We start from the raw sequence: 144,179 nt of genomic DNA on the forward strand, positions 1-144,179 counted from the left end.
ACTATGAGGTGTTCATTTAACGATTTGAAGAACTGCTAATTATTAACACGACAGAAGAAACAGCGCCTCACGTGCTTACATAACTATCAGTAATTAGCGATAATAGACCTAATGACTCGACCAATACGGTGCAATTTATGTAATCAACGCAGTTCCTGGTACAGCACGTAATAAGTTAATTACTGACCAAAACAAAGAAGTAGATACATAATGGATGGAGTCATTTAGAAGCAATTAGTACCACGGCTTAGATATATTAGTTAGTGCAGTATATCTAATCCAATCATTATAGAATAGATATTCTGAAGGGAAGATGGTACAGCGTATGATGATCTATTGCTCTGACGTATAAAATGGGAAGAAAATTAGGAAAAAGAAGAGACACTTCTTGCAATTGAGAAATCATATTTAACTTTAAGATTAAAGTAACGAGGCAATTAACTAAAATATTATATGTATTTAAAATCACGAAGAAAGTTGTACTACACAGCTAACTAGGAAAATTACATTCGTACAAAGTAATTAAAATGTTTTAAGTACTTCAAATAACATAGAACTAAATCCAATCCTTCGATGAATTTGTATTTTCCAAAATTTCAATATTCCAAAAGTTTTAATGATTTTAATATGTTATGAAAGCCACTTTAGAGGCATTATAATATTAATGGCTAATCCAGAAAAGGGACGCTCTTTGCCAAAGTAATATTAGTTTGCTTATGACTTTGTATTAGGACATAATGTCATCAGTTTTACAAACGAGAATAGATCAAAAGATTGAAACAGTAGCTTTTATGTCGCTTAAAATACTTTAAAAGACTTTCTTTTCTTTCACCAAAAGAAAGACTATATAAATAACATCTGACGATGTCCTCCTAACCAATTGTCGACTACAGCGGCTGTTCCCTCCCATATAGGGAGATCAGCCAGCTGCGCAGGACTTATTATAGTTCACCAGGATTTGCGCAGACACAGGTGCACTCCCTATTGCTTCACTCTGATAGTCCGATGGGACGGCAATCCTGCACAAGCAGAGAGAGATCTATCTATAGGTAAGTATTTAGTTCCTGCTGACGGAGTTTCCAGCTTAAGAGATTCAAAGACAGATTTCATAAGGAAGTAAGTACCTATCGTAAGTATAATATGTATAAAGCTACTAGCGATCCATGCTGGCGTCATAATATTGATAGCAAAAACTACGTAATGATGCAAAGAACTGATACATGTATCCGACGGAAGAACAAAGGGTTTTCTTTGCTAATTGTTCGATAATCGCCTTTTTGTTGAATTCTTATATTTCATGATTTCTTATATTCATTTAGTGGATTGATTAGAAGGCATATCTGTATAATTCCCATACAAGCTTTATTGATTTAAATGGTAAAATCATTACGGTTACTAGAATAAATAAATTAATACACAATTTACAAAGACAATTAAAAGCCATTTGAAAACGTATGTAATTTTCAATCACTATTCACACAAATTGCCTCAGACACTCTAACGTTCATAGAACGGTTAACTTGTAAAACAATGTAGAAAACAATAATTAAAAGGGGTGTCAGTCGAAATGTCTAGGGTAGCTGATGATTATAACCGAAATACCGCATGGTGCGCCCACGCCGCCGCGCCATCAACGAAGCGTGACCGACCACTGCGTGACAGTGACACAGGGTAACAACAAAATAGAGGGATTGTCTGTGTTGTTTTATTTTATCGGTTTTGGACAGCATGTTATTGTGTTAAAAGAGATGTGATATTGAAATCTTTGAAGCAGTTGATTTTATGTAAATGTTTTAAGAAATATCTACATTTTTCAACTCTATGGCAAGGTGTAAGAACTCCATAGCATTTAAAAGGAGGTCCTTCCAAGCGTGACAAGGAATAAGGTCACAGGAGGAATTGGGCCGATCGATGGTAACTTAAATTTATGCTAAGCGAGTCGGGAATAAAATAGGTAACGGAAGAATCTTTTAATAAGTCCCAAAATGTCGTCAATTTCATTATATAGGTTTCTTTATGAATAATTTATAGGAAGATTAGCTGTCCCCGTAATTTCACAAGTCCTTTCTCAAGCTTTAGACAGGTTTAGGTACATACCTGATACTAAAACTTAACTATAATAATATAGATGAACCCTAACCATAAAACAGAATCGTTTCACTTTTGAAACCGGGAGTCGAACCCGCAACATCCGCTTCCGCGGCGCGGTTAATGGCAGGGGAGATAATACCCGGTAATACTCCCTATGACATGGAGTAGAGAGCACATGGATGACTCAGTGTGCTCAGTACCTATATAACCTTTTACCTACACTTTAAGGAAACCGAAATAAGAAAATATGAACATACGTTTGATCGTAACTTATTTTGCGCTAAGATATCATTGTTCGATATTCGAGTTTGTAATGTTTACTTATGAGCTAGGACTGCAATACATTTAAAACTAGTATAAACTCGAACTTGTCGCCTCTTGGTTCAAAATGACGATAGGTTATATTATTTAGAGGTTCATAGTAATGTGTAGGAAAAAAAAATACACAATTTTGGAAACAAACAGTTCCTCTTTGACTAAATTCTTATGTTACTCGTATGTTCCATTTTTTCAAAGAAACGTATCTTATCTTTAGTAGGTACTCCATTTACTACATTGCAATGGCGACGGTAGTGCCTAACTAAAGTAATGGTTTTATGGAGGAAGAATATTTCGGAGCTAAATGTTCAACGTGTAATCTTAGTGTTAATATTACTATTTACTGGTTCCTCGCTATTATGAAACTACAGCCAAGTTATTAACTTTTCATTACATCGGAACATTAATATCTATAAAACATAGAATAGTAATACATTAAAGGAATGTAAAATTAATTAATGATGGAGAGGTAACTGATATCCCCATTTAATGCTGAGTAATAAACGCGAATATGGGTTTGTGTGTTCGAGTGTGCGCATACATGCACGGTTATAGAATCGATACAAAAATTGTGATTGATGCAAATGGTTTTTGAAATTGTAGCTGACTATTTTACTTCTTATTAAAGAAGACACATGACTGTGGAAGTGCATAAAACCCAGGTGACATCACGGGCTACAGCTAGCAATCCATAAACATAAATTAATAAATTTTACCTCCAATACAAAACTGTAAATAATTGCATCGCAAAAAACGAAGGCTGCACAGGCCATAATCGGCATAATTAAGTAGATATACCCAAAAAAGTAATGAGTTTTTGTTGGGCCAAGCATTCTGCCTACCTTCGAGCAGTGAGGTCATGCTGTACCTGTATCGGCGAGGTCGACAAACTTGACACTTTTATTTTTAAGTTTTTCTTTCATATTTGGGAAGGGCTTGATAGCAGCAGCTAAGGATGATAATGCACTAAACGATTACGGTCTGCGGACGTGTTACCATCTAGTCAGTGACATGGCGAGTTTCTTACGGGGTCTTACTTCGATAGAACTTGTGGTGTGATCCTGATTACAGCAAGGGTACTTGGTATCGTGTTTAAAGAGATGAAAGACAGCCGCTCGGTGGAAAGGACTTGGACGCCAATGTATTTGGGAATAGGCTTTTTATTTGGGGAAAAATCGTTATGATTACTGCGCTATGTTTTTTCAACAGCGAATAATATTTACTGCTTGATCAATAAACACGTGTAGGTAAATAAGAAAGATGTCGTATTCCGAGGAGCGAAAATATACTTCAAGACATATTTGAATCAATAATTTCTAAAGATACACAAGTCTAAACTGGGCCAATAACTTTACAATGAAAAACTCAATCAATTGGCTGCTGAATGATTAAGGAGTCGATGTTGTGTCCCTGTTGCCACGGAGACGCCCTGGTTCGATTCCCGGCCAAGGAAATCCACGGTATTGACCGGTCACTTCATAGAAGGCGTAAAGATATAAATGTTAGGGCATGCGTTTTGCGGTGTGAAACATTTAAAGGATTGTCATATAATTCTAATGTTTTGATGTAATTGTTACTTTAAAGACCATTTGGATAAGACAATTATCTTGGCAAGTACCTATAGATTTTACTGTGGTAAAAACACCTGTCGAATATTTAAAAACTTATTTAATTGGGCCTAAATAATAACTAATTTGTTTGTAAGAACTAATTGAACACTAAATAACAAACAAATAAAGTCCTGGTGTCTTTCACTTAGGATAACTTAGGATTAACTTGCATCTGAATATTATATTGGATGGCAATGAATGGTGGTTAGGTTCAGATCCTCGGACATGCTAACGAACTGTAGAAAATATTTAAAATACAAAATTTTAATCAGTGTACGATTCTATTTCTCTGAAAAAAAAAAATTTCTAGGCCTAGCTTTGTCACACAAAATGTCATTAACCCCAGAATGGGCACTCTAAATTTTTCACAATTCGCATAACGGCGTACCTATGTCGAATTGTCGATAAAACAATGAAAAATATTTCGCGAAAATAATGCTGAATACGAACAAAGGATTATTTTGGGAGCCTCGCGGAAATGTGCCTCTCAATGGGTGTACATTTGTACAAAACGTGTGAATACGCATGTTTTGACAGGTGACAATATGCTAAATTGTAAATAGTAATGTATGTCGCGCACGGGTTTGAAAGTCATTTTCTTTATTTATTATTTTGTTTTGTATGTTTGTGTCCTCAAACTCCGAAACCAGAGTGTCGATTCGAAAATTTATTTCACTGACAAGAAGATTTAAACATGCACACAGAATCAACCTCTGATCGCGGGTGCAACATCGAACAGTCCCATCGGGTGCACAAAAGACTAAAAGGCCCAATTATTATGCCTTACATAATATGGATTTATATGTTTGTTTTGAAATATAAAAAAAATAATCCTTCGTTAGGTAAGAATATGTCAGTAGCTACTGCTTAAAATTAGTATATTTATGTAAACAAGATACAAAATCTTCAATCCATAGGTATCACCATGTATCACTTTTCCATTTTTTTCATAACAAGTAGCGTCATCTGTGTATTTTAAGACGAACTATGATATGAACTGGTAGAAAACTAGATGGCGCTAATACAACAGTGAGTTCATTTGATATTAGTAACTTTAATAATTCAACCTGAAAAACGCACTTAGAGTAAAGGTACGTAACACAAATAAATACTCAAAAAATTAATTAAAATCAAGTGGAATAAAAAAGGATATAATGAATTATTCGTTCTCAGTCTGTCATCTACAGTTTTTATGAGAATCGTATCGTTTATAAACCGTCTACTAGATGGCGTTGTTAACATTAGTTAACAAGTTTGTATAAGCATGCATAGATGTCGCTGTAGCCGTAAAGCGACGAAATAACTTTACGGCTAGTAAATATTTGCGAAATAATAATTTATCTTTGTGGGTAGATAAGTAATGTCCTACCTATGTATGTATGTCTGCCTGTGGAATCGTAGCTCATGAATAGATGGATCGATTTGTATGAGTTATTTCCACGCATTATTTCTTTAGTTAACAGCTATTCTATTTTTTTAGCGGTAGTTCTTAGACATGTTACATCAAAATCGGTGCAGCGTTTTAAGGCATTGCCCCTTTTAGATTTTTCAAATGACAGCATTTTGTCAGGTTTTTTTTTACTTTATTCTTGTTTGGAATCTTTCCGTCCAATCTTACAGTAGTCAAACCTCATTCAAACTAATTACCATGTCGATCTCCCACTAAACTCATTGTACAATCACGTAATTTACAACATCCCTCAAACGGCCGAATTCTGAAACGCTGTAAAAACAAAAGTAAAACGACTGCCAGTTTACAAAGCGATTCCTCGAAGCAAGGTGCTACTGCCTTCAAATTGTTTTAAAACAACACTTTTGCGACAATAAACCCATAAAATTGATACAAGCATGTCCTTTAAATGTTCTGAGGTACACTAAAGGTAAAAAAACAGTAGCTAGTTCAATGGTAAATATTTTGGTCGGCCATTGTACGTCAACTGTGGGCCCCGACGGGGTGCATGTTGTTCAAAGGTAATTTGACAGGTTCGCTTGTAAAGGTGATGTAATTCATAAGTTGGGGAAGTCGTTATTCAAAAATTTATCATGCTTCTGTTGATGTCAGTCATAAAGATATTATTCAATTTTGAATTGGTCGTTTTTGAGTAAGTGCTACTTTGTTAAGGCATGTAGCTTTATAATGTGCTATGAAATAGCAGGTACTTACATAGGTGTTTCCGAGGAAGTTTTCGCTGCCCAGCAACCAAAATTTGGGATGATATTCCACCACCTATTAAAGGACCAAAAAGAAATGTGAGTTTTAAGGTGAAACTGAAAGGATTTTTGCTCCAGCACCTTAAACAGTGGGAAAATGTCCAAGTTACCTCTTCCGCCATATAACCTCCACCCAGGCTTCGGAAGGTTGCTGTATCTTTGAGGTTTATTTCGTTTCTGTCTTTCCGCTGATGATCCTTATAGGTAGCTCATATCAATTAAAAAAAAAACGTGCTGCAATTCCGACTGTCAGAGGCTGAACACACAAAGCTACATTTCACTATTACCGACAATTTAAGCTCACAAATCTATTAAACACCGAAAACATTTTATTTAAATAATCTTCATGCTTCTTCTTCCTCATCAGTCGTCCATCATAAAAAAACCTGAAGCGTGGCGCTCTGGGCGTGACCGATTGACCGCCCAGGAGTCTTGCCTACGTGAACATTGTGCAAGCATTGTGCAAAGCTGTGTTTGTGCAAAACACAATGGGAATAAAGAAACTGTTGGGGTTGTTTTACAGGTAGGTTCAAGGACAAAAGAGTTCCATATCGGATCAAGTTGGGAGGGAGCTGGTAAAAAAATGATCTTTAAAATCCGAAGTTTTTTGTACGATGTAAGACATTGATGGCAACATTAAAATAATTTTATCAACATCTCTGAACACACAGATTCTGAATACATTTGATTTTCATTTACTTACAAATTATTTGCAATCACAAACATCTCTTCATTATATTTATGAAGAACATTATAAACGCATAGTATAATGCCAAATTGTAACATTGTTCCGGCCAACAACAAGTCCGGATTATTGGGCACGATGCGCGATGGCCGGGTCGAAGTGTGACGGATATCTGCGCGTGCGCACCTCGCCCTACTTGACCCCGCGCTGTGACCAATCGCACACGTTTGGCACTCCACATTTATTTGGGCCTCACACTGCGTGGCTGTACAGTATTAGCCAAGTTAATAAAAATGCAGAATTTTGCAAGTAGGTGTAAGAAATAAACCTACTTTAATGTTCTGTTACTTTTTTAATTTTGCCTAAGCACTAAATTATTATTGCATTTACATATTTTCAGGATATTCAAAAGGCTAGAACTAGGTACCTAAGTCTATTAACATATACAATACCATGAAGTCATTTTGTTTATGGTATCAAAGTGGCAGCGGAGCGCCTGAGCACAATAACATAGCAATATTACGCACTGTTACGGAGTCTATAAAGTATAGGTAGATGAATATAATGGCAGTGGTTTTGTTCATTAATACAAAATTACAATCACTTACGCTCGCGAGTGTCTTTTTTATGAAAATGAGAACTAACATAGTTTTGTCCAGGACCCTATATTTTTTCCCCAACATTCTTCAATCTCTATGACAAATCCTATTAAAAAGTTCTCGTTAAGTAAACGACGCTCTATATTGAATGTGCTATGTTGAAAACGCTTCCAATTTAACATTATCGAGCTGAGACCTTTCGTTGAATAAATTGATCATAATTATTACCAAAAACAACTTATTTAATTTTCCTAAACTATTATGGTCGGATAACACAAAGTAGTTATCATACTTATCAGAAGGGATAACTCTTATTATCAAACGATTCAAGATTTTCTTATGAATGGAACTAGGTAACAAAAGAAGTTCAACATTAATCCTAAGCTTGTCAAACTAAACCTTCTGCTTAAGTTACCGGCTCAGGTCAGAGGCTCGAGTTAACCCAAAATGCAAGTGGAGCGCACCGCTCACCCAGTTAGCTCCAAACATTGAGGACAACGCTATTGTTTTCTTTCTTTCTTTCTTTCTGCATTAAGAAGTTTAGGTGAAGACGAAACATGTTGAGTGGTTCTCTGGTAGGTACAAAAGGTGAAGAAGTACGAATTTGAAGAATAGAGAATATTTGGTGATAATGTACATATTTGTCTATTTAAATACTGCGATCCCTGTTATACAGATAATTTTGATATGGTGGGTGCATGTAGATAAATCCAATATTTTCAACAAATTAACGTGGGAAACCACTTGTTAAAATAAAACAAAAAAGAAGAAAGAAACCTAATTTGGCATTACTTTCTTCAAACATCAAAAATTACCGCTTGTTCAAAAATATTACAACAACAAAACTATAACATTCTTTCACTAAAAATATTAAAACCGGCATTTTTTCAACACAAGCAAAGAGGCATCACGTTACCAAAATATTAGAATATTTAACGGCAATCCGCCAACAACACACTTACACAACAAAACACGCCCAATAAAACTTAGCCGCCTTTATGACCGGTAACGGCAATTATCTGCCCCCAGCCTGTTTCCTTAACTGTACACACAGATATACAAACAAACACTTCCAAAAAAATCCCTTAAAACATGTGTTTTTTGACCCACAATCTGTTTTTTGAAACAATAATCTACTGAATACAAAATCCATCATGCATTCTATTTTTTAAAGAACATTCGATAATGACTGTCCTTTGTTTTTGTTTAGAGAAAGACTTTCATGTATTGTAAGATTTGTTGCGCCAATGTTGGACAACATGTGTCGACCAATGTTGGTGACCAATATGTCTGGTGATGTATGGGTGATAATTACGTTTTTGTTTTATTTGTATTGTTGTTAAACTGATGATGCGTTCAAATTGTGGGAAAACAATGGACGCTAATGTTTGAAAAATATTATGTCGTTTTGTGGTCTCTTTAGAAAAGTTTTCTTTCGCTTATTTCTGTTAATTCATAGAAGATCCGATTTGAGTTGAGTCACAAAACGACATGAGTGTTGTTTAAAAGAAAGACAAATCATTCATTTAACTTCCACGAAACTTCAATAATAATAAACAACCCTTTGCACGACGGCAATTACTAATCATAGTTGATTTAAATTTTCAACATGATCTCCTTAAAATGAAAACCGCCGAGCCGAAATCGGCCGTGGGCGCCATTATTAGTAAGGATGAATAACATCAAGATCCCCCTGAACACTCCACAAACAATCAAATTTCAATGCACTTGGGTGTACACACATCCACGCGTGTCGCTTGTCGCACGTAGCGCACGAGATGCCGCGCGCGCCGCCGACCGCGACTCGCGGGCACGTATGTACATGCTGGATGTATGTGGGAATCATGAAGGATGGAAGGAGAATAAAGGCTGAGTATATTGGTAAGTAATTAGTATGTAGTCGTTTTTGCTCAAACTTACTACTTATCTACATATACCTATCAGTCTTCATCATTGGACATTTAATTACCAAAATACTCTGAAATACCTAACTCTATACATTAGCATCTCTTTAAACAAGCTCCGTAAAACATGGATATCAGGAAGACTTTTTTTCCATGATTATTTTAAACCTCTTAATTAAAATTCCTAATCTTATAACTTCTCAATTAAAAGCCATGACATCCTCATAACCTCGCTAACGAAAAGATCTACTTTACGTCGCCCAAACAAGCCGATCAGAATCGGCGCAGTAGTTCCGGAGATAGCGCTAACAATAGAACAAACAGCTTTTACCGCTCCAATACATTCCGGCCTGTTATGGTCAAAAGCTATTGTTTATAAAAAAGGTAACATCTTTACTTTGGCGGTCTTTATATCCAAGTTAACAAAACCGTTCATTTCAACCTTAAGTATTACGAAATAAGGTTGATTCTCCCTTGTTTTTGTTCTTGTTAAGTTTGTAGGGGCAGTTACGGTTAGCCCAAGATTCCGTCATGGTATATTGGAAGGTGCTATAAACAAATAAATAAAGCTACCTCTCTGCAGATCCCTTGAAGGCCTTTGTTCGCGATAGTACTGTTCGCTCATAAAGTTTTGTTGATGGCTGTACCTTTTGTTTTATTGTTGAGGTACTCTAAGGTCTTGTTATAAAGCCGATGGCAAGATATTTCTCGAATTGAAATTGGGATTTTTGAGTTGACCACCACTAAAGTACTGTTTTCCCACTTATCGCATGGACTTTATTATACAATATCCTTTGACATAACAAATAAATGTCCTTATTCAAAACATGTGGAAGTAAATAATGCCCTACATGGAAAAAAAACTGGAAAGCGAAGAAAACGCTCTAATAAGGTAGTTTCCACTTACCTTATATCATAAGCAGAGGAAAATTCACACATTTTAGTATACCAAAAAAATGCCGCATACACCTAATATGTACTTTTATCTTCGCCTAATCACAAGACTGTCTCATACACCTAATACTATGTACCTACATTGATCTTCTCACAAGCCTGAGTACCACCAGTCCAGGTACCTATCTAGTTGATCAGAAGCAGTAAATTGTATCGCCTACAACTGAAGGCTATATTTAAATCAGGCAATAAGTCATTTATCTTGCTCATCTAAATCATTGTCGCTCCCATTTCTACCATTGTTACTGGTTTCCTTGCTCACTAAGAATACATATTTTGAAGAACATGAATTATTATTAACTGTGAATTTTACAGCAGTTGAAACTAGATTTTTTAATTTGCTGGAAAAGCACTAAAAAAGATACATTCAGCAATTCACCTATTCTAGGTACTAGAAATTGACAAAATTAAGTGTTCTTTAGCAGAATTTCACCACGAAAGCGTTAAAAGGGTATTAAAATTTAAAGGGGCTACAGTTTTATCTTAACGCGCCAAAAGGTTCTACTAGAAGCTGGTAAAATCGCCCACCGGCAGAAGCTAGCAACAGCTAAAAAAAATAACTAAACTTTACTACACACCAAACTAAAACTTCATTAGTAGTTAATCTAACCACACTTTTTAAAGATAACAAGGTCCCATTCCCAGTATATACCCCATAGAAGCACTCTTCCCTATAACGGCCATGTTCCCAATACTCACAAAGGCTACAAACGGCTACTTTATTAAGCCCCTGCGCCCGCGCAATTCCGGACATCAAAGGGCGAATTGTAAATCTTACAGTTAATTTGAAGCCGACCTATAGATGCTGGCGATTTGCTTAGATATGTTGCTGTTGGATATGAATAGAGGTTGAGGTTCTGTGTTTATTTTAGGTATAAATTATGAGGATTATAAGGTAATATAGGATCCAAAACAATTTTTAATTTCCAAGATTTTAGAATTTGGGTGATTTTAAGGTTCACATTTTATAGTAAAAAAATGTCTATAGAATGCTATGGTTATAATGTATTGTTAATAACAGAAGCTTACCTCCATATCAGTAACTATACAAAGTAGCTTAGGTTTATTACCTTGAACTATTATTTACCTTGAACTTAGCTTGAATTATTATTTAAAGTTTAAAAATTATTATTATGTTATTATGAGAGTTATTCTTATCATTGTATCATATTCTGCTATTTCCGCTATATCCGCATTATTCCTACTATAGCCCGCCCCTATTTTACAAAAATAATCTATTGTGATTTCTTATCTACCGTCAACAATCCAAGTAACATTCTATTAATCTCGCAGTATAGCGGCATAACGGTGTGCTCGTCACCGACTGATTGATCTCGCTCCGTGATCCCGCCAGTGTCAACGTGATCGACGAGATGTAGCCATGCGCCTGCGCACACAATTAACGGCTTTGACACTTCTCCTAATGGCTGAGTGTTTAGTGACTTTTTTATGGGTGTCAAGTTTTATGGGCCGTTAAATGCAAAGGTTTGTAATTTATTAGCATTTTCTTTAATGGTCTGTGGCTGTTTAATGGCTTTAATTGTATTTATTTTAGACCTATAATTGTTCAGCTGGATAGATTGCGTAGTGATTTCTTTTTGATCAGGTTGTGCATACGTATTAAACTACCATATTATCTCAATTGTGTTATGCGCCGAAACAAATTAATTTATAAATCAAATAGCATACAAGTTATACAGGAAACACCATTTAAAAATAGAAAATTACACCGTTAAAAATCAAATAAAACTACCGACCAAATACCGTTTAGGAAACAGAGCTACTTCTAGACAAAACTAGAAGCATAATAATAAAATTTATTGCGCAATTCTGTTTACTGGGTCAACCGATTTCAATTAAAATAGCCTAGTGGTCAATTGACTTGTTACCTGTCGCTACCTGTCCGAAATATAGAAAAAGTAATCTACCGTAACACTGAAACAGTTAATGACTGATGACTAGTTACAAGGTGTTCGAACGCAAAACATTCAACTGTAATCAATCTTTTTATATACTTCAGTGATCATAGCAAACATCATTTGTGTAATAAAGGTTTTTTTGATGAATAGTTTTTTGTGTAGTGTGATTCAAACTTCAATGTGCCTATCATAATTATCACTCGTCAAATGAAACTGAACTTACACTCAACATTTCATTCAACCTTACACTTTACAAATTAGCGTTGGCTAAAAAAACATTAAATAAATATCATGTACCGCAAAAACTTTTAAGGCACTTGAACATTTCTTACTCTTAGTACTTAACCAAAAATAATATAAAAATCTTCCGTTTCCTCAAATCTGAATGTTCAATATGCTAAGCACATAAGTCGTAAAGTAAATATCATAATGATAATTTACCACTATCCCGTGTATGGTGTTGATATTTCGAGTATTTGCCGATATTCGGGTTATAAAGCAAGCACTCGAGGAGCGCGCGTTGATATCTTCATTGAGACGCAGCGGTGAGGTAGCAGTGATTGTAAGATCCTGAGTTGATACGGGACCGTATAAAATGATATTTATAGTGTTGGTATACTTGTTTATATTTAGTTTGACGTCTAAAACCGTTTTTTTATTGTATAATAGAGAAAGTGTGTTTTTTTACGTTTTTCAGGTAAAACTGCAAACATGAACGCTGTTGAACGCATGAGTTTCCCTCACTCGAAATAGTTTTCAAGTAAGTTTTATTTAAGATGCGTAAGTGCAGAAAAGTACTCATCATCATCATCATCATCATTCTCCTGCCCTTATCCCAATTTTATTTGGGGTCGGCGCAGCATGTTTTCTTCTTCCATACTCTTCTATCTGCCGTCATCTCACAAGTAACATTCTTTCTTACTATTAAGTAAATAAAGTCTATCTACCGCTTTGAGCTGTAAGTTATACTGTACTATCGGTACATATTATTATTTCAGTTCAGCTTTAACATTTCAGGCATGACATACAGTTTTGGTGACATACAAAAACAAACGAAACCTAACTAACCAACGCAAAACCAAAAAAAAAAAAACAAAACCCAATCAGCCCACCCAACGGAACGCAAATGAACGCTAAAACAGCGTCAAACTGGTCAATACTTTACGAAAAATTCGGTTCATTCGCAAAAACTGTTGTGTCCTACATCGCACACCGTTATGGTAACTAGGACATATCCCCCCCTCACTGCCTCGTAGTCCCCCCCCCTCCTATCCTCAAAGATGAGCCGATGATGGCGGGTTGTGCAATCGTGATGACATGTCAGGTTTCGCTAACGGTAACAAAGATGATGAATAAGATTTGGGGGTACGAGTGTACGAGTGTACTATAGAACCTGTTGTGCGGTACAATTCCATGGAATTTTTATGGAATTCTTTCTAAATGTGGAGGAGAAATTGCTGGTTTTCTTAAAGAGAGGTATGTTTAACCGAGTGTAATATTTTAGATGTTATATACCTATATCGAAATATTCCTAAAAGTAAGTTAAACATAAGATTTAAACGTAAAATGCAAAATGGCATTTTACGTTTAAATCTTTTTTCTACAGATAGATTATCTTATTCCCCATTAAATGATAAGTTCATTGTTTTAACATTAAAGAGTGCTAGTTAATTGGCATAGTGCCACACCTCTTCAGTTTTTGCGTCGAGTGCTGGTTCGATTCCCACGCGAGTACGTTTTCACGGCCCACAATTATGTATTTGTTCCGAGTATATTTTTATGCATGTGTGATTTTCGTTTAAACGGCCTACCAATAGGTTTTATATTTCTGGTTATTTTAACTGTTTTATTCATTGAACTTTGATATAGTGTGTCTGATTCGTGAAATGATATGTCGTCTTAATCATCATTCTAAATAATTTAAGATATTCTGAAACTGTAGTTCCATTTTATTTCCTGAAAAATGTTGAATAGATTTTTTTCTACTTATGTTCATTATTAAATGGGCCACAATTAAAATTCAAATAATATAACTTGTACACATTAAGTTGGTTGGGACCGCCATCTTGCCGGAGTAAAGGTACCAATATAAATAATAAATAAATTAAGCGAACGAGAGAATTGTGTCAGTAAGCCAGACGCGCCATTAGCATGAAGCCGAATTGAATGAAACTCACTTATAAACGTGCGGACATGAGCATGAGCGGAGCGAGAGCGGTAGCGGGTTTATGTTAATGTAATCATGAAATAATGAGAAACGAGGAGGTGAATTTTAGACTCTTTAATAGCTTCCCGTTGTATTCCGGGGCCCTGGTTGGTTTTTGATAATGCCAACTACGTTTACACCCTAATTTTGAACGGACGGGGAAGAGTGTTAGTCTATTCTATTAAAAAACAGGGCAAGATAACGACAGAGGTGCAGTAGAAACTAATTCGCGCAGCCAGGTTAAAACCATTTTAAGGCAAACCCTCGATAACTGAGCGGTCTAAAACTGAAATATTTCAGCTTCGTATGGAATATTACATGGAGATGCGTGATGTGCTTTACATACCTATCATAATTATAATTGGGTCATTACAACCAGTTTACAATCGCTCATAGTACCACTAAACACACACCTTAACCTATTTATCAGAAAGCGATTCATCCATCTTAGTAATGACTGAGTACGTTTGATGTATGGCAGCGGCGACCGGCGGTAATTACTCGCGAATCACTATTACTAACAACATACTGTAACATACTATACGACGATAGGGTTACCAGGAAGAAAAAAATTAAACGGCATGATGTCCATTGAAAAATTTTGATTATTTTTTAAACAAACATTTATAAAAATTAAAAAAAGAGTCTTGATATTGCTCATTCGCTCAGAACGCTCTTACAAAAGTATAACAAAACTGAGATCTTTAGAATATAACCTGTATTGAAAATTCTCGAGATTCATTATATTTACAAAGACCAGCCAACCATCCTCAGTAAAGTCCAAAAATTCCGAGATCTGAGGACAAATCCTGCGATATGGATGGTAACCCTATACTAAAGTAAGTATGGTAAACTATAGTAGGTAAGTATGGTATAAGATAGTATATGTTTCTCGAGTACATGATGATTCAACATGTTTCTGATGAGAACAATGACATGTATTTCGGTTGTATGGCGGTTTGTGCTATAGATCTGCTGCTAGAAATAAGGCTAAATATGTTTTCAATATGATACTGTGTCTGTTAATTGTTTGATGAGGAAAAAGATGGTACTCAAAAACAGTGCAAGTTAATAGAGAGTACCTACTCACTGGTTCTTTCATTGGTTATTAGAATCTAAAACGAAGTAAATGAATCTTTTTCTCGTAAGTTCTACATTTTGATTCACACCTAATTGTGTGATCTGCTGTAATCTGCAAGATACAGGCTTCTTCTCATATAGAGAAGGATTGAGAGTTAATCTTCATTTGCTAAAGGCAGTTTGGCTAAAGTTCACATAAATTCATTGGAGTTGAATCCAATTCAAACAGTAGTAATATATTCACAGTCTAAAGTAAGTATATACAGACGAACATTGTTAAAAGTTTTGATGATAGATTTCCGTTATACAGTGACAAATTGATACCCAAAACAATAAGGAAGTCCACAAAAAACTCACAATAGGAAATACTCTCATATAATCCGCTTACGAATAATTTGAAATGAAAGGAGTTTAATGATCGCTAATAGTCGGACTTTAATGACTCACGCGCAACAATGAATCTGTCGATAGATCGATGTAATTAATTAGCAGAAGTAAGAACTATTGAGACTCAATTATAGCTTACAATGGACTGTACTTTATCTTTGTAAAACGTATAAATCATGCTGTCTTCTAGAATAGTATTTGCTAGCTTAAAAGTTCAGACGGTTAAAAGCATGATACACTTTTCTTGGTGAATAATTTTCTCAAGTTGTAGGGAGCCTGAAATATGAGTTGTTAACTTTTGTAGGACTTCAAAAATAAATCAGTTATCATACCTGAATACTTTGAGCTTAATTAACTCTAAGTTTAAAAAATATCAGTATACATACGTTCAGTACCCGTTAAATACTGTACCACCCGAACTTCAATCCCATTCACCATCATATAAAAATAAAACGATATGCTATAACTTCGACCATACAATGTACTTTCAACAATACAAAATTAACCCAGCCCTGTAGGTACCTTTCGTTTTTTGCATCAAACACCTGCGGGTACCCGCGGTAACACGAGGCGTTAAAATAAGATTGTCTTAAACTTTACTGTTACCGAGTGACCCTGTTTTCATATCGATGATATATTTTGATTGGAAAACGAATAACGTATTTGGAGTTTTCATTATTTATTTGATTGAGCGAGAAAGATAAATAAACGATAACATTTGGTGGTCCGTTCGACTGGTGCGATGTTTTTGGGAATTAAAAATAGATACTGTTTATTTTAATGATAAGGAAATTGGTATATTTCGGTGAGTATTTTTTATAATGATTTTATTTATTTCAGTGTTGCAGGTGTTGGATAATTAATAAAATTATACAAACATGAATAGATCCTATCAAGATTGTCTTAAGTGTGATTCCTATGGAATAAATAATTATAAAAATTATAGATATCACCTATAAAAAAGCATTATTTAAATTATAATTCTTAAAAATCATCTGAAACAACGGCACGTCGTGGAATACAAATTGTATTCAATAACCACTTGTGGGCAGTGGAAAAAGTCGGCACTCGGGGCACTGGTCATCAGTCTTGGGGCACTAAGTGGCAATCAAGGGCGGATCCAGCTTCGGCGCCAGGGGGGGGTCACACCGTCGAGGTCAAGTCACAAAAAATATTATATATTAGCGTATACTTCTTTTAATATTAAAAGTAGTAGTATAGTAATACAATAAGTAGGTACGTACGTAGCGAGCTCGAAATTTTTACGAATGTTAAGAAAAGTGTTTTCATGTAGAAAATGGCCCGAGCAGAGTGAGCGCAATTTCTCGTATTTACACTACACACACGTGCCAAACAAAAAAGCGCGAGCGAAGCGAGCGCGAAAATTTTTGTTCAGGGCAAGGACTAAGGTTAAAAAAGTGTTTTTATGTAGAAAATGGTCCGAGCTGAGCGAACGCGATTTTTTGAACATAATCACAGAAGCGAAATAGAAAAAAGCGCGAGCGAAGCGAGCGCGAAAATTTTTATTCAGTTCGAGGACTAAAGGTAAAGGTAGAAAACGCTTTCTTGCTATATAAAAAATATACAGCACAAATACAAGAAAGCGCGATTTTTCAGGTTGAAGACTAAACGTTTGAAAAGTATTGTGTACGCAGAAAAGGGCGCGTACGTTTTTTATTGCAGCAACAGTAAAACATTTTCTGTGAAAATTTCAATTGTCTTGCTATTGGTAAGGGTTCATGAGATCAGGGCCGTCTCTAGCTCATGTAGCGCCTGGGTGCAATTATCACCCAAGCGCCACCTATGTATCTATTGAAAGATTTTGAGTAGTACATATTGATCGAAGTACTTTACAATGAATATAAATAAGAACGTTAAAAAATGTTTCCAAATCATTGTAGGCTCAAACTGTTGGCGAGATTTAAGTTATGAAAGTCGAGACAGGAGTATGTCTTTGTAAAAATTAGCGCGAGCGAAGCGAGCGCGCAAATTCGCGCAAAAAGTTCATAAGTTTTAAAAAGCGCTGTAAAGTAACAAGCAGTCGGAAGCGCAAACTATTTTGTTTTTGAGGACTCCATTAATATTATTTTTTTGCTATATTTGACTTATGAAGTTATCAAGGCAAGGTATATATAATATTGCGCTAAATTTTTTGAGCCTTCGATACAAAAGCACCTGATTAAGTAGGTACATTGTAAAGCAACAAGTAGCCGCGAGCGCAGCGAGCGCGAACTTTTTTAAATTATTTGTTTGAAGGCTTACAAATCAGACTGGGAATTACGTACAAATAAAAAGGAACCGTGATTAGAGCGAGTGCCATTTGTGTTCGTTGATTCGGTGAGTCAATAAAAATAATAAACAATCAGAAATACAGTACAGACAGTCATTTACTCGCGAGCGTAGCGAGCTAGAATTTTTTCACTTAGTTGGAGGATGTTAAAACTTAAAAATAATCAAAATGATGAATCCAACAAAGCGAAGGCGACTTTTTTGACAGTATCATGATACAATGTGAAACTTCCTTATCGAACGGGTGTAATTTATTCGAAATTTCCTGGTGGTGGGGCGTCACGCGGCGCCCCTGATATCGAGGCGCCCGGGTCACGCACACCCTGCACCATAGGTTAAGACGGCCCTGCATGAGATACAGCATGTAATGTAGACAACCCGGACAGCGGATTCTTAGTAACAGGGTCCCGTTTCATCCTTTTGGGTACGGATAAAGAGTAAATAAAGAATAGAGAGCGAGCGTTGCGAGCACGAATTATTCAGCACCTACTGCTCTACCTGTAACTATATCTACCTATTCACTCGGAATAAAAATTATCTTATACTTGTAACAAAAACATAAAACATCGTGTTTAACCATTTCAATTATTGGTCCTCTTAGGTCCTGAACCTGGCCCAGGGGGGGGTCATGACCTTGTGACCTACCCCCTGGATCCGCCGTTGGTGGCAATGCGAGTCAAAGCGGCAGAAACTCATATATTTTGATAAGCTCATCATTTATTATTTAACTAGTAGGTAATAGGTTGATTGATGGTAGAGACAAATGAAGTTTAAAAATGCGTAGTAAAATATTTTTGGTACTAATGTTGAAATGAAATAAGATAAGCTTTTTTGCACTAAAACTGCGAAATATGTGGAAATGAAACTGTAAATTACAGGTAAACCTATAGCCAGTTCTATCTCCACATTTTCTCCACAGCTTTGTTTTTTGATAGTTGTAAATGGCTAAATAAGGTCATATCAAGAATAACTAACTATAAAAAAATTGGTCAAACTCATGTTTAGCATTAGCATTCAGCAAACTAATGCAAGTAAATTAATTCAAATAGCGGTTTTTATTAGTGATTCATAATTATGCATACTTCGCATTCTAGAACGATTTTAATTCCATCTTCTACAGTAAATACAAGTCTTATATTTATTTTATTCTAAATAAATAACTGATGATTTAATTTTGTTCTATATAGAATTGGGTCATAGAAGCTTCGTAGCAGATGCTTCTACGCAGCTACGCATTTTAGCGATTTCGTAGTCGGTCAGTCGACATATGTATAAAGTGTAGGTATGTCAACCGTCTACAAGCTTCTAGTCTTCGTAGCAAGGCTTTTTATCCTTAGCTCATGTATTATGTTCAATGGAAACTTCTTAGCGTAGACTTGACTAAAGTGGAGCGGGTCGGGGAAGTTTTTTTAGGAAATCACCAATAGAATTTAGTTATTCTAAAAATCCCGTCTCCGCCCATTTATTAGTATACCCTTTGTTTCTTTAAAAACTTCATTTTGGTGGGTTCTGCTCTATCTGGGTTTTAATTCAAAAATTTGTTTCGGATTTCATCTCAATTGATTTATCATCATTTTGACATAGTATTCGTGAAGTATTAGTTATGTATCTTAAGCTTTATGAAGATTACTATGTATGACAAGCATGTACCACTATATAGATTGCCAGTGATGTATTGATTTATTATCTACTGAAACTGTTACTTCAATTATAATTATAGAGTCGTATAGGCATGTGTGTGTGTGATGAGTAATATTCATAAAATCTAAGCATTGATACTTGTTGGTCATTTTATCTGGCATTGACAGAATATCTACTACAATAGATCAAGTTGTACTTTCAACACATTACTAATACCAATTACCATGGAAAACTACCAATCCTATGCCATTAAAAATTATTGTACTTCCATATATTAGATGAATCAGGCGTTTGTCAAAGCCCTTCAAACGAGCGTGACCTTAACATTATCGCCTTTAACATGAAGAGGACCTTGTGAGGGCCATACCAGGGCCCATAAAGAAAACCATCGGTGGCCTACTTACCAGCTGACTGACAAACATACTTCTAAACAAACGACAAAGCAAAACCATCCTTATTGCAGTAACGGTAAGAGCGGAGAAAGGTGAAAGTAAAGTTTGTAGGTCTGTAGGCCTGCCGGGTGCGCTTGTGTGCGTAAGTGGTGTATTTGTGTGTCAGTGTGCGTGTACGCAATGGAGATAGCAGCCGCCAGGTGCGACCAACTTTAAGTGAAATGCGTCGCTTTGCTTAAAATTAATATTTTGTTAATTTAAAAAAAAAAAAATTACACGTGACGTTGAAAAAAGGACGAAAAATACTAATGACGGACAATTACTTAATTTAAAAATTAGGTCGAGCTAACATTTATCGTAGTTAAAATCAAACGTCCTGTTTGTTTTTGGCGGCTTCTAACCTTCTGATTAGTGTTCATAACATAATTACTGTATGAATGTTTCCTCTAAAGTACTGAAAAACTAAATAAATTACAATCGCGATGTTGTTGCGTGCTTCCGATGCAATATCCTCCGAGTTAGTAGCATGAGACCTAGTTCCATATCATAGCTGTAACTACTTGCAAACGTGCATTACTTTGTGTTTAATGTCATACTCGTGAACGGGTGCTGTCAATTAGGACTGGGTTTGGTAATATTTTTTTGTCTATTGTAGATGTAAGATTTACAGACTTCCTATTTTAAAACAGTATCTTTGAGGGTTCTTCTCCATGAGACCAAAAACTTGGAACTGTGCTCCTAGCTTCTAACGTTTCAGTCTTATGATGCCTTTGATTTTGATTTTAAGAAAAGTTTCCGTTTAAAATCTTGAAAATAAAGTTGAATTAAACTAGTGTGCGGTTAAGAACCCCGATATAACACATCATTATTTCGGCTACACATCACGAATCTTACGGTAATAATAGCACAACATCAATTAACATAATGAATCACAAAATCTTAACTAATTAGCGAATGTAATAGTCCGCGACTACGAGCTACGCGCCGTAGCGGGCCGCGGTTCGCCCGCCCTGCGCGTGCGCGGTGGTAGAAAATTTTTGGTGGGAAGTGAGTGGGGTGCGCCCGCGCCGCCAGTCTGTCGACACCGCGCGCGCGCAGCGCTCGTCCCGGCCAGTGAGTGAAGTGCAGTGCCGACAATACAACTATTACCAAAGTGACGCTAAACAACGGGGAGATAAACATAAAAATTCAGTGTACGTTCATAAAAAAAAAGAAAAAAAATTCAAACACGCCGACCGAAAGCGAAGCGTTTTGGGAAATGTTTGTAATTGGCATTTTGTTAGTGACGTGACAGTGCCGCCGATTTGTGGATCACACAGTGGATGCCTTATACTTCGGACGCCAGTTTTTTTTTATTATATTTTTTTAATCAACATTATTAGTTTTTTCGAAAATTAATAATCATAATAATCTTTCTAATTTCTACTCCTCCTTGTAAATATTCGAGAGATTATTGTTATTTTGTATTTTGTATGACTATGCCAATCACATCTTTTCCTATTTTTTTTTCTTTTTTTCCTTATTTTCTATTTTTACTAATTACCGAGCTATTACTAACTGCATGTAAGATCCTGAAGAATAGTGAAAGATACTCGTGAGTCGCGAATTAGTTTGAGATATATTTAGTTGGTTGTAATCGGAAAATGTGTATTTTCCGGTCGGCTATCGGAACTCGTTCGGTTTTCGGCAGATAGCTGGAAGGTCGCTCGACTGGTTCTTTTTACAGTTTTAACGGCGCGGCCGGCCCGTAGCGACACCAATTATTTACCACCGTTCCTTTGTTTTCATTATATTTTTGAACAGTATTTTTTACTACTCGATTAAACATAAGCCAGTTTAATAACGTCAAATTCTCTACTTAATTAATATAAAATTAGATCATACATAATTAATTAAATAATCATTAGAATTTAACATTCAAATAATAAAATAAACCATTTATTTAAAGCTGCAAAATTAATTTATTCAAAAACGACGACTAAAACAAAATTAAAATTAATACTCAGAATGAGGTCATTACCCTTTTCGCGTTAAATCTATAACTAATCGCAACCAATTAAGAAATACCTGTTAGCTATTAGAACTAAGCATTAAGCTTAAGGTTTATCATTAACCTATATTATTTGCGAAGAAATGTTTTAAATTATTAGTCAGTTTTATCTGTATTTAATGATCCTATTGGGGAAAATATAAAAAAAAGTCGCACGTGAATATATTGACTCATGTTAGGTTTCAAAGAATTCATGTTACTCTAGGCTGTAATACCCCTCTTTCTAGCTAGCTTACTAGTCCCTAGCTTCTCTCCTAGGCGTAGGCGACTGTAGTAATTTCTAATCTTGTTCTAGTCCTTCTTTGTCCCCCACTGTCTGACCCCCGGATTGTCCTCTGAACATTGTCGAAGGCGCGAGGGACTCACTTCGATTCATAACGGATTGATAGATTGATAAACAAAAAGTGGACATGATTATGTTAAGGATTTGACATCAGACGCAGCAACGAACTTGCTTCAATACATACATGTAAGTATGTATATATAGCACTAACTATAGACAAAATAAGTAGATTTATAAATAAGTCTGAATTACTGTATTTGGATGACGTTTCTTCGTAGTATTAAAGGCTGAATCAATGACCTTGTTATGTTCTAGGTAAATGAACTGTATTTAAATATATTAGCGCTAACGTTGATGTAACACGCTACGTCAAACTTATACGTATAGATAATTTCGTGAAGATTATTTCCTTTTTGAATTGATCAATTACTTTTAAAATAATGACTCATAGTATGCAAGTATGTAAACATTTTAATTTTCGAATAAGTACGAAAGATGTAGTCAGAAATGGGAGAACATACTATAATGTATTTATTATATAGGCAATTTTTCAAAGAATGATCTAGATTCTAGACTATATTTTACTTAACAGCATAATATGTATTTAGCGTACATAATTGTTCCTTACATAAACTGAATATGTCATACAGTTTGTGTATTCATTCATTCTATGTATTGCGGTCAGTTTTATAAGAATACAGAATTTGTTTGGCGTTTCTTGTCACTTGCACTTTTTAGATCCTTGTGGATTTAGCATTGATTGTTATGTCTGTTTGAGAACCTAGTTTTTTTCTAGGTCAGTTAGAAGACTAGACATTTGTTCTTTTGATATTTCATATATTCACGCAATAATGTAGTCCCAAAAATCAGATACCACATTTTTTTCTTAAATAATGTTAATGCCTTCTTAGTAAGAATTCGGCAGGCTTCGTAAAAAACCTGACCTACATATCGCGTTTGTTCCGTGTGCCGCCCACAGACGCGCCTGCGCATTGACTCATCGCAAGGATGAGATGATACCGCCTTGTATCTTATGCTCGCCTGGTACCTCGAGCGCGAATCGTTAAGAGCTTTTGATTGGAATTTTGATAATTGATAGGTATTTTTACAAGTTTTCGTTTTTTTGTGGATTTAGGAAAACTTTATTTTTACAACAATTTTAAAGGATTGTAACGTACACTAAGTAGAGCATTTTACATCATTAGAAAAATACGGTCCTAGTATTTTTTTCTAAAAAATGGTTGTGAAACTTTTTGAACAGTAACTTTTTTATGTAAAGCTTTATTTACTAAGCTTTAAACTTTATACTGAAGATCACTTCAGACGAAAAACTTTTTGGACATTCTAACTCAACTCTAATGATCGAAAATTATTCCAAATTCAATCGAAGCGAATGCTTTTGTTTTTGTCTGTGATCACTATGTATCAAAATGATACATTCCATAAACTTAATTACCTGTTATATGTATAGCTGAACGGTTTTCTTTCAGCCAACATAGTAGCTTGTCACGGTGGCTGACTGTAACACATTCACGAACCGTACACTCCTTCACTCGTTCTCATTCACCTCGCGAATTACCATGCCGTATCATTCAGTACTCATTCATTCAGAAACGCTATCTTAGTTATTCAAGTATACTATCTATTTGGTTCAGCTTGCACAGATTTCAATTATATCTTAATTTTCTTCATGAATCAGTATAGCTCTTGGAGAATATCGCATGAAAATCCATCTAGTAGTCTTTGAGTGTGCCACAGACAAACAGGACTTCAAATAAATTGAAATATTCCCATTAAATTCAAACATCATCAAACGGGCATTAAAACGTTCATATTCAATAGTCCACAATATAAAGCCTAGCACACAAAGCCTAACTATATCGTCACAACGAGGTCTAACAGTGACACATATACTGCGCGTGGGGGGAGGAGTGGGGAGGTGCGCGCGCGCAACTTTCACTCGCGCGCCGGAGATGCGCGGATCAAGCGGCAATGACCATGCCAGACTTAATGTCAAGTGCAAGATAATGATGCCAGTTGAGGCAGACGTTTGGAAAGTTACGAAGAGTACTGAGATTTGTCAGGTTTTAGGTAGTTAGTTGTGAGGTAAAGTCGTAATGGCGATGTTTGAGAGCAGCTGCGACCAGCTGAAGTCGGGTTTCGGTTAACTTGATGGTGGTCAAGAGCGAAACTAGAACTATTTTATACTGTCATAACTACATATTAGGCAGTCTATGATAGACACGTAAAGTAAAATTCCGAAAAGCATTTACTCTATAGTAGATAGGTTTCAAAGCTGAATGAAAAAGTAAAAATAGAACTCATTGCCGCACTAAAGACCCAAGCTCATATTCACGAAGATTATCATCGATGTCAAAAGCTTCAAATAGACAAAACTCACATTACTACAATACTGAAATATTCCCGAAGGTTTCAGGATGTTTCAAAACATAGCACTTGCATTGACCACTCATATTGGGCTTCCCAGTAACAGATAACTGCATTGTTACAACACGAGTAGCGAGAAATGAGTCACACATCGAGATGTCGAAACGATTAGCTGAATCGATTCAGACGAGTGATGTGATAAGACAAGGCCGTAGACTTATGCATAGGCTTTTATCGATTACGTGTAAAAGATTCGTCACTATTGACATTGGGTTATACATACTATGTTCGGGAGTCGTCATATAGGTATCGTTTTTGGGTCGACTTTCAATCGTCAAACAACTTTTATCTGAAGAATATATTTGAGGTTTTGAGAGCTTTTGTACAGAAGTTGATGATTGAAAAATCGGGTTTAAACTTGTGATGGCGTTTGATATATCAATTTATTAAATGCAACAATTAAACTTATAAATTAATCGATTAAAAATAAACCGACAGTATCGATGTTGCTTTAAATCGTTGTCTGTAATGATTAGTGATACACGCGATAGTTTTAGCTCATGTTTTCGAATACCGCCTGAGACTTGAGACTAATCCGAGACCAAGACATATGTCTTGTCAAAGAACACGCACATTTTATCGTCTTGTAAAGTTCTATTATAAAGCTGTACAGTTTGTTTGTTTGAACGCGCTAATATCAGAAGCTATTGGTCTAAATTAAAAAGAATCTTTCTGTGTTCGATAGGCCATTTATTGAGCCAGACTATAGGCTTTTTTTATCTGGGTTCATGAAGTAGTTTTCTTGGGACGACAGTGGAACCACGGTTCATAGTTAGTACAGTAAAATCGAATACCAATTAGTTACACATCATTTATATCCAAGTCTATCTACAGTTTAAAAAGTTCACCTTGCAAAACACACTCCAATTTGCACATACATTTCTTTATCACATCCTTAAAAGCCCAAACGCGATAGTACAAATACATACATATAGCCAGATACATTAAGACAGACAGACAGACATATCTATTTCGTAGTGCATCAAAATAATCCCATGCGCGAACAAAATGTGCCTGTGTACGGTGCGCACGCGACGCGAGCCGCATCGGTAACGACGCGCGGACATTGCCCACTGAGGTGAAAGCGAAACAGCTGATCCTGACTACTTTGGGCTATGGGAGGTGTAGCTCTAGTGGGTTGAGGACCTATTTTTGTTGTGTAAGGTCAGGGTTTGTGGGGTTGAAGGTTGAAGCTACTTGCGTTTTGTGTTGAAGTTGCAACTCTTTGATGCAATTTTTTTCATTATTTTAAGTATTTTTGGCGTGTTAATTCTTCTTTAACTCAGAACATTCATACGTTAAACGTATAGTCTTTGAATGCTATACGCATTTTTTTATGATTTTAAGTTGCCAGGAGTTCGCTTCTTAAAGTGTTTTTTGGTATGTTTCTTCTTCCCATATTAGGTAGATATAGTATTACGTAAATGCTCGTATATATCTTCTATCTAGTATGTACTAGTACATGTTTGTTTGTCTGCGCAGTGACACTGTCCAGTGAAGTGAAAGTGATGATGCTATGCAATGTCATTGACCTGTTTGGATTCGCGCCTATTCGACTACATCCCTATTATTTGACAAGATGAATCATTCGCTTTTAAATCGACTTCCACTAATTTAAACCCCTCAAATTTCGCGAATTAGCTGATGGATGTAAGGCAATATTTGCGATGTGTCATTTAAAAAACATCAGATTTCTTGAACAAGTCCTTGTATCATATTTAGTTTTATAAATAAGAAGAATCACTTATAAAAACACACTCAAAAGCCACGCATAGTACACAAGGCTTTCTTGTAACTCATATCAAAAGTTTGCATTTAGAAAAGTTTCCCAAACAAAGTAATTCGATTAAAAAGTCATACTCAAAACCACCTTTTCAATTCCTTCATTATAATTTCAATTCATAACTTCAATAGCTGTAATATGTAATACTTCTAAATTACTAGTAACTTTTCCAACACAGACCTCTGCCTACCCACATACTACACTAGCATGAAGTTGGCAGTACACAGCACGTATTGAACCAGCTTGAAGTTGGCAGCACTTCGCGAAGTGCGTAGTTGCGAAGAGAAAGCCGCGCATCAGACCGGTCCCATATCTATGTTCTAGACTAGAACTGACCTACATAGCGTACCCCATGGATCATTATATCGAATGGGAATTATTGAAAGATTGATTAGTTTTGAGGAAAATATGTTTTAGGGTAAAGTTAGCTTTTCTTTGAAAGAAATTTGAGATTAGATGAGATCATTCTATGGGGTCATTCCCGCTCGGTAACACCCTTTCATCAACACTGTTGACGATCGGAAAAAAAAAGTTTCATTCGTTCACAGTGTCCAAGAATGCTGGTTTTTATTTTTAAATGGAATAACACTTATGTAGATAGAGAAGTGAAGATACTATTATAGTGGATGATTTAGGTCTTAATTTTTTTGCAAAAATTACAGAAGCTAGCTTATTTTACTGTAGAGTATCAGATATTTACTGAATCCTGGCGTTTATATTAAGATTCATACGTACAATCACATCATCATTTAACCATCTAACATCTTTTCAAAAATAAAAAGATACAATCTTGAGAGCTACAGCACTACAAACTCGTTGATGTCTTATACAGGCACAACCGTCTTCACATACATTCGAGCAAACATAGTGATTCACCAAAACGAAAGTGTTTCAACAATAACAATAAAACAACCCATACTTAATAAACATTCAATAAAGAACAACAAAGAGGGAGAAAATTTTAAAAATTTTCAAAAATTTTTGGGTATTTCAAAAGAACACATGTTGTGGTACAATAATGTTCTTTATGTACATATGTCAGGCTTTCTCTCGCGATCGACAGATGCGGACCCTTCAATCAGGCTGTATTTGAATTGCCCCAAAGCAAGTACTTAAAAAAAACAAGACATGTGCACTCCTGTGGGAATTTTTGGGAATATCTCCCGATCTGATATGTACTGGTAATAGTTGTCCTATTCAAATAGTTTGTAGAAAGGTTTAATTTGTGATGGGGTGTGGGAATCAGGTCAACAGGTAAAGGGTTCTATTCTTGTGTTCGATAACATACATGATTTAAAATACAATAAATATACTTCTTCTTGCTGTTACCCGCAGCCCTTGATAACTACAGCCGTAACCAGATAAAAAGTAGCCTGAGATAAAAATGTTCTATATAGGATTCATAAATTAAAATTGGTTCAGTTGTTTTGGCGTAAAAGCGCAACAGACCAACAGATACTTTTAATTAAAAGCTCATATAAAATAAGTTAGGATTTGTAGTAGATCGGGAATCTATTTATTCATACCTATCACAAAAGTACAAAACACAATTATGCATTTCCTATGCAAAAAATAAACGACAGCACAAGATGCCAACCCCATTACAAACAACAATGAAACACCACACTCATATTTGAGCGACTATCAATAAACTTTAATAGTCCTTATTTACCCCTTTTACAAAAACCTTCTTATAACACAGAACCTTATCTTTATCCCATTATGAAAACGCCTTCAAATTTACAAAAAAAGACCCCAAAATACTCCTTAATAATACTTAGTACAGTCGACTTCAGGTCAGTGGTAACAGTTTTATAGGAAAATCGTACTTATTGCTATTGAGTTAAGGTGCGTGACAGTTACCACTGATGTGCAGTCTACTGTACCCTATAATCATAGGACCCTTTAACAATGTGTGCAAACAACCCTTTTATTTAGACAGGGCTTAAATCCGGAACGAACCGGATATCGATTCAATAAGGAGAGGAAGTGACGTCATGTAACATGATGCTGCACATCCTACAGTAGGTTAATGGCGTGAGGAGGCTTTTGAGGGTTTTTTGCTCATCTCCTGTTTGTGAGTCGTGGGACATAATTTTGATGTTGTTAAGAAAACTACTAAGTTGATTGTTTGTGAACAATGTTAGTAATGGGAATTTTGGTCTGTTTTTGTTTGGCGTTTATGTATTTTTAACTGACTTTCCAAAAAAGAGGTTTTCAGTTGCGACGTTTGTTTATTTCTTAGGTTTGTTGTATTGGTTTTATTTTTACTAGTCTTCGCTTTCAAACCAAAGAGAGCCTTAAAAGATACCAACAATTGGTACCTACATAAATTTTCTAAACCTAGGTCAGATATTTTTTTGGGTTTTAATAACAATTGTTCTATAACTTAAAGGTACAAGATACATACATTATTTCAATACAGTATAAACAACTTCTATATTTTTGATTTCGACTTCAAGAACTATTCCAAAACTTGGAACATCTCAATAATTCTCCAAAATTGAGTTCCAAAAGAATTACAGTTACTCAAACACGAATCCTATAGGAGGCTGCGTGCGAGAGGGACGCGGCTATACGCGGGAGAGAGAGGGGGTGCGGGCAACGTCCTGATTTGTCAATAAACTTGACCCACTTCTCATTGAGAGCGAGGGAAGGCTTTGCTTGAAGTAAGGACGTAGTTATAAAGGGCATTTTATAGCAAAGAATATATTAAAGTTATCCTGAAAACATCACGGATTCACACATTCTTTACCTTTTAAGAATTCTGTTTAAGCTAAAATAATCTGCACACTATATTTACAAACTTCAAGCTATTTTTATAAACCAAAATGCTATAAACTTAAGGTAAAATAAAAGCCTAACATATGAAAGTCTCAGTAAACCTTCAATTCTCTTAAAAACAGTTTTTTTTTAAGATATTTCAAATACCTACTAGAACAGTAATTTTTTAAAGATGCTTAGCATAAAATTTTACCCTTAACAAAACTTCACATTTTCTATACATTACAAAAAATACATGATAAACCAACATACATCACAATAGAACATCACCAATTAACATTAAAACTACAACTACATTCTGGCCGCGGTTTTACCCGAGGTCCTTGTCCCTTATAACGGTGCGTCGGTTTCGGGCGAGCGACTCGTGCGCACTCGCCACTGGTCAACGCCTCACAATACGTCAGTTGTGACTAGGTTCAAGGATTTAAATATTTAGGATGAAGTGGTCAAAAAGGAGGTGAAAATTACAGGATTTATTTTGAGAATAGTTTTCCCAGTTATTTTAAAGGAAATGGATTGTTTTTTTGGGATTGATAGTTGAAATGTATTTTTCATAACAAATCAGATGGATTTCTAAAAATTTGTCTTATCAATTTTGGAAGACACAATTGAGTATTTTTTTTTTGTCAGTACCTAAGCGTTCTTTCTGCAGCAATCTTTTCCTATATCTAATTCCAAAATTTCTTATTTTTTATGTCTGAAACAAAATTCTCAAAACCAGTCTTCTAGTAAGCTGAAACCCACTAAAACCAGTCCATATCTCTACAATTCACTAGCAATATCTCCCACAATTTCCCAAAAAAAAATACTCAAAAAATACCTTCTAAAACCCATCTCTCAAGCACCAGAGATCCTAGCAGTAAATCCCAATGTTATGATAATGGCGCCACGTGGCGGGCGTCGAACGGCCTTGTTGCGCGCGGCCGAGCGTGCGCGCAGTTACCCGCCACGTCACTCCCGTACGCTAACTGTACCACACGTGCGAGTTGTAGTGATAAGCGTTTGTTGGTAGGGAGTTAGGATGTGTGAGGGAATTAGAAAATTGGTGATCGGTTGATTTTGTGACTTAATTTTGTCTGAGCATGGAAATTTGCGAAGCTATGTAAGCTGTTCCTGACGCAATCTTTTTTTTTGACGATGACAAAATTCAGCAAATGACCATGATCAAATGAGATAACTAATTGTCGTACCCGGATAAAATTAAGTCTATGTCTGTTCTTAGGTTCTAGACTATCAATGTATGTACCAAAAATTCTAATTGGTTCAGTTGTTCTGTTTCAGAATTGTATCAGTTTACATGCTTTGATAGTAACATTGAATTTGTGGTTAAAATATAAAATCCAACTTTTAGTAATTAGCAGGACTAGAAAAACACACGACAATGATTATGTTTCCTACCTTAACAAAATTCTTAAACATATCTAAACGTACGAACGCAAACAGATATACCACAAGAGCAAGTAAATACACACAGAAATAAATAAATAGAACAACGTGAACGTCTAAGAAATTCATAAAATTAGCATAGACAATACATTTGTAGATTCCCGTTACAATAATATCAAGAACAGGGTGTTGATGGCAATCGTGAATATTTATACTTTGCTACTGCGTCAATTAACTCATTGAATGGTTTAGGAACCCTAATTGCAAATTTAGTAGTTATTTATTCATTTTATCGTTTAGGAGCGCGCGCACACTGAAAAAGAGGCCATATAAGCCACTCAGAGTATCTTTCCATAAACCCCAAGTTTCAAAAATATTTGCTCCCAAACATTGTGATTGATTGAAATATTTTCCTTCAGCACCTGATTGAGTGTTTCTCTTTTATTTTTAGATCACGCAGTTTCACATAGAAGAAAGGAATGAGCAGCAAGCAACTCCTAATTGCTTTACATGATCAAAACGCCTTTTGTTCTGTCCAGTAAGTGACTTTTAATAGCTTTTATAGAGCCTTTTTATTGCGTGTAGTTCTGTTAGTACGTTGATGTACTTAAAGGAGAATGTATATAGCCTAAGGCACTTGAGATTAGTGTTTAGTCCTCAAGTAGGTATAAGTCAATTATTAATAAAAAATTCTCTGCAATTACAGAATCATAATGAAACAGTTGAACAAGTATCTGAAGAAAACTCGCATACAAAATTGACTTCTACTCGTGTTTATTTAACTTTCTTGATAAATGTCTTTATCGCGATCTATATTTGGGATAAAACAGTTACCTCAATTTACATCAATTAATGGCATGGCATGTTTCAAAATTGACAACACCTGATCTGTCACTTCTCTTTACATAACCTGAAAACAGCTGAATTTCAGCACTAAAAGCTTCACACTTAGCTTATATTTGTCACAAAGTCTGCACGTGTCTCATTTTGGGCACAAACTCGGTCACGTGATCTGTACTTGACTTTGAATCGAGGTTTCGAGGCCACGGCGGGGAGGTGAGGGGGGAAATGTAAGCCGGGGGGGGGGGTCCGTCTCAAAAAGTGAAACGAGTCTAACTGTAAAGTCAGGTTAATTGTCGGATTTGTTTGGCGAGCTATATTAAAGCTGAGTTATTATCTCTTAAAATGTTCACGAAGTCGTGAGATTTAAATTGGCAGTGTTATGTTTGTTGAAGATATTTGTACCTGTTTTATACTTGTTTTATTGCATGAAGATATATTTTTAGCAAACGACTGACGTTGATGCTAATAGCTTGACATTTCACACTTGATAAATAAATTCACAATACTGTTTCAGGAGTTAATGACATTGCTTAGAACCAAACAGACAGACACATTATAATAAAAGCCTCTATTAAGCATTGATAAAGTACTGTTATAAAATTAAAATATCTTTAGCGTTTGCAAAATCATTGGGGATCAAATATGTATGTATGTATGTATGACACGCAAGAGAATTGCAAAATAATTATTATCCTAGCTCACTTGTCAAATTACAGTTTTTTCGTTTGACAAGATAAATTATAGGCTATTGTACATCTTCCAATGCAAAGTCGGTTAGATTCAAATTGCTATATTGTCTATGGGTTGAACAAAAACTGCTGTCAAGTTAGTGATCGCTTGCTTGTAGTTATAGTTAGTAATGAGTGTAGTTTGTAATATAATAGTTATTTTAATTAAATACTTTAGTAAAAAAAAGTCTTGGTGCAATAAATTAGAAGGCGGCATTTTTTATTCTTCTTTCAAGAAATATGTTTATTGATATTTATATTTTTATTGAGGAATTAGGTGTGTACGAGACTAATTCTCAAGACTGAGGCACTGAGGATAGCTTATCGAGGTCAAGGATACACCAATAAATACTTAAATGCCCATGACTCATAGACATCTTGAAAAACTTAAAATACCGTTAAGTTTGCTAGATCATTCTCCTATTAATATTAATAAGCACAATTTAATGTCACGGTGGTAAATCCCATAACCAAAAATATCTTTAAACGCTTCATTTCCTTTCCCGAGACAACTTTCTTTTGCTAAATGACGTCACGCACTCCGGCGCACATCCGTGTACTCATGTATTTAGCACAAAGAATTGGGTCAACTGATGGAAAAAAATCGCAAAACAGGCTTCTTTGGAATTTACATACTAAGACTTTGTAGGTCTTTAAAAGAACCTGTAGGCTTTATTTCATGCACAACAATGTTGTTTCTCACCTTTTTAGGCAATATTTATGGGTTTCACAAAATTATGTAAGGGTTAATTCATGTTTTGATATCATCTGCTTTCAAAGAAAAAGTTATTTTATACGTGAGCAGAACATACGTACCTATATGTATAAGTTATTTTCTGGTAAGATGGGTAATAACAGTACGTGAGTGTCTTTATGGAAGAGCTTGAAATATTAGCCATAAGCATGCAGTAACATAAATCTATAATCATTATCTTAATAATTACACTAATTATATACAAATAATGCTCTAAATTGAGAACATCATATTTTTTATCAATAGCTAGATAATCATACATAGATTTCTATATAAAATAAATATTTAAATTCCTAGGTATCATATTACTAATCCCCAAAACTCCCTAGAATAAACTTCATCTCATCTGAATGTCCTTCAAGTATCAAAAGGTTCCGCATTGGGGTCAATAAGTCCCGTTACAAAGGAACCAGTTCCCACTGACTGACAACTGCTTATTAACCTCCCAAATATTCTACTTAACCAAGTGGTTTTAGTACGAAAAATACTCAAAATTGTTGTGAAACTGCAGAAGCGTTTAATGTCGGAAATTGCTTGAGCTTCACTGTTTTTGAGAATTTTTGGAAATTGATGCTGGCGTGGTGGCCTGGGGAAGGAAATTGGTTCTCAAAAATGTTTGATTTTAAAAGCTGATGATTGGTTATTTATAAGAGTTTCAGAGTTAAATATTCTTTGAAAGTTGACTCCTAAAGCTTAATGCAATATTACATTGTAGCATCAATTTCATATATTTTTTTCATTTAAGACTGAGATAAGGCACCAATGTGTACCTAAACAATTCATAAAGCCTACTTAGAGTACACTTTTCAGAGCCTTTTATTATATTTATGTTTCAACGTTATCTGTAAAAACATTCTAAACGATGATTTTAATACAGCCAATAAATAACACAACAACAAATCCAAAATCATCACAACAATCCAGTCCAAAAACCCATACAAATTCTCCTCACCAGTGCGACTGTACCTGTACTTACTACGAGTACAGTCCCACTGACGTTACTAAACAAATCTCAAGCAGTTCTGAATATGAGTCGCACGCGGCACACATACTGATCGTCGTAAACCCGTGTAGTGGTCGCTTGCGCACATTTTTGTGGCCAAAATACAGTTTGTTTTTTAATTCGGTGCTGGATTGGTGTTTAACGTGTCTTTGTGTAAATGAGCGGGGTTTGGTGGATTACAGTTTGTTTTGTAGTTAGGCGATTGAATGTTCAAAGGTATCGTTGATTTATTGCAATTTTTTTGTTAGAGTAATTGCGCTAGGTTATGGTGGCATTTTTCATTTATATTAATATTATATTTGACAGCCGAAGACACGGGTGCAACCGTTGACTTATGTTTTATAGACATAGAAAACTAGATTGATTTCGAGCTATAAGCTGAAAATATTAGAAGCTATCTGTTGGGAAAAAAGGCTCGGGGGATGACGATTTTACTTAAAGCTTCTTACAAATTTTTCATCATCATATTTCATTAACTATAGCTATTTTAATAAATCCCAGATGAATACAATATTTTTTCATCTACATTCCAAACGTAACCCAAAAATACCCGCGTGTCATTTGACCACCATGACACGCGAATCTAACCCATTCATTACCGCGCCATTCTGTGACTCTAGCGGTCATGTGCTGCGTGAGGTCGCAGCGGTGAAGGGTTAACGCTGCTGACCACGGTTATCGGTATATTGACAATAGTCAGTAACTAGTGCTGGGTTAACTGCAGTTTGACAAATGCTGGTTGTATGAATGTTCAGGTTAATTTAGTGTGTTTTGCCCAAGCCTTCATTCTGAACTGTTTATCTTTCTGTCGTATAAAACTCTATAATTTTGTCATTTACTAAAATATATAATCACACTTACCTACATTATTGAAACTTAACGTGCAATAATTACTGAATATACAAAATTAGGGAGGTACATTTCACCCATACACAAATAAATTGGAGTATTATCATAACAATACCCCTATATACCATATATCATTCATTTACTTTTTTATATAATACATAGTAAAACGCTTATCCTTAACTAATCGCTAATCTCTTACAACTTCACAAATAACAGTATCCCTAGTATTCATTCAGTCCGCGAGCTCAATTGCATGAGATTTGGTCAAGCCCCGTTACGCGATGTCAAATTTATTCCGTCTGTGTGTGTGTGTGTGTGTGCGCATAAAAACGAAACGGCCGCCAGTTAATGAAATTATGCTTAATGATATGAGATGTGATAAATGGTGGACATAGTACAGGTAGTTCAGTAGTTTTAGTTGGTGTAATTTTGGTCAAACTCTTTTACAATATTTTTTTTGCATTTTTTTTTATAATTTGCTTTATTTTGAGAGTTCGATTTGGTATTCATAGCTAAAGCTTTCTTGTCTTTAGTTGAAAAATATTTACCTCCTGTTTGTAATGGAAGTAAAAAAAACATGTTGGAAAACATACATATAACATACACATTTCATATTTTCCTAACATTTTCTATCATGCATTTCCGCAAAGTACACGTCTGGTTCCATAATTTAGAAAAAATAAATATAAAATAGTTCATATCACATATTTACGTAGTTCAATTTCAAGTATAAACTAAGATTAATATCCAACTTAAACTTCTGCACCTTTTTTGCATCATTAATCTGTCTCGCCCATCCATTAACGATAATTATTTGAGATCTGATTAAGAAGACAACAAACTGGTATTAAAGTATTAAATTGCTTTTAATTATCTTAACAGCCACGTGATTGAAAATTAAGCAGTTTATATTATTGATTTACAACGGTATATTGTCTTGATTTTAGTAATAAATTTAGATAAATGGTTTTGAATATTTGATCCTGAAATAGAACGAATATTCTTCTTAACGCAAAAAAACATTAAACATCAGATCAGTATACATAATACCTATAATTTTTTCCTCAGGACCCGGGTAATAACGAGTACGGTTATAAAGTCTAAAAATATTAGCACCAAAAAAATTTATGCTCTAAAATTGAACCAGAGCACTAATTAATTTTACAAAATTATTCACACTTCAAATACTCGTGTGAAATGTGATAAAAAATATTAATTATTTTCTCAAAAATGCTCCAATTACCGTTCAAACAATGTGCTTTACTATCATGACGTCACTAACGGTAAACTAAACTAGTTCGTTTTTCAAAAAATCAAAATGGCGGGAACCGTTAAAATAAGAGTTTTTACGTTTGCTTATAATTTATTTATCATTACCAAGTATGTGTGTCAGTGTGATTGAATTAATATTTGATCTGCTAACGAGGTCTTCAGTACGTTTATTCTTTTAATCAAAATAGCTGTATTCGAAATTATTTTTTGCAATACTTCCTCTCAATAAAACGGTAGCCACAATTAGTGATAAAAATCACTAATTAACGTTTCTCAATCAGTTAAATTTATTAATCAATCATTAGAGCTATCAATCGTTTTGGTAATTTTGCAATCAATCTGACACAGTGTGTCACAATAAGGCAAAGTACACTGTAGTGCAAATAATCACGTTACCGTAGACTGTACGTCCCGGTGGTCATTGAACATCCTTGGCAGTCGTTACGGGTAGTCAGAAGCCAGTAAGTCTGTCACCAGCTTAACCAAGGTGTATTGGGTTGTCCGGGTAACTGGGTTGAGGAGGTCAGATAGGCAGTCGCTGCTTGTAAAGCACTGGTACTCAGCTACATCCGGCTAGACTGGAAGTCGACCCCAACATAGTTGAGAGAAGGCTCGGGAGATGATGACACCGTATTGCAAAAAGTCAGGACAGCTTCGTCAAGTCGAGGGTATTCCTAATAAAGTTGTCAGTGTTCGCCAATAGTGACAGATTAATTGCAAACGGGACGTGCGCCCGCGCACCGCACTGTCAGAGTATTGGCAGAAGTGTAAGAGGGGTGGCTATGGATGTATTTTATACTTGCATGGAAAATATGACTTATGAGCCTCTAAAGACATAATAAAAAGAATTATATTTGACGTTTTGTAAAATAGGTTTGAATTTATGTCTGTATTTTTTATATAATTTGGTAGCTCATAAATACTATACCTGCGATATCCAATTACGATCATCGATTTATTACCTTGTTTGACCGTTTTATACTCAAAAGCGGCATTTATATCTACCAAATTATTTTGGCATAAATATTTTTAACAGCAAAAATTACAGCCCACTCAGTTCAAACTAGTAACCAATAAAAGTTATATTCCCTACATAAACTCCCGCGCATAATAACAGTCGCGATCTATAGATCGGATCTATAGATCCAACAGATCATTATTGTGATCCACAATAAAGATATACTTGGCCCCGATCAAGTAAGTAGCGATACGTAAATTAAGTTGTATAAGTTAATGTAGGAACTTATAAGTTATAAGTAAATTATAACTGTATTTACTTATAAGTGGCAGGAAGTGATTGATGATGTCGAGTATTTGATTTTAGAGATTTTGAATAGGTTTGCAAATTATGTGGGTTTAAGAGGTGTGCCTATCTGCATGAATAGATAAAACTTTTCGTTTCAATTAACATCAAGAGAATGTATTTTCCGCTACCATTTCACTCTGTCAGCCATGATTATGCTAATTGCTACTGAAAAATATTGGATATCTACCCCAAAACATTAATGATAGAGTTGGCATTATGAGACGAAATCTTTACAATGAGAATAGCCCCCGTAACAGAATATAGTATTGTAAAAGAATATTCACATTTATTTAAGTGCAACAAAAATTTGCTTTGGAAAATCCTCAGTCAAACTTAATTTACCATCATTTATCTCAACTTAACCCAGACAAAACACTAATTAAAAACTAGTCCAAATCATAGTAAATAATTCAAGCTATTCAACTGGTTGCGAAGTTTCACGGACCTGTTGCCAGTAGTTACAATGTCACGGTTGCAAGAAGCGAGCTGCGCCCGCGCCGGCTAAAGAAAGTTGTGCACACATACGTGTCGTGTGCTTGTGTGCGTGTGGGCGGGGCGTGGGTGAGTGTGTGTGAGGATTTTGTGTTAGTGTGGTTTATAGGACAGTTGGTTAGTGTTTGGTTTGTGTGTTAATTATTATGGGGTTTTCTGAAATATTATATATGACAGATGAAAATTGTGGGAAAATGTGTTGTGTATTTTGAACTTACAGTAAAGTTTAAAAAATGCTATATAAGAATGTACGGTGTATATATGTATGTAATCTTTCTTTTTGTACTGAAATCCGACTCCTGCGACTACGGTATCACAGCCATAACCACTTGTTAACACCAATCTGACACATAATAAAAACATTCAGCACACTTCACTTTCACTCGCAAAATTGCTTAGTCATAACTTATTTTTCAAATCATTAACGAGTACTTGCTTTATACGTGTAAGTGTAATTACAACTACACTAACACATACACAGTATCGCACACTAGCAAATGTAAACGACGTTTGTATTACGCTCACTCACACATAGGCAACGTCAGTAGGTCACCGTACCGCGCGTTGATGTCTTTTCTATGGACATTAGCGCTGGGCGCGGGACTTGATTTTTTAATGAATTTTAATCATTCATTTTTATGGGAAATATTTGATGGGATTTGTGACTCAAAAGAGAAAATTTGTCAGTTATCTAAAAAAGATTATGTTAAATTTATTAAGAGAGAAAATTCATGGTTAAATGGGTGTTTAAAATAACTGATTCGTATTTCCAGAATAAAACCAAACGTATGCTTACTGGTACATATAAATAAGAGCAATTTATTCTGAAAATCATATTTCTTAACTTCTCTGTTATCTTATTATTATCTATCTAGATTTTTAAACTGGATAAATTATCAACAAAACAAGATAACAGTAAATATTGCCTAATCATTGCACAAAAAAACTTGTATAATTCGGAATAAAAGGCTATATATTTTCAGTAAATATTGAAGTTAGTAACAATAAGAAATGCCGAACTCATAGGAAACCGTATTAGCGGAACGATGCGAAATGTAAAAGTTGTCAAGTCATGTTAGTAAACAATGAAAAGCCACGCCATTTTCAACCTTATTTCCTAAGATATAAGGAGGCGAAATAGTTCAGTTTTCTATTTAGTAAAAGTTTTGTTATACTTGTAGTATTGGTAAAATTGGCTATATTCGTATTTTTTACGTTAAAGTTATTAGCAAAGCTAATATTTGTCAGTTAACTCTATTGGCTTGTTAACAGTTCTTTAAATGAATCTTTGTGTATTTACACAGCTAAATCCAATTTTAAAAGCAATAGGTTATACTAAAATCAAACTGATACTTGAAGAAACGTTTTTTTTAAGGAACTTTTGGAAGAAATATTTGCATATTCCAAGTAGCGCCTTATTTTTCTCTTCCCAAGAATCGAACATAGAACATGCTCAGCAGTTTCCTTACGCACTTAACAAAATTTTGAGCTTAAAAGTACGTAAATTAAAAAATGGCGAAACACACATTTTAACATAAAAGCATTTCGCTTTGTTATCTTAATTAGTTAATCGCAATAAATGATAAGAAAGATGTTATCTCGTGAAAACCTACACGGTGACTGTTTCGGTTAGAGTGGTCGGTTAAAAGTTAAAAGCTATTATATTGTTTGTTATTTAAACTCATTTGTCTGATCGTAGGGCGGTTAACGTCATTTGGTTTAAGTTATGAGGGAATAGCGTTTTAGTTGACTAGACTACAAGAAACAAAAAACTTTTCGAATAAAAACTGGAAATTTTAAGCATATAAAAATGTGATTACTTTATTTTATAGCATTTCTTCCTCTTGAGTCATTTCACTCTTCGAGGAAATACTTTCCAATATTTACTAAGCTTCTCGGAAACTCTTTCTAAGAGAAGTGTTATAGCTACCACGGATCTCTTATTGAGGAACTTTGACCATCCTCTTATCATCTATCTTAGCATTAATAAGTTAGACATTTATTATTGTTAGGCACCCTATTGATTTTATGCACAAAATACATAGGTACAGAAGTCAATCTCATGTATGTACTTCACTGTTCATGCCTAAACTCGGCGGTCGCGCTAGGGTTGTCAACTGTTTTATGCGCATAAAACTAACGTGGTAGTGGTACTCGTATCTAATTATTTGATGTATTGTTGAGAATAAAACAGGAAAAATGAAATATAAACCAATAATAATAAAATATTTAATGTGGCATACAAGAGGTTAATAAACACTTTCAACGGAAATTCGTTTGAACGAGATACCGTTTTTCAGAAACCGCAATTTATAATTTTGTTATTCATACATATATACTTACCTACTCTTTACTTGTGAAAAAAATATTTTTGTATGTAATGGGTTGGTACAGTCCCTGATCTAAGCTTGCTTCTACCTACAGAAAACTTGATGTGCGAGTTTTATTTCGTCTACCTTACAACATAGTCTCGCCATGATCACAAAAATTATCAACTCCTACTAGCAATAATCTTTGAGGGAAGGTAGGCAGGTTCGCCTGGGTCGACACTAGCAAAACTTATTACGGCATTGGGCCAGAGGCCGCCGCCGGGGCGCTTACCTACCCACCTAACTGTACCTACCTACTGCGTTTATTAAACGAACCATCGAAATATGAGAAAATAAGTAGGTACATACTATAGGTAATACGGCAGGCTAAAAAAACGACAATTCACTGTTTATTGTTGTATAAAACAACCGTCAACTTGTTCAATTATAATACGAATTTTGTTGCTCCATTATTACTTTTTCTTTTGTTATTAAAATTAAAAATATTACAGTCAAATTACAGTTACGTAGGTATCACAACGCGTGCACATTTATCTACCTTTGTGTGACGCGCTTATCTCAAGAAAGCGGCAGCCGCGCTCGCACTGTTTTGAGTTGTTTTGAGACAGCGCGTCTGTGAACACGCACACATAGACACCTTTGTCTGCGTGACTCGAACGCGCTTTGTATGTAGATTGACTTCTGTACCTATGTATTTTGTGTTTTATGTAAAGAAGCCATATTGCAATAAAGTTAATAAGATAACATATATTATCAAGATTATATGTGAAAGAAATTGCCCAATAAATAATTTTCATAACACATAATTTGCAGTAAATAAATACTACACTTACTTTACATTACATATGGAATAAACAATTACCTAATAAATACACATGGAAAATATACACGTGTAGTAATAGCGAGAATTCCATAATTAATAATATCAGTCTCTTTTCCTAATTATCGCTCGTCGCCCCTCCCTCGCGCCACCCCCCGCCACCTGCGGCCGCAGACACAATGTAGTGCCGAACAGAAATAATGACAGCCTCATATTTCGGTGAACGACCTGTGACGTAGCCTTTATACTATCTACGAAATAATAATAATTGTGCCGTTAACAAAGTTGGTAGTTTTTAATACATATTTTTTGGAGTTGTAGGAAGGTAAATACTTTTTGCTCTATTTTTTTTTCGAATCTATATATATATCTATATAAATAAGATATTTATTATCTTTAGTTATTCTTGTCTATTTCTGTGCTCTTCTGTAAGATCAACTTTTACGACATTTCACTTAAACCTTCTCCTCATTAACCTATACATAATTAATTTCTCAAACTCAGAACAATGCAGAATATTACGTAAGCTTCTAATACAATTTAAACAAACACCTCATTTCTAACAAATTACGTGCTAAAACTAATTACAAACAAAGTCGCACTATCTATTACACTACTCACAAACATATACAACTTCATCACCATTATCAGAGCATCTTTAATCATCAGCTCTTATCACCACCATCACGCCACCTGTCACTTCTAGTTAGAGAACCATCACGCTTCATATCTTAGGGGCCTGGCAGGTTTATGGTATTTCCCCATTAGTGCTAGACATCAATTGTTACGGATCACGCGATTTTAGCAGCTGTCAGAGTCCAAACTAGCTTTTTCTCGTGGCTTTACTCGGTTATGGAAAGAAATGCTTGAAAGTAAATAAGCTGTATCTCTTAATTTTTTCGTTTTAATTCAGTTCAATTTTGCCTCTGAAAACAGTTTTGTATTATTTTCAGCTCAAGAGAGATCAGATAGTATCGGATGTATAAATAAATTCTACTTTATCCCTTGGTTGTTATCTAAATTCATATAAAACTCATAGATAATATATTATTTGATATACAAACATGTACAATAACTTTGTAATAATCCTATTCCTGAGCTTGTTACCTCTAGAACATTTTATACGGTCCCTAGGTGAAAATAAAAAAGTTTCTTCACTTTCTTTTTGTGCTTAAAAAGTTTAAATATACTTGTAGTATTTTAAAATTTATACCATTTTAAATTTTACCCAGTTAAGTTATTCTTTGCCTAGAAAAGCAATAGTTTCTACTATAATTACATCAGATAATTGGACAGGACTCAGGCGTGTTCAAATAAATTATGTCAATCAAGTTGACATAAGCCTTTATTCACATTAACACCTTGGAAACTTCAAAGCTCGCCAATCAATGAATTTTATATGAAGTTCAAAAGGTCTTTGTTTTATTTTATAACCCGCACACTGCAAACATATCTAATCGGCAAATAGTTTTTTGGACTCAGTATATGGATAAATCAGTAATTTTTGACAGTCGTTACGGGTCGTCAGAAGCCAGTAAGCCTGACACCAGTCTAACCAAGGGGTATGGGGTTGCCCGGGTAACTGGGTTGAGGGGGTCAGATAGGCAGTCGCTTCTTGTGGCTCTCAGCTGAATCCGGTTAGCCTGGATGAATGGTAGTACGCACATTACAAAGAGCAGTTATTTAACTGGTATCAGATCGTCTGAAAACTTTGATTGGAATCAAGGTTTTCTTTATAAAAAAAAAAATCGGCCGTCTGTTTAGTCTGCAGTGTGTAGGTACTCTTACAACTTGTTATATGTAGGTAAGTATATTTATAAGGTGCAAGCTAAGCATTTAATAAGGGTGTTAATAAAAGTGACATTGTACAAGAATAAATACTTCTTTCTAAGTGTAGATTGGTGTAGATAGATGAGGAATGTTCTTTTAAGTTTATAACATGACATGACATGGCTCTTGGCATGAAGGCACTTCGCTTTTATATTTAAAGTTAATCAAAAATGTTCGTTTGTTACAATTTATCATATGGATAATCGCAAAGTTGGTTGAGCGGTATTTAGTAGAGGAAACAAATAATTGTTGAGTTGAGGAAGAAATTCTATCAAAGATAATCTTCATTATTATCATTCTAAACCAGACAAATAACGTGGTATACCTTTGGGAACCTAATATACCTATATCAAAGTGTTCTAAAATACAGAGTTTCAGCTAGTTATCTCCTCATCGAGGGTATTCGGTTGAGGCGATGAGACTGGGGAAGCTCATACATAGGAAAAGGCTAGACCGATTATTATAATCTCCATACCAAATATCATTATGGAGTTTTTTTTTTTTATAGAGATTTACGATACTTTTGAGATGATTGTAAAAATAATAACACCGTACTACAATGAACTCTGACCTGTCCACCTCGTAGTCATCATTAGCATAGACAAAGCTAGTCCTGTACAGTCGCGCATGACGGCGCGTACAGTCGCGCGGTACAGTGAGTACAGTCGCGCGCAGTGTAAACAATGGTTAACTGTACCGCCACCTTGACTCGGACAACGAGTTGAGCTTGTAAATATTCTCGTGTGTGGGGGATATACAGGACGATGACTTTTGGATGAACATATTTTTTCAATTGGGTGTAAATACCAAAATAGATAAGTTAAATGTTTTGATGAGAAATAAAAGGATATTTTCTTAAGACAGTATCTTATACAAAGTATAGTTTCAAAAACCCGGGGGCGTTTTCCTCATTGATTTTCAAGACACTCTGACAAGAGAACGTTGGTTCTGATTATTATAACAGACATATAGGTAGTTTGGAATCAAAGTAAAAAATCCTACCGATACCGCAAACGGTACACTCACACTAAACTCACTACTGAATGTGAAGCTAATTCACCATGAATCGAACACAATTACCAACAAAATGAATAACAAACATACTTTCAATAGCAAACATTACAATACCGCAATAAGTTTTATAACAAGCTATTGGCCAACTGTCAAATTGCTCTAGATGTGCAAACTAGCTGCCATTCAAATTAGCTCCGAACCCATTGGAGTAACTACGCGGTTTACCGCTAATAATAATAAATGTAAAAACGGCAAAAAACTTATTTGTACTCAAGTACTTGAATAAGAAAGCAAACTGCTAATTCGATTAGAGGGAATTATTTTTACTGCTTCATTCTTAGTCTAGTTTGCATAGGCCCAGATTCAACCAATGCGGATGAAGTTTAAGCTGCAATTCCTGAGTCAAACAAAAATAATTTGATAGGTCCTATGTAAAATTCGTAAAAACCAATAGCTATTGTTACAAGTATTTCAGTGATAACCGAGAAGTAGTTCTTATATTGATTGGGACATACAAGTATACACATTTTATGTAATACCAGGACTCAAAGTAAACATCCTGTATATCTACGGGAGTGTCACTACGTCACAAGTGGTCTAGCGGCGTGCGCATGCGTCATACGCGTCGACGCCATCACGCACACACATACCCACCCCACGTGCGCTAGTGTGCGTGCAATGGTAGTTATTAAAGTTTTTGTGTAAAGATGAGGCGTTATTGAAGAACTGGTTATTGTAATGTATTAAATGTTTAGGTTACATGAGTTCATTTTGTTACAACAGTAAAGTTTTTTTTTTTGTAGAAAAAGCTCTGAAGCTATTCCATTTATTTGAAGGCTTCATTATCTTATTGTTATGAAATAGTAGCAGTCATCATTATTGCATTGAAAATATCATCTATTCACGACGTATGTTTCAGTAAAAATACCACACATTTAAGAACCATACAACTAAGGACATGTCACTAAACCCCACTCAACTAAAATTCACCCAAAAAAGGTCATAATTCCTTCACCAATTAATCCAAAATTCGTAAATATTCGCGCTCATATCGACATCCTTGCCATAAAGTCCCATAGCAGTGCGTCGCTATGGGAGGCTGTTACCGCGGCCCGGCTCACCCATTGCCCCTGTGCCTTACATCGCGGCAGCCTTATAAGGCTGGCTTTATGCCTGTGTCTATGATAGATATACGCTGTCTGTGATAGATAGAGGATATTTGTTGAGGGTATTGTTTAGGATCTAGTTAAGATTTTGTGAAGAAGTAGATAGATGTTATTTATGGTTCCAATAACAAAATAGATCAGAAACCGAGTTGTGTAGTACAATGAAGAATATCGCAACATCTATAAAATCCTACCATATTTTTAAAACCACTACACCGCACTAATCACACAAAAAAATTCTACCAAAACCAAGAAATTCCCCCTAAAACACAAATACAGTGCGTCCACCTGTATTCGTATTCCAAGCAGGGGCTCAAGGCCACGGGTGCTTCGACCCGGTAACTGTACCGGGATAGCCAGGACAACGACCCGGGGTTTTTGTGACCATTACGGGATTCGGGCTCCGGAGCTCGGAGGACCGAAAGAGTAACGGTATGTTAGGTTTTGGGTAAATGGTGGGATTTTGATGTTTTGTGCTGTATGTTGAGTGTGTAGGAAAAATTGTGGATTGGAAATGAAATAAGGCCTATGTAGAATTCTTAGTATTTTCTTTAGAATTAACGAAACCTCTTAAAGTTAAAGCGCTTCAGGTTTGTATGAATCCTTTAAAAGAAATAAGATATAACTTTCGCGCTATAGTCAATTTATTGTTTTCTGTAAACAAAGAGTATCCGTGTAATAAATGGCGTTGTCTAGATATAATAGGTCTAATTTGTCGATTGAGAGCTTTAAATAAAAATGTTAGCTTAGTTACATAAACTTTTCGATATCGTTTAGTTTTTAGGACTTATCTATAAATGAAACAAGATATACATAAATATTAATAAGAACTTATAAACTGCAAAAAACTAAACTAAGCCATCATTCTGAACTAAAAACAAACCAAACACACCAATTTACATTACAATATATTCTGTAGAACAAATTGAGATGCTAATCAATCCTTTGACTTGACTCATTAACATAAAGCTCTGTGACAAGAACAATGTCTTTATTTGTTACTCATTTAAATTTTACTAGTTCGAACTAGAAGAAACATCTGCTTTGCATAGTTTTGGACAATTTTATTAGTTTTCTAATAGTTTTGGAAAAACTACAGTATTGTTTGTCTCAAGTTAGATTTTTGGAGTAAACTTAAATATTTATATTTTTATGTCAGTAAGCTATACTAAAGTAATTGATAGTATAAAACAATTAAATAGGAACAATAATTTAGCTGTTAGAACAAGTGAGATAGTACCGGATAATAGCCTGTAATTAAGCTTGAAAAAAAAAATAGAATTTGTATTATATTTATTTTGTTTTGACCATTCCAGTAAGTTTTAATCAATTGTTTAAATGATAGTTTTATTAACATTGTAAATGGTATTTTTCGCTGTCTAAATTAAACCATTATTCCACATCATACTCCAATGTAATTTCATGTTCTGGTCAACATAGTTTGTGAAATATACCTATCTACAAACTACAGAGAACGTATATCAGACAAGGGTACTTTCTATATCTCGGTGCACATTTATGATATTTGTTTACAATATAGGATATTGCGATACCATTCACTTTATTGGGCTTTTCAACGTAATTTTATAACGTAGAATAAATGTTTTGTAAACTGCGCGGTTGGCTAACAAATCGTGGTTGATTGTCGAAATATAGTTGCGTTTGTCGCGCTGTGATTGATTTTATCGAAGTTTTTAACAACTGTTGACATTCAAACTGAATTGTCAGACTGTATAAGATATAGAACAGCGTTGTAAATATTTTGCTGAAAATCATCTGTTATGTTTTGATACTGGGATAAAACAGTATCTTGTTTTGATCCAAAAATAAGGTGTATCATATTGCAATTAACTGGATTCAGTAGTTTAAGTGGAAACCGTTCGACATTCAACATCCACAATATCAATTAACAAAGCCAACAAAATCAGTACAAAAAATCAATTTGATCTCTAAATCTCAACCTTAATCGATTTCCGATATCGATAGCCAAACAAACCGAATATCGATTACACTAATAAGGTCAAGACAATAGCACCTACTCGCAGTACTCGCTCACTACATCGTTCCCACACGGGCCACCCAAAATCCACTCAACCTCGTTGTGCGCGTACGCATACCATCGTCCACTCCTAAAAAACCCGTTGGGCCTATAACGGTACCTATTGCCTTGACAAACGGACAGTATATTAGGCAATTAGGATGTAGGGATCAAAGTGCCGACAGTACCTGAGTTCTAAAGTTAACTACAGTTAGGATAATAATGTTTTGCTATGCTATGCAAATTTTTGAGGATTTTTTTTTTGAGGTTATGTCGGCATACTTTGAGGTAATACATAGTTGTAAATGAAATTGGTGTTGAAGCTTATTGTAGACGGTTATGTTTATTTTTATTTTAGGCAAACAAAAATCCTTGTTATTTACATTTATTTGAATTATCCGCAGGTCAGTTTTAGCAAGTCCGAAAAAGTTCCGTTAATATAAATTGGTAAACGATTATTCTATAGGAAAGGAAGGAAAGGCATCCTAGAACAACTTTACTTACGAGAAAGACCCAAACCGACCGAACATACTTGAGAAAGTACTAGGCAGATGACGAATGAATTTAGCGAAAAGAACTGAAAAAAGCTTACGTAAAACACATACCTAGGACAACTTTTCAAACAGTTAATCCTTGTTTACGAAGATACATACGTATTGCAATATATCGATAAATAGCATCACTAAACATCCCTTTATCGACTAGAACAGTATCGACAATGTTCGTGTTCTTATTGTATCAGCTTAAGAAGATCTTATCGAGTTAGAATGAATTGAGGAAGGCGCGATAACAGTAGACGCGTAGTGTGAACCGAGCTTTAGGTGAGATCGTGGAGTTAATGTGTGCATTAGGGCTTTTATGTTAAACATGCGATAAAAAAACAATATATAATATTTTGTATTAAGTTATTTATAATGAGTAAATAGTGTATATGTCCGTCTTACAGGATTATTGACTGAATGTTTTGAATGTATTTTACGGTAAAACATGCAGTTGAAATCAGTCAACTTCCTTCTACGAAAATAAACATTGTACTACTACATAGTTTGACCGATAATGCATTTGTAACAATTATCAGCAAGTTAAGTTCGCGCCAACTTTCTACGTCAAGATGGTATCGCCTGCCAATAGTCCATCAATAGCATAATGCAAGTCTAGCCTTGAGGTAGGTTTAAAAACTGGATTCTCGCGAGCAATCATCAAACAGAAACGGACATAGCTCTATTGTCGTGAATCAGCACCGTGAAAATCGAAAACCAAACACTCCGCCACCCAAATTCCGACTTTATTACCTTCGGTCAAGGTTGCGTTTTGAATGACAAGCCGCTGGTAGTTACGACCTGTGTATAATAAAGTAGTGTTTACGCCACTGACACACTTCCGCGTGTGTACCGTTAGGCGGCCCTGTTTCGCTTACACCCGTTTCTTTCACTCTCGTTTAGAGCGTATGTTTTGTCTCTGTCTGTGCGCGACAAATTTTCGATGCGGGCGCCTCGTGTAGGTTTGGCCTAAAAATTAATTTCGTGATACGATTTTTTTTAAGAATCCGCTTGTGGTGGTGGGAGGGGGGGCGTCAGTCGGTCAGTGTGTCGCGTGCTTTATGTTAAGTTGCGGTTGAGCTTAGTGGGTAAGATTTGGGACAGCTTAGGATTTGGGATTAGGTTTATAGTTATTTTTAGGAACTTAAGCAGATTAAGATTAGGATTTTATTATTAGAGGAGGTTGAATCGATTTTTTATTTATTATTGATTTTGCTAATTTCTCAAAACAGTAAATTTTCAGATCCATTTGCCTACATATTCCCATAAATCTTCAAAGCATTTACTACTAGTTAACTAGACTCCAACAGGATATTGCCTAGCAACGCGCTGATAAGTTAATAGCCAGCTATTCAGAAAACCTATAACGAGAAAATCAAATAAATAGGCTAAAATACTTACTACGAAGATTTATAGTTCAGATTACCTAGAGCTTTAGGTATGTCAAACAACGGCTAATTTTAGTTAGTGTTTTTCTGACAATCACAAAAAAAGAGCTTTTACAAATCTCTATCATCTATCGCTTCAGATATTCAGTAGCTCAATTTATTCTCTTAGTAAAATAAATAAAAACAATATGCAAAATAAGCAACAAGAGACAGACAGAAAAATTAAACTAATTAAGCAATTGATACAGTCCACTTTCCTCACTCCGCTTACTCCACTTACATTAACAGAAAACGTTGGAAAATCAAAAATGTCATACTTTCTTCGTCTGTCGTCCATCATAATCAATATTTTATAAAAGATCGTTTTGATTTACAAAAGATAGTCGTGTTTCTACTTTCACTAGGCTGACCCATCGGAGCGAATAATCTATGGAACTGTCACAGTTTCTAAGGAATTGGGACAAGACAGAAGTTAAAATTCTTCAGTTATTATTATTTTGTGAACGCCAAAATTGGTGACCGAAACCACTGGGGAAAGATGGGTGTCGAATGTTTTACGCTCTTTTTGGTATTTGGAGCTATTGTTTGTTACATTTTAGTGTTTTGATGAATGGTGGATTGTAGCTTATGCATTGATGAGACAAGCAGGCTATGATTCATGAATCGCTACGGGACAATTTTTCGATGAAGTTGTTTTGGAAAAATTAGCAGTCTTCCTTCTATGAATCAAGATTTAGTTCATCGATTATAATTACTTTCAAGTCTCAGAGAAAAAGCACCTTCAATACTGTAAAAAACTAACACATCAAAAAAGGTCCAATCAAAAGAAATAATGCAAACTTACCACAGTAAATACCAATATTTTTCCGTTAATTAATTACCTAGTTTATAAAATAACGTTTAATCTGAACCGGAGTATGTTACTAGCCGGTCAGACATCCTGAACCGTCCGTCACGGTTGCTTGAACACAATTAACTTTAATGTTTAATGAAGTACTGAAAAACTCCGCATTCAGTATGTTCGTGGCGTCATATTATAATCTTCACACTTGATGGGCGTTCACCTATGTTTTTTTTTAATAATGTATGGATCAGAGGTCTTTAAGTTTGTTGAGTAATAGATTACTTGTCGCACTTTTAAATGCATCGACTGTATGAAATTATTACACTTAAACCCAACTTAATTTATTAAGTTAACTTTTAACTTTAAGCACAGGCTGTAGGTCTAAAATGGGTGTTAAAGCGCAGATTAAGAAAAGCTGCTGTCGACTCTATTTATTAAATATACAGACCCAATTCCTGCAGTAGATGTTTTCCTACAAGTTTCAAGATTAAGATTATTTAAAGCCTAAACTTCAACCTATCACTATTAACTTGAAAAATCTTTCAGCTTGCATTGTATTAGAGCATGCTAACAAAAAAACCTGCAATAATTGAGTTATTTCGTAGTTTTTCTATCGACATAACGGCGGTGATAATTATTACGAAAAATTAAATATCTAAAATAGTATTGTTGGCCACTGATAGAGTCACGTTCAGTATGCAATCGGGTGTCTTGGTAATTCATTTTTTCTGCACCGTGTTGCGACAGGGTCCGCCACGGCCGGCGCGCCCGCAATCAACCTTTTATCCACACTACAACAGAATTTTGCGAAAAACTCCAATCAAGGCCGCGTTCTTGGCAGCCGAGACAAATCTATATTTTAATAGTATTTTTTTCCGCGGTACTATCGCAATGAGTTGCGTGCGGACATTGGCCAACTGTGCGTGTTGTCATAGGTTCGAATTTTGTCTGTAACTGCACCGAACTGTGATGAAAATTCCTATTAGATAGATTGATAGAATTGGTTCTTTTTTCTCGTGTTGTATAGTTATTGCTTGAATGCAGCTACACATTACAATTAATTGTTATTGTACTGCAGTTTTATATAAAAAATGCAATTGCAATGTCTGAATTTTTCATAAAGGTGAATGAACACTTTTGACATTGAAATTCTCCAGTCATTCGTGGCGATGTAGCAACTTTATTAAGAAAAACTTCTTATTTGTGTCTGGTTCTAGCAATAAACAGTTTAAATAACATTTTCCACAAATCAATGCAAAAAATTGGATTTCGGTGTTTCGATTATTGTGATGAGGAAAATTAAGTATTTAGTAGGGTAGAGGAAAAAAATTGCATTCTCAAATCATTCAGTAGGTAAAAGTTTTTATAGTCAAACAAATACACAGTTGAGTAAATAACAAAAACTGTAGTCTGATCTATTTGAGTCATGATGCTATTTATGTCAGGTTAACTAAATTTGTGGTAAAAACACACCCTACTTTAAGAGTCAGGAGGAAAAACATTTGCTAATTTAACTATACGGAACTATTTGATTCCAAAGTTTTAATTATCTGATGATTTAGATAAATAAAACAAAAACTATTGCCTTCTACTATGAAGTCCACATTAAGCCTTATATTTTTCATACCTAAACTGTTACCTACATAATGCAAATGCCGTAGTTGCGGCATACGAGCGTCGGAACACGGTCAGGAATCGCGGCTGCGTCCGATAATTGTGCCGGATCGGTGCTATCTGACGACTATCGGAGTTGCGATGCGTTTTGCAAGCTAGTTTCAAGTGCTTAGTGGTCTTTTGTCCGCAGATGGGACGAATTTAGGAGTAAAGGGTTCTTGGTTTATAGTGGATTTCTGACAACCTAAAGTATCCGTCATGTACGTAAAATTATACTAAAGACGCATTCCTACAGACTGAAAAATATTCTTCTTAAAGTAACCTTTCTCAATGAGTAAGAAAACGAGCAAAAATATTACTAATCAACGCCTTCTTAGAAAAGACTAGGTACACCAAAAGGACCCCCTAAAACAACGCTCCATATCTTACTCATATAATACCGTAAGTCCTACTAAACTAAAACGATTGTTTATATTAAAAACAGAGCAAAACTGTCTAGAAATAAAACAGAAGCGGCTATGGGCCGCAGCACTGTTAGCTAGTGAGCCGTGACGCGCGATTACTGCCTGCATCTCTGATTGCGAATGCGCAACTATACTGGGCCACTGCTAAAATGTAGCAAATTATGTTTAAAAAACACAAATTAAATATAATGAGGTTATATCCTGTTCATGGTTAATTTTTAAGATTTGAAACTTTGTTACACTATGTTGTGCATTACTTTGTAACTCATTATATGTCTGGTGCATTTTATATTTTTAGACAATGCTATAGCAGTGTTCTCTACTTGTTGCAGATAGCGCAGCAGGGTGGCGGCGTCCAAGTATGGCGGCGGAGGGCTCTCACTGGGCTCCGGCGTCGCGGTGAGGCGCGGCATGAAGTGCGCTGGCGTGGCGGGCGCCAGCGGCGACGAGCTCCTGCTCGGCAGCTGCTGGCTGGACCCCAAGCTCGACAACTCCTCCCCCCCGCCCACCTGCCACGAGCTCCTCGACTCTCTCCTCGCCCCTACCCCTCTCGCAGAACTCAAGCCCCTCCCTCCCTTCACTGGCTACACTGGGCACCTCTCTATCAACGGCATCTCTGGACACCACTACCATGCTATCGCGCAACGCCTTCCAGAAGAGAATAATAACTATCCAACGCAGAGCGGCTACGGCGCCGACCATGACGTAGTTTCCTCCTCGACCTGCGCGGCTGACGCGGAGCCACCTGACTTAGAGGACGTCAAACCGTTCCTCGACGCGCCTGACACCAAACCCTTCGCGGACACCTCCGCTGCGGACTCATGCGCCGCGTCATGTTCGCCTCCCGCGAAACTGTTCGAGGACGGACACAAGCAGGACATGTATGACATCAGCTCGATAGAAGACATCGCGGCTATCATCGGCTCAGCCATCGCCGACACCACTGTCCCGTCTCAACCAGAGGATCCTGAGAGGAATGACTCCAGAGATAGTTGGATGGACATCGATGCCTGGATAACAGGTGCGTGCACGCAGCCTGGTGATAAGATTGTACAGCAAGATCTAGCGGAGTTTGGTCTGCCCAATTCACCACCCTCGGGGCAAAATCATCACTCGAGTCTTGATTACCCATGCAAAAATCAGGAGTTTTCTAAAAGCACGGAGTTTCTTCAGAAGAACTTAGGGCAGGCGGGATCCACCCTGCAGTCTTTGTTGACGCATGGTTACATGCCACTGCTTCAAAATCGGCTGCAAAATGGACCTCCAGTCAAGCAGGAAGCGCCGAGCTCCACAAGTTATGGGATGGACGTGATTTCAACGTCATCTCCCCCGGGGAACGCCGTCTCCACGACCGATGGTGTCGGTGGACTGCTAAATGGGCGATACGCGCCACATTACGCGCTCGGCCTGAAACCTGATGGCCTATGCAGTCCAGAAAGGCTGCTGGGCTACCCGCACGCTCACACTACGACTTCCACACCAGCTAGTAAAAGCAAAAGAAGTCGAGCTAAAGCGAAACAAGCGAACAGCAACATGCACGGGAGCTCGCTGGCGTTCCCGTCGGCGACGGCGGCCGAGCTGAGCGGGCTGCTGGGCAAGGAGAAGCCGGTGCACCGGTGCGGGATATGCAATAGGGGATTCCTGAACAAGTCCAACATTAAGGTTCACCTCCGAACCCACACGGGGGAGAAGCCGTTCCGGTGCGACGTGTGCGCGAAGGCGTTCCGGCAGAAGGCGCACCTTATCAAGCACCAACAGATCCACAAGCGGATCGGCAGGGACTAGAGGAGTAGGTTCTAGCTCAAAATGAAGCATTTTGTAGTTTGTAATATAGTGTGTCTGTGACTGTAGTGTCAGTGAGCGTGGTGACGCAGTGCGCGCTGAATCTCATGTAGGCTATTGTAAATTAATTTCGTTAGGAACTCGTTGCAACGCTCCGGAACATTGGCGTTGTTGAGATGTCGCCAGGCGTTCGACGTCCATGAACGTCTTCTAACGTAGTTACGTGCTATCACGAGTAATTAATTTAATTAGTATAACATTCCTAAGGACAAGTGCAATGTTAACTAGTTTTAAGTGATTTATATTCTCTGTATTATATTAGTAGATTGTAAGTTCTTGAAGATTTCCGCTCCGCTCTTTATGATTGTTTTCCGAACTATCCGTCTCATTAGTGTAGTTATATCTTCCATTATTTCGGTTATGTGTTGACGTCGAGGCTAACTAGGAAACTTATTAGCTTTGAGCGCAAAGACGTGCTTTTTTGAAACGGCCAAAACATGAACGAAATATATATTTTTGTAATGTAGAGCAACATTTTTATTTAATTTTATGTGAATGGTTACTCCGATTACCTATTGTTAGTCAGAATTTTGAATAAGGATTTTTATTTCTTTAAATGTATAAATAAGTACTTAATTAAAGTAAGATGAGAAATGACAAAGCTCACGAGGCTAACATGATACTGCCAATTATAAACCTGTTGTACTTAAAAACTTTGTATAAAATACTCTTTTAAAATATGTAGGGATTTTTTATTATTCGGTTGGCAACATAGTTTATGAGTAAGGTTTAGTTTTCATTATCGCTGCTAGTTATTTATTATTTCGCGCCACTTCTTGGCTCTTTGAATTAACTTTCTACTTGAAGTAACAAGTATTAATAACATAACATACCTCAGTTTAACACAACAGTCACAAAACGTCAATAAATAAAAATCTTTGCGACTTATAAACGTCTTATAAAATAATATCATCGATTCATCATTAGAGTTATTCAAAAGGGGACCAAAATATATTTTACTAAAGATCAATTAACTTGCAAAGATTTTTAATGTTATTATCAAAGTAATCATTCAATGTTTTTCATCTTTTAACATGACATGCAAAACATAGACTATAAGTTTCACAAACCATTGTCATTTTGTTCCTGAAAGGCTTAACAACCCTCAGGTAATTTAAGTTAAAGTTCATAACCACATATACACAGTCCATACAGTTCATAAGGGATCGTTTTTCATAAAAATATATTTAAAAAATCATTATTATCGTATCTTCATCGAATCATTACTGAAATCATATCGACAATTTCATCATTTCCTTCAACATCAACCATGAAAACTCCACCAACATCAACAGCATTGCATTATTTTCCATCACGTTTAAAGTACGGCCTTGTTTTCGCTTTTCAGTCAAAATTCAAGGCTTTAGGGCACCATTTCAAAGTTCAATAACCCTTCGCAACTATTGCCCAAAAAATTGGTAGATAAGGTTTGAAGTAGATGAAAAAAATATTTTATATTATTGGTGGAATTGAACAGCCAATCAAATCGCTTCGTTATATGTTCAACTAGATGCGCCAACGCACGCGAACGGAACTGCCAGCGTCCGGGAAGCGGACGGGTAAAAAATATAAAATTCGTACTAATAATACCGATCCGTTGTTGCGTAAGATTGGTATTCGTTGGCAGTTTATAATTGTTGTTACAGCATACGGTATTTAGGCCATTTACCGCGAGGCTGAGGGCTGCGTGATTAGGACTAGAAGTAATTACACTTCAGTGATTAATTACTGAGTTACGTGAGATGACTCAATTTCATGCGCACTTATTTTGGAAATCAACCGTCCGTCCGTAGGTTCTTGCAGTCTTTAATCAAATAAGATTTTCCAGAGTCCTTAATCGATCGGCACAGAACAAAATCACTCATACTAGTGATAGAAAAAAATAAAATTTACATCACTCAACATCACTTTCATCGATTTCACGATTAAAATCATTTTGCAAATCGCTCAAAAACAAAACTTGAACATCATCATCGTCATAGTCAATACATATTTTATCACTAAAATCATTTCAAAGACTGTGAGTGTGAACTTTGACATAAAGCTTGCTATACACATTCCCTTACCATTCCTTCACTTATCTAATGTATCATCTTTCAGCTTCAGTGTATACGATACACGCTACTAACATTCCACTAGGCCTGCGACTATCGTAGGATAATCTCTGACTGTATAGGCGTTAAAACGCTTGTCGTTGCAGACTAGCGACTGCCCAGTAGGGAAATACACGCTGAGAAAACGCGCGGTTGAAACGCTCGGAAAACGCAGAAATTATCCGTCCGGTTATTGGTGCGATAGAAAATACTTTAAGTCAAACTCAAACTCAAGTAAGAGTTTAACAGATTTTGTATAATAAAAGCAGGGCTTACAACTGACAATAATGTCATTTTATTTAGACTAAATCATTAAAACCATAAACTGAGCCATTCATTTCTTCAGAAGGAGACCACGAAACGAAAGCAACTGTTTTCCGTTAAGTTTTATTATTAGCTTTCTCCAATAATAAACATCTTAGACGTTATATTTTCAGCTTTAACAAACTGTATTAATTCATTTCGGTAGTATTAACGATTTGAATATGCGGCACACTTTTCACATACAAACTGAAAGTTTTGCCTTTCTGACCTACTATTCCGTCATAAATCTTTAAATGATTGATTTACAGTCAATTAAGTGACATGTTACTCATTCCATGCTATAATTTATGAGGATCCAAATATATTGCTGCGTTCAAAGTTAAAATGTCAGACGGGCGTTTTAACCGCCGCGTTTCTCACAGCGTGCTAAGTAGAACTTAATAAAAGTACCTTTTTATTAGAATATAAATTGTTAGCGTTAAGTATTTATTTTTCAATTATAATTTTTGTAATTATTAATTAATTGTAAAGCATTACAGTTGACGAAAACAATTAAATATTATGCGTACTTATTAAGCGGCGAATGTTATTTTTCAAGAGGTTTTTCCATTAGATGTTTAAGTAAATTTGTAAATTAATGTAAAATAAATGAAGATTTTTTTTGTTAACGATAACTTTTTGTTTGTTTTCTATATTCCTTTTTTTCTACATTTTAGTTTGGACTTGGTAAGTTCGTGATTTCTTAGGTTTTGAATTTCTTAGGAAATAAATGCAAGTTTTTGTAAGTCATTGAATTTAATTACAGCGATCTTGAGCTCAATCACATTATCAAACAAGAATCACACATATATTTTCTAAAAATACACGCGGAGCCGCAAGTGGGTCACATTAGACATCTATAGAGCAAACAAAGGTGTGAACACACGAAGTGAAAGATCCAACTAAAAGTTTAGTTCACACAACACACGTAATGTTCCCGTGCGTCTCGGAAGAAAGTCGGATGTGAAAATTGTCATAATGCACACACAAACGACAAATTGCCTTTTTGCGTCAACAAGTGCTCTTGCGCAGGGCACACAAGAGAAAACACGCACACATACATAAAAAGTCGTGCGAATATAACTCACACGTGCGCGCTAAATGTCAACGTATCGCCGAGTCGCTACACTCACACATAGGTAATGTAAGGTAGACAAAAACAGCGTTGTGAAACACATAATAATTAAATCTTATTTTTTGCAATGTAATTAATTTATTAGTGACGGTTCTGTAACAAATCGCCATTTTATATAATGGACAGTTGCAATTCTGTTTCGGTTGTTAATTGTGTGCCAAAATTGCAATGTCAAAATTTTACGTTGGTAGGTATGGGTTGTCACTTATTGGATCAAGATTGGCAGAAAATAGTTATTTTTTATAGCGTCTATCGAATAAAATATCATGCTTTAGCACATTTTTTACATTGTCATAGCCAATGGGTAAAATGGCCCTAAGCAGCATTAGCTTTTGCATTATAAATTAAACAATTCAATCTGCTACTGATTACCATTACAAAATGATATTAATTTAGTAATAGGTAATTAAATATTCGATTGTAGTATTCAATGGTCATTAAAATATTTCCAGTAATTACAATTGTAGTTTTCAAGATTTATAATATCAAATTGAAGTCAGTTAACTTTTTGTGATAAATCTTTCGTATTTAAAGGATGCAAATTTTTACGAAATTGTCTACTACCTATTCTTTACATGAAAATAAAAGCAGTCTAAATGTTAAAATGAGACTGTAAAAAACTATGCCACAAAATGAATTTCGGGTAAAATATTCATGGCTTGAAGGTCGGCGTTTGCTGTCGGTACGTGCGCGCGCGCCGGAGAGATTCTTTCACCAACCCACTTACATAGCGCGGCTTGATTTCACCGCCGCCGCAAACTGCTACTACGTGAATGCTTTTAATGTGAACTTCAGACATTTTGCTTTTGGTGACAGAGTAATAAAAAAACGCTACAAAAAATACTAATATTCAGGTACAAAGAGCAGATTTTATTCACGCAACATAATTATTTATTGTACCAGATCAGTATTAAGAATAAATTATAGACATCACCTCAAAACCCTGCAAAGGTGATATTCGGGGTTTCGCAGGAGATACTTTAAAATCTCAATTTTAAACATAGAATAGAATTTCTTCTCAACTAGGACTTCCACTTTTTCTGTTAATCTAATTACATTAGGTAATAATAGTTTTATATTTGTTAAGGCAATTCCTAACGATCGTACTATAGTCGGACGAATTAATGTCAGAAGAAGTAATGAATGTCAGAGGCTGTCAAGCGTTTGAGAAAACTCTGATACTAGAGCTTGTTAGGTGATTTGAACCTACAGCTGACTAGATAAGAAGAAGATGTACCTATAAATGTGCTACAGCAAACACATACACACGGTACGACACTTTTTAAATAAAAAGTACCAACTCCTTATATTTAGTGGTGCTAATCTTAATGCGGCGCATGCATTGTTTACTCCACGCGACGAGAATGGACGCCACGCGAGCTGCAGCACGACGCTCCAGGAGTGATGACCGCAGCAGACGTGATGCAGGAGCTGGTCATCAAAACGTGCTAGATTTTGGTAAACAAATATATTTTCTCTTTACTTACTCCTTTCGAAAATATTAAATCAATACTCGTTGAAAATCTGTATCTGAAGGGCATTACTTATTTTCTGAAGTCATTTGTCCCTTGCGCGTTCATTTGTTACAACTGACTATTGACTTCACAATAGTCAAAAACATTACGAACTAAACATTGCTGCTCATGTGTGAGGTGTCAAATAATTAAACTTCAGAAGTGCTAAGTTATTTAGCGCAACCCATACCTACACATCAAATTCTAATACCTACCTACTAGCCAAAGAATATTCTCCCAAAAATCTACCTAGTCCTTCCCCAACTACACCATACTTAGTTTGCCTAGTATCCTGAAGTTTATCACTATCAAAATACCCTACTCCTACATTTCGCCAACCCATCCATTTCCCCGGTGGTGACACCCCAACGTGAAGCAACTGTTGAAAGGTCAGCGCAACCTTAGCCCGCAGTGAAATGCTTGCGAATGTGCGCCCGCGCCGCTCCTTGCCCTTCATACTTGAACTTGTACGCGACCCGTTGTGTGGTGCAAGTAATAAGAGATAAGCGACTCAAAATATACTAGGGTTTATATAAAAATGAGCAAAGGCCAAAGTTCACCGACAACATAAGCACCCATTTGTCTTAAAACAACTGTAAACTTAATGTTTTAGTAAATTCGCAATAAGTCCAAGTTGAACACAGAAACTCCTTTTTTAGAAGTTGGTTTAAAAACAGTGACAATTGTAGCGAGGATTTGATAACACTGATCAATAAAATTGTGGACACCACATTGGAATAAAACAAAAGAAATCTCTCAATTTTAGATCATCATTTTTTATTCCAAGTAGGATAGACTTCACCATTACTTATGTTTTATTGCTAAGAAGAAAAAGATTTAGGAATAAACACCGAAGCAATAAAACACAAATAAGTGCACAAATCCGCTCCGCTTATGATTTAAAACATTGACCTTTACAACGCCACGGATTTTGGGTTGTTATATGATTAATGACAGCGTTTGAGCACGCGGATCGTTATGGATAATCTTTTCTAATGGTTCCGATGACAAACTGTAAAATATTTTCAGTTATATCGCCTATAAATTACATATTAGCATTTTAATATTGATCGCACGTGATGAGTGACATAGATACATTATTCATTAAATAAATTAACTTAAAACTGCCGAAAGAAGCTTGGAAATATATCTTTACATATACATATAAACTGCGATAGGCTGATGATGATGATGATGATGATACATATAAACTTACATATTCTAAAAATAGAGCATTCTTTGTCTTTCCACCTGCCCATGTGTGTCACATAAAAACGCAACTACACACAAAGAACGTAAATAACCTATTTCCCTCAATTGGCTAAAAAATTGCCAAAAATGTAATTTTGGAGCGTATAATAAATACGACACGGTCTGAAACTTATGGTTTACTTAGGCATGTCATGATATTTCGTGACAAGCACTTTTGTTCTGTATCATTTTAAGAATTGTTTTTTACCTCAAAAGTGAAGAATTGAGGTCGACTGCGTGAACTTGTATGATGATACTTGTAGGTGTTACTCTTTTAGTAAGACCTAAGTTTAGTGAAGATAATTAAATATAGTCTTTAAAATGGCTAATCATGAATAACTTAGACAAACGTATCCTGGAAATATTCTGACCAGCCGACTACCAAACAGTCTCCTTTATATAAGGAAATATGAAAAAAAGTATTTGTCTGAAGAGAACGCTCATTGATTTAAATAGTGTATGCCCTATTGCAACATCTGCATAAAGAATAAAACTCTCAAATAAGACTTGGACAAGTTAACCATCACGCCCTAGACTTAGGAATTTAACCAAAACCTCCGCTCCGACCCTAAGTTCTGCCAACCAATTTCCCACAGCCAAAATCCTCATATGACCCATGAAAGCACTATAACCTTGACCATACGACCTTAAACTTAGTTTCCGGAAGCTGCGCGGGCGACGGGGCAGGCCGCTGTGAAAGTGTGCCGATGACACACATACGCCGCACTGCATCCGCCATGCTGGTGAACTGTGATGCCGCGCGGCTCCGCTCGTCTGAGGGGGCCTTTAGGAGGTATTTTTAGAGGGGAAATTGATGTAACATGTAAGTTGAGGGGTAAATAGTGTTGTGTGGAAGTGCATTAAAAATAAAAAAAACATTTTTTACTAATATTGGCTGCTGTCAATTGTTTCGTGTCCCGTGGGGAAATGCTACACGTACCTAGATGAAAAGTAGCATATGGCCTTCCTCGATAAAAGGGGTATCAAGCACTGAAAGAATTGTTCAAATCGAATCAGTTCCTGAGATAAGCGCTTTCAAGCGATGAAGCGACAAAAATTCAGCTTTATATTTTTGTATAGATTCAAAAATGACATGGGCTAACATTTAAAGCTATCAATGCGGTTATTACTGGATACTTGATAATATATGCACAATTTTAATTGAACCACTACTATTACGAACAAGTAACGAGTATTTCTTGTAACAGCATGGACAACCATCTTATGCCATCGATAGAATCATTTCAGGCCAGTTGGCTATCAGGCGCTAAAATCTAGTAGGTACTAATATAAGAAAGGGGAAACATTTTCTGATTGTTTGATTGTACACTAAAGACTCCGAAACTACTGAACTAATATGGTATTATTTTACTGTTGTGAAGCTACTTTATCCCCGGATGACATAGACTATATTCAATTGGGGTAAAAGCAGTGGTTTTCACGGTACGCGGACTAAAAATGCGGGAACACCGGAAAACAGACAGTATATTACAATATACATGGTAATGAAGTAGTACCTATAGGCAAAATAGTAACAAAAACGTGTTGGACCTACATAAATAAACAACATTTTATTCCTTGTGAAACGATGCCACCGGAATGACGTCAGCAAGTTAAAATTGCTGGCCCAAATATAACCGCAGTGACGTAGAAGTTAAGTATAGTAAAGAATGTCAAAAGAACGGTCATTCTAACAGAGGATTTTTTTATTGAGAACCTTAAACCTTAAGATATACCTAGATGACATTAGACGTGGGTTGAACACCTGAAGAAAGCAGACTGCAGAATATGAGAAACATGACCTCATGTAGGACCATAGGCAGAGGACAATAGGCAGATAGACACCCAGTAACCAGGGATAAGTACAGCTGATAGCAGTGATAGCTGATAATTTAACATAACCAAAATATTTTCAAGACAACTTCAAACATTGCTATAAAAGGAACCAACCGTCACAACATTACGAATGCTATACAAACATGGATTCGAACATCAATGCCACCATTTTTCAAAGTCAAAGTCAAACCATGTTTACATACAACGTGCCTAAAGCATTTTCTTGTATCTCATACGGGGAGGGGCAGAGGGGGGCGTCAAAAGTAAAAGTCGAGCCGTCGAATAACTGTACCGGTGTTCACTCTCAACTCGACACACTTACCGCGGTCGTGTCGAAGCGAGTCACGTCCGAAATGCTCCTTAGCAACTGTTTTTACTACTACTCTTCAAAGAAATGCTTAACGTAGTCTTTGGGTGCGTTAGTTGGTAAGTGATCAACGAATTTATCGAGAGAAGATACAGCGCATGTGGTTAAAGGGTTTATAAATTATGCGAGTTATTTCTATTGAATAAGCCATAGACTTTTAAAGATTGCAATAATGAAACGCCAATGGAATTTTGGTAATTTTATCTGGAATTTTGGAATTTTGGCAATTTTATCTCTCTAGATAGATATACCTACTTGAAGAACTATAAAATATGTTCAAACATTATAATTGTTACCTACTTCACACCTAGTACCTAGACACATATCTAGGATGCTGAAGGCATGAAACATTGATTTAGGTATAATTTATGTTTGTTATTATGGCGTTCAAAAATACCAGACTAGCAAAACTGTTTACAAGTTTTATCTTTCCCACTTAGATAAAGATATCACTTTGATAAAGAAATGACCATATTAATTCATAGTAACCTACTTATCATGTTATTTTTGAGAGAAATCAGTCAAATTCGAAGACCCGTAACTGTCATAGATATTTAAAGAAAAATCGAATCGTTGACGCACGTAGTGGTCTCGATTCTCGATTTGGTCAATAAATCATAATTAATATTTGACGCTCTATAAATACCGCTGAATACTTAAATAGTCAGCAATAATTGCCTAGTGTGAAAAGGCCCAATTTTCCGAAAATTTAAACTTCTGGAATGATTACCGTAACCAGATTCGCAGAATAGGTCTTAAGAGTATAGGTACTATTAGCAATTTGAAAAAATGTGATGCTATAATGATCAATGCGTCAACCTGATGGAATCTAGGTCATGATGACCTGTCGTCATTTATCTCAAGAAGCTTATTTTCCCTAACAGCAAGATACTGTGACCCAATAGGATTGAATACTACAATGTATTAGTGTGCAGTGATACATAAGTGTGAAAATAACATGGCCTGAAATGAAGAAGAATTCCTTGCAAAAAGGTGGCAGGTAATCTTAAATTACGATAAAGTAGGTTTTCCTATTTCTGTTACATCAAGCGAAGCTACACCATAAACGGTCACCAATCTGAAGATATACATATTTTGCTCCATTTTTGTTTTACAGACTTCCGAAAAAGTTCAAACTAAATAGATTAATTTCGGCACTTAACCAGACAAAAACGAAAACTGTAACAAATGAACAGCACCCAATCTAAGTGAAAGAATTTCTCTCAATTGTTATAAGTTATCTACGCGTCATAATGCGATAGAAACATTAAAGAATGGATGTTCCCACGCAACACTGGCTTGGAACTCTTACCTTAGTAACCAACATTTGTGTACAAAGTTAATCGCAACTGATGAGCTGATGCTGAATATAATTCTGTATTTATTTTTGTTTAATTAACCGATTGTGTGAAAGACGGCATGGCTGGAAAGAATGTCACCTGTGAGATGACATCAATCAGAAGTATTGAAGAAATAAAAGAGGCTATTTCCAAATAAAATAAGGATAAAGCAAGAGGATGATGATGATAGTGGATGAGAGAAGTCTTTCTTTGCTTTTAGAGAGTTATTTTTTGATATGTTTAAGTTTAAAGTCAAGTTCTCTTCATATTTGACTAGCCAGCTTAGAAAGAAGTCCGATATTTACTAGCCATTATGACCTTTTCAAATGTTTGTTTCCTCAAAATAGTCAACAACACAGTTATTAACATAGAGTGAAAATATTCTTACAGAATCAACCATGACTCAGCCATTTGCTATTACTTGCCAATTTTCACGTAACATCACTCACACCATTTTCCTCATTTCAGGTAAAAATACAACAAAACAAACGAACCAGATCTAGTTCAACCAATGCCCTACATAATGAATTGGCAATGTCAATAGCTTTAGGAAAAAATCCCGCTATTTTTACATCAGTAGGTACTGATATCACCGGGTGGCCAAAATTATCACCTACACGATGCAACGGTACTGACAACGGTGATCAACCTTCTCGCAATAAATATAAACTCATCACGTTTATGGATTTGTTTTATTTTTGGGGTTTGGTCATTATTATATAGACATGGCGTCATTCATTCGTTTCATACAGCGTTGGATTCTGATTTCGTTTTGTACTAGCATCAAAATATACTAAGTGGCTGTTTCCTGATTTTCCAATTTACTGACATTCAAAAGGAACAGCTCTCTCATATAAAAACTAACATTTTCTTCATTAGACGAGTTGCAAATATGTATATGAAATTCTAGGGACCTTCTTGTGTGACAGGACCGATTGTCAACGTGATTTAAAACTAGCCAAACAAGGACGCAAGATTGAAGAATCTACTCAATAAAGAGCTAAATTAACTCTTTGATTATTCCGTTTTAATAAATCGTGGAGAAATCATTCGATACAAATACAATTTACTCTTTAGCGACGACATTTTACCAACATAGTTGCATCGAGTGCTTCATTGAGTGCACAATAATGAGACGGCTGGTCTAAGCTCATGATACGCTATACTTAACTTTCCACGGACTGTGGAAATAATGAGAGCAACTCTATCTACCAGTAATAATGTATTATGTACTTAATTGTAATAACTCTATGTAAAGGCTTGCCTTGGTAGGAGGTAGGCAGAAGTCGAGCTACGCTATTGTACGAAATACGTTGAAAGATGACTAACATGCGATGTATTTCAATCATCAAATTTGACGCACGACGATGATTTTTACTAAACCTTCTATTTAAGAAGTTGTTTAAAATATTTGTAACGTATTTGGTTATAACACGATTTTCCAAGTCAGTCCTGAAGAAAATATTCATTTGCTTAAAGGGATAATAAGGCATGCCAGTTACCCGGCAAAAAGTTTAGATTTTCCAAAGAAGATAACTTAATCATATTAAATCAAACTTCTAACTGTAACACCCGTTACAAATAACACGCATTTCATTAACATTAGATATTATAATTAAACAAAAACTACTAGATGACATAGCTCGTAAATCGCCAGCCCCCATTCGCCTACTTAAAGCCAATCTGTTATTAAGCTATAATGCTTCTCATTCACGGACAGCTTTCCTCACGCACACACGCAAACACGTGTGTGTGTATACACACACATGTATGAGACACGTGCGCGTAAAGTCTAACTTAGGGATGGCGAATGATGAAAACTTTGGGAAAACTTAATGATTATTTATTAAACCACGATAATATTTTGAAGTACTTACCTAGGTAATTAAACTTCCAGTATTAATTCGTTAACTGTCCACAGTTCTGAGTGCTGTCTCAAAGTTTTTATTGTAAAAGAACACTATTCGTGGAAGTTCACAGGATTCTTGTTTATGAAAAAAGTCACAAACTTATATGGGGTCAGCCCTAAAATTGATAATCCAAAGCTTGCACTACACACGAGTCTAAGAAAAAGACTATAGATTTTCATGGAGTCATTCGATTCAGAGCAGATTTCGATCACATTGAACACAAACACAGCGTTTTAACTGCTCAAGTAACAAAATGTAGAACAGATTGAATTTCTGACACTTACTTACGGATCTTATCGCGGTTTTACTATTAATATTATTTTTATTTTTATCACATCGTCTCGGAAAGAGTAGTTTTGCACTTCTAGAGTCTAGAACGTCAAAGTGATTTGAATTTAGAACATCGTGTGTAATACTCCATTTGTGACAATCTTGATAAGACTTTTTAAATAATACGTATTAAACAAATAAACTACTGCTTCAAACAATAATTCAACTAATTGAGTAATTTTTGTTATAGTTTTTAGATCGATTTTTTACCACATTCAATTTTTAAAATGAATTTTTAAATGAGTAAACTTTAATATGTACTTCTTATTAATAAGATAGTCATATGCACGCGCCATTTTCTTTTTTTGAAATAGTAATTTCCTCGTTTAGGTGGGATGAAATTATTATTTTTTATTGATTTATTATTTACATTACTCATTACATTTTAAACAGATTTTTTTAAATAAATTAATAGGTACATCTTTTTAATTAGTCATCTGCGCGCCATTTTCTTTTATTGTATTTAGTATTTTTTTCGATGAAAAGGGATGAAAAGTTACGTGTTGCACTCGAGTGCAAAGATTTTTCACCTGGTGCTCTTTTCATTTTCTCGTTATCGCTCAGGATTCTAATTAAAATGGAGCCCGCGGTTAAAAAGCAACTTTGCACTTTTGTATAACAAATAACTATTGATTCCGACATTTCGGAGTTCGACATTTCATCCTTTACATCATCCATGGTCAAGTCACGGGCAGACTAAGGTGTCGGCCGTATCGATATTAATATAACTGCGATAAAATCCGTAAAAGCAGTTTCATTTAAGTGCAGATTGAAGTAAAAATTCACTTTACTACTTAGTACTTACACAAGCCAGCCCTACTGAGTGCGTCTAGTTTACACACCGCGCGGCAGTCGTTAGGAATTGCAATGAACCCGTGAATGGCGCACAGATGGCAACTCCATTGGTATGGCAATGCCAACACGCTTTGTCGGCACTCCGTGGCACTAACAATGTTTTTAATTACGCCAAGAATTGGGCTGCAGTGTGGTTATGTCCGGTTAGGTTCCAGACGGTGGCGGCTCTTTGATTTTGTGGGCAGTTTAGATTATATGTGGGCACAAAGTTGCAGAAAGTACCTTATAGTACTCAGGTTGCTTAGACGATTCCGTAGCGGTTCTCCGTGAGGTGTATTGGTGTTCGGATGGCAAACGGAATGGGTTCGGAAAGGTTTGAGCGGATTTTCATAGAAGTTACGTTAACAATAGACCCGTTTCTTCGCCAACACAGGCAAAGCGCAGTACTTCATCAGTTTAATGAAAACTTTGAAACAAAATACTTTTTTTTAGGTGGAAAATGTCCTCCGTCTCGGTATTGAGGTTTGGTCGGAACTTTGTTTCTCATTGAATCTAATCACCCCGCCTATATTTGAAAGACCTATTGCCGCCTATATTTGTATTTGCTGCAAATAAACATCACACTTCGAACCTACAACACACATTATTGATTCAGCAACATTTTTAAAGTAAAAGTTGTTACTTATCGCCTACCCTCATATTCATTACCATGATATTTGAATACGAGTGCCAACACTCGTAGGAAAATCAATAAACAAATTGTCACTATAGCTATAATGGCACAAACTGGTAGCTTGGAAGACATGACGACTCATAGGTTGAGTTTTAACCAACTGTGATTAGCCGAAGGCACATCAGTGGCCGCGATTATATAGTTAGCTGGTGGAATCGCTCATGCGTAGCGGAATTTCTTTTACACAGGCCACTTAGGAGCAGCGTTAACGGGTCAAGTGGTGTGTCGACGATGTTATTTATCTAAACAAAGAAGTGACGTGGAAATCTCCGGATCTAGTCAACCGAAATATTACGTAATTCTATTTATAAAAAACAAAGTTGACAAAGTTTTCATTTGTACATTTTCTCGCAGCAGCCGCGACAACAAACAGTTTACTTACCATGGATAACGCGGTAGTTCACTGGGTTGAAGAGATTAGATAACTAAACATTGGTAAAAGATTCGGTTTGACTGGAAGCCACACCACACAATTCGGAATAGCTGGGTGGAGTGAATAGGTGCGCATGCCAGTTTCACATACTTCTTGGATTTTCGCACTCACTCACTATGTTATGTTGGAATTCAAAAGCTGTCACGATCGTACGTCCGAAAGAAGTCCAATTCGTGTGTTGACATTGAAGCTGCAGTTCTTCCAGAAATAAAATGTCGCAATTTGTCATTTCATGGAGCCAGCAGATCAGAAGAAACATAAGTGCTGTATACAAAGTCACTACCTACTGCACAACGGTATTTCGTCTTTATAAAAGCACAAACGTTCGCTCTCTGCGGAGGACGTTAAAATACCATATATATATGTCACACGTAGGTTAACAGGACAACAGTATATTATCATCGAACCGCTTTAGATCTGATGAGCGAACAGACCAGAACTGACTTGATCGCCTCGAGAAATCAGGGTATGAAGCGATCATTCGCTGGTTCCTACTGTGGTTTCTGAAAATGTATTCATTAACCAACGATGAATAATTCAGCCGGCTTTTTGACTTCTCGAAAATCATAACGTTGGTTTTTAATGCACAAACGGAAATTCGATATATTACACTTTACAATTGATAAAAGGTTTGACAACGGGCTATAGTAGCGTAGTTAAACTAACTGAAACAATTTAGTGATCCTTGAATAAAGAAGAGCGCATGATGAACATTGTAAAATGTGATGAAGACACCTAATTCATTACCATCTCCACGCCTAGGTATCAAAACCGGTTAAGCGCGGAACCAGCTTGATAGCGGGGAAAGCGTCAGCCCACAGAGCGACCTTCCGAGCAGAAGCCGGAAGGTCGATTCACCGTCAACCGCCTGGTGCCGGATTTTCATCATCCGGTTTCCAGCAGTGGCTGAGATGAGCCGGGAATCGCCGCCCATTCATCATCCGTTTCTTCGTCATCAGCCCCAGTCGGCACAGTTCGGCAATAGTTCACGTATCGCCCAGCAGCACAGAACATTTTGCGCCTGATGTACTGGCGTCTTTCAACCGAAATATGCTCAACATTGTATAAACGTAAAGCCAGCAGGTGCTAAAATTTTTAGACTGGTCTGCAACTGTTCAACAACGGTGTATTTGTGATATAATTTACCGGTTTATTTCAGATCGTGAAAGCTGAAAGCAACTTTTTTCCTTCAAAGACGTCCAACGAATGTCTTCGTTGACATTTGCGACGACTGACAGGTAGTTATTCATTGATGTTAATTTTGAAGTGAACAATGTTTTCGGTCGTATTTTGCCTCTTCATCAAAAGTATATTAATGACCCATTTATATGTGAATTCAAAATATTGTAATATATTAAAAGTTAAGGATGTTTGAATATTATTACAATGTTTTTATAATAATAACGAATGCACGCACTGGTGTGATGCATGTTTGTTATTGATGAAATGAATGGATATTCATGTTTATAGCTATATTATGTCAGAACAATATGTACTTTAGAATGTGGGGAAGTTCATTTCTTTTCGGGACGCCGCTTCCCGGCTCGGCACCGAGATAAGATATACCCTGTTATCGGGGATAATGTAGCTTCTGGTGAAAGAATTATAAACATGTCCTGATGATGCGCCGATACTTGTAGTGTTTTAGTAAGAATAACACGTTGTCATATAATTTTCGAAAGTAAGAACATACCATGACAAAGTGAGTTCAGTCATTGATTTTACCAAAGTTTTGCATAATTCTCAGCCTGCATTTTCTTCATCATTTTAAACAGTTTTCTCAGTTACTATAAAGCGTTACATGTAAAAGACGATGTTGAAGTCGATATGCAGTGGTCAGCGCGATAATACATATCCATATGTCAGAATGGTGTTCCCCGCGGCGACTACGCAGTGGCCTGATTTAAATTATCGCAGTGTTTCGAGTTCAGTGACATGATACAGACAAACAGATCAAAAATTTAAAACCATATTTGGTTCAATATTCTCATAGTTTTTTTTAAAATATTAATGTATAGTTTGACTTTCCTATCATCTATACATATAATAAAATGATAGGAAAGTCAAAACTGTACATTGAATATTTTTTTAAAAGAATACTTGGGGGGTGATCTATTATCGATTCTGAACCCAAATATATAGTTTTTAGAATTTTGTCTGTTTGTCTGTTTGTCTGTATGTTTGGTCTCACTGAACTCGAAAAGTACTGCATAGATTTAAATCAAATTTTGCATGAATATTACCTGGGGCCGGTCAACATATAGGATATATATTATCACGCTATTACCTACGGGGGATGAGCAATGAACGATAATTTCTGTTAACGTTTCTGCAACAGCGGGTGCAACAATGACACATATTTGAATGTTGAACTTTGTAAGTTTATCGGCCTATTATCAATCTTTACATAGAAAATAACGCTTTTATAAGTAACTTGAGCAAAAAACTGAATTTAAAGAAATGATATCCTAAAATTATAGATGAAGAAAATCATGCAGAAACAGATGTGCCATAAAACTGGTAGTAGGTAAAATATCAATGAAAACAGACTTCACTTTGTCATGGTATGTTCTTACTTTCAAGAAAAAATTATATGACAACGTGTGTATTTCGCTACTATAAAAACACTACAAGAAATATCAGCGCATCATCAGGGACATGTTTATAATTCTTTCACCATTAGAAAGCTACATTATCCCCGAGTAACATAGGGTATATCTTATCCCGGTGCGGGCAGTAGTTCCCATGGGAAGCGGCACCCACGTCCCGAAGAAATTATGAACTTCCCCACATTCTTAAAAAGTCTACATATGTTGTTCTGACATAATATAAGCTATACCTCTCATAAACATGAATATCCATTCATTTCATCCAATAACAAACATGCATCACACTGAAAGTGCATTGCGAGTCTACGATTTTATTATTATAAAAAAAAAAAAACATTGTAATTAATATTCAAACATCCTTAAAAATAAGTTCCTGGTTTTAATATATTACAATATTTTGAATTCACTTACATATAAATAGAAGGTCCTTATTAATATACTTTTTGAGTAATGAAGAATGTAGGCAAAATACGACCGAAAACATTGTGTTCACTTCTAAAATTAACATCAATGGGAATAACTACCTGTCACAATACGTCAACAAGATGTCAACAGAAGACAAGAGTTCGTTCGTTCTGAAAACGTACAAATTACGCGTCGCAGGAAAGAGACATACTTGCTTTCAACTTCTGATCACAAATCATCGAGCTAAGAATTATATCACAAATACACCGTTTACAATTACGAACAGTCACAGTCAGACCCACGGACTGAGTCTAAAAAAACACCTTTTATATAGCTACGTTTATATCATTTATATTATTCAGTTAGAAAGACATAATTACTATCAAACGTGTTTTCGCTAAAATGTTCTATTAGTTTTTGCAAACATACATTCCCAACTCTGATCTCATGGAGGTGGCGCCCGGGTGTCACCACTGTGCGGACTGTGCGACTTATCGCACCCGGCCCCGGTTTAAACCATGATCTGGAGCGAGAAGAAACGGGATGACAAAGAATGAGGCGGCGGAGCGACTGAAAATTCCCAACTCTCATCTCAGCCACTGCGGTAAGACACCACGAAAGCCGGATGTCGAGAGACGACTCCCGGCCACCGTAGGCGTGAGCGATTAGTTTTGAGTGGGTCATCGACCTTCCGGCTTCTGGGAGACCCGTTATTTCACGCCCTCAAGGAGATTCAGCAAACCCCTGTGAGGCCCACTAGGCCAAAGCCTGACACTCCCCACGCTGCTCAAACTGATGGCTGAGAATTACGTAACTTTCCAGGATGCCATGCAACGTGTTGCAAATGCCCGCCTTTGGGAGCTTGGTAATCCTTTCTCCACCTTAACTTGAGTTTTGTGGTACATGAACAAATTAGAATAGTAATGAATTAGGTCATCTTCATCACGTATTTACCAACTCTTAATGTTCATCATCACACACCCGTTTAACTTTATTCAAGGATCACTAAAATTGTTTCAGTTAGTTTAACTACGCTACTATAGCCCGTTGTCAAACCTTTTAATATCAATTCTGTAGAAGTGTGAATATCGAATGTGTAATATATCGAATTTCCGTTTGTGCATTGCACAAAAACCAACGTTATGATTTTCGAGAAGTCAAAAGAGTCGGCCGGCTAAGAATTATATTCATCGTTGGTTAATTGAATACATTTTCAGAAACCACAATAACAGTAGGAACCAAAGCGAATGATCGCTTCATACCTCTGATTTTCTCGAGGCGATCAAGTCAGTTCTGGTCTGTTCGCTCATCAGATCTTTGAAAGCGGTTCGATGATAATATACTGTTGTCCTGTTAACCTACGTGTGACATATAATATGGTATTTTAACGTCCTCCGCAAGAGAGCGAACGTTTGTGCTATTTATAAAGACGAAATTTTACCGTTGTGCAGTAGGTAGTGACGCACAGTATACACAGCACTTATGTTTCTTCTGATCTGCTGGCTCCATCAAGAAATGACAAATTGCGAGCGTACATTTTGAAAATCTTGGAAGAACTGCAGGCTTCAAGTGTCAACACACGAATTGGACTTACTCTCTCGGACGTATACTTTACCTGATCGTGAACTAATGCAAACATTTCGGTGGAATTCCAACATAACATAGTGAGTGAGTGCACAGAAAATCCCCGAAATACAAGTAGTGAAACTATGCGCTTGCCTGATGACTCAGTCATCATCCACCCAGCTATTCCTCAATTGTGTGGGTGTTGGCTTCCAGTCAAACCGAATCTTTTTGAGTACCAATGTTTACTTGGAGTGCCTATCTAATCTCTTCAACCCAGTGAACTAGACACCGCGTTATCCATGGTAAGTAAAACTGTTTGACAGACTTTCTGGCTCCTGATTTGTCGCAGCTGCTGCAGAAAATGTACAAATGAAAACTTTGTCAGACCTTTGTTTTATGTATAAATAGAATTACGTAATAATTTCGGTTGACTAGATCCGGAGATTTCCTCAACGTCACAAACTTTACTTCTTTTGTTTAGATAAATAGTCACACATCGTCGACACCACCTTGATTGATCAACCCGTGCTGCTGCTAAGTGGTAATTCTAATTATATTGTTATGTAAAAGAATACACCTACGCTACGGCATAATTTTGACAATTCCAAATTGCCCACGCAGACGAAGTCGCGGGCAACAGCTAGTTTTATTATATGTATAGAAGGCGTTTCGTGCAGGAATCAATGGTGTGCTCAAATTGAATTTTTTCCGCAAGATGGTAACTAGTTTTATACCATAGGTATCATGTTACAATATCTATTACCTATTATTCTAATTATGGTCATACTTATCTGTCTGCTTATAACATAAATCGTTTTAGCTGAAAATTGCAGTTCTCTAGCTAGACGTTACCAGAGGATGAAACTTATTATGCTAGATAATGTAGACCTATAAAATGAGCAAATACACTAAAATTGTGACGATGATGAAGCAACAGAGAGGAACTTATTTAATTTTGTTCATTTTCTTTTAATGGAACTATAACTAATCAAAAATCTGCTATTCCCTATAACCAAAATATGTCAGGTCATAATAACTTACAACCCAATAACCAAAGCCGACTTTTTGCTTGGTCCAAAGTTTTCGTTTGCGTGTGTGTGTGCGCTTGCGCCTGTGTGCCTTCGTGCTCGGCCGCGACGTCGGCAGTGGGTCAACAAACAAGGTCACGCCATTTCTCTCGCGGGGAGGGGGAAGGGCCATGCGTAGGCGCAGATAGACGAGACGCGCAGAATTTGAGCTGGATTAGTATTAGGTAGTAGCTGCAAGTTTAGTGGGGATTGTGGAGGGATTTGGTTTGAGATATTAGATTTTTGTTTAATTGGTAAAATGCCATGCTTTTAATAACTTAAATGATGTATATAATGATATTGCATGTCTCAGATACTTAGGTACTAGGTACTCCGGTTTTAAGATAGATTTTTGGGTCTTACAAACAAAACCTTCTTTAAAAGAGGATTTATGAGATCCCTTACATGTCTTTCAGGAAATGCAAAAACAAAAAAGTAGGATGAATTTGGAAAGGTCAAGAAGGTACTTAATTTATGCAAGTTGCTTTAAGCACACCCGATAGGTACTTACTCCGCTGTCCTCTCACCGAGGCTGGCATGGGAACATTTGATAACCTTATGGGAAAATGTTGCAATTCTAAAACTGAAGACAGCAGTTACAAAGTAGGAAAAAGGAAAGATTTAGTAAGTAGCCAAAACAACAAAAAATACGTATAAATTATTGAAGGCGATTAAAAAAGCTGTGGGATACATTCTATATAAGGCTGACACATCTATTTTATAGATGAAGTTCGAGTTAGGTACCTACACAGCTTCTTTAATTTTTATCATAACACTTAACAGTTTGGTATAATCGAAGCTCTCTTAATCAGATATCTCTCCAAAAAATATGCACAGATGATCCATTTTGAATCAGAATACCGTAAGGATCTCGCCAAATACTCTGCTTAGTCAGACACTAAACCCCGCCCACAATTCAGAAGATCTCAAACAAAAATACATCGACTACAATGAATATAATATCGGGGTCAATAGTTTAATTAGGCACACCCACGGTCTAGAACTGTTAGTACATTTACATGTCATTACGGATGATAAATATGTATGCGTTATAATTAGCATTGAGTGTTATGTTTCACAATTTGTTGCTGTCGGTCTAGTGGTGGATGCTGAGTTAGAAGATGGATAAACAGGAAACTTTTGATCCATATGCTTAACTTGCTACATCATAAACCAAACTGTAGCTCTCGACTGTACTGACCAAAATCTTACTAAGAAAATCTTATAAACTAGCCTTCATTTTGGAGGAACGATGTCTTATTTGTCAACTCCAAAGGGCAATTCATTTGATTATTTCGATTAATAGAGAACATGAACACCTAAAACGTAATAAAACACGAACGGATTCCAACGAGACTGTCACAAACCTGCTCAGCAGATACATTTAGACCACCTCCGGATTATAACAGATCCCATATCTTAATGTATTCAAAACTAACCAGTGGAGCTTCCTGTACACTTAGTATCTGAACTGGTAGGTACGAAGTAAAGCCTTCCCACGGTTATGGCAGAATGAGGCTACTATCAGCCCGAGGCTGTAGGTTGATGGTGAACAGTAGTACTGGCTTTTAATTACAGATAAGGCAAGTTTTGTTAGAGGATTTCTTCGGCGGTTTTAGCAAAGTGGTCGCGGCTGTTGAAGGACACAATTGTTGAACATATTAACTCCAAAACCTCTTTGCAGTCTTTAAGATGATCCCGTCGCTCTAGCTGTAGCTTCCAAGACCACAGTCTTTTCAAAAATTGAATTTACTCGTGGTCTTCCCATTATTGATTAGGTACTGTTTTTCCTCTCAAATTCACCATCACCAAGGCAAAAAAATAAGTATATTATGAATTGAAACGAAATGAAACCGACATAAAATGAAGTATGTAGGTAAACAAACTTGCACAAGTAACTATTAAGTGATCTGCGCGTGCGCTGACGATTAACTGAGCGCAACAATAAGTTTACAAACGATCTGACCTATTGCAGACAGACAAGTAGGTAATAATCAAAAGAAGATGTACACACCTAACCGAAGTCTTTTATGAGAAAATTGAGGATGTAAAATCCATAAAGCTAAACCAATTAAATACACACTACAGTGCAACTTGAAATCCTCTCCATACAAGCAGTCTTCAATCCTAGATAGGACAGAATTCAATAGGTAAACATTCCACCTAGAAAAGGCTCGCTCGCTGGTCAAAGTGTGCCAATTTTAACGGCCGGCGACCATTATACAGATGTGCATAATCTCAGCATGTCTCCACCTCTCCCCCCTTTCACCTGCCCTCAGCTCTTCGTAGCCTACTTCCGCGACACACATTCCCAAATCAACCGGATTGGAACCTAGATATTTTGGACACTACCTTCCAAACAATATTCAACTCTATTTTATAGCCATAAGATAGAGTATGCAACGGCAGTTTCAGGTTAAAGGAAAGTATGACTTGTTATTTTGATTTTAAGGTCGATTAAAGCATTGAAGACGAATGATCAATGAATTCAAAACGGTACGCTGTGTTTCGGCGCGTGAGCTCAAATTCGTATGATTTTTAAAAGATGCCTTTCAAGCTTTTGGAATAGGACTTTCGACGCATTGTAATAAAGTAGAAAATTGAGTGTAGTTGTTTGTAGGTTTTGGAGTCCACTCAGCTAGAATCGTAACATCGTGCGACTTTTTGAATCGCAATAATAATGTTTATTTTTCGGTCGCAAACGTGAGCGCGATGCTTGACACAGATTGCAACACTTTTACTATCTTTTCGAGTATTATTTATAATCACTTTTAATTATTACAATAGTAATGCTGATACACGGTGCACCTCTTGGCTATTTCGCGGGAAACAGGACCAACAGATTATAACTCCTCAAAGAAATACAAGTTACAAAATATATTCAATTCGGACTTTTATTAAAAGAAAAGACTTTTCCTGTTTAAATGACATAAGAGATACCTAAGTAAAACAAAAGTTTTAATTTTGATTTATTTTATTACCCAAAAGACACCACCACCAATTTATAAGTAACAAAAATAGTTATAAAGTTTATAACAGTATTATCATAACATAAAAATACAAAATCAACGAAATAAAATTCTAGATTATCTAGTAAAAATATAATATCATAGCCAGTCCATGACAAATTATTCGTCAAAGTCAAAAAACTAATTTATATTTTTACCAAAATTAATTATCAATATTATGACATGCGGATATAAGCCTATTAATGAAATAATGTTTTACCAACAAATCTATTAGGAAAACCCGGATCCAACAAATTAATTAGTAAGTTGAATAATTTATTAAAAAATTATTAACAACTTAATATTTTATTATTTCTGTCAAAATTCCACTTTATTTGAATAAGCCTGTAAAAGTCAGATTTTATATTTTAGCTATTAAAAAAATAAATTGATACAGTAGAACATAGTTTTAGATTTCGATCTGATTGATATTCACATTCCTAAGTTAATACTTGGAGACGAGTCATATTGTCTCAATGCACTTAATTTTATTACAAAAATGTTTATTGATTTTCATTCTGATAGTACCCAATATTTGTACTGCCGCATACTTCACCAACATTTTATTCTCAATGCATTAGCTTTGATAAATGAAAATGTATATCTCAAGTATTCATACATGTACAATTTATTGAGTCTGAAAAATATCCGCATGTGTGTTACATTTTGTTTTATGATTAATCTTTTTGCTTTCATCATTTCTTCATTTAATGAAGATGTAGCACAGGTAGGCTTTCATAAGTTTATGCGTTGAAACACGTAAAAATGTCATACTTAAAACCTAAGCAATTTCTCTAATTAATACCGTTTTAAAGCAGTAACCTTTAACTGCAATAAACAAAAAAGAAGGAACTTTTCTACCACTATAGGCAGTTATCATAATTATAAAACTATCACTGGTAGTATTTTCAAATTATCTATTTGTTTAGAACACTACCTTATATTACTGACCTTCAAACTATAATATCACTTTATCTTAAGTATCAAATATCATGACTCAAAGAACCGTCAACACATAATAAACATTTGTAGTACAGTATATCACTCAGTATTACTAATTTAATAACAAAGAACAAAAAAATATAATCTTCAAAATTATCCCCCTTGATTGAGCACAGCGCCATCTATCCGCGAATGAATCAACTGCTTTGTACCCAAGTAGCCTAATGCCGAGCTTGTTAACAGTTGTTAAATAAAACTCAGTTTATTTTTGTTATGATCTCGGCAGTGGGTACTTAGGTGAGTGTTAAATGATTAAATGGATAGTTTTTGCTCTAAAGCGGCCCACAGAGGGTCGAGAGGAGCGGTCTGTGCGAAGGTGGAGTACACCTGATTGTCGGAGAGGCACGACGGCGTGGCGTCGCCGAACATCACGTAGTCGGCTTGCGACGCGGCACCGCGGCGCCGCCCCGATGCCATCCGGACGCTGCGCATCATGGCGGCTGACTTCATGCGCTCTGGATGGCAATAGGTACATATTTATTACAAATTAATATTTGAGGAATTCTTAAAACACTTGGCATGAACGATTTTACGCGGGTTACAGAATGAGAAGTCAAGGAGCCTGACACACGGTAACACAAAGCTGTGTTTGGTACGCGTTGCAGCGACTGCCTCAGCAAGATATGCAGGCGCTTATGTAGGTTAGATCTGTCTAACAGACATGCACACCGTTACCACCAGCAGTTCAGCAGTCGTAAGAACCGTGGTGGTCTAGTGGGTAAAGAGCCAACCCCTCAAGAATGGAGTGCGTGGGTTCGGTTCCAGGTCAGGCAAGTACCAAAGCAAGTTTTCTAACTTTGTATTTATTTTCTAAATATATCTTTGACACCAATGACTGATAAAAAGGTGAAGCAAAACATCTCGAGGAAACCTGGCGATTAACGCTCAATCCTTCTCCATGTGAGAGGAGGCCTGTGCCCAGCAGTGGGACGATAAAAAGGCAGTAACTACTACACCAGCAGTTTAGCTCGAAGGGCGTTGTGACACTTGTAACTGACATCATGACTTGAGGTGCATACCGTCGGGCGTGGCGAGCGGGCAGTATGTGTCGGTGTGTGCTCTTGCCCCGGTGGCGCCGCAGCGGCGGCAGCGGAAGGCGCTGAGCACGGGGCAGGTGACGCGCCCGGCCGCGTCGCGCAGGCTGTGCGACGTGTAGAACTTCTCGCGCTCGCCGTTGTTCTTGCAGAAGCGACACTCCTGGAACATGTCACGTACTTTATATTCATGATAATGGTGAGGCTAATGTACAGCAAGTAGCCTAGTTGGTAAACCAACAGCTCAAGTATGAGGGCATGGGTTCCATTCTAGGGCACGCAAGTTCCAATGCAACTTTTCTAAAGTTTGTATGTACTTTCTAAGTATATCTTAGACAACAATGACTGTGTTTCGGATGGCACGTTAAACTGTAGGTCCCGGCTGTCACTGAACATCCTTGACAGTCGTTACAGGTAGTCAGAAGCCTTAGTCTGACACCAGTCTAACCAAGGGATGTTGGGTTGCCCGGGTAACTGGGTTGAGGAGGTCAGATGAGCAGTCGCTCCTTGTAATACAGTGGTACTCAGCCGCATCCAGTGCGACTGGAACCCGACTCCAATAAGTTGGGAAAAGTATCGGCCGATGATGATGAAGCTAATGTACAGCAGTGGATATCTCATGACTAAAAATGATGATGTGGTAATGAACTCACAGTTTGACGCCTGAAGCGCTTCTCTACGGCCCTTTCCTGTTCGAGTATCTGCAGCAAAGGGAACAGCACCCTGTCAGGCAGCGAGTTCAGCACGCGACGGTGCTCCGCCGTCAGAGTATCCGCGTTTGCTCCAACTGATCCCACTTCTATGAACAAAAATAACATCATCATTCATATGGCATTCAACTTTTCTAAGTTAGGCTCGTGAGATGATGATATTATCGCCACTAAAATGCTAGTATAATAATATCTCCTACCTTCAGCTGGCGGGGAAATAGTATAGTCATTGGACGGCAGCCACTCGGAGCGCGGGCGTGCCGGACGGAAGGCGACCGGGGACTCTGCCGGTGCCCACGACTTCTGCTGCAAGTACGCGCTAGAAGGATCCAAGCCTGATAGGCCTTCAACTGCGAAATAATAATAGTTAAAGTTGTATGTGTCTGATGGTAAAAGAAGTTTATCCTACACGTTTGCCCGATCCTGCTTCGCATGGGATATCAGTATTTCTCCACTATTTAATGTATGTTATTATACGCATAAAGCTTCCTCTTTAAGCACTCTATCTATTAAAGAAACCCGCATCAAAATTCGTTGCATACTTTTGAAGATTTAAGCGTACAAAGGGACAACGGGACATAGGGACAGAAAAAGCGACTTTGTTTTATACTATGTAGTGAATATGGTAAAATTAGTTTATCCTACGTTCAACGGGAGTGTAAGTAATCTCCTACCTTCAAAAGGCGTGGATGTAGAGAACTCGTTGGAGTTGAACTCGGCAGCAGTGGTGGACGGTATCCATTCGGAGCGCGGGCGCTGCAGGCGCGGCGCGGGCGAGTTCTCCGCTGATGGCCACGACTTCTGACGCAAGTACACGCTGGAGGGACCCATGCCTGATAGGCTGTCAGCTGAGAAATACGTCAAACATGTATGTTATGGAATCAGGAATTACTTTGTTGAAATCTATGACGTTAAGTACCCATGACAATAAGTTGTACCTATGCCTGACAATATGTTGTTAAAATATTAAGATGGATTACACTATGTAAGTACCTATAGCATGGAGCCGTCAAATTACCGATTTGACCAATATGGGCGTCAATTTGGCAGCTGACGGCGGTTATGTCCAACCCTACGCCCTACGCACGGGAAAATCAGTTTGGTGTGCAACTGCGGATAAGTAAAAAGAAACCCTATTAGTAAAATGTAAATATCTAGATTACCTGCGTTGGGACTCCAAATGCTTTCGTAGGAAGGATAGGGCAAGTCCTGGCCGTTCATCTGGAAGTCCTTCATGATGTCATCCAGAGTACACTTGCCCGTCACCACTGTGGAGGGTCAAACAGTTAGTTGAATAACTAGCTAGCAGTTTGACCCGTGTGTCGAGGGTCCTATTTCCCGCTAACAACATTTCAGTAAAATTATAGATACATACACTGAATTCTGCAAAATTTCGTGTGATTGAATTACGGTAAAATCGCGAGTAATTAATTAAAAGTATAAAAAAGACAGAAACTAGCAATTTCTCTATTTAGAATCATAGCATACCCGAAGTAGTCACGAGTGGGAATCGAACCTGCGACACAGTTCATCAAGTGAGCGGTTCACTAGCTTTACGCCATACTAACATTGTATCATCACTAAACAATAACACACACACATATCTTAGTCTTCACTTGTAAGTAACTATGTATGTAAGAAAATCTTGGAATCTTAATTTTACCCACTTCCCAGTCTTCGATTGGGATGTAATTTTGCACACGCCCTGAATTCTGACGACAATTATACATGACTAGCTAAGAAACGCCATAACAAATCTAAAGTAAACATATTAGTGCGTGCTAAAAGCGTGTTTTTTGTAGTTTTTTAAACTATCAATTTTTATCACCTAGTATAGTACACCCCCCCCCCTCTCTGCAAGGTACTCACGATCCTGGAAGCTGGCAGGCTTCTGCTCGGTAGGCTTGAGGTCGTTTCTCGGCTGAGCCTGGAGAGGCGACCACGACTCCCCAGATGACGGCCATGATGTCTGCAAAACCGTGACTTGTTAATAGGTAATTTGTAAATGAATGTACCTACAGGGTAGGTATTTACTTTAGAGCTAACTTTTTGTTTATACATTCAGTGTCGAATATCTGCTGGCACACGCTTAATTACTCTCATTTATAATGTGAGCGGCTCGGATTGACGATCTAAGCAAGCGCGTTTGTTTTGTTTATTTATGAATAGCAGACTTTTGAAAACATAAGACACCTACGTCATATGTATAATAGGCAGGTGAGTAGGGTACATACATACCCAACTATGAACTCAAGCACCCGCTCATAGGGTGCAAAGAAAGAGAAATAATAAGTTAAGTACCTAGTAAGGTATCATGACATTTTCCACCTAACGAGAGTATGTATTATTCCCGGGGTTCAATGAACTCAACTGACCCTCCAAGTATAACATCTTACTTAATCTGCCTAGCCTTTTTCCAACTACCAATGTTGGCTTCCATAAAGTTCCATCTAGGTACCCGGATGTAGCTGAGTATCAGTGTTTTGCATGGAGCGACCGCCTATCTGACCTCCTCAACCCAGCAACCTACCCGAGCAACCCAAACCTGCAACGTAACACTATGACAACTAGACTTACTAGTACTTCCCGTAACGAATATAACCACCAATTTATCGTGCCCATAAGCGAACAGACCGCAAAATACGTTACTTAACCTTATGTTGGTCAATAGCGATCAAAATAAAGTTAACTTCCTTAAATTCATCTTTAATTTTGTAGGTAGGACGCCACAAATCACAATGGTACCTACCTAGATAGGAAGTTATTTAGTAATCTTGTAAAAGGTCACTTAATTACCCTACCATCATATTGCAAATCATAATAATGTTCTTAGAAATAATTACGTGCGAAACGTTCCTATTTGTTTTTATTCTACCCTCAATAAAAAAAAAACAATCACATTCCACATTAATCAATTTATCTTACAAAAATCTTCATCTTACCTAAGATAGGTTACACAGTTCGATATTTAAAAAACACCATCAAACTATGAAACGCAAAACATGTGATTAATTAAACAAGTCTTAACTTGTTTACGTCACATTTTTTCTCGCCAATACTTTCGTGATTTTAATCATTAATTTAATGTCGATAATAAACTTACATGATTCGATGAACTGCCACTTCCATATCCATAATCACTGAACAAAGTATTTTGGCCAATCATTGTTCCTAATTAAAAAATTGCGATTATTTTTAAAAAGCGAAGCACGTTGCTCGCGAGACAACTGCAGCGGGAATGGGCCAATGAGAGGAAATGACGGGAGGGGGTTTCATTTCACGCGGATTCGTTCGCTCGACAATGGCGGCAAAATCAGCCTTTTGTAATATGATAGGTACTTAATTTTGTAAACAGTTAACGCGAAATGATTAGAGGGTAATTAATTTCATTTTTTCCTTTATGTGTGAAGATCAGACGGGCTTAACGATCAATATAGATACATCCTGGCTAGGATGCAATTCTAAGTCTTAAACAAAAAAAAATGCTTAAATTGTAATAAAATGTAAGTATATAATATGTAGGTACATAGCAAATAAATGAATACATAGTTTACTGGAATTTATTTACAAAACGTACGCCTGTGGAAACATTTTTTACATGGTATAAATAAGTTTTATTTCATCAATCGTTTTTTAATAACGACGGAAAGTAGCAGTGGTATTTGAATTCAGCGACATCTATCGGGCCACCTTCGAACAACCATGTACAAAGTAACGTGATAAGTTAGTCTGAGTCAAGAATAAATAGATGGCGTTACTCAGCCCCGGTAAGTATGTCTGTAGATATAACGTATCAATCAATGAAACACTATAGTTTTTCACATAGCTTTTATTACAGCCTCGATTGTAGAGTACAATAACAGGATCTCCGTTGAATACTGATTGCGTGAGGTACTAAGCACCTTAGTCACCTACATTACATTATTGTCCAACTGTTTTGGAAAATCGGAGTGACCAACTGCTTGAGCCATCCAACTTGATTGATTTATTGGACATTTCACAGCAAGAATGGTTTTGGCCTGCCTATCGCTTGAGATTCAGACACGCCAACCTTCAACTCCAATTTTCCGTGCAGTGTTTAAAAAGTGCGAAAATTGCTCTCATGATTGTTCTCATTCTGATCATTACAGCCATGTTTTTTTAATTATAAACTTAACTAACATTGTTCATGAGCGCAATTTCCGTGGTTAGGGTATAATTACTAATTTACGACTCAACTTGACTGCACTACACCTGTAACAAGGCTAGTATTTTGTATAAAATGTCTAGAATGTTCTTTTGGATGAGTGCAGTGAAGTTGGAGGGTAGGATATGTGGTGTGGGGCGTTTAGTTGGCGTCGATGAAGTATTCCTGGGCAGCCTTGGTGTCGGGCTTGATGGTCTTGGAGCCGGGCTGCCAGTTGGCGGGGCACACCTCGCCGAACTTGTCTGTGTACTGGAAGGCCTGAACCAGGCGGAGGGTCTCCTCAACTGATCTGGAGAACAAAATGGGTTGTGTGAATAAAAAATATCGTGGGTGTTTCTTAGCATGTAGACGGTTGAACAGCGTGAAATTTGTGGACTTAGGGGCGGAAGAATGCGAATAAAAAATCTTTGGAAATAGCTTTTAATTTTACGTTTAACAAATATTTTCAACTATAAAAAAATAGCTGTACTTATTTACATTCCTACCATAAATTATGTAGGATCGTGCTATGAATCGAAGGTCGACGGTTTATAACGTGCGCGAGAACCTACAGCTGACACACAAGTCGAAGGCTACACTGCAGTATATGAATGTTTAAATATGTTATGATATTATGGGCTTTTCAAAGTATTTAAAATCTTAATCCTGCTTTGTCGGTCTATGTGCACCACTGGCGGAAGCAAGTATTGCACCAATATAGACTATATTTTTCAGTCTTAGATCTGTTAACAGTTAGGGTAAGAAGCTAGCTTTACCCGTTGTTCAGCTGAAGGACATGTATGGATGGGAATACGATCGAACTAGAACAGGTGCAGCTTTTATTATAATGACTGCATCGCACCTTCAATTATACATTATGGATTAATTCAACCTTCGCTGGCATAGTAATGGATTCAATTTTTCAATGACGCACAACTTCCTTAACTAGGGAATTTCAGTTTTGCATAAAGCAAATTAAAAATGTTTGAAAATAATAGGATTAATTCTACATATTATTATTCTAAAACAATTCTATGGCAATCACAATAGAACGTAATTATAGCGCTAAAAAGACAAAAAAGTTATGTCGGTAGGTTAATATAAAGATTAATTAGTGGATTTGATAGTAAATTAGTAATTTAACTTTATATAACATATCTAATAAACAATAGGCGATTATAGCATACTTTATTTTCTTTAGCAAATCATTGAGTGACGAATGTGACGATAAGCAATCATTCAATATGGTGCACATTTATCATTATCAGTTACGTATAAAGGTTACAAGTTACGTAAACAGCTGGTTATATAGCTTTAGATAAGTTTGTTTCACTTTACTTTTGATAAATATATCAATTTGTCAAAAAGTAATAATTGTTTCAATTTAATTTTGATAAATTAAAAAAAATGGAAAGCACAGTTTAGCCGATGTAATTATTATTTACTGTTTCTATGACATCTAACAACCATAAGAGTACTTTCCTTTGATCATATCTATAAGCCGAGAGCTTGCATCATTGGCTAAGTCGTTGGAAGATGACACCTATGTAGTTGCCTCTAAAATTATAACGAGCCTAATGTTTTCTCATTGAGAGGAGGCCTGTGCCCAGCAGTGGGACGATAAAAACATACATATTCATATGGATAACACCCCGAACTGAATATAAAGAATGGTCTACGTACCGTCCGACGGGCAGGTCGTTGACGGTGATCTGTCGCAGGTTCTGCTTGTCGTCGATGATGAAGAGGCCGCGGAAGGGGATGCCGCTCTCCTCGTTGAGCACGCCGTAGTCGCGCGCGATGCGGTGCGACTTGTCGCTCAGCAGCGGGATGTTCATCGGGCCCAGACCACCTGCAAGCGTAAGTTCATTGTGACCGTTAACGTACCGGGATAAAATATATCCTATATCAGCCATGCATGGTGCTAGTAGATACAGTGATACCATTTTCAAATCTATTCAGTAATAGTCTTAACACAGAAAGAACCTTTATTAGTTTAGATGTTTTATACATTACTCACTTATGATTAGTGAGACATGTATTTCAAGATTATAAACAGAAATGCGTTGTCCGATAATATTGACGGATAGCTGATAGTGTAATTAGTAGCCATGTGGACAAGGCGTGGAATAAAAAATATATTTTAGAGATGAATCATAAAAAAAATTCTAACAGATATTCAGAGTGATGAAAAGATGATATTTGATAGCTAAGTAGCAGTTATGTACTGACCTTGTTTGCGTGGAGTGTTGATCCAGGCGAGATGAGTGAAGTGCGAGTCGGTGGAGGCGCCGATGATCTCGCAGCCGATCTTGCGGAAGTCGTCCGCGCGCTCCGAGAACGCGATGATCTCGGTCGGGCACACAAATGTGCTGGGGACAAGACAAATGAATAAGTTATATTTTGTAACCAAGGGTTTGTGGTCATGAAATACAAATGCCATATAGCGGACATTGATTTCTTGGATTGCATTGCATATAATGGTCTTTTAAATCAACATTATGCTCTGCAAACAGATTAGAGGCTTAATAACGCACATGACTACATGAAATAGAGTTTTAAAAAGTAAAGATATTACTTATGTACAATTTATCAATAACACACCATAATTTGATGTTTTGAAAGCGATAACTTTTATCTTTATTTGAGGTTTGTTATATCATTACAGGGTCAGCGATTTCTCCAATTAAATTACAAGCTAACAAATATAGATAAAGAACACAAAATATTTTTCAAATTATTACGTTACAGCGATTTTTAAAAAGCCGCAGTCATTTAGATAGCGTTTACGACCAACAATTCAATAGGGTATTTTAGTCTAGATGAGAAAAAAATTTAAAGTGAATTACAATGATTGTTTAGAGGAAAAGCAATCGGGAAATGTTAGTTTGACTTCGTAAGGTACATAAATATATTTTTTATTGCAGTTTAAAGTTTTTAGGTTTTTTTATCTGTCTTTGAACACTACGAAATGTCGCCGCCATGCTAATGACGTCATTACGGTAGAAAACAAAAGTGTCAGTTAAAATTTTCAATACATAGGGTCATTTCGCCTGTTCGCGTCCATAGCCCAGCTCGCGTCCATTTTGCCGATCTCCTTTTAAAAATCCTCGAAAACAAGTCAATTAACACACTAATCAAACGAAAAGTCATTACCGCTAATACGTTAATGTATAAGAGGCACGCACAGATAGACAAACGTTCTGTGCGTCCAACCAATCCTTTTAGAAAAAATAATTAGTCTAGGCTCTTCAACAAGAAAGCGAAAACACGCAGAATTTTAGATAAAAATTAGTGTGCAGCGGCGTGTTTGATGGTAAGTTTTATATTGTTTTATGTGAATTTTAGGATAGATAGCTATTTCTACAGTTTAATGATGAATAAAAGTATAATGTTTATTATGAATTTGGTAATGTTTTTTATATTTAACGAGTAAAATAAGGTGGACGCGAATTACTACATCGAATTTTACGAAACTTCCACTTTGCGTCCACAATGGACGCGAACTAAAACTATCCTCTATAATAATAAACCAAATTGCGTCCACTGTTTTCGTTTAATACTTGCTTATAAAAAATAATTAAAACATACTGTCCTTTTGAACGCCAATGTCGGCTATAGCCGACATGAGCAAGCGTGCCCTGTGCGCCAACGACGGCTATACTCGACAAAAAACAGGTCGCAGAAAAATACAAAATAAACCTATTAAATCATTACTTTTATGTATTTTTTAGTAGATATTTAATTAAGATTTTCGGGCTTGGCGTACAGGGCATAGGAATACCGATATGGCGTGGCGGTGAAAAGGTTAATATTAATATATTAAACAGTACCTACATTTTTTTATTAAGATATATACGTGGTTATAATTAAATTATCAACTGATATAAGTAATTTCATTTAAGATAAGTTCTTCCGATACAGGAAAAAAGAAGGAAAAGACAACATACACAGAAGAAGATTTAAATAAAGCGTTAAATGTTATTCGAGAGAAGAATAAATCGATAAAAAATATGCAAAGAATATGCTACCTTGTCTGATAATTTATTGACTCAACAATTCTTTTAGTTGTATGTTTACACAAAATTATTAAATTGTTTTGTTAATTTAATATGAAAGGAAATCGATCTACGGATCGAAAACGCCTGGAAGAGCTACTGGTCCATGAAGGGAGAACTCCCTTTATGTCTGAAGCGGAAACTAGTCGACATGTGTATTCTGCCCATCCTAACCTACGGCGCTCAGACTTGGTCTTTGAACGAATCTCAAAAGTATGCCAAAGGAGCATGGAGCGTAGCCTGCTCAGCATACGGCTTAGTGACCGGATACCTACGCAACACCATTATCCGGTCCAAGATCCGGGCATAGTAGATGTGGGCAATAAGTCTGCAAAGTTGAAGTCGAATGCACCCGGACAAGTGGGCCAACATCACCACACACTGGATCCCTGAGGATGGAAGGTGACCGAGAGGGAGACTAAGAAAACGCTGGAGAGAAGACTTGGACAGCTTCCTCTCGGACTGGCCACAAATAGCGATGGATAGAGAAAAATGGAAGGCTGTGGGGGAGGCCTTTGCCCAGCAGTGGGACAGCATAGGCTAATAAAAAAAAAAAATAATATGGCCAAAAACTTAGTATAATCAAGGCGGATCTTAAGCATTCCCTGTGATTTAGAGTAAAATTAACAGAATTGATTACTGTTTATTCTTCAAGTTTCAAAATTAATTGCCTAATTTTAAGTTACTTAAACCAATGTTGAGAAGAATTATTTTTATTTTGTAAAGTGAATTTTAAATGATGATAATGTTGATTTTTAATAATTATGTGTATTGTTAAAAAAAGAAATTGTTCAAATACAATCTTTCTTTATTAATTCTTAACAATTTCACCCCTATATTCCTTTTCAAAGCCGCTGGACGCGAACTGGACCATGGGTGGACGCGAATTGGATTTTGTGGACGCAAACTGGGTAAAACGCCTAATTCTGAGGTTTATCGATTTAAATAGAAAACGTAAGATATTTCTTATACAACTGAAAGTTAATCTTAAAATAGAGTATATAAGGAATACATTACACAAATTTGACATGGAAATGAGTGCTGGAGCATTTTTATTATCGCCGTCAAACTTGCCAACTGCACTAAATGGTCGCCAACAGGCGAAATGACCCTATCAAAATATGTATTACTGACAGCTGTAGTAGCGTAATGACGTCATGACCAAAAAACAATCATGGCGTCCGTTGTGTGCCGCGTTTTCGCGAAATACGCGCGAAATTTGAAATTATGATAAAACAATTAATTTATATTCGTACATAACGTGAGAAAAAAAAATATTTTTAATTTTTTAGAGATATATTAAGACTAAAGAATTTATTTAAGATATATTTCAAAAATGCATGTAATACCCTATTGGTTGTTAATAAAAATAAATTGATATCTTGTATATTTTTTTTTTGTATAATTTTAATTCTAAAATCTTGTGTTCAGTTTCTACAAATAACTATGACAAACATAAACTTTTTATAAAGTGTACTTTTAATTGTATTACCTACAGCTAGAACCAATATTGACGTTAATTACTATTATAATTGCTTGGTGTCCAAGAATGCTAAGAATAGCCTAGTTTAACTAGAACGTTTGTTTGACTACAGTTAATATATTGTACGACGCAGTCTATGAGTAAGCGCTTCTGAGATGTTCGAACAGAGGCGCGCTAATGACGCTTAGGTACAAAGATCATAATAGCCAGTTGACAGATGCGTGGAATGATAAACACTGATTGTGTAACGTGTTTACTCATACTTTGCAGGTATTTGACGGCTAAATAATACGAATTTTGAACAAGTTTCAGCTGTTATAGGAGAAATTACTAAACTGTCTTCAATGTTCTAAGCCCATGGCAACAGAAGTAACCCATGGGGGTTGATTGACAAATGCGCGAATTAAGACAAAAGAATATCGAATACGTTATCCAATTTCTCATTGGGTAGGCATGATATTTTGTCCTTGGTTCGAAAACCAATCTAACTATGCGAAGCAATATTGCGGTTGACTTGTAGCCTTGCATTGCGATGTCTTCTGCGCAGTGAAGTCTAAATTTCTGCCTAACCCTAGAACCACCTCACAGAATTCGCCAGACTGTTCAGACCAAACGATACACAAGCCCATAAACGTACTCAAGGTACAATATTGCAAAGCCCCAACATAAACCGCATCTCCGACAGTCACATTGCACCCAATCCTCATTTTACCGAGGGGTCTCTTTGCAGGGCTCGGTCCGGGCCTGGTCTGACTTAGGAGCGTCCTCTTGTGTCCGCTGACACGAGCATACTGCCTTTTGGAGAATTGTCAGGAAAGACGGAGATGGTGGGGCCGCTTGGGCACTGGGCACTTGGGGCTCGTCCTTCGCAGCCTCTGTGATGCGGGCCTCCCTGAACATAGGCTTGTCCTTACATAATGACATACGATTGTTTCACGTATGGTCTGAACTATAATAAAATGGATGGCATATTTAGAGGATAATTCCTCGATTTTGATACTCCAGTTCCAATAATATCTCGAATCCATTCGTTTGGGACGTATCATTTGCAAGACAATGAAATTGGACGTAATCAAAGAATTTGTAACACGCATTTTTGGAACAACCTTCAGACCATGAAATTGTCTGGATACCGTGAAAAACAACCGAAATATAAGCGTGCTTATTGGTAGATAGCAGAAGAAGCACTACTTAAAACTTCCACGAGGATAGCACGTGTCACTCATGAAAATTCTAACAATACAATGAAACTGTTGTGCAATGTGTAATTAACTAGGTGACGTATAATTGTAACGGATTAATGCATGACCAAAAATAGTTAACGTTTAATATTAATTCGATTCAATTGGATTTAGGGCTGTACAAGGGACTTTGTATCGATAGTATTGGCTTTGCATATTTTCGACTCGATAAATGGTGAACTTCCATAACATACATCTGCATTGATATTTAATGATAAACTGAAATGACTGAGACCTAATGTGATTTCAAATGGAACGATCTAGTAATTGCTAATGGAAAATAGGCGGATCGTTACAAAACTGTACACTCTATCAGAAAGCGGCCATATTGAGTTACTTTTTCAATAACTGTCAATTTTGTTACTAAGCCAAATCCGATGATAAGAAAATTCCTGCATCTTAAGTACGTTTAGTACCAGTTAGACAGCCCTGAGGTGACTGGGTTACTCGTTGTATGATTGTGTGGTAATGAGCGGAACCGGTTACAACCGGATGCACTGCGGTCGGTTCAAAGAACTGAATACGTATGTTTTATTATTACGAATTACTTAACATAAGTGAGCTGTAACATTGAAACGGGTTTGAGATAACTGCCACTGTCAATTCCCGTAGTTTTTTTGAACTTATGAATTTTATGGATGGAATCGTAAATCTTTGAAGTTCTTTAGAAAGAAGTTCGTTGCTTCTTTTGTATACCGTCCGTCCATATTATAGTTTTAATTTAATATTCCGTATGTGTAGTCCCTTAGCCTTCAGTTCGCATTGTTTATGTTCTATAATCAAATAGGCCTAGATCGTTAGCATGCATAAAGAACGTCACCACATACGCAAACAGACCCAAAATAGGAGTCTAGTGGTGCTATTTTTATTCCATGACGTATATGAACGAGTGATGAAATACTGACTGATAATATGAGTTCGAATGTGTGTTTATTGTTATTCTTTCAGAATAAAGCCGCTGAATCTACTAAGATTTAATTTCGCAAGATATTTGGGACCCAGGAAACGATGATACATACCATGTAGCACTAATACCCAGTGCATCTTGACAAACCTCACTTAATCGTCCCTAAAAGGTCTTGGACACACCAAGACCAAGATACGGCCTTCTTACTGTAATTTCCACGGGAGGAAAGTCAACCCTCATTTTAAAGCTAGAACTAACAAGAGCATATTTACAGGAAGGCACTAAGGTACTTACAAGTCAAGAGGGTAGAAGAAGAGCACAACGTATTTGCCCTTGTAGTCGGAGAGAGCGATGTCCTTGAACTCGCCGTTCACCACAGCAGTGGTCTTGAACTGAGGAGCGGGCTTAGTCAGCTGGAGAGGCATCTTGTTGAAACTGGAAGTTAAATTACGACTCTATTAGTTAGACGAAAGGTTGATATTTGATTGATGTTGAAGCTGAGAATTTTTCGCTTGCTCTGGTATTTTCGTAAAGCCAATTAAACATTTGCTTAATTGGCTAATGTAAATACTTCTGAGCAATTAACTTGGAGCAACTATATTTAGAATACATAGTACTGACTTCTGCGAAACGAGCCTGTGTTTCAGGAGTCGACCATATTTAGCTATGAGAACTTTTCACTGTTTACGGGACTACGTCACAGTATGTAACAAGATGAATACATCATCAAAATAGTATTTACTGAAGTTTACAGTCTATACTAAATTAATTACACAAATAGATACAGATTAATATACCTACTAAAATAATGTAGGCCTTGATCGAATAAGCATTATTGTATCTTTGAGAATGTTAGTTATTACAGATGATATCACTAAAACTAATAGTAGACAGAAATAATGTATTATCCAAGTACAGTAGGAATTATCTAAGACTACACGAATTATTTCAATTAGGCATACCTATCAAGTTATCTTTGGTACAGCATGACATGTGAGGTTTCAAGTGTTATCGTACCCTGCTCCAATTTAATTCGTCGATACGATTACATTTTACTTTAGTGAGATAGGGGAAATAATTATATTGATATTTTTTTAAATTCTGCAAGATTGTAGAAGGGATGTAGTTTAGTATTCAACTTTAACAGTCGAGCCTCTATCTATTTTGGCATAATTTTGGATGTTAAAAATGTTCAAATAAAGATACTATATAATTTTTTTTCAGTACAAGCTAAGCAGAAATGTTATAAATATGTCTAGTAGGTATATGAAGTTTGTCTGTATGAAGTTGGTTGTAACAAACTGTAGTTGTAATAGATCTATCACGATGTCATGTACCGTTATTCAAGAGATTAAAGACGTTAGCACGAGACGAGAGTCTGTGGTAACGGGATGTTTATTATTTAGTCACACTGGGAGATGAATTAATTTAAATTATGCTATCCACTTTTGGAAAACTTAAGATTGGAATTATTCACAAAATGAAATTATTATTTTTAACCAAGTTTTTAAAATCTTACGATGTATTCACACCTGAACGCACACTTGAATAAATACAGAAAATACCGTTATTAAAACGCATAGAAACAGAAAATTAATAAATGCAAATCATCTTGAATTGTAAAAAACGAATGAAGAATAAATAAATAAAGAATCACAAACACAGAAATATTTCAAAATATTTGAAAAACTCACTTCCGAGACGTCTTATCACTGGGAACACTCGCGGACAACTGAAGACTGAAGTATTAAGTTAACAACGACAAGTGACAACAACGCTGATCTTTCGCGTAGATCGATAAGATAGCTAACAAGTGGTGCTTGACTATTACAATTGAAAAAGTAACGAGTGCTTAATGTATGTAAAGAATAATAATTTAGGAAAAGTATTTTCTGGAAATCACTCTCTGACAAATTGTTCTTATTAAGGAAAAAAAAAAATAAGTATGATAGCGAAAATACTTACGTCACGCACATCGACATTTTTTCCAAAGAAAATAATAATCGAGTCGAGAATATTCTATGGTGCGGAGTTACACAACAATTTTATCTACCAAATGTCAGAGGTTGATGGTAGATAAAATTATTAAATAATTAACTCTGTGGGTCTATCGCATCGTGAGAACAAATAGTAAACTTATGCAGATGCACATATTGTTAACAGTTAAAACTTAAGGATGATGACACCTAGCACATTCTTGGCCTACCTAGATGGATTTCTGCAGCAGGTACAAAACCCGACATTGGAAAAAGGGTGGGAAATACTTGCATAAACAAATTGCGAATAATTTAAGTTAAAACTTCTCCATTAACTCAAAGGCTACAAGTTTCAGAGGGTTTTAATGATTAACAATACTATTGAAACCAATACTATTAATAGAACAACATTAATAAATTAAAGACCAACCAATCAACTAGGTAGTTTACCGAGTTGAAAAAACTATTCATTATACAAGAGATAAAATGGATATCGACCGTGGAAGGGCGACTAAAGTTCGATATTAAATTAGTTTCCAAATGAACTGCCCGAATTCATGAATATAAAAACCAAATCCATCAGCTTCTAACAGAATGACTTTTTAGGTACCTACGTCGCGTCATGGAATTATAGTCTTTTATACCTATGTGATGAAACAGTCACTTATAAATAGTTAGAATCTTGAATTTCTTTCTACTTAAAATTCAAGGTTGCTTATTTTGATGTTGAAAAATCTCACGGTAGTTTTTCTTGAAGAATAATAATCAAAATGTAGACAAATATTTAGTTTTGCTTTCTGGCATTCTAGCAGGTTCTTCTAGATAACCTTGTACGTAGAAATCTACCGTGCAATACGCAAATATTAGATAGCTAGGAAATCGGAATAAGATGGACTGAAATATGGCTAAAATACTATCTCGACAAGGATCCTTCTATCTGAAATAATTGCGCAAAACTAACCGATAACCTTGCGAGATGTATCGATTCAAATGCCGTGGTATCCACTCGTGTACAATATCGTGCATATCCTTAGTCTCCCTCCACAGTCCAACTAGCAGGCCTCCGGTTCCATAGTGCAAGTAGTCACCAAGTAATCCGCATGTGAACATGTTTTTTAGTACAGTTTCCAAGTTGGTGAGCCTGGGAAGGAGGACAACTGCCCATTATGAAGGTTTCTCATGGCCTAATGAGAGAAAGTTCGGATTTGTGGGAAAATTGTGACTTCCTGCACGACATTTTCTAAAAGAAAAGCTATTCAGAATCATATTGTGGTTGTGTCTAGACCACAAAATATTTGACGATAATCGCTTGTGCGTCGGGTACTGGAAGCCTGTCCTAGACTAGCCGAGGAAGCTGAATTGATTGACAGCAGAAGTATATTATACTTCTTGGGAAGTAACAAACAAAAACTGTCATTAAAAGAAATAGGTACTTTAGAAGCAAACGACAACAAAATGCAAAGCAATGTTAGAAAAACAATAACTAGATATTAGTTAAATAGGGAGTCGTTGAGATGATAATACTAAGCTGTTTACGAGTTTTATCTAGAAGATAAGACAAAAGATGCAGAATTAAGTTAAACTAACTGGAGTGTTTGCCGCGCCTTTGTTGTTTATCAGGTTAACGTCATCTGAAGCAGTTAGGAATTTAATAGGTATAGGTATTCCACACTATACATTCTTCTGCAAGACTTTATAAAACTATTTCTAGAAGAGTTAGTAGGGAGTGTCACTACAGCGTGATTGGAATGTAGTTTCCTTATCATAAAATATCAATAAGTCTAGACAATAACATAGTAACAAGATATATTAAATCGCCTTAATGCATTTATCTTTAGCCTTGACTTGAATTCTTCATGTCCGATAAGACCAGGAAGGATAACGTTCATATTACAAGGACTGGGCGCTATAATTCCATTACCACGAAAATGTAAGCGGCTACATTTCATGCGAAACGATGGTTGATTTATATGGATAGTACCTAGACGAGTCTTATAACCGTCGTAAGAAAAAGGCAACATGTAGGTATGATTTTAATCCTACGAAAGAAAAAAAATGGCCAGCAGTTAATCTTGAGATTTTTTCTGATAATTGAGTCATGAATGCCAATACAAAAATTGCTTACTTTGATTACATGGAAAAGAAGGCTGCTATTAATTGGCAAATTGTTACTTAAACAAAAGAACGTAGAAAAAAATAATAGAAGATGATTTAGCAAATACCTATGTCTATTTGTTCATCAATTTATCCTAATTTAAACAAAGTTTTCCTTATTGTTCGCGATACTCGTAAGGGAAGAATTACCACTTAGCACCCCAGTGTGACTTGTTCCTAATTTATGTCAATGGCGTGACCTCATACTGAGTAAAGATCGGGTGCAAGAAATCAATACTGATGTAGTATGATGAAATTGTATGAAACACTAGTTGCTTATAGTGTCGTGTGTAGCGATGTGTCATACTTAGTTACTTTTGCATTTATTTGCATAAAATGTGGGATAATGCAAATAATTAATTTTAATTATTGCATTTGTAAGTCTCTTTCATACCTACAGACATTAATTTGCAATTTAGATTATATTATTGGCAAGAATAGGTACCTATATTGTAATTGTTTTAAGATGAAAATAAGGTAGAACAAGATCATTTGTATCTTTCAATTCAAATGACAAAATTTTATGTGCCTAGGCACTATGGAATATTTTGTTGGCTTGAAAATCAACCATGATAAAAACTATTCAAATACAAGTATGTAAACACAGAAGAAAAATAAGCATTTATAAACCACCTGGTTATTGTAGTCAGGTTTGTATAGAACAAATACCTATTTCTTTGCTAGAAATTACTTTTTTCAATTAACAATGCTGCTATTCAACCATAGATATCTACAGCTGATACACTAGTTAACCTTGAAGGTTTTGCAGACAGTTAATTAACTCCGTTGATTCACAATACTTCTGTATTTACTACAGGCTAATCGATGAATTATAGTCAGGACTGCAAGATGGGATAAACCAATATCTACCATAGTTTTATGGCAGTGTGTTGTGCCACAATTTTTTTCTTAATAATTAATTGAATAGGAACAATTTTGACTACTCTATACCACAAAGATTCTATGATAAACTACCAAACATACTGACTGTTTAAAGTGTTCAAGAACAAACAAATAATAATTATTTACTACAATAATAATTCACTGATGTCAATACCTACTCAAACTACTATCGAAATAAAACCTAATTACTCTGTACTCTCTACCATAGACAATAGAGGATCACCTCATAGAGAAAGGCCTCATCATAGGCAGTAAGTGTTCAGGCTTGTTAAGGTCGATATTATTGCCCTCATCGCCTCTGCAGTAACACTTATGTTCCATAGCCATCTTGTCAGCTGACACTTGTTAATTTTGACGTGGACTGGACCAATTTGTTAAATGTTAGTTTACCTTTATCATACAGGAGGACTAAATAGTATCTGAATCGGCCTTGTGCATAGCATATTAGTGCTCTTAAATGGCTCAGATTCTACGATGCCTGAGCGGTGTGCCTGAATTGGTTATTTAAAATCTTTTATATGCCGCTTTTATTGAGTCTGGGCTTAACGCAAACTGCTTAGCGTCACAGATAATAATTATATAGAGAATAATTTTTGCACAGTCAGATCAGACTGCAGATAACATGTAGAAAGTTAGACACCCAGTGATGTGGGTGTCTAATCATCTATATCTCTATATGAAATTCTAGAAAAATTTATCTTAAAAACTATGAGTCATCAGTCATGCATAAAATTTGGAGAATGTTTCACAACATTTTTAAAGTTTTACTAATACAATAGCAGATTACATGAAGACGCTATGTGGAAGTCATGCATAACTTTGCCATGCTAAGAAATACCACAGTGAATTGTCCCGCACCTTTTAATATTGGTTTGAAACACACTTGTAAAACATACCACCTACACCATACTTATTTGCATTAACAAATTGAGAATTTCATTTCGAAAAGGTCACATTAGAAGCATCTTATTTGCTTTTCTTTTGAGGCAAAAGTAAAGCGACATGCTAAACTTATCACCTTACAAAATCCCCAAGTTCTACGAAACATTAAGATAAAAAATGTTTCCTTGAGCTAAGAGCGATAGCGCGAACTTTCTATTTCGTGGAACAGACAATTACCTCTCTCCCATAACTTTTTTCGCTAAATTCCCCGTGATTTCATCCTCAGACTCACAGCGTAGCCTTTTCCTAACAATGCCTCCGTCTTGCATGACCTTTGACATGAAAAACATTACTGAATAAGTTCCTAACTTCGTGATCTAACGGTTATCTCTCACTGGAACTTCTGATGTTAAGACAATGTTAACTACGAAATAATTTTGATATATTCAGTTACCCCCTTTTCAAAAACATTTTAAATAATATAAATGGTAATTGTGCTCGTGGCATCATCAGCGTCGTTGTGCAATAATGTCGTGACCACAATAAACCAACGTTTTTTACTTCCAGTTGGATCTTTCCATTCACTGGCTAGACAAGACAATTAGACAAAAAATTGCCAACAATACACGGTACAAAATACAATTAAATAAACAAAAGGGACACATATACATGCTGGTTATAAATCACTGTAGAATAATAATTCAAAAGATCACTTACTTGATAAAAATGTGGAGAGCAAATTGATGAACGTACAACACGCCCTTACGAACGTACGGTACGGTGGAAAATAAATGACAGCCGGCCGGAAAACATGGCGCGCACCGGCCGGTGTTTTATTGCCAGTAACATTACATAGTTTCAAAACATGCAAGATATTAATAACACAAAATAATAAAATGTAACTAAAAAATGGAAAACAATAAATTAAAATAATTTTGGTTTCGAATAAAATAAAAAATATAATAAAAATAAACTGTATGTTGCCATGTCACGGTCCAACCTCCACATCGGACCTAGCTGCGTAGTATTTAGGTCGGCGTAGAGATTTTACGTGTGGTTAAGAGATGGCGCTTTATGCAACGATGTTGTACATAAAGTTAGTTTGGCTAAAATTATTTTTTTGTGTACCTACCTACCTAGTATGTTTATAATAATTGAAAGCTCAGCATTGAAAGCTAATGAAGTGTTAATAACGATGACAAAATTTACAAATAATGGCTAGTTTAGTATATGTAATGGGTTTACAGCCAAGTACCTACCTAGGTACTTACCTACTTTCTTTTGGGCAAACTAACTTTACATGTAATCAAAACATAGCCCATTCGCTGTCCATGTCTATTAATAAGAGTTAATTTATTTCCTTAGAACACCGCCTCGTTCACTATATTTAGGTATAATTTATACGCACGTGGGGGTTAAAAGGACCGGAATCTCTGTTATAGACTGAAGGCCATTGTGAGAAAATGAAAAGTATAGCCGTAGGGCATGTATTTCGGGTTCCACCGGGAGGAGCGATAAATCTGCACCTAATGTGACCACTTGACCGCTAACTGATTTGGAGCAGAACGCTTTATTACCTTACCCTATATTATTTTGAACTCTATTGTTCTTTACGAAAAATAGCTAAAATAATAGGGGAATTGAGGAAATGTGTCTTTATGGGCTTGGCTTGGAACTATAATGGGGTGTAGTGCAATAAGACGCGATTAGACGTTGAATTGCTCTTCGTTTTATATTAGGAGTCAACACAAAAGTATTTCGCTTCAATCTATGCTCTATGTTAGTAGGAATGTTAAGGTTTAGATTTTAGCTAACACTTACAATCTTAGTGATCTACCTACTTCATTATTTGAACGGGCAATTTTAATTTAATCATACGATGATTTATCATGCGCCTTAAATTCGTTCAATATTTTTTTCACGTCACTATGTCCTTACGTTTAGTTCCGTAGCTACAAATTAAAAATACAAAGGAATCTTAACAACATTATTTTGAATTTGTATTAAGCAATAGTTTCTGAGTTACGATGTCGTAGACATACCTACCTACATACCTACAGTCTTTTTTGTCAGGGTTTAAAAAACAAGGCCTGTCTTTTGACACTGAGCCAACAATTTCGCATTACTTAGTTCTTATTACTGAGAGCAATAAGCTTGGACAATATCATAGTGTACGACAGTGCCGGATTAAGGGCAGGGCCGGTACATTAAGCAAAATAAAAGTACCTTACCTAGGCTACATGAATGGCGCATGTCATGAATAGGTACTTTCAGTGATTTGCAAGGAACGTTTTAGTTGCAAAGTCGTTAAGTTAAAGTTTGAAACAAAATTAATCTCTTATTCACACTTATTATCGCCTCGAGTCAATGAAGTGGCTTATACAGACTTTAGTCACGGGGCCCGGGGCAGTAGCTACCCTTGCTACTAGCCTAATCCGGCGCTGGCTTAAGGTGGGTTCCTTGGCAAGCTCTGGTAGTTCCACAGGTTCACAAACCGTGACAAGTGTGTTTGTTCCGCATGTTAGTATTTATGGCTGTTGCTCCCATTGTTTCAGACATAGCTTGGAGAAATTCACTGGCTTTTGAAGTAAATGTTTTGTTTTATTTTGTTGTAAATTGTTTGTTTTATAAGCTTGTTTTCTTTTGGTTATGAAAGAAAGTTTCGTCTGTAAGCATCAGAATTTTTTTCTAAGTTTCTTTTGAAGCATAGTCTACCTAGTAAGTATATGACACGTAGTGGTCTGGATTCATAGATCATACATAGAAAGACTGGAATTATCTTCTTAATTCTGTTGTTCCAGGCAAAATATAGATTAGCAAGTTGAGAAACATTTTGCCAGGCTTGCCGTGGTTTTGGCTCGCAAAGGGCATTTAAAAGAAAGGCAAAATATTAACTTGATACTGTCTAGCAAGCTCTCTTCATTAGATGATTTACCAACCTTGAATCCTCTTCAAGGAATCTATCAAAACTTTAGCTAAACAAAGGCTATATTTACGTACCTACATATAGTAGCTTTAGGTATTAGGTAGTAACACAAACATCACCCACTTACCTTACATTATACATGAATTGAATCCACATTTACATCGTAAATTTCGTTAACACCTCCACCTAGTTTGGTTGGCATTAGTAGGCATAATATAGTTAATAACTATATTACCGCGGTTTCTATCACATCATGAGGAAACTACCTACTTTATGCACCTGTATCTGTAAGAATATGGCCTGTGACACTCAAAAATAACGTGACTTTCTATTGGTAAAAGAATTTTCGAAATCAGTTCACTAGATTCAGACAGACATCCGACATCCCTGAAAGCACGTAGGTATTACTTACAGATACATAGTTTAGGCCCAGGTTCACCGACAACATAACCGTCAGTTTTCTTAAACAATAGTTCAATATGAATCTTCACGTTCAATTTTAAAAGTAAACAGTTGTTTTAAGAGGAACGGGCTTTTCTATTGCCAATGAACTTAGGTCTTAGAAGCGCAGACGGTACAGATTACTTACGCTTAGTTTCGTTGAAAATTAAGCACTCCTGCTTGAATACCTATTAGTACTAATATGTTATTACTGTAGTGACAGACGCACGTACAATAAGCCCTTCAAATGCCATTAGGCATGGTTCAACGGCTGTATTGTGTTTCTGACGGCACTGTTTATTAGTTATCTACATTAGGTACGATCTTAGTATCGCTAGTCATCTTAGTTGGTAATTGAACGTTATCAATAAGCATCCAATTTTATTTCAAAGGTTTTAGATATTTTCAGTTTGTTCGTTATTGTGTTTTTGAACATATTTATAGTAACATTTGGTCTTCTTCGTGGTCTTCTTTCATTTGTTACAATAACTACACAGTTTTTGCCGTAGACAGAAGTGGCAGTTAGGCATACATAGATAGCCTTAGTAGCTTGTTTGCTCTAGATTGTGTTACTAGTGCCGTACACATATCTATTTTACTTATGTACTCGATATAACCACAGGCTGTTCCCTAGCTTTCTTTATATCACCTGAAGAGTTTTGTACAAACAGCCTGGAGTATCAGACCGCGGCACAAAGCACTCCATCATGGCCGGCCCAGTCGGCCGGTCCTGCGAGACGCCCTCAATCTTGTTAACAGCGACATGCAATTATGTCCAATCTAACTGTCTTGTTCACCTGCACTTGCACTTAATGTCGAGCACATGTGTGGCTGAATCTTGTCTCTTTTGGTAGGAAGGAATCTGCGTTTTTTATACTCTCGATTGGCAGGTTTCGACTGTATGGAGCCCCGCAGAAAGGTAGATAGCTTATAAGCTCATCAATGTATGCTAAGCCTGAAGAATCATATTGTAAAAACAGACTCGTTTTAAAATGTGATTGAAGTTTTTGGGAAAGCAAAAGAAATAATAATATGATAAGATGAAATGAATATTTTCATGGAAATGTCTTGTTCCTTTTGCGACAGTGCGAAGTAAATAAACTAAAGTAGTCAAATCGAGTCCTTGACTGAAGGTAAGCCAGCCTTGAAACATGGTAAAGAAGCATCAAAAATTCTGAAAGTACACCACCACAAAATCTACTCTCTTACCTCGAACAGGTACAATCAATGTACCAAATTTTGTTCTCCAACCGATAAATCTTTTAAGAGCTCGCTGCTTATCCATAATACATGGGCGTATCGCTCTCCGAGTTTATCCAATCTATCGCTTATTCGCCTCATCCGGCCAATGTTGATAGATAACTGGTATAATGTATTATTTATTGTTGTTTTCATTTGTAGTCGGTGCGGGCTTTTGATCAAGTTCCCCGCGCTTTCTGACTTCGAAGTCTGCAGGGAATTCGGGGGTACATTAGGTGTGAGCCAGGGGACTGGCTTTGTTTTTGTTGTGAATGTTTTTTCGATGAAGGATGTTTTTGATTAACGATGAGAAGAGGAAATGTTTTCCGTGTCTTTTCTAAAGAGGGTGGTAGAAATAACAGAACGAAACAGCTTCCACAAAAAGAAATATCGCATCGAAATCGGATATCGTTTAAAGGGCATCTATGACACAAACAGATACCGAGTCATAGCGGTTAAAAGAAAACTCCTATTTTGGCTTTGGAGGTTAAAAATGGTCATAGCTTCCAGCTAGGAAAGTCCTAACAGTTAGATCCAGCCTGCAATTTTACGACCTCACCTGAGATATTTTAATAGATTTTTAAACAGCAATGAATTACATACAAGCTCGTTAATGAGTCTCAGATAAAGCGTCAGTCAAATGACAAAGTCAATAACTCATTCAGGCCTAAATAAATGAGTAGGAAAATCTGAGTCCAACAATCACAGGCCAGTAATGTACCGGGGAGGTATAAATTAGGGTGGCCATCCATCATGGCGGACAAATCAAGCGGCGGCCCGGCCTCCGGTTAATTTGTCATGCCCTGTGTACTCATATTCACCAACTGCAGGTACCTGATGCAGCTAGTTTTAGGGCTGTTGATCTTTGTTACCATGGTTACTGAGGTGGTGCTATCGGTGATGTATACTTACTTATGTTGTTCAGTGATATCAGTATATCACCGATGTCTGTCGTCTCGTCAAATATAGTAACGCGGATGTTGCATCTATGTATAATGTATAGGCGATTATCACACTGCCCCGCATGATGCAGCGTAGTGCGTGGATGCGTTTTTTTCCGTTGTATGGAAATATCTCCGTTTGTATGGAAAACACGCATAGTCCAACACACTGAAAATGCATCCACGCGCGTTCATGCGGATCACGCACATACATGCGGAGAAACACGCACCCCAGCGCGTAGGTGCGGGGCGAGACGCATGGTATGGCACACTGATCCCGCAGTGACGCGCGTGATTTTGAATGGGCGTGACGTGTATATTTGAAAATGGAACTTCGCTGTGCGTGAATTTACAAACGCACCTACGCGCGTGAGTGCGTGAAAAACCCGCACGATGATGCAGATCTGCACTCCCGCAAGAACGCGCGTAGGTGCGTCGACACGCAAGATGCAGCGTGATGCGGGGCAGTGTGAAGATCACCATAGATAGCCTTAACCTTATGTTTGGAATTAGACCGGATATTATCAATTAGTATTAGGTATTATCATCGTCAATTTTAAAGTTTATGTAGCAGTTGTGTACAAAACATGTTTTTCAACCCAAAAAAAAAACATAGGTGAATTTGCTGGTGTAAATAAGAACTCATGCCTGTTCTTGATACACATAACTTCAGGAGTTGTCAGTTGTCTCTTTTACATCAGTAAAAAAAGACGCTGAAAATGCATTGACACACACCAGCTTTCTAACTTGCAAACTACCTTCAACCCATAAATCTCAAAACAACAGTCTTACTAGCAACGTACGTAGTTTAAATCAACACGGCACACCAAAGCCAGTCGGAATACATTCTCTTTAGCTACATAAACGACTAGCGGGCTAGCCTAACACTGGGTTCCGGGGCTCCCATAATTTCCAAGCATTAGTCAGCCTTGACAAATTCAGTGGCACAATATAACGCATGAAGCTGAAACGCTTCGTGCACCAACATAAATTCATTTCGATGACACTGCGTTCACTGGGCGATTTGAATCGAGAATCGCAGAAGGGACAGTTCTGTGATTTATGAAGAACTGCCTATGTGTGTTGATATATTGCACGATTTAACTGTTAAGTATATGCTATTGAAACTTATTTAAATATATTTTAGAAGCTTACCATCATGTACCGGTTCTTCAATAGTTCCAGGAAGTTTGGATGTTTAAGGAATAATTAAAAACAGTATTTCAGTTGGTGTGGCGCTATGTATGTTGCTTAAAAAATAATTATTCTATGCACCAGTCGGCTAGCTAGGTATTTTAAGAAACAAACAAACTCTACGAGTAGGAAGGTCTACGTCATCATCAATTGGGAAGATCGAATCTTACGCATAGTTACGGTTAAACAACACAAAAGCTCACAGCAATTAGGCAACAAACGCGCATCAATACCCTCTGCCATAATCTATGCCTGCACCAAACTAGCAGAAAGGACAGAAGTGAACAACATTATAAATTATGTGCGGGGAACTATTAAACTCTGCGCCGTATTCCATTACCGGGAGAGGTCAGTTCATGACCCGTTTGCGCTATAATACTGTTACTTAGTCTGTGGTACTTGCCTTTGTGAAGAAATGTGCCTACTTATAGTTTGTATTGATTGGAATTTTACATTATTTTGTGTTGCTTTTTTGTTGATGCGCTTTTTGGTCGGCTTTTGTTTACAGGGCAATGTCTATGTGAAACGACCGCTATGATAGATAAGAATAAAGAACCAAATTTTAATACTACGAAATAATATAATGTAATGAAGACGACATTCTAGGGTGCTTCAAAAAAATCTTGAAAGTCTTAACATGTTTTCATGTAGGTAGGTATGAATATGTTTTTTGCTGTTTCAGAATTTTGTAAAATAAATTAATCCCTCGCATAATTATTTCTCTCATAAACAGCAAGGTAAGCATGAGCAAACCAACAAATTGCATGAAGAATTATGGGCCGGACTAATTGTGTTTACCTAATTATCTAATTAGTGGCCCGGCTCACCTTTTTGAACCGTTATACAGGTAAATATTAATTGCAGAAGCTACATTAATAAAATATTACGTAATTAATCTATAAAATATGCTTTTCAGGAACGTGTGTGTTTTATGATATAGGAATATTTCCAGTTCAAAAGATTTTATCTTTATCTTTTTAAGTTTACTTCTCAGACTCTTATTAAATAAGTACTAAATTGTTAACAAAATCGTGTACTTAAATCAAAAACAAAAATAAGTCATTACTTATTGGTAAGTATACTTAGATCATATTCAGTAGAAGTACAAACCAATAATAATAATAGAAGTGACATAAATTGGTGGACTAGAGTGAATGCAAATTGTGGCCGAACTTGCGCCTTCAACTGAGGGAGACGTGACGAGCGCGGTTGCGGACTATCCAAGTCACTTCTAGAATCTAGATGTTAGTTCTTGTGTAAATGAGGTTATTGTTTTGTGTTGTATATGTTTACAGAAGTTGTAGGGCCAACAAACGCCGTTATCTCTAGGTGACGTTAATATATTTCAACCTTCGTTTGCCTTGTACCTACGTTATTGAAAAAACATCTGTAAAAACTATTACAACAGAAAAATACAACGTGCAAATTCACGGAAAGCCAAACGCAATTACTGAACAGAAATCTTTAATTGTCATTGAGTTTAATTGACAAAGCGTTCGAAAAATTAATAAAACTGTAACTTTTCAATATTTTGGTCCAGGAATAAAACGCTTGCATTTCTATCACGTAAGCTTTTTTAATACTTTCCCTGGATATACGCAAATGAAGTGTCGCGTGGGATCTGGCGCGATAAGTCCAATTTAGCTACGTCACGTACGCCATACCTCCATGCGCACTCTTATGTCATGGAGTATAGAGTAAATGAAGTGTCAGAGACAGCAACTTAACATGGTACGTAAATATGACGGTTTACGTATTACACACTGAAAATGCGCCAGTTGTATTAATTGTCTAATTACGATAATAGTCTAATTATTCTGAACTTAATACCATCAATCAGTCCAATACATGTTATGCTTAATGCTAACAAATAAATAAATTTATAACAAAGCGTTATCTAAAAATTTTAATTGAATATTCCTGTATCTGAAATATCTCCGGTACAACATCACCGGTACACATATCCCTAAACATAGCCCCAACTTCCAAACGGACATTTCCATTTTCGCTGTCGTTTCACCACGCCAAAAATGTTCGGGATTATAGTAGAAGAGCAAACTATCACTCCATCAAGCACCGCTGCCAACGCGGTCACTTGTTGTCACTCCATTCAGATGAACACTCTGTGTTGTTCATCACCTATGTCAACTTCATACTTTTGACTTCGTTTTTACGGAGGCTTGTGGCTTGAAATTCTGTTGAAGTTTGAATTTCTGGAGACTGACAAAGGACTGAAGAGGTACTGATGCAAGGCACCTGTTTTTGTAGGTCTGTGAGTGACTTTTCATAAAAGGATAGGTAGCTCTGAAATTGGAAAAGCAATACAATAGGAGGTTCTTGTTATTTTAATTAACCATTTTGGAGTATAATTCGTTTCTTATTTATTGTAAATCGCGAGTTTTTTTTGTATAAATCTAGAAAAAGTATTTCAATTACTCTTAGCATTTACTAGTTAAGCGTCGAAATTCTTTTTAAGATAAAAAGCAATATTGCGGCTAGGTCTAGGCAGCCAAAACAATTTCGCAAAGAATCCAGTCGAGATCCATCCTCGGTTAAAGTTTGGAATTTGGCTAACTTTCTTCATATGCCTTTCACAGCCGCTCCGAAGTTTTGTGGCCGAACCGAATGTAAGCAATCGCGATTTTTATATTTTTACCATTTTTATTTTAGAACTTATCTTATTTACAACTTATTTTTTTTTCAGGTTCAATTCTTTGGGTAGGTTCTGTCGAGAGAAAAAAGTATTGGATCCACTGTTTGTTTTTGGAAAATGTATTTAACATGGAGACAACTGATGGATAATAACCGTTTATGCGGGTTAAGCCTGCAGCAGCTTGAAAATCTGTAAAAACATTATAAGTAAGAATAAATCATTACGTCTATTAGTAGCGCGAGAGGTAGGTGAAGGTCATGTTGTAATTATTTTAGAATACGTCTAGGCTATTTGATGCATTTTTTTTATTTCAATTTGATGGTTGATACCTTGAAAAGTCCGCACAAGAAAAATCAGAGAAGATCGCCAGACCGCCCAGCCTTGCACCACAGCCAAAGTATTATATTGTACTTCTGTGCACAATACGGCTCCGCTGTAATAATTTGCGCTTACTTAGATCTCCCCAGATAATCTGTCACAATGATGAGATAGTACAAAACGCTGCTTAGTTCGCAAAGTCGTTCAGAGCAGGGCCCGAGACGTGACAGCTCGTGAATTGAATTTTATTGATAACTCGGCTTTAAGAATGTTTGCTGAATCATAGTAGCCATTTGAAGGTATACGTTTAAGTTTTGACTGGACATTTGTCTTAAAACTTTAAGTGAAAAAGAGCAGCTTTTTATGTTGGTTCAGTGGGTAAATCTATACATGGTAGATACCTACATGCAGGTAAACAAGAATATAATGTTCGACGTCGTTCTAATTGAGTAACGCTCGTTCAAGCAAATGATGCAATATTGTCGTTCGGGAAAAACAGCGTGATACTTTGTAATTTTGTTCCCAAGAAAAAAAACTGACCTATATCGTGTGACGTTAAATACAGAAGCCAAGCATATACATAGTATGTATACTTTCAGATTATTTAAGGGAATTAATTTCGGAACATAACAATACAATGGCGGTCCACAACTATATTACGAGCAAAAGCAGACGCACATACCGTAAACACCTTAAAATTCTATTAGCGAGAAATGTATCATTGGTTTAAATATGAGCTTCTTTCACAGGAGTCAGATGTAGGTAACCGGTTTGATAACAGTAACAACAATAACAGTCCAGCTAAGTAAAGCCAAGTATTAAGAACTTGTGAAGCGTGAGAAATCCGAGGTGTTTTGCTTACCTGTTGAGTGTACAAGGATATTTATTGTCTTTGAGCGTTGGCCAATTAAATGATCCGACCCAGTGGTTCCGTTGTGGTCAACTTGATGATATTGTGCGTAAGTGAGATGTGGTTTTGAGGACCGTTTATAATTTGAAGGTGGTCGTATTCATTGGGTTTGTGCCCATAACTATGTGGGTCATTGTCACTGACATTCTCCTTATAGAAGGCATAGACATAAACAAAAGACATCACAGAAAGTTCATCCTGAAGGTAAATAAAGTAAGCATACAGAATACGAAGTTGTATAAAAATAAGTGAAATAAATATTTCCATTATGTACTTATTTAGGTGCCTAATAGGTCTGTACCTATTTTGATACCAAGCCAATGTCTGTTCTTACGTGTATGTGTTGTATATTCTGAATGCATTCAGTAGTTCAAAAGGGAAGTATCTTTTGTACTTCCAAAATAAATGAGCCTCTCGAGTCTCGCAGTCAATGCAGGAACATAGCGAATGCACCTCACTGTCAAATGGGTCATCTGTCGTAGCTGCCAAAAGTAGAAAGCAATATTACACTACACTACACTATACGTACATACAAAATCATACATCAATGACACAAAGAGAGTACAAAAAGAAAGATGTGTGAAAGAAAGAATTAAAGATGTATAAAAGTGCATAACAGGGATCTCAAAGGTGGTCTCAAAAATAGTAAAACGTAGTAATAGTATTGCAAAAGACTTCAAAATACGGCAGCAATTATCATGTCTTTACAATTTATGTTTCAGTTTAGTATCCTAACTCATGTTCCAAACATCTTGTTACCAAGTAAACAATACACACAGACTCAGCAACAGAAACTTACAAACATTATCGTCAACAAAACAATGAAACACAAAGCAACGCCTTTACAAAATCATTCGGAGCTCGTGTCTCGTCGCTTCAGCAAATGGACTTTCCTTGTACACAGCCAATAACGCGTGTGTCACTAGATAGGTTCCTGTACAGATGAACTGCTTTATGGCCACACCTGTTTGGTACAATTTGTCCATTGTAGTTGTTAAATTGCGCGTTATAGCTCATTTTGTACCTTTTTTACGCCCTCTTTCAATAGGAAAGAATTCTGTCTCCGTCTTAGGCAAACATATAATTTAAATGTTACGTTAGATGTGAAAGAAGAAACGATATAAAGTATAATTCGTTAGTAGCGGTTTATAGGGTATTTTCTCATGATACAATATAAACTCCGAGAAATAGGTAAGTAGTTCGATCAATACAACATCTTAACCCAGAATAGGGATCGTACATATGTCTAGAATTCAATGATAGATTATGGATTGTACGAAGATTAAGAGCCATTGTATGAGTAGGGTCTTTCTTAATAGTAAGAACACTGCAACCAAATACAGCAATAAGAACAATTTCTTCGCTCAACTTCAGTAATAAACACCTGAAACCCAATTCAAAATATCCAAAGTAAGTAGGAATAGCAGAACAAACTATGATCACTATAAAACGAAGTTGTTCTGCTTTGTATGCACTATAAGTAAGCCATCAGGCCAGCCATCCCAAGTTGTGCATCGCCGCTGTTCTAACTCGATCTAACTTAGGTCATCATGATCCTAACTTACCTGTATAAGTTATTGCTTGCGTGTACTTGTTTGCAGATATGTTGAGGATTTTTTGCATTTTAACTTTTGATTGCGGTGTAGAAAAAAAAATATATGTGGTACTCAAGAAAGGAATAACAGGACAAACTACGTAGCGCTAAGGTTTGTGCTACATTCAAAATAAGGAATCCCTTCGTAACGCGATTAGGTATTACTTTAAGAATGATATTCAGACGGATATCTATGATAGTACAAAATAAAACACCGTCGTCATTATCCAGTTAGCCCATTTTTTCTGATCATAATAAAATTCATTTCATACACTTTAGCAGAATTGAAAGCGGACAAAAATTCAGATTAGTGTGTTCGAAGACAGGCGGTGCCAGAATTTCATGAGACTAGTTGTCAAAAGCTCCTGACCAATGAATCTCATTGAAGCCTTACTTTGAAGTTTTTCTAATAAAGCGAAGGATCGCTTTCGTAGTTTTTGCTCCGAAACGAGTTGTGGTGAACTTCTGAAGAATACTTGACTGGTTTTTATTGAAGCCACTTGAGAACTACTTGCCGAGAAGAATTTTATCGTTTGGTTTGTATCAGGTTTTGTATACACGTGGATCACAGTTTATATACTTCAAAAGATGCAATGGTTTTACTATAGCATGTACTAATAATAATAATCTTCCACGCCGATTTCGGCAACGGCGACCACTTCGACCCTAATGGCGTGCGTGTGCTCTCATGTGGCTGGAGTATCCAATTTTGTGCGTGAAAGTCCGCGCACACTGCGGACATGTCAGGGTACCAGCCACAAAGTTGTAGTTGATAGCTACAGGTGGTCGAGCTTTCAACTCGTCTCGTTTGGCATCCAACTCAGAAAGTCGGCGTGCTTCAAAGTCAAAGACTTTGGCTTTAACGCGGCTTCTCCAGTCTCTGCGGTTGGATGCCAGATTCTCCCACTGAGACGGGTCAATGGAACAGCTTTTCATGTGACGCTTCAGCACATCCTTGTATCGCAGCAGCTGTCCGCCACGTTTCCGCTTGCCCTCCTGCAACTCGGAGTAGAGGATGCGCTTGGCCACTCTAGTATCCGGCATGCGCAGTACAAGCCCACACCAACGAAGCTGTCTCCTCATGAGGTATGCTTCAATGCCACCTACATTGGCTTTCCTCAACACTTCTGTGTTACGCACACGATCAAACCAACGGATATTTAATATTTTGCGCAGACATTTGAGGTGGAAGCGGTCTAGTTGCTTGATGTGGCGTCGGTACGGTGTCCATGTTTCCGCTGAGTAGAGTATACAAGGCAACACAACTGCCATATACACAGAAACCTTTGTGGATATCTTTAGGTCATGGGAGCTGAAGACCTTCTTGTCGAATTTGCCGAAAGCAGCGGCTGCAGCACCAATTCTGCTATTGATTTCGGCGTCAAGGTCGCACTTTGATGTTATAATGCTCCCCAAATATCGAAATTTATCGACCTGCTTCAGGACATCTTCACCAAGCATAATGGTCAGTTCTTGACGTCCGTGATTGTCTGAAGACATTACTTCTGTCTTTTTGATGCTGATTTTTAGACCAAATGTACAGCACTGCTTGTGAAGGTTCGTGACTAGCTGTTGCAGGACTTCAGGGGATTCAGCCACGAAACAGAGGTCATCTGCATACATAATGTCCTGTATATGTGCATAGGACACCTTTGTGGTCGCCTTGAGTCTATTCAGGTTGAAAAGTTTGCCGTCAGTCCGATAACGAATACGAACTCCTTCAGGAGAAGAATTCAATACTTCCCGGACTACAACTGCGAAATATAATGCAAACAATGTGGGAGCCAGGACACAACCTTGCTTCACTCCACAGGTGACGGAGAAGAAGCTCGATTGGTCATCTTCAACCGCTACACAACATTGCATGTCATCGTGCAGGAGTCGCAGGAGTCTTATGAACTTCTCTGTACACCCCAACTTTCTCAGTACCTTCCAGAGGGCCTCGCGAGGGACGCAGTCAAAGGCTTTTTCCAGATCAATAAAGCAGAGATACAAGTGCTGTCCCTGCTCTCTACTTTTTTCCTGGAGTTGACGGACTGCGAATATTGCCTCACAAGTTCCTCTGTCTGGTCTGAAACCAAATTGGGTTTCCGGCAGAATCTTTTCAGAGAGGTTCCTGAGGCGGTTTAGAAGTACTCTGGCGAAGACTTTTCCAGAGACAGAGAGCAGTGAAATACCGCGGTAAGAACCACATTCCGACCGGTCGCCTTTGTTCTTATAGAGAGCCCTGACGCGTGATAACTTAAAAGTTTCAGGAACTTGTTCTTTCTCCCACATAAGCACAAACATTTCCCAGACGCGCGAATGCAGTTCCTCGCCGCCGTACTTCAGAAGCTCACCTGGTATAAGGTCTAGGCCAACCGCACGCTGATTTTGCTGTTGTTTGATGGCACAAAGCACCTCATGTTTAGACAAGGCATCATCCATCCTTCTGCTATTTGAAGTTGAGGCAAACTGTCTATGTAGTGTAGATCGGCTGTTCGATCTACATTAAGTAGATTATTGAAGTGTTCTGCCCAACGATCTAACACTTCATTTTTGCTTTTCAGCAGACTTTTACCATCCAGCGACTTCAGTGGTACCTTTATGAAGTTGGTAGTACCCAGGAGATTGCGAATTTCGCTATAGAAATCACCGAGCTGATTACTATCAGCAAGCGACTGGATGTATTGAGCCTTGTCTTGCCACCATTTATCTTTAGTGTGTCTCGTGAGTTTACGCAACTCACGGTCACTCTCTCTTATAAGTGCGCTGTTATTACTGCGCTTGAGAAGTTCTCGGTGTTTGGCAATAGCTTTAGAAAGAACTTCGTCGTTCTCATCAAACCAGTCTTGCTTGCGTTTATTTTTTAGCCCTATGGTGTTAATGGCTACGTCAAGAATGGACGACGATAAAGCGTTCCAGTCTGCATCAATATCACCGGTATTTTGATGAGAGTGTATATCACATGCCAGCGTTTCAGCGTATTTGCTTCGGGGTCCCGGATGTTTGAGTTTCTCAATGTTTATGTTCTGAGGCTTTTTCCTGCTAGCCCTGAATGGTCGCCGAAGGCAAAGACGCAGTTTGGTGACAATTAGTCTATGGTCCGTCCAGCAATGAGCACCGCGCATAGCACGAGTGACTAGGACCTGAGAGATGTCTCGCTGCCTCGTGATGGCATAGTCAATGAGGTGCCAGTGCTTAGAACGTGGGTGCATCCACGTAGTTTTGTGCTTAGCAGCAAGGCGAAACATGGTGTTTGTGATTGCAAGTTGGAATTGAGCACATAAACTAAGCAGCAACTGGCCATTAGAGTTGATGTTGCCTACCCCATGTCTACCCAAAACTTTAGGCCACGCTTCATAATCTTGACCAACTCTAGCATTGAAGTCCCCTAACAAGAGAATCTTTTCTCTGTTCGGTATTTTATGGAGACATTGTGTAAGTTCTTCATAAAATTTATCCTTGATGTCGTCAGAACTATCTAGCGTCGGTGCATAGACACTGATAACATTAAGGAAATTGTCACCGTCTAAGTGAAGGCGCAATGTGGTTATACGGTCCGAGATGTGGATTGGACATTCTTGAAGTGTCTTCACAAGATTATTCTTGATCACAAAACCAACTCCCGACCTTCTTGGTTCTGTTGCAGCAGTGCCCTTCCAGTAGAAAGTGTAGCCACCGCCATGCTCGACTAGCTCGCCCTCATCGGCAAGGTGGGTTTCGCTTACAGCAGCTATATCAATGTTGTAGCGGCGGAGTTCTCGAGCAACTATGGCTGATTTCCGTTCTGGGCAGGCGTTTGTCTCGCGGTCGAGAAGGGTGCGAACATTCCATGCACCAAAAGTCAGTAAAGGTGTTTTACGTTTATTACTGTTGTTGTGTCGACCACGAATAAAAAGATGCGGAAGCAGCCGTGGTTACTGCTATCCAAAGAGTGTTTGGGGTGAGCATTTTTTTAGGGCACCTTTTCTAGCCCCCTCCCAGGCTGAGCAAGGAAAGCAGTGCTCCCCTAAAAAGGGCTGCTTTGTCGCTCTGGGTGCTGCCGGATTCCCTCTGTCCCCCCAGCTCAAAGAGAAAACGACCACGGCATGTACTCACACCCCCAGAGCCGCTAGTGTGCAGGTCTCAGACAAAGCTCAGGTTGCATCAGCCCGAACCTCTCTACCTCAACCTATCGCCACTAGTCTTCGCCAAATCGGGGTCCATTATACGGAAGCAGTCAGATGCGCAGGATATATTACAGTGCTCAAACATACGCGCAAACGCAAGAGCACTCTCTCGTCTAACATCCCTTTATCCGATGGAACGGTGAACCGCTACGATCGGAGAAATGTTAGATGCAGCAGTTTGACATACGATAACACGATCCCTATCGCTGCCTCTAGGCCTTCCTGCGATGCCTCGGTGTCTTGCCACCAGTGGTGGTCTGCTATTTAGCCAAGACACAATTTCGGGGGATTTCCGATCAGGCTTGGGAGATGTTGTTACCAAGCGCCGGCGCCGACGGTAGCCGCCGCGCTACTGACGGCGCTCGCCGCCGTGCGACACTGTGCACGACACTGTGGCGCCCTCCAGCGGACACGCCAGGTACTGTGGAGAGCCTGCTCTCGCACACGTCCGGCACCGGCGGTGACCTCCGCGCTACTGACGGCGCTCGCCGCCGTGCGACACTGTCGTCGTCGTGTGCGTGTGCGACAGTGTCGAGCATGTACTATTTAATTACCGTATCAATCGAGTCTAATGGAATCACAGGTGAGTGGAATCCTTGGAATCATAATCGATTTTCCACACCACACATGAACGTTTAAAAGAAAAGGTAAATCATGAGCATTTTTTCCAACAACAAATATTTCTGTCCAAAATTTTTCCAGTGAAACATGCTTCCATGACATCCTTTGTCGAACTACACGCATGTGGCTTCAAAAATATTCACATAGATACGTAAATTTATTTCCAAACAGAGTGCAGTCACGGCCCACAGTGGCATGCAACTAGCATGTCAATACGTTTTCGCGCGAGTTAACACTTTTTGCTTAGCACGTTCACGTGACGACCACTTTGCGACAAACGGAACACTACAACGAGCTGCACAGTGGACTGATTGAATTACATTTTGTTGTGACAAAACTAACGGTGTAAAAATAGTTCAAAGTGAGAAATAATTTCATTTTGGTTCTGAAACGTTTCCTAAAATTTTTATGAAAGCAACTTTTCGCACTCTTTAATACTTGTTTTGTTACTGTCTGTTACTCCTTTTTATGCGCAGAATTTATTTAAAAAGGACGTATAGGACTTACTTTTTATGACCAAAAAACTTAATTTAAGCCAATGTTTAGTCAGTCTTTAGGTACATGTTCCTATAAATACATCATCATCTTCCGAGCCTTTTCCCAATCATGTTGGGGTCGGCTTCCAGTCTAACCGGATTCAGCTGAGTACCAGGGCTTTACAAGAAGCGACTGCCTATCTGACCTCCTCAACCCAGTTACCCGGGCAACCCAATACCCCTGGCTAGACTGGTGTCAGACTTACTGGCTTCTGACTACCTGTAACGACTGCCAAGGATGTTCAATGACAGCCGGGACCTACAGTTTAACGTGTCATCCGAAACACAGCCAATGATGTCTAAGATATATGTTCCTATAAATACAATACTACACAATTACCTCTATAACTAAAGCAGCAAATATATTCCGCCGCGAAGGTCGTGGTGTTATGAAACACATGACGTGACAGCTCTGACGTGACGCGTTGATTATTATTAATGTCGCGACTTGTGACGTCACGCGTTACGCCGCGCTTAGGGCCGGCACAGATGAATGGACGGCCATTTTTCACGATACGGTTATTGAGAAAATTTTGTTGAGGAAAAAAGCCAGGCTCGAAAATATTTAAAAGCTAATTCTTTATTTCTGACTTTACTTGTGACTAAACAATAAATTGCTACTAGATTTGGTAGAATCTCAGGTAAATGAGGTTATAATTCAGAAAGTAATTTTAATTCAGTGCCTACCTAAACAAAATATGGTGTTGGAAAATTCTGCGTTCCCGCGTGGCCGTCTGAAACACACTTAGTTAGTACATTACCTAAATTACACAGCTCGTAGTTCGGTATATTGTAAGAAAGGTTATTAAATATTATTATTTTACGTATAAGTTTGTTTATGTAATAGAAAATTATATTGAAGATGACAGCCTCAATTAAGGTAGGCACATTTTGGTTGTATAGGTACTATCTTGTTTTATACAAGCGTCTGAATTTTTCGAAAGATTTTCGTAAAAACATGGTTCCAAGTAATAATAACTTAACGTAATATTCATTTTAATAAAAGGTTCATGACAGATTGACGGACAAGGAAGAATTTACTTTTTGCGATTATTTAGAAACAAAAAGGAGAAAAATAATTGCCACATATTATTGCTCATCAATAAATTCACTTTGCAACATTCTGTGTACTTTAACAGCATTAACACTTTCAGAAAACCAAAAACCACACGCAAAATTGACAAAAGTACAGTCAAAAATACAATTAATTTATCCTCTCCGCGAACAAAAAAAACTTCAATTATTTGTGTCAACGGGACAGGTAATTAAGTTCTTTAATTGAAAGTCATTGTGAGATGGTACAGTCGCCGAGAACAATGTACGAACGTCGGATCCAATTTTCCAAGAGTAGGTACTATTACGGGGAACACGGAAGCGAGACAGGTGAAAAATATTTACTTTGTTTTTTTTTTGTTGTAGAATGTTCAGTATGGCACACGTTTTTAAAGTACTTTATTGAAAAGCTGAAGAGTGCGTTTGTTTGTTTGAATGCTCTAGTCTCAGGAACTACTGGATCGATTTGAAACCCGTTTATTGAGAAAAGCTATAGGCAACTTTGTAGGATACAGGTAAAACTGCTGGTGGAAGCTAGTTTCTTAATATGTTTTGGCTTAAAGATCTAAGAGTTAGAAACGCATGAAATTGGAGATGTTTCAGACGGGCTCATTTAAAGTCAAATGGAGTCTAATAAAAGCCAAACAAAAAGTGTCTTTTAATGTACCATTATATTTTCACCATTTCATAGCGTATGAGCGAATAATATTCGAATAAGCATTCAATTAAGGACTCGGTCACTCGGTTCGTTTCCCCGAACCGGCGAACTGAGGACATTCAATAAAAATGTTTTATTTTAACTTTGTTTGATTTCCATCGATATATTCCACACAGACACCATTGTTCGCGACAGTACGCACACAAATGTATTGATGCGCTCGCGTTTCAATTGTGGCATTGTCTGTACTCTTTGATACGAATCCAAATTACTTGCGCGTCATGCTATTGTTTTCAAATTTAATTTCAGTATCGGGCTCATGAGCTTTTTGTTTGTTGCTAACTATTGTGCCGTGATAAGAACCCCTTGTGGTGATTGTCATTATGTGATGTCTGTATGTATGTGTGTGTGTGTTTATTTAGCGAGTGGTTGAACCCATGGGTTGAACAGAAATGTTGAATGAATTCGTTACTACGGATCATGATGTGACGAAAATATAATTATGAGTTCGTGACAAATTATGTGGTATTTTTGTTTATTTATTTAAAAAATACGCTCATTGGCGTTTTGATCCTTATTTGACTAGAGGCCAACGGTAAGATTTAGCGGTAGCGAGGCTAACTTCAGAAATGCACATTTGGCGCACAGTTATGCACAGTTATTAAAATTATTTAATCTATATTAATATTATAAAGCTGAAGAGTTTGTTTGTTTGTTTGAACGCGCAAAGGAAGCCGGAAGGCTATAGGCTACTTTTTATCCGGGTTCGTGCAGAGGTTCCCACGGGATGCGGGTGACACCGCTGGCAGAAGCTAATGTAGCATACTTGATAATCCATCGTATAATTTTACTCATTTTTACTAATGAAATCACGAAAAAATAACAAACCCGCTAGCGAAATAATCTAAAACATACCAATCAAAAATACTTAACCCGAAATCAAACACTTCAGTAGCGTAAACTCTTAAACTGTCTATACAAGAAGCCAGCCGATTATTTTGAGGATAATTCGCAAATACCAACTTAACGACACACTGCCACACACCCTTAAAGCTTGCGCTATAAGTATCAAATTCGTTTGGTAGAGATGTCAGTTTAAGTTGGTGGTGAGGCTGGGTCCCGTCGGAGTACAATACTCTAGGCTCGCGGCGGATCTGAGAGGATTACGGAAGGCAGTGTGATCCGTTTCCTTAGGACAGCTCAATCAATGTAACCTCTAGATGTATGGACGAATTGCTGCTGGTTAACCAACCGAAAGGAACCTACCAGTGAACATTACAAAGTATTGGGTACGTAGAATCAGGTTTTAGGTTTTAACTTTTATGGCGTTTTAGTAACTTTGTAGTAGTAGTTTATGCCAGAAATGGTTCAACTAAATTACTTCTTTTACTCAATGCCAAATTGATGAATGATGAAAGGTCTATAAAATTGTAATCATTCCCACAATAACAGAAACAAAACCTACCCAAAACAGATGTCAACCAAATTCTATGACATAAGATTTATATTTTCCCTCACGTCGTCTTCGAGAATAGTATGAGAGACGATGACATGATTGCTTTTATCAATAAAGGTGGTTCAGCCAGCATTACTGTTAATCAGATCAGCCAGCCCCTAGCCCCCGGCTGATACGGAATTAACGCAAACTTGATTTGCTTCCGACCATCGGCAGATTGTTTTGGATTACCGAAGGAGTGGCTGCAAATAATTTGGAGGGAGGCAAGTGGACTGACTGTTTATGACTACGAGAAATGAATATGAGGCTCTTGAGCTTTCAGGGTTTTTGTCACTTATTTCTCATAATTTGGGATCAGTTGTTCAAAGATATAGGTGTGTTCTTTCAAAATTGTAAATCTACATAATAATGCTAAATACCTGGTTTGCTGGCAAACCAATAAATGAAGTTTTGGCTGTTTCTTTACAATTCCAATACCTTTAATTTAGTGATAGAGTAAAAGTACCTACTTGTTTTAATGTTAAAACTAAATGTAGATTATCTAAGAATACTCCTATCACGAATTGCTGTAAATAGTTTATATAGAAGAAATGTGTCCATGTAAGTAGTTAAATACCAACATTTTCAAAAAGATAACAATGTATATTTTCGTTATAACCGTATTGTTTCAACAGCTGCCTAGTTCAGAAAAAAAACGTCATGTTATTTTTTCTTTCAGCTGAAAAGTATTGAAACACATTGACGTCATTAGCATACTAACAGGCGATGCCAGGATATGAGATCAACACTCCCGTGTGATGCTGTAATCAATTCAAATGACGGGATGTCTGCTATGAGGCGCTATTGATATGCCAATGTCAAACAAAAAAGGTAGGGTTATGCTGTTTTTTGTATTTTTTTAATTAATGTTGCTGAAAGGTATTGGCAATGGAATGGTATTATTGTATTCAGTTAGTTGAAACTGCTGAAACTTTGAAAATAATCTCTAGAACATAAAAGGCATTGCCAATGCAACTCGAAAAATACTATAGTAAAATTGACACTTCTTTCTCCTGCCCTGTTCCCAAATATTACTTGGGGTCGGCGCAATATGTCATTTTCTTCCATTTTCCCCTGTCACTCGTCATACTGACACTCACTCCCTTCCTATTCATATCATCTTTCAGGCAATCCATCCATCTTTTCTTAGGTCTTCCTCTTCCTCTCCGTCCATCTACATTCATACTTAGCACACACTTTGTTGCATGCCTCCTCATTACATGTCCGTACCACGACAATCTTCTACTTCTCATCTTTTCTGTAACTGGCGCTACTTTCAGACTTCCTCTAATGTAATCATTCCTCACTTTATCCATTCTTGTAACACCACACATCCATCTCAGCATTCTCATTTCTGTTACATGCACTCTCTTGACACTAAAATTGACACTAAAATTCATAAAATAACATTTTGATTTTCTTACACATTTCGTCTTCATAAAAATGTAAGTTTCATATAATGTAGTTACATCATTCAGTAAGCAAACATTTCCCTCATTAACACTTCCAAATTCCTAATTAAAAACTCACTTGAACTTAACAATTACATCACATTCCCGTAAAGGCATTGTATTCGAACCCTCACACTCGGCCAGTTTTTAATCTATTCTTCTCGGACCTTCGTCCGTTCACAATGGGTCCAGTGCTTACAATACAAAGTTATTAGTCAATTGCCTTATGTAAGTGTGACGAGGGTGCAAGTTGTGGGAGGTCGGGGTGCGACCATTAATTTTCATTTATTCCTACTGACAGAGGCCCTGGGTAACACTGTGGATTTGGAAAATTTTGCCGGATTGGAGTTCTGTGGTGTTCTATGAAGGCGTACATTTTTAATGCGTGATGACTGCAAGATAGATGAGGTAGGAAAACATATTTTATTTTTCATAATATTTTACCTCTATTATTTTTAGTATATTTTTAGATTTTGAAAAAAGATGAACCTAGATATTATACTATCAACTATCTACTAATCCGGAACACGGGTGGTGACACAAATATTTTAGATGGAAAATCCTAATTAATTTCAGACTTCAGGCTGTTTCTGAAAATTGCTAAAAAATCCACGACAACTTCTTTCTTACTTCAATCTCAAGATTTATACATACATTTCCACACCACAGGACTTCCTAAATGTACAGTGAACCGCACAAAAAGGTGTTCACTTTAATTCGCTCATCTGACTCGCAGCAGGAGCATAGTGATTACGTGCCTACATCAGGCGATTATTCACCTCCCCGCTCCCCCAGTAAGCAGATTTACAAGCGACAGCGCTAAAAGTGCATCGCAGTACCATCTTATTTTCTGCGCTGGTACATTTTAATCACACGGTGAGTTGGCCAAACCAGCTATAGCCGGATTAAATGCGTTCTGCAGCCAATTTAAGAATTACCTTGCCGGTTCATTATTTTTGTGAATGTGACGTGATTTTTTGGCTAAAATTAGCTTTGAATGCTTGCGGATTTTTGGTTTGATTGAATTGTAAATTATGAAGATTGTAACGTTCCAGACAAGTTAGTCGCTATCATGAAATACTTTCACATAACTACAGTTGCTTTCAAATAAAATGGGGCTATAAAAACAAGAATACAACCCTACAGCAATACAATAACAATCTCCATCAAAAATCGACACGAAATTACACAAAAATACACTCAAAACAAATGTTTATTAGAACTACTTCTTGCAGCTAACCCCGGTCCATCATTATTTCCAATTTGAGTCGTATGATGAGGGTGTAAGGTTGCAATTGTGTTGCAGGGACAATTGCCGGTGAGCAATAAACAGCCGGTCAGTTCCGGCGTCCGATTACCGTTTCCGAGCGCCGACCCGACGGATGTTGCTATGAAATACTTTTTACGTGGTTTTACTGGTCAGCGCGACGTGAATTAGAAGTTACATGCTATGTTTAAATGTGGTTTGTAACTTGCTCGAAAACGTTTACATACCAGTAAATTTATGTACCTGAAAACAAAGTCCTGAAAAAATAATGAAAGACAGTTTTCTACCACGTTCCATTCACTTGTCAAAAAAATATGTGCGCCAATTATCACCAGTGTGAAGGATATCTTCTGTCCAAATATGAATTGAGAAAATGCGTTTTTCCCCAATGAAATTACTGTCAGTTTAACTTGAAATATTTTCACAAATGTAGAAGATTTATAGAAATAAACTACAACGCCACATTTCTGTAATTTCCATGTAACATTGAATTCGTGTCGCGATTCCATGAACAATTCTAGATCGGGGACTCAGATAACTTACTACTAATTGCAGTTGTTCTGTACTTATGATAAGTAAGCTTAATTTACCGGTATATGCCTTTGGCATATGCCTTTGGATATTTAGATTAGTGAGCAAAATAACTTAGCAAACGTTGGTGTTATGTATAGGAAAAGGTGTATGTATTGTTGCCATATCCATGGCGGCAAAACGGATCTTATTTCAACGTCATTTTTTAGACAAGTGTTCAACAGACGTTTAAAAGTTTTTGTGGTACGACGGTCTCTAAGTATAGGTATAGTTTTTCATTCCTGTGTCACCGTAAAACATAATTGCTTCATGTGAGCTGCATTTTATGTGCACTAAGCAGTTTTTACAATCAAAACTGTTGGTAATAAAGATTATAAAAATGCTGCTAGACTAGCCTTGTTCCATCGTTTCGTTTGTCTTTGTTTTTCTGTTCGTTCATTTCTCATATCTTTTCGATTTAAATTTGAGATGTTTTTTTGAAATTATCTGTAAAGAAATAGCTCTGAAATGTAATATTTACATTTCATTGGACAATGTATTAAACGTTCAATAGGACGTAACCCAATAAAAACGCTCTAAGAATACTCGACAAGACATTTCTATCGCGGATCCAATAAACTCAGATGAGCGGCACAGATTAGGTGAAAATGGAGTGCTAACGTTATTAAATGTGAGAGTGTTTTGAGTCAAGAAAAATTGGTAAGGACTTACTGTACGACATATTAGACTTTAGTAAATAGTTTTCAATTAGAAGCAAAAAAGACTATGAATCATATAAACGACGATCGAAGAAATGTGACATACAAAGCGTGACATACATGCTTTAGTTACAAAACAAACAAAATTTTGGGTTATGTAAGTTATTTATATTTTTTCTATCGCGAATATATAGCACTTTTCACCAGAATTTTCTTTCAAATAATAAAAATAAGTACACCTCAAAATGCCATTAAGAAAATTTCCTATACAACCACTCCATTCACTACATAATCCGTGCCAGATACTTAGGCAAAACAAATTGAGGCACAAGGGGGCAACAATTGGCGCAAACTGAATGCTCAGGTGGAGAGGGAAAAAATTCAATTCCAATACAACAGCACAGCTAAATAGGAAACTCATAAACCGCTTACGTTGTGTACAGAAATTTTATTACGAACCTTATTTTGTTTGGAATAAGGTCCAAGTCTTGGGGTAATGGCGGTTGTAGTGTAAATTTTTGGGAGGTTTTATTTAACTGTCTTGTTCTAGTATAGAAAAGAATATGGGTACATTATACTTGAAATGGTATGTTAGAGACGCAATTTAGGTTATATCTTTTATATTATTTTTTGCCACAAATATTTTGTGTCGTTTCTTGTTTTTCAATGTGTGTTATTTATTTCTAATACGTACATATATAACAAAAACCTAAAGGCGTCAAAAATACTTCCCCTATTGCTGTCAATTGGGATCTTTATTTCTTGGGAGCTCAGCTGATAGTTTTAATAATTTTAACTTCACACGGAGTACTACACTCTGTTTTACCATTGTCATATCTGTCTCTTAAATAAATAAACTGCAATATTAAACCCGCTTTCAGTTCAATGTTTGAACCCTTTCAACCCAATCGTCGGTGTCGTCTGATAGAAGTCTACTATTTTTGTTTAAAATTTTCATTTTGCTCTAACCTTGGGCTCGTAAAAAGCCCAATTTAAACATTTAATATTCCCTGAATCGTTTACCGGAATTATGATTCGTTTACATTGGCGTTGTTTTTCAAATAGCTTTTAATACGTGCTTCGAGGAATTTTTAATCGATATTTCAATGGTGTAACGAATAATTTTTATTTTTTGGTTACAATATACAGAATTTTTCGTCTGTGTTACCTCTAAAAGTGTTACAAGGGCTTGCAAAAAAAAGGGATTACATAGGTTTTGTGTTTCTTTTTTAACAAGTGAATCATAAATATTGTTTAGGGTGTTCATTTGTGCGTTTTCCTGACCCAACTTGTTGCTATGCTATAGCATAGGCTAGGAAGGCACAAGGCGACAGTAATCTGCTAAATGGGATGTCTTGACCACGACCGCTGTCCAGTAGTTAAGCTACCATCTATAAGGGAAGTCAGTATGTTACAGTACGTATAACTATCTCGTCAAGACACACAAGTCCAAGCTAGGTTAGTCAAGACAGGTTAGTCAATCGGCATCGTTATTTAGTTTGAAGGTGCGTGCAATTGATTAAACATATCAATTCGTCACTCTTTTCGTTGTCAAGGTGTAAAACTCTAACTCTAACGCTTTTCCAGGTTAAAAACCTGCGTCACGACACGATTAGAAGAAGTAAAGAAAACTGTTACCAGTATAAACTGCCCTTTTCATAATAAAGCAATAAAAATATTAAGAATTCTATTTCATAATTCAGAATTTATTACAGCATGATGACCGGCCTCCATCGAACCAATTAGATTTGTTTTTGTTTTGTTTTGCGACAATCTTGTCCCAGGAAATTATTTTAACGTTCAAATTAAAGCTTAATTTCGTACTGGAGGACGCTGAGATACTAAAATGTTTATTTTTAGATTGAGTGAACGTAATTTGTTTTTCTTAGGCTTTGATATCGTTTTTATTTGGAAAATATTTCTTTTATTAGTAAAGAAAATAACCAAAGACTAATTACAAAGCTTCAGTAGTTCAATAAATAAATTGGACTGCTCGCATAAATACTTGTTGTTGACTAACTCCGAGTTTATTTTCACAATTTTCCGGGTACATTAAGCGCAGCTGACACAAACGAACACGGGTGAGGGATAAGCCTTGAAATACGAAAAATAAGCCTCTCTCAGAAAACGTCAACATAATCGTGCACATTAGTTCACATTAACTGGACATATAAAAACGGCCGACATACACTGGAGTGCAGATGAAATCACCAAAAGCGTTGTAAAAGCCACAATAAAGTTCGCGCTTTACGTGCGTGACTATAAACTTGATAGTCCATTAAATTTGCATCGGACAGCTTCATACATTTTTGTGGCGTGCAGTGTAAAAAGTAACCGAGTAAGTGTAACAGAGATACCGACTTAATTGTTCATGTAATTATTGTTTGTATGTAAAATGTTGCTCATGTAAGTAATGTGATGATATAATTACCTAGCGTTTTCAATAATTTTGTGAGCCATAATTTCTGATATTTATGTGGTTTCATACATTAGCGTATTATTTATTAACATTGAAGCGGTATTTAAATAATTTATTAAAGTTCAACATTGGGTCTGTTCAATATAGTGCAGTGTGCCTGTTAAAAGTTTACGAGCTCAATGCAATGACGTAATATCCGTAAAATCGTGTTTAGAATATGTGTGAACTTTATCCCATAAAGGATTTACATTCGCTTTTAATCAGTAAGTAACCCACTTGAAATATACGTATAAGTAGCTCCAAACGGTGTCGGTATAAGATCTTCTGTGTATGTGCATTATACCGTACATAAACAAAACACTCCTTAAACAAGATACACTCCTCAACTTATAACAACTTTCTTCCAAAACTGCACAGATTGCTTAAAAGGACCATCTTCCGTACACAGGAGCGCAGTTTAAAACTGAGAACACTAATAAGTGCCTACATCACATAGTTACCTCGGGAACTTTATACAAATTCTCTACTTTAACTCCATAATTGACTTCACCGGTACCTAATTTAGTTAATCAGGCTTTTAGAAAACTTCTACAGAATGCAGCACTTGTGGGCGAGGCGTAATTGGTCTTTGCTCCGCCGACATTCATTGACTTATGCGGACAAGTTCGGAGATTGTTCCAGAACATCTGCTCTTCTCATTTGATGAATATGGAGTTTCAAGGAAAAATTATTCGCATTTCAAACTGTTGGAGGCTAATTTTTGTGTTCAAATGAATGAATTGGTGTGAGTTTTCTTTTGTTTTTCCATTTTGTAATTAGGTTTAAAACATTGTGTTAAATTAATGTTATTATATGTGATGATCTCAGACGAAAAGACTACAAACAAAGGCAAGATACCCTTTTATTTTTAAAAGAAAAAGTGACACTACAATCACTATTCGGTACACAACACCTGTCTCCGTCAACTGATAGATTGATAGACGTTGATTTATGTTTCCCTTCAGACAAAGATCAGATGGCTTTACTACATTTTTACCTTAGAACAATATTGTAAAAATGTTTTGCAAAAATATCTCCAAATTTTATCACACGGAAAACCTTCGCCAGGAATTACGACATCAAAGGAAAATACTTGATTCCATACCTTTTACCTTATTACCCTAATTCAGACACACTAATAAAATGGCTTCCGTGAATGGCTCGACAAATAACAGCGCGTATCAAAAGGAATATCGTCGAAATAGTGGCGAATGGTCGTAAACTAAGTTTTATCTTCGTGTGTCTTCGGCTAATGTCGGGAATAAATCTTAAACGACAAAAGAGCAGCTTCGCTATGAGTATGTCACGTAATTTAGTTTTATAGTGCCGTCAGGGTTGCGATATGATGGGCATTCAGGGGATTTTCGGGTAGTTTGCGTCGGTAGACAGACTTACAGACGATGAGTGCGTAAGTGACATTCTTGAGCCTTGTTAAAGTTCTGAAGATTTTGTGGGTTCAATTCTTAAGTATAATTTTTGGGGATGATTTGAATAGGTAACACAAATATTTTGACAAGGCCTTGTAAAGACTCTGTTCATCATACACTAGCTATTTCTAAATACATTGTTTTTCTATAGTAGGAATTTTATTGACTTATAAATAGCTATGTATATACTTCTATTGAGCAAAAACGAACACCTCTTTATTAATTTCCTCATCATAAACTTTTAAACAGATCTCTAAATTAAAACAACTATGGCCCATTCGCCCTAAGTCCCGGTTCGTCGACTCATCCAATTTGGTTAATATTCGCCCTAAAATGTTATAGCTCATGGGGTTATATTGTTAAGCGGTTGTAGAAACTCGCGATGCATAGTAACGTGCATTTAAGGCTTCGAAAACTGGTAATTCTGGTGGAATGTCGTGTAATCTGATGAAATTGTTGATTCGCTTATTCGTTTAACGTTAGCTGAATTCTGATTGGGGTATTCGGCGTTCTCATCTCAGTCTGTGTTTAGTTGTCGTAACTGTTAATGAGTTGGAGCTAACTAAAATAACATTTCCAATGCATACGTCTGTATACTAATAACATTATTTTGCTAAAAAGTAATTATGGCTAAGTATTTTTTTGTTACAGTGTCCCGGAGAGCTAACCCAATGAGACATGGAGATAAATTGAAACCTGGGATTGGACACGGAACATTATTAACTAGACGGTCACGTGGAAAACTGACCAGCACAACCTAGAATAGATTTTACAATAGTTATTTATGTATCTAATCTAATTGTAAAAAAGTTGACAGAGCATTTCACATAAACCAAATTATCTTTCAAATGAGATAAATTGGTTCCTTTTTTTCAAAGAAGGTATAATAGGTATATCCCGTGTTTACCCGCGATGTGATAACAGCCGTGACGACCGTTAAGCTACAATATTATACTTAGGTAAGGTCGTTCCGATGGTAAGACAATGTTTTCGCTATTTGGACCAGATCCAATAGAGAGCACGACATAAGATAGAAGTTACATTGACGTTGAATCGGTTAAAAAGGGAAATGTTGTATGTGTAGCTAGTAGGTTAATTGTTACCTTTAAATGGCAAACATATCAAACAGAAGATATTATCTAATTAATATATTTGGGTACCTATTTTATTCCAAAAGTTTCAATATTACAATGAGCAAAATAAACATTCATATTTCCTAAAGTCAGCGGTAAAAAGGAAAATTCGAAATAAACAAGATGTGTTTTTCGCGTCTAAGTTATAAGGTTGAACAAAAGAAATGTGTTAAGTTACCCTCAAGTTGATCGCTAAGTAATGTAACACAACTTGTGCATTATATCCGATAGCAATTGTTACGAAAATATGTTCGTTCGTTTTGCCTTGTCGGTTGCCTGTCGGTTAGAATAATATGAAAATAACGCAATGAAAAGTTTTCTGATTGGAAAGTGTATGATTAGCTGCCCTTTTTATTAGAACCCTTTTTAATAACATCTAAAAGTGGAAACAAACGTATTATAAAAATATTTTTTCTTTGTGTCTAAGTGAGTATAGCAACTATGGAGCCGAATTTCTTGGATTTATTTATTAAACATCTCACAGATTAATCATCAAGTTATAGCGCACCTGCTTATCAACACAAAAAAAAAAAAACAAGAAAAACTCTCAAACACATGATTCTTAAAATGTATCACCCGTCACTTATAAAGGCAATCTTCACCGACCCGTGTGCGGTCCGCTAAAATGCAACATCTATTCCGTGTCGTGTCGACTTGTTCAGTAATATTTCGTCCCGGTTAATGGGCCGTGTTATTTTTTCCTTGGCTACTGGCATGTTTCACTAAACAGTTCAGACGACATGTGTAAACATGGCTTTATCTTGATTCTTGATCCTAATTTGGAATTAATTTGGTTTTGGAAATGTGATGGGGGAGTGAGGTTGTGAGGAAGGTCGGGAACGTAAAGAAATGTAGGATGGATTGTAGTGAAAGACGGTATGGCTGAAAAGAATTGTTGCTTGTGAGATGATATCACACTGAGACGTATGGAAGAACTAGGCATGATGCGGATCATGATTAAACATTGATAGAAATCAGGAAGATCTTTAAAGCGCTAGTTTTTGAAAGTGAGATTATAGACCAGGCCACCCTGGAGTTCTTGAGTATAGAAAGATTAAGTTTGGGCCAGGCTTGCTGTTTTGAAAGAATAGTAGCTACAAGTATTATTCCCATAAGTACCTTTCTTACAGCTTTACTCACTGAACCTATACATTACATATCCTAATAATATATTAAGTCTTGCATAATAAATGCCTCAAAAAATATGACACGTTATTTTCGGCCACGTAACGGCCATGAATAACATAATATTACTCACACCTGTTCTGAAACAAATAGAGATCCCAAAGGCTTTTTATTGTGTTCTCTAATAATTAATCTTGGCTAGCTTACCGGGGTACAATCATTACTCTTCCTAAGTAATTGTCTTATGTACGATTAAAACTTCGTAAACGTTACGAGGGTAAATTAAAAACATGTTTGTTTACCCCTTATCGGTAAATGTTTTAAGTGATTTATTTTGGAAGTATTTAGCCAGTTTTTAGGGCGTCTTTAATTCTATATAAAACGCTTGAAAAGTGGAACGTTATATATTTTTATAAGCAATGTAAACGTACCTCTACAATCTACTTGAATTTACTTCTACAGATTTGATTTCAAATACTTACGAAGTCAGTCATTTGAAAAACACTGAACCCATTTAGAACATTCATACTCTCTATAAACCTTCCCTTTTGTAAAAATAAATAGTTTTCTCTGGACCCAAGTATAAGTACTGGAAACCCCAATCGATACCTACATTTTTATCAATTATCCTATTTACGTAATCTTTTAGGTATTTAGCTCTTCAAAATTTCATTGTTAAAACCTATCCAGAGAGCTAACACTAACTAATTCAAACGCAGTAACGTAACATACCGTCAAATTAATTAATGGAATCATACAAATTAATTTAATTCAATGATTCGTGAACAAAATATACGGGTATTATTACTGTTCACACGTTACAGGATTTAGAGGTCCGGAGATACGGGATGAAAATTTCGAAATCAGGATTATATTTTGAAATTAATTAACGTTTTTATGGTCGTATCCGGAAGGTTCTAGATTATTTCAGGATAACGCAAATCACTTTGTTCCTATCTATGAAGAACATCTAAATCGATCCAACCATTTAATTCTAAACTGTAAGAGTAATAGACAATGTTCTTCTGCATCTGTCTGAAAATAAGTTATTACGAGTGAACCTTTTAAAAGAACCAACGATAAATCAGGACGACCACACGTTTTAAATAAAAGAAACGTAATATACTTGTAAATGACACAAAAGACTATTAGTGGCTTGTCTATGTCTTACTGAGGCTGCGTTCTCACTGTAGGAAACGTAGAATATGACTAATTTACGTAACGTTGAAAGACGACTCCTATGTATTTCATCAACATCATCATCATCAGCCTATCGCAGTAAACTGCTGAACATAGGCCTCTCCAAGAGCATGCCACTGAGATCGATGTATGTATTTATTATAGCGATAATCTTTTGAGAATTTTTTTATGTACTGAATGACTATCGTCATATAGAGAAAATGACAAGGATCTGGACAACCTAAAGATGGAAAACAGAACAACTTCTGTTCACATAAACTGCAAACCATCCACTCTTATTTGGATGGCTGCTTGCATAGTTCATTATATAAAAATGTATCTAAAGAGTGGCCTATTTGCTATTATTATGCCGCCACGTTCTCCAACTCCATTGTTAATATAAATCAAACGACTGCCAAAGATGTTCAATAACAGCCGGGATCTACAGTTTAACGTGCCCTTTGAAACACAGCCTCATAAGCTACAACGCAGTTTAAAAAATCAATTCTATCTTCTACCTCACGACAGTGTAGACGCAGCCCAACTCACATCTTGACAGCAAACGTATTATAGTGGATCGCATAATATTTTCTCCATACATTTGGCGGGTTCCGTAGTGAGCGCTAAATGAGGCGGGAATTCTTGCAGGTTTTAACGAGACCGCGCGTAACTCCGGTTAAATGACGGCGGTTACGGAAATAGGTTTTTAATACGGATTATGAAGTTCGGTTTATTTGTGCTGATTTTGTTTGGCTAGATTTTTATTTCTTATAATTTTTTTGTCGTTGTTTTAATGAATTGCTTTTCTTGCAGATTTTCAGCTTTTGTGCAAGGTGATGTGGTGAAAACTAGTCAAATTTACAACAGTTTATTTCCGACTGACTTCTTACCGACTACCATTTGTATGCGATACAGGCCAGGGAAGTAGGATGGAGACAGTTTAAAATGACAACAATAAAGAACTAATCATACATTGTCTTATCAAGAAGCAGAACTACATTATCTTAAAGCTAATTTCGGAAACTAACAATTTGTTACCAAACATCCAAACTCACAGACAACTCGTAGAGATATTACATTAATAGAGTATTAAGGATAAAAGTGCCATTAAGAACTTTGGCAATAAAGCGAAAACTTGAAAAAATATCTCTTATAAACTCGACGGTAGTCATAAGGAGTCATTTCATTGCTCGTTTGGACTCTAATTGTAGGAAGATTGCAAGTCACCCGGTACTTCATGAGAGAGTAACTGTTAATGTATGCGGAACATCGGATTAGCATCATTAGGAAAGGGGAAAACAATAAACTAGTAGTTGGGAGGTAGGTCTCTGTATCTCTGGATAAGGTTGGTTATTTGTGTGGTCCGAGATATGAGCGATTTTTTCAACCAATAAAGTTATTTACTTACATTTCCAAACAGTTGATGTAAGAAATGGTCGGTGCCCTTAGTTACTCTATGCATCTCAATCTATACATTTGTCTATCTCGAAACCAAATACCATAAGTCTCTTCAACTTCCCCATTTATACCGAAGGCTTTAAACTTCACAAACAGTCCAAGTTTAAGCCTCACGGCATTGCCGTCGCAATCAGAGCTTAACCCAATAAAATCCATACAGGATACTTTCACCGACCGCCAAACTTAGCGTTAATGTGTTGCCGTTCAAATAGCTAAATCTCGTGTTTGGGAGCAGTTAGTGAGTTGGCTGATGGCCAATGCCTGGCTTCCTTGCGGCTGTATAAATCATAGCGCGTTTATTTTACATTGGGACACTCAATTCTTGCGTCTTCGTTTTTGAAGACACGAATGTCGTAATGCAGCTGAAGTGGGATTTAGTCATGGGTTGTGACGAATTGTTTAAGCCAATGTTGGTCTTTTATGATGAAAATAATGTCTTGAGAATTATTTGTCAGAGAGAGCAATAACAGACTAAATCATAGGACTAACAAAACTTGCCGTCATGAAAGGAAAGTTAATTAAGAATCACCAGTCCTTTTCTTGTCCCACTGCAGGGCGTGGGTGGGCTACTTCTTATAGAGAAGGAATTAAATATATCACCACCTAAGGCAGATTGGCGATTTCATGACTTTAGAATTCAGAAGCACTAAATGAAGCAGTGCAGCAATGAAGAGTTTAAAGAAATTGATTCCATGCCCCATTTCAGATGTTCTCATTTAGACTCCATGTAAATATAAGTCCCAATCTACAATTCAGAAGATATCCATTCGTTAGAGGCGGGTATTGTGGCTGGTGCCGTAAGTTACACAGGCTAACAAATGCAATGAAGCGCATCGGCAGCGGCTACTGAGTGAATGGGGCTGCAATCTCTTGGAGGTCGTCTCATCGCTATTCCGATGCCTATAAATATGCAAACGCGGGGCCTTAGGATGACGCTTTTGGAATAGGTAGGTAATGTGAAGAATATATGAGTTTTTATTAAATTAATTAGGGATAAAAATGTGTTATCTCCAAAGATGGATTCACTTATACCTACTTATTATTTGGGAACACACATCAAACAATTGGTTTGATCTATAAACTTATGTGATGTTCATCTGAGAAAACACAGAAAACTGTTATGTTAAAATGCCTGGATTTCTTTTAAAATGGATCAAATTGTATTGTTTGCTTATGCCATGCACGTTTCCATGCTTATGACATTGCAAGCAAAATTAAATTATTATGCTTGCGGTCCTGAGACAACACTAACGAATTGTGCAGAAATAAACAACGTTATTACAATATTTCACAATTGTAATGAAGGTTCCTAAGAAAACAAGTGGAAAGCGCAATATTAGTGGCCCACACCTTCAATAGTCAGGCTGTTCTCGCTTATTTAAATATATTCCAACTATCTACGGGGCCAGGCTCGTTCTCAATACACCCCGTCTTCGCGTTATATATGAAAAGGTCCGCGCTCATTGGCCGGACGCCGGCTGAATGCTTGGCCAAACCATTGTGTGTTTTGTTAGGAACGTACCGAGCGTAATGGAAAAACACATTACCTATGTGAAGATCTTTATATGTCGATAGGAAGGCTTTAATGTTGGTGTTAGCTGTTGGATTTTGTTAATTGTATTATGTCTGGTTTTCTGCTAAATTGCATCTCGTATTTATACACTGAAAGCTAAAACAAAGGAAGTACAAGTTCAGTAAACTGTCCAGATAGGTTTACAGAAAAAAGTTGTAGATTGTTAGATAAGCTATGTAAACAAAACAAAAATTAACTCTAATTAGTTCGCGAAAGAATTCAACCTTAAGGTTATCTAGACTTTCACAAAACGGCTTAATTATGCAAATGACTAGGCGTTTTGTTAATGGCTATTATACAATTAGTCTGCAAAATTGTGAGTGCCTCGCGTAAATTACTGGCTCCAAATTAAATTATCAATGGCTTTAAGGTAATATATCAAAAATTTACCAAAATTATGCAGCATCGCATTTAGTTGGATCCAGTTGAGCAATTGTGCAAAATTAATTAATTTGAAAAATATTAAACAATATCGTATTAGCTTCAAAATTGACGTAGTAGGCGTTTTATAATTCTTCATAAGACGGTTGAATACAATACATCATTGATCAGGTTTCTTATCTATAGTCTGCTTAAGTCTGTCCAATATTTGACCACTTTCACCGTGAATGAAATACTATGAAAACCCCTGCTATATTTCACAAACCACTTCAGTACATTTAAACATTAATACACAGCATAATAAACATGACACATATCACTTAGCAAAAATAAAATAATAATTTTCCCAAAAAACTGTAAACGCAATCTGTGCATTGGAGCATAACCACTAATGAAGTATCGTGAGCGGCGGCGAGTGTCGACATAAATCTCGCGACACTTGTCACCGACGTCCCATAACTTGTAAGTTATGCCGTCGCGTGCCACTGCAGCCATAGATTCATGGAGACGTGTGACGGACTGTGAAGTACGTAGTTTTAATTGCTTGATCGAAAGTTGTGTTTTCTGATTAATTTCTAAACACAACCATATATTATGCAAAAGCAACCCCAGAAATTATGATGACATAATATATCTTGAAACTGAAAAATGCTGTTAACATTAAAACTCTTTTCTCTGGCCAGTCAAAAACTCGTTTTCGGATGATCACGTTGCTAGTCCAAGACAGGAACGTCACGCTATCGGTCGATCCTTGAGACAAAAATATACCAAGTTAGTACCGATGTAACAAAAGTTGATTTAAAAATAACATCCATAAAAGCAAGTCATCTAAGTAAACAAAATAACAATGAAACAAAACAACAAGCCAACACATTGTCAGTCCGCTGTCGGCCAGCGAAACTAATAAACGAAGTAAGCGGTCGGTAAGTCCGAGTTGCGCCAAGTTCACCGCTTAACACTGTCGTGTCTGTGCCACCGGCATTTGGTGGAAGCCAGGCGTCAGGTCAACATGACACTGAAGACGGATTGCAAAAACTAGCCTGAGAACCAATATTGTGGCTACTTATGACTGATAAGATAGATCTACTGGAGGTACTGGTTCTCTCTCTAATGTATTGTATTCATATTACCTGTAAATATTAAATTTGTTTGTTTAATAAAATCAATGAAAAATGTGATTTAAAAAATAATTGGTCAGCCCAATATTATGTAGCTATCATATCAAACGCAATATTATGTAGCTGTCAAAACTTTCACATGCTTTTGATTTATCGTATTTTTGAAATAAGGTCATTGAGTTAGTATTGAGCTTAGTATCTACCAATAAACTTATCGAACTACTAAACATATAACTCCAAACTATCCCTCAACCCGATAAAACTAAATTATTCGTACTTTTATTCGCACAGAATTCCAAACCAGAGCTCCATTCATATTCAAAGTGCCAAAACTTTCAAAAACTGCATTCAAACTGTGCAACCAGAAGAAATTAGAAACACATTAGCATCTCTGGCAAACCTTCGGTTGCTAGGAGACGGAACTTTCAAGTGGGAACTGGCCCGAGCTAGACCCAGACTGATCTAATTTCCAGTCTAAATTGCCGCTACATCAGACTCGAATTTAAGCAGTTGACTACACATTTTAGATATTGTTTACTATTTATAACATCTCCATACATAATATATTAATCTCGTAAAACTGCATTGTTGCTATTTATTAAATAAACTATGTTTCCTTCTGCATTTTTAGTAGGTATGCCAACTTAATATCCTTTCTAAGAGAAATGGTTTATTCATAATATCCTCTTTTAAAATAAGTTCATAGCAAAATTCTGGGTATAAAATATTTTAGAAATATAACATAAAACTTATGACTAATTAAAACGAATACAGTACAAATTACAGCTAACTGAGCACCACATTTAATAAGCCTCGGAATGCAGTCTCCTCTATGTCTGAATTTCTTTTGACGAAAGTAATTAACAGCAATGCAGACGACCATTTCAATAGTAACTAGCTAGATTCAAAAACATTTTCAAATAGAACAGAATATAAATGTGATTTTTATTTAAAACTAGCTGTTCCTTGGGGTGTACCAAAGGAACTATTTTCCATATTCGGATAAAAAGTAGCTAGGTCCTAACATTTAAAGTCAATAAATTGGTCATAAATGTCCGACAGACAATCAGTTATATTCACAATTGTAATTAATATTAGTAAGGATTCTAAACAATGAACTAGCGATAAAATAACTAATCCAATAACTACCGGTAAGTAAAACACTCTATAGTATAAAAGAAATGACATAATCACATTGAACACCGCCCGCCATTGTTACCGGACGTAACATTCGTATTGTTAGAAGAAATAAAAATTCACCGAGGAAAAGTCTTCGCAAACATATCCTTTTAAAATATCGGAAACGAGACTTTCTTTGCTTAGGGAGCATGGTTATTGAATTTTGTATCGCCCGACAATTTTACTCAGAGGTGGAAAATTTGCAGAAACATGTATGTATGCCTCATAGGACAGCTATATAGTGCTATTTTGGGACTGTTAGTCACAAATGTTTTCTTTTTCGTGAATGTTTTAATAGTAGACTTTGTTAAAAATAAAATTGAAATGATAAAATTATATGTGTCTTTTATAGGGCTTCCTCTCAAAACTCATGAACTGATTTTCATGAACATTTAGTTTTCTTCGAATTCAAAACTAAATTATTGGCTGTAAACCAATGCGTAGCTAATGAAAGACAAGAATTCTCGTCATCAAAATCTACTCTATTCCTATCAACTTTAAAATTTACTCTCCTTATGTACTCCCCTTATGTACTCTTCTTATGTACTTCCCTTATGTTCTCCTCTTATGTACTTACTTCTTTATATACTTCCTTATGTTCTCCACTTATGTTCTTCCTTGTATATTTCCTTATGTACTTCCTTATATACTTTATAATGTACTCCCCTCATATTCTGCTCTTATATACTTTCTTATGAACTCCCCTTATTTACTCAAAGTCAAATTCGTTTATTAAACTAGGATAATTAAATAAGCACTTTTTAACGTCAAAAATTTCAAAAATGACAGCACCCCCAAAACTTCCCCCTTTCACCACTTCCTAGTGTTATGGCTGGAAAGAAGAAGCGGTGAAAAACAAACTTTCCAGCAGCAACACAGCTGTCTTTTACAATTAACTTATAAATACAATAGAATAGGTTATGCAGTTATGATTTATGTGTAGTTTAACACTTACCAAAAAAGAATAATCCCAAAACGTTACCCCAAATTGTCCCTTCTCTTTTCCATCAACAGGCCATTACGTGGCCAGAGTCCTACATATCGTTACCTTTCCGAGGTAACGTTACCTTACCATTAAACAAACGACAGTTATTACTGCTGACCTCAAATGGACAGCCGCGGTATTACGCTCATAAAGACCTATTTAAATTATCTAAAACTTTACTCCGTGTTGTTATTGGGGTTCGTTCCGTTTTGTGTTATTTTGTCGTGTATAATGATAATAATTTTGGTTTTTATGGCAATAATTTTGGTTTATTTGCGAGAGGTTATTTCTAGCTGAATGAGTGTATCATATAGTAAAGATATGAGATTAATCAGAACAGTATTTGCGCTTTACTGAATGTGGCTATTAGTGGATCTAAGATGTAGTTTACTTAAGAAAACATTTTTGGAACAAAATTGCAGCTGATTTGAATTATTTTTATGTATGTAAATACACAAACAATAACTAAAATCCAATATTTACGAAAAACTTTTTTAGAACAGCTTCTCCATCTTTAATCATTAATCTGTACGAATCATTCAAGCAAAGGTAAAAAGTTCATTCAACTGAAACGTAACACGTAAACGGTTGATCAAAACGTTTAACATTACTACATACAAACACACACACACACACACACACACACATACATACAGGGTGTAATTAATTTATTTGCACACAAGGCAAGCGGAGCGTTGTGCTTTTAAAATAATATCGCTAATTTGTCGGCGAACCATATCAAATGTGCGCAAAATAAATAATTATACTGGCTTTGATGAAACGGATTTAATTATAACTTGAATGTTATGGTTCTCGTAGATTTGCGCGGCCTATTGCGTGCCACGATTATGGCGGACGTTTTTAAAACAAGAGTTATTGCGATGGTAAATGAAGACCCATTAAGGAAATTAAAAGCCCAATTATTTAATTACCATGAAATAATAATGTAAATAAGGAAAATCTCGAACAAAGGTCCTTTACTGTTATCTTCGTAATGATTATTCAAGTTAATTTTTCTACACTCACACACTCGCAATTTATAAACATGAAACATGATGTGTATAATAGATGTCAAAGTTTTCTGATTAGAATATCCTTCCTCATTTTTAGCGACTTCCAGCCAACATGCAAGTGATAGCCAAATTGCTACTTTAAACACGAGCAATAAAGTCCATTATTCTTTGCACCTTTCAAAAGCAATTTAGTTTCCTATTTTCTTTACTTAAACTTCGGTTAGCGTTAACTGATGTTAGTGAAATTAATAACTTGGTTATTCTAAAGTGTAAGTTTTAGTCGGTTTTACGTATTAGTCTAGACTGAGTCTAGACTCCATCTATCGTAGTTATCTAGATATAATTATGATCTCAGTCTGTTTGATTGATGGTTGATACTCAATTACTGAATATTGTAATAAGCAGTAGATTGGTTTAAAGAAAGAGGGTGAGACTTTTGCTTGTTAAGTATAAAGTCCATCTTATTCTAAATCTTATACGTTCAGGATTACATAGGTATATGACATAATCATAATTTTCATTAATATCTAATCATTTCATCAATAATTTGACAATTTATGTACCTGCTAGCTTAATCACAATACATATTACCTGTACAATGTACATCCCGACGAGCAGAAAACACAAAAGAGCCCTCGAAACGCCTTCACGTAAATAATGAATGCAAATCACAAGTTTTAAAGAGTCAATTTAGGAAGCGGCGCCGACCGCTCTCTTTTAATTAAGGGAGGAAAAACTCCCAATGAAATCGCCTCGCATTTCAAACGGAAATATTAAGGATCGGGATCGCCGCTGCTTGTAAAGATTCTCTTCCAACACAGGTATTGAACGCGCATCCATGTTAATCCATACTATGACTATCGAACGTCTGTCCACGCGCGCCTGCTGAAAGTCGTTGACTGTCAGCCACGGGCGACCGATGGCTGTGTTGAAAGGGTACCTTAAAGGTTTCAAAGTTTACTATTTATGGCGATATGGGACCGGTAATGGGACAACGTAATTGGAGCTTTCGAAAAATACGAGTATGGGAAATGATTGTTATAATTTTGGTTGGAAACTCCCATGGTATGCTTGGATATTGAAATTGGGAGAGATTTTTTAATTTTGGATTGCGTAATTTGTGAAATGTGGTCCCGCGACCGACTGTTTCAGTGATCTAAATGAAACATTACTAATAAAATTAAGGGATATTCAGATACAACTTTGGAAACATAAAGTGTAGACAAGTTTAGTTTCATAAATTTTCTTCTTAAAAATAATATTGTAGGTGGTCATGGGTCGTAGTTGCATCCTGCAGTGTTTAGGCTACCTATATTTAGGTGTGCATTCAGGGAAGTCCTATCCACAATCTGTTTGCAATTGGTCAACTTATACCCCAAAATCACTAATTACGCAAACCCATACATCGCGACTGGCAGCAAGTTGCCAGCACCACGCATTAGGGCCGGCGCACACTGCGACATTAATCTTTGTCAGGCCAGCGCTAATTAGTTGCGAATTTATAACGCATAATGAGTCGACGGGTGTGACGCCGCCTAAACAGGCTGCAATCATGTGTTACAGAGATTCTGTTTAATTTGAATATTGGAAGGGATTAACAGATAAACGTTGCATCGATTTTGGGTCTATACATTTGATTTGAGTTCTAGATTTTACTGGAAGTCCCACTAAAAGGCCATCTCTAATACCATTTATTTTATTTACACAGTTTCTTCGTGACTCGTTTTATTGTGTGCCTTTCATATTCTCTTTCTAAGGTAAATCAAAATTACACGAGAAAATTACAGCCTTGAAGTCATTCACCTATCGACGTACTAAAAATGAAGAAAAGCTGCTTCAAAATCAGACTTACTCAATTAACTTTTTTAATTCAATGACAATAGTGCAATATTCACACTAAGAAATCTAAGATTCCGTTTTAGCTTCCTTCATCAAAATTCACCATCAACTTTCCCTAGAGAAAACTTCCTCACTACTAGATTTGACACAGCACATTAAGCCATTATCCACTTAGTTACAATGACATTAGAGCCTAGATTTGCAACAGTCGGCTAGCATAACTAGACTATTATGTTAAGCGTCGCTCTTTAGGGCCCATAATTGGATGGGTCGCTGCTTAAATCCCGGTACGTATGGAAAATAAACGGAATTCTGTGACCGTTGTTTTGGGGATGATAATTGTAGTTAAATAGGACTAATAATAAAGAAATACCAAGTTTTGGAAAGGACGAAGATTTTAAACGTACACTGGCTTATTGCAAAATGATTAAATATTTAGTACTTAAATGCAAATAAATTATGAAAATAATTACGATGAAATTTTCATTGATTCCAAATATGCACATTTATATGAACATTAACTCACGTATTACATAAAAAGCCTTATACACACAACTTCTGAAATTCTTAAAATTGGCTTCGTTTACAAAAATAATGCCGTCATGCTATTTTTACACGCTTTTTATTAGCTTCACCTGTATGTTTGTAGGTTTGTATGTTTGTTTGTAACCGACTTCCTTGGGCGCGATTTTGACCCACTTTAAACGGCCAGATTTCGTTCAAACTTTGTAGATTTATTGAGGACCGATGACAATACACTAATTTGATAAAATTATTCCATTTTTAATCGACTTCCCAAAAAGGAGGAGGTTACACATACACATCGATTACTTCGAGGTTTATAGACCGATTTACGTGATTCTTTTTTTGTTCGACTTGGAATAGCTGCCAGTTGGTCCCATAGTCATCAGGTCACGATCTGATGATGGAAACCCTGAGAAATCGAGGGTAACCTTCAAAAGTTTTAGGCATACATAGGGTAAAAACTTGACACTCAGGTGTACGCCTAAAAGCACTATTCAACTGTGAAGATTTGGAGCTGACCTGATGATGGAGACCAGAGAGAGTCGAGGGAACTCGACAACTGAATATGTAAACTACCTCATGTTTGGGCTTAAATTATTCGTATTGACAAGACCTATGCAACAGTGAAGGTTTGGAGCTGACCTGATGATGGAGACCAGAGAGAGTCGAGGGAACTCGGCAACTGAATATGTAAAATACCTCGTTTGGACTTATATTCTTTATATTGATGAGAACTTCACACTTGTATGGATAGTGACAACTATTCGTATCACTGAAAAGCTTTAAATAAATAACCTTTGTACAAAAAAATTAAACCGACTTCCCAAAACACTAAAAAGCAAAAAAAAAATAATTTTAGGTGCATCGGCCTAGAAGTCGGTGGCAAAATTAACTTAGTAACATTCATTAGACACCGACTTCTAGGCTTCTCAATTTGCAAAATATGATTTTTGTTAATTTATATAATTTTCATCTATAGTCGATAAGGTAAGAAAATTAATTAAAATTTTCTAGAATTTTTCTCTACAGTCGATAAGGCAGGACTCGATGTTAATTTTTATTTCCAATAATTATCTTTAGCCGTTTTCTCTAATATTGACAAATTTTTGTAAACTAAAGAGAATTTTAATTCTACAAAACAAATAGTAGTTTTAAAACAAACTAAAAAGTAGAAAATAAATAATAGTTAAAAAAAACTAAAAAAACGCTTTTTATAGAAAAACGAACTAAAAATAAGAAAATATATAAAAAAAGCGTGGGGTGCTTTTTAAGATATTATCGAAATGAAAATCAATGTACTCATATCTGTCAATAAAATATTTATAACTATTGACACCATGCACCCCACGCTTTTTTTAAATATATTTTTTTTGTATTCACACTATTATTAATTTATATTCATTGAAATTTTTAACACTGTTTTCTTAATTTAAATTCATTAAAATTTATTTTCTAATTTTTAGTTCGTTTTTCTATAAAAAGCGTTTTTTTAGTTTTTTTTTACTATTATTTTTCTTTTATTTTCCAACGTTGTGAATTAAATTGTTTGTAAACAGATTAAATTTCGAGACCTAGACGACCTCAGATTAATTCGATAGAAAAGAGGTCTGGGAGCGCCCTTTGAATACTGATTTGGGCCTTAATGTATTTTCAGGTGTCTTGTGATTTTAAACGAAATAAATAATTAATGAGGCGAGTAGTTTTATAGTCGAAAAACGCACATTTAATTGTATTTTTATTTTCTAGCATTTTTTTCAGTATAACAAACAGTCTTATAAATTATTTTGATTTCATTTGCTCGATAGAATTGATCTAGAGCGTACATTCAAAAAACTTTGTTTTCGTAGTCATCAAAGATAATGTGCCTTATTTTTGTAAGGCAAAGTTTTGGAGTACTTTTAAAGCTCGCCTGACAAGACAAACATTATCACATCAAAAGTTTCGCCAAGAACTTCGGACACAATTCAAATAAGCAATATTTATTTTCAAGTTCAAAAGTTTTGTTCCTGCTACTTATATTTTATACACCCTGTGTAGTCCAGTTCTTATTTTCTTTATTATAATAGGTATTCTATAGTCTGTTTTTATCTTTGATTTTTTTGGAAAATTGGGCTACTAAATGCTAAATCATTAAGTCAATTCCGACTTAGTTAACGCTGTTCTCTAGTATTGTAATACTAGCTGGTGCCCGCGACTTCGTCTGCGCAGGTTTAGTATTTCGAACAATATGTTTACAAATTGTAGCCTATGTGTTATTCTGATGTATAAGCTATATTATTGTAAAGTTTCATTAAAATCCATTCAGTAGTTTTTGCGTGAAAGAGTAACAAACATCCATACATACAAACTTTCGCGTTTATAATATTACTAGCTTTCCGCCCGCGGCTTCGCCCGCGTGGAATTCGGTTATATTGCGGTATAAATCACAACTATAAGAAAACTTCTCATTCCCACGGAAAAATCTAAGACCTAGAAAAAAAGCACTAAACTAACTAAACCTAACTATTATACAGCTACTGCTTAAAACCTAAAATCTATAAAATACACAATTCAATGTAAAATGGTAGGAACCAAAAAAAGCGAAAATCAGTGAATAAAGATAAAACAGCAAGTAAATGAGTCGAAAAGTGCACCGAATAAGTGTATGAGTGTTAGACACTGCTTCCAGAGCGAGTACAAAAAAAAATATTTATTTGAAAACACCATTTTTTTTTTAGCGGCGTAAAATCATCAAATGACCCCTCCCGCTGTGGGTTAGCAGCGGTGAGGGAGTGTCAGACTCTTACTGACTAAAATCGTCGTGTTCCGTCCTAGGCCTTTTATATACCAGGGCCGCGGTATCTCTTTCGAACAACCCGCAGCCCCGGCTGGCCCTGGCCCTACTGCCCAGTAGGGCCCACTGATTTCAAAACACCTTAAGACTAATTCGCGGCGTACCTTAACACCGCGATATAGAAAAGCACAACGCCATCTATCGAGCTATCGGGAAGCTCGCGATTGAACAATGAGCTACAGGTTAAAGCGCGAGATATCATTGCACTTCTTACATATCTTAAAAAAAACAACGTCACCACGTTTTAAAAAGTTATCATTCCACTTCTTACGTATTTTAAAAACACATCGTTACCACGTTTTAAAAACACTCAGCGCCATCTATCGCATACCTCAAGAACTAAATAACTTAACTAATACTTATACCAATTAGTAATTCGTTGAATTATAGTTATTTCAGGATAAAACAAATTGTACGTCATCCCTCGGGAATTCCTCATTTTCGAGGATTCATTATCGTATCATTTAGCTTATAAATTTATATGTTCATATTCGTTTGCAATATATAAGTAGATGTAAAAAAAACAGTTTAGACGATTAAACAAATTGTACATCATCCCTCGGGAATTCCTCATTTTCGGGGATTCATTATCGTATCATTTAGCTTCTAAATGTCCATGTTTATATTCGTTTGCAATATATTACCTTGTTGTAAACGACACACAGCGCCATCTACAATCCATCCATCAAGCAAACAATATTTATGTTTTCCCTCGGGAATATCTATTTTTTTCGGGATAAAAAGTACCCTATTATTTAATCCGGACTTCTAACTTTACGTCTGCAAAATTTCAAAGCAATCGGTTCAGTAGTTACGGCGTGAAAGCGGAACAAACAAACAAACAAACAAACAAACAAACTCACTTTCCGATTTATAATATTAGTAAGGATTATAGTAGGATAAGTTTGTTTGTTTGCAGCAGTATATTCAGCTAATAGTCCACAGATACATAGATGTACTTAAACAACTATACTAACCTTCAAGTGAGACTTTCTGGAATACAATACAAGTTAAGTCTAACTTCGGGGCCTAAGCCTAGTAAAGCGAATAAAGTTTAAGTATTTTCTTCAGCAATCCCCAGTCAGTACGCCCTCACAGTACCTAAAACACATTCTTCAACCAAGTCTTAAACGCACCCAAAATCGCACCCTATACTTACATCGTATACCGACCCGTCCCTACAAAATGGTTCCCAAACTTTTCATGTACGCATTATTGCACGATCAATCATCTTCGCATAGTCGATCAATTGCTGTCGTATCCCCAGTGACGCGCGTGAAGGTTGCCACAGAAATTAATTAAAAAAAACCGATTCCCCTTTGTGAACCAACAATTGGGTAACGTAATAGCCCGCTTTGTTACTCTACACACATTTTTATGGGGTTTTGCTGTGACCTCGATTAGGTTGTGTTTTTGTTGGTGATGCAGTTCTGGTACTTACCGAAATTGGGTTGAGGGTGTCAGCTAGACAGTCGCTTTATAGGTATGTACATGTAGACTGGAAGCCGACCTCTAAATAGTAGGGAATAGGCCAGGCAAGTGTTATAGAAAATTATGCTAAATCGCACAAAATTGAATTGCACGCCCCATATTTGGTCCACATATGATGACAAAAGTGTAGCAGAAATCCCTTGAATTTCACTCTTCAAATAAGTCATTCCATCCAGTTTAGTAGTTTCAAACATATCACCTTTAAATTCACACCAGTGTTTAACTTGACCGTAATGTTTGCACTACGCATGTATAAATTGTCCAGGTCAACGCACAAAGTTCCCGATCATTAATGGGAATCCCGCACAAATTAACGCAGCCTGCGTCCAGAATACCGAACATTCAATATTTGTATTCACGACCCATCCCATGGAGTTACCTGTTACTTGTTTGGAAAAGAAATGGGCTTTTACGTTGCA

General features: G+C 36.5%; 3 protein-coding genes across 10 annotated transcripts; 1 reads left to right on the top strand and 2 right to left on the bottom strand.

Moving 5' to 3' along the window:
• Positions 1-21,321: 21,321 nt before the first annotated feature.
• Positions 21,322-57,187, top strand: Ich (ichor). Of its 5 annotated transcripts, none has more exons than XM_049842161.2 (4): positions 21,322-21,479; positions 22,632-22,805; positions 31,472-31,558; positions 52,647-57,187. In XM_049842161.2, the coding sequence occupies exon 4, from the start codon at positions 52,726-52,728 to the stop codon at positions 54,097-54,099; it is 1,374 nt and encodes a 457-aa protein (XP_049698118.1). In that variant the 5' UTR covers positions 21,322-21,479; positions 22,632-22,805; positions 31,472-31,558; positions 52,647-52,725; the 3' UTR covers positions 54,100-57,187. The 5 variants fall into 5 exon arrangements, with proteins under 5 accessions (XP_049698118.1, XP_049698120.1, XP_021192300.1 ...); XM_049842162.2 differs by having other exon boundaries at positions 21,348-21,479; positions 22,688-22,805; XM_049842163.2 differs by lacking the exon at positions 31,472-31,558.
• Positions 57,188-76,822: 19,635 nt separating this feature from the next.
• Positions 76,823-82,905, bottom strand: LOC110377666 (uncharacterized). The gene is made up of 8 exons (XM_021336628.3): positions 82,701-82,905; positions 81,467-81,566; positions 80,761-80,865; positions 80,272-80,445; positions 79,798-79,947; positions 79,541-79,686; positions 78,873-79,050; positions 76,823-78,308 (listed from the first exon to the last, which is right to left on the bottom strand). The coding sequence occupies exons 1-8, from the start codon at positions 82,761-82,763 to the stop codon at positions 78,106-78,108; spliced, it is 1,119 nt and encodes a 372-aa protein (XP_021192303.3). The 5' UTR covers positions 82,764-82,905; the 3' UTR covers positions 76,823-78,105.
• Positions 82,906-83,410: 505 nt separating this feature from the next.
• On the bottom strand, positions 83,411-98,245 carry LOC110377656 (peroxiredoxin 2). 4 transcript variants are annotated; one of them, XM_049842176.2, is made up of 6 exons: positions 98,084-98,245; positions 91,746-91,886; positions 90,016-90,195; positions 85,995-86,134; positions 85,446-85,614; positions 83,411-84,072 (listed from the first exon to the last, which is right to left on the bottom strand). In XM_049842176.2, the coding sequence occupies exons 2-6, from the start codon at positions 91,874-91,876 to the stop codon at positions 83,925-83,927; spliced, it is 768 nt and encodes a 255-aa protein (XP_049698133.2). In that variant the 5' UTR covers positions 91,877-91,886; positions 98,084-98,245; the 3' UTR covers positions 83,411-83,924. The 4 variants fall into 4 exon arrangements, with proteins under 4 accessions (XP_049698133.2, XP_049698134.2, XP_021192291.2 ...); XM_049842177.2 differs by lacking the exon at positions 98,084-98,245 and adding an exon at positions 93,146-93,301; XM_021336616.3 differs by lacking the exon at positions 90,016-90,195 and having other exon boundaries at positions 98,084-98,244.
• Positions 98,246-144,179: the final 45,934 nt, after the last annotated feature.

The sequence above is a fragment of the Helicoverpa armigera genome, chromosome 5 (assembly GCF_030705265.1).
Source record: "Helicoverpa armigera isolate CAAS_96S chromosome 5, ASM3070526v1, whole genome shotgun sequence".
In the NCBI taxonomy this organism is placed as follows: domain Eukaryota; kingdom Metazoa; phylum Arthropoda; class Insecta; order Lepidoptera; family Noctuidae; genus Helicoverpa; species Helicoverpa armigera.

Coding starts and splice junctions, on each gene's coding strand:
- LOC110377656 (XM_049842176.2), bottom strand. CDS start 91,876: ATGCCTCTCCAGCTGACTAAGCCCGCTCCTCAGTTCAAGACCACTGCT. Junction 85,615..85,994: donor CAACACTCCACGCAAACAAG/GTCAGTACATAA, acceptor TTACGCTTGCAG/GTGGTCTGGGCCCGATGAAC. Junction 84,073..85,445: donor AACGACCTGCCCGTCGGACG/GTACGTAGACCA, acceptor TTTGTTCTCCAG/ATCAGTTGAGGAGACCCTCC.
- LOC110377666 (XM_021336628.3), bottom strand. CDS start 82,763: ATGATTGGCCAAAATACTTTGTTCAGTGATTATGGATATGGAAGTGGC. Junction 81,567..82,700: donor GTGGCAGTTCATCGAATCAT/GTAAGTTTATTA, acceptor ACGGTTTTGCAG/ACATCATGGCCGTCATCTGG. Junction 79,051..79,540: donor AGCGCTTCAGGCGTCAAACT/GTGAGTTCATTA, acceptor GACATGTTCCAG/GAGTGTCGCTTCTGCAAGAA.
- Ich (XM_049842161.2), top strand. CDS start 52,726: ATGAAGTGCGCTGGCGTGGCGGGCGCCAGCGGCGACGAGCTCCTGCTC.